The 108,675-nt window shown below is 43.7% G+C and overlaps 9 protein-coding genes and 1 non-coding gene across 19 annotated transcripts; 4 read left to right on the forward strand and 6 right to left on the reverse strand.

Annotated features, from left to right (window-relative positions):
• The first annotated feature begins 630 nt into the window (after nt 1–630).
• Nucleotides 631–18,627, forward strand: EIF2AK1 (eukaryotic translation initiation factor 2 alpha kinase 1). Its single transcript, XM_039360355.1, has 15 exons — nt 631–894; nt 4,494–4,652; nt 5,566–5,702; nt 6,710–6,741; nt 7,239–7,338; nt 7,776–7,856; nt 9,119–9,218; nt 9,622–9,679; nt 9,830–10,103; nt 10,534–10,642; nt 11,380–11,486; nt 16,421–16,541; nt 16,633–16,712; nt 17,632–17,865; nt 18,421–18,627. Exons 1-15 carry the CDS (start codon nt 777–779, stop codon nt 18,550–18,552), a joined length of 1,842 nt encoding a protein of 613 aa, XP_039216289.1. The 5' UTR covers nt 631–776; the 3' UTR covers nt 18,553–18,627.
• ANKRD61 (ankyrin repeat domain 61) lies at nt 11,498–16,407 on the reverse strand. Its single transcript, XM_039360356.1, has 3 exons — nt 15,397–16,407; nt 14,214–14,266; nt 11,498–13,352 (listed from the first exon to the last, which is right to left on the reverse strand). The coding sequence occupies exons 1-3, from the start codon at nt 15,583–15,585 to the stop codon at nt 12,332–12,334; spliced, it is 1,263 nt and encodes a 420-aa protein (XP_039216290.1). The 5' UTR covers nt 15,586–16,407; the 3' UTR covers nt 11,498–12,331.
• Nucleotides 18,628–18,922: 295 nt separating the features above from the next.
• Nucleotides 18,923–23,504, reverse strand: AIMP2 (aminoacyl tRNA synthetase complex interacting multifunctional protein 2). 4 transcript variants are annotated; one of them, XM_039360360.1, is made up of 4 exons: nt 23,422–23,504; nt 21,203–21,409; nt 20,512–20,743; nt 18,923–19,441 (listed from the first exon to the last, which is right to left on the reverse strand). In XM_039360360.1, the coding sequence occupies exons 1-4, from the start codon at nt 23,434–23,436 to the stop codon at nt 19,056–19,058; spliced, it is 840 nt and encodes a 279-aa protein (XP_039216294.1). In that variant the 5' UTR covers nt 23,437–23,504; the 3' UTR covers nt 18,923–19,055. The 4 variants fall into 4 exon arrangements, with proteins under 4 accessions (XP_039216294.1, XP_039216293.1, XP_039216291.1 ...); XM_039360359.1 differs by having other exon boundaries at nt 20,512–20,746; XM_039360357.1 differs by having other exon boundaries at nt 20,512–20,746; nt 23,278–23,494.
• Nucleotides 23,505–24,203: 699 nt separating this feature from the next.
• Nucleotides 24,204–34,828, forward strand: PMS2 (PMS1 homolog 2, mismatch repair system component). Of its 2 annotated transcripts, XM_039360475.1 has the most exons (15): nt 24,205–24,497; nt 25,482–25,615; nt 25,739–25,825; nt 26,480–26,582; nt 27,556–27,739; nt 28,073–28,240; nt 28,575–28,672; nt 29,361–29,460; nt 29,732–29,816; nt 29,999–30,151; nt 30,930–31,779; nt 32,413–32,580; nt 32,919–33,019; nt 33,393–33,562; nt 34,286–34,828. In XM_039360475.1, the coding sequence occupies exons 1-15, from the start codon at nt 24,463–24,465 to the stop codon at nt 34,427–34,429; spliced, it is 2,580 nt and encodes an 859-aa protein (XP_039216409.1). In that variant the 5' UTR covers nt 24,205–24,462; the 3' UTR covers nt 34,430–34,828. The 2 variants fall into 2 exon arrangements, with proteins under 2 accessions (XP_039216410.1, XP_039216409.1); XM_039360476.1 differs by lacking the exon at nt 33,393–33,562 and having other exon boundaries at nt 24,204–24,497.
• Nucleotides 34,829–36,347: 1,519 nt separating this feature from the next.
• LOC120315696 (radial spoke head 10 homolog B2-like) lies at nt 36,348–59,993 on the forward strand. 6 transcript variants are annotated; one of them, XM_039360471.1, is made up of 21 exons: nt 36,348–36,405; nt 37,704–38,003; nt 38,621–38,696; nt 38,967–39,035; nt 40,069–40,242; nt 40,933–41,018; nt 41,423–41,543; nt 42,272–42,448; nt 42,550–42,691; nt 43,136–43,257; nt 44,212–44,401; nt 47,098–47,206; nt 47,329–47,408; nt 48,334–48,482; nt 49,230–49,337; nt 49,895–50,077; nt 52,626–52,710; nt 53,595–53,705; nt 55,375–55,573; nt 56,195–56,401; nt 59,354–59,993. In XM_039360471.1, the coding sequence occupies exons 2-21, from the start codon at nt 37,762–37,764 to the stop codon at nt 59,571–59,573; spliced, it is 2,850 nt and encodes a 949-aa protein (XP_039216405.1). In that variant the 5' UTR covers nt 36,348–36,405; nt 37,704–37,761; the 3' UTR covers nt 59,574–59,993. The 6 variants fall into 6 exon arrangements, with proteins under 6 accessions (XP_039216405.1, XP_039216404.1, XP_039216403.1 ...); XM_039360470.1 differs by having other exon boundaries at nt 36,400–36,529; XM_039360469.1 differs by lacking the exon at nt 36,348–36,405 and adding an exon at nt 36,566–36,610.
• On the forward strand, nt 46,180–46,370 carry LOC120315875. Its single transcript, XR_005558806.1, has one exon. It is a non-coding gene; the product is annotated as a U2 spliceosomal RNA (small nuclear RNA).
• On the reverse strand, nt 57,296–72,069 carry CCZ1 (CCZ1 homolog, vacuolar protein trafficking and biogenesis associated). Its single transcript, XM_039360478.1, has 15 exons — nt 71,721–72,069; nt 70,273–70,370; nt 69,341–69,434; nt 68,772–68,846; nt 68,252–68,299; nt 67,478–67,561; nt 66,362–66,537; nt 64,440–64,521; nt 64,234–64,295; nt 63,034–63,145; nt 62,317–62,350; nt 60,829–60,946; nt 60,012–60,167; nt 58,923–59,050; nt 57,296–57,586 (listed from the first exon to the last, which is right to left on the reverse strand). Exons 1-15 carry the CDS (start codon nt 71,820–71,822, stop codon nt 57,531–57,533), a joined length of 1,425 nt encoding a protein of 474 aa, XP_039216412.1. The 5' UTR covers nt 71,823–72,069; the 3' UTR covers nt 57,296–57,530.
• A 1,035-nt stretch (nt 72,070–73,104) lies between these two features.
• Nucleotides 73,105–76,623, reverse strand: LOC120315765 (parvalbumin, thymic CPV3-like). The gene is made up of 4 exons (XM_039360640.1): nt 76,183–76,623; nt 74,917–75,049; nt 74,199–74,308; nt 73,105–73,594 (listed from the first exon to the last, which is right to left on the reverse strand). Exons 1-4 carry the CDS (start codon nt 76,241–76,243, stop codon nt 73,569–73,571), a joined length of 330 nt encoding a protein of 109 aa, XP_039216574.1. The 5' UTR covers nt 76,244–76,623; the 3' UTR covers nt 73,105–73,568.
• Nucleotides 76,624–78,710: 2,087 nt separating this feature from the next.
• LOC120315753 (parvalbumin, thymic CPV3-like) lies at nt 78,711–83,702 on the reverse strand. Its single transcript, XM_039360610.1, has 5 exons — nt 83,241–83,702; nt 81,424–81,484; nt 80,158–80,290; nt 79,440–79,549; nt 78,711–78,835 (listed from the first exon to the last, which is right to left on the reverse strand). The coding sequence occupies exons 1-5, from the start codon at nt 83,316–83,318 to the stop codon at nt 78,810–78,812; spliced, it is 408 nt and encodes a 135-aa protein (XP_039216544.1). The 5' UTR covers nt 83,319–83,702; the 3' UTR covers nt 78,711–78,809.
• A 3,734-nt stretch (nt 83,703–87,436) lies between these two features.
• Nucleotides 87,437–95,144, reverse strand: LOC120315820 (parvalbumin beta). Its single transcript, XM_039360785.1, has 5 exons — nt 95,051–95,144; nt 94,136–94,203; nt 90,592–90,724; nt 88,769–88,878; nt 87,437–87,974 (listed from the first exon to the last, which is right to left on the reverse strand). Exons 2-5 carry the CDS (start codon nt 94,194–94,196, stop codon nt 87,946–87,948), a joined length of 333 nt encoding a protein of 110 aa, XP_039216719.1. The 5' UTR covers nt 94,197–94,203; nt 95,051–95,144; the 3' UTR covers nt 87,437–87,945.
• Between the last annotated feature and the right edge of the window lie 13,531 nt (nt 95,145–108,675).

A 108,675-nucleotide genomic window follows, 5' to 3' on the forward strand; every position in this document is an offset into this window, starting at 1 on the left:
ATCTGGATGACAGTGCAATGTATTATCATCATAATAATAGGCCCGTTGGGTGCAATTGCAAAACATCTGGAGTACCACTTGAACACTATGGCATTGACAAAATTACAGTAGTCAACCGCAAAAGACAGCTTGATTAGGAATAGTTTCTCTTCTGCACCAGACCTTTAGCACCATCAAACATCCACATCTGCCTATCCCAGATCCTTGGGAAGGCCTTGATAGAAGGGCACAACTGCCAAATCCAGTCTCAACATCTGGCTGATTGGGCCACCAGCCATTATAATAATATCGAACACCATCAGCATGGACAAAAATCACCATTAGTCAATTGCAAAAGCCAGCTGTATTAGGAATAGCTTCCCTTCTGCAGGAGACCTTTAAGCACCATCAAACGACCACATCTGCCTCTCCCAGATCCATGGGGAGGCCTGGATAGGTGGGCAAAAATGCCCAGTCCAGCCTGAACATCTGGCTGACCAGCCACAATCATCACACATTTGATAGCAATCCTAATTATTTCATAAATAAAATCCGTTTTTAAAAAATAAAATGAACAATAACCCCTTCAATTTGGCGGCCTCCTTCCCGCCCCCGCACCCTCTCAGGATTCGCCCTCCCAGCCCGGCCGGGGACTATGGGGAGTGTAGTAGCGGCCTGGCACACGGGCCAGGCAGGGGGCGTCGCCTTGCCAGTAAGCCGGGCGGGCGGGCTTAGCGCGGGAGGAAGGCAGGCAGGCAGGCAGGCAGACCGGGCCGTTGGCGTTGCGGAGCGCGGCCATGTGGCGGAGGCAGGCCAACTTCAGCATCGGCGGGGCTGGGAGGCCGCGGGCTGCCGCCGCCGCCGCCGCCATCGGCTTCCCCGAGGCGGAGCCCGGAGCCGAGCCGCCCTTCGACGGTGCGCGGGACGGGAGGGCGGCTGGAACGAAACAAGGGTGTTGGGGGGAGTAGTATGTGGGGATGTGTGTACACGTGTATCAGTGCATACACGTGTATCAGTGCATCGGTGGTAAGGGAGTGGGCAGGAAAAGAAAGTTGGGAGGGAGAGGGATGGGGTGTATCTGGGTTGGTGTGCGCAGTTTTTGTTTGTGCGTGTGTGTGGTGTGTGTATACAGAATAGGTTGTCTTATTTATACACGCAGAGATACATAGTATCTGCATCTTTTTATCCATCCTCTGCTTATATCTATCTGTATTTCTGTCATCTATTTCCTATTTCTTCTGTCTGTCTGCCTATCTGTCTGCCTACCTACCTACCTATTTATCTATCTATCATCCATCATCATCATTATTAATCTTCTGTCTCTATCTATCCATCTATCTATCTCTCCTTCCCTAGATTATTTTATATGCAACTGAGAACCATTGAGGAAGTGTGTATAAAAAGATGATTATTTTAGAGGGGGGGTACATGTATATATATGTACGGTGTAGTATACGTGTGAAAGAGACAGAGAATGTGTATGTTGGTGTTTATATTTACACACACACATAGAAAGGGAGAGAGAATATAATCTAGGGTCTGTTTTTGTGTGTATATATTAATGCATCCCTGGATTATTATGTATGCAACTGGGGATTGTAAATAGGGTGTGTATAAGATGATTATTTTAGAGAGAAAGGTATGTGTACATGTGCAGTAGATCATTTAATATACAACTGGGGATTGTAATGGGGGCTTGTATAAAAAGTTGGCTTTTTAATGACATATGTATACAGTGTCACCTTCCTCTCCTGTGTTTTGTTTAATGAATTGCAGAAGACAAAAGGTCCCTACAGGGCAGCCTTTTATAATTTGATATTTAACAAGAGGAGGTTACAAAGTTGATGGAGAGGAAGATGAAGGCAAATGATGCATAATGAAGGGTAAATTACTACTTCCAGCCGCTAATAAGAAAGCTGGTTAATTCCAGGATTGGAATCTGTTTCCCCCACCCAACTCCACATTTGCAAAACAGGCTTAGCAGCATCCCCCTGAGCAGGGAATAAATAGGTTTACAGTAGAGTTCACCTCAGCGGCCCAATCCACTCAAGACACAAAGTAATTCTCTCTCTCTCTCTCTCTCTCTCTCTCTCTCTCTCTCTCTCTCTCTCTCTCTCTTGTTCAATTTCTGTTTGAATGCTTTTTCACTGGAAAGTACCTGCCGGGCTTGTTCAGGCAGTTTTTGCAAATCGGACATGACTGAACAGAAGAAAAAAAACCAAACCTAAATCTAGAAAAATTAGAAAAACTAACATGCTGGTTTTCTACATGTTCAGGTATTTCCCATAATTCAGGGAGAAAAACAATCAAAGATAACTTAATTGTTTATTACATCTACAGATAGTCCCCAGATAGTCTCTTAGCGACTATTCAACATTATGATGGACACCCCCAAAAATACTTATGACCCAATTTCAAAGTTTTGATGGCTGCAACCCCCCCCCCCATGGACATATGATAACATTTTGGGTGCATGGCAATCAACTCACTTTTACAGCCACTTGCAGCGTCCACAGGATTGCGATTTTAAAATATTTTTGCTGGTTCCTGGCAACTTCTTCCAGTTGCAAAAAAGAACACCCACTGGGTAAAACTGATTTGCTTAATGACTGCCGTTCATTTAATGACTGTTGTAAAAAAGGTTGTAAAATCAGGTCCAGTCACATGGTGACCCACTTATGGGCTGCAGTAACTTACGACCGTAATTCCAAGCTCAATTTTGACCACTAAGTCGAGGACTACCTGTATTTATTTCCTCCATAAAATGAACTTAAGAGTTCATTTTTGGACTGTGCAAGTTGACAACCCTGCTTTGGAAATGTGATGGTTTTTTAAGATCTATTTAAAACACAAACACACACACACACACACACACACACACACACACACACACACACACACACACTAAACCTCCCATAAGGAAAATAAGAAATCTTGCATTTTTTTCTGGGTTTCTGGGCAGAGATTTAAAATTTAGGGTAAAATGTAACCTGGTGTTCCTTTGGTTCTGCCTGGTATTTGTGTGTGGGGGAATCTTCCTTGCAAAAGAAGAAAGAGGCATTTTAGAGTTGTGTATTTTCAGTTAAATAGCTACTTTCCGTGTAATTCTGTTGCCACTTTTTATTTTGCCTTCCTTGCCTGTATTTGAAAAACATGGTCTTTGTGCAACAGTGTTTGAAATATCACAGTCTGAATGTTGAAAGGTATCGGATGGCTGAACTTTCACATTATTGATCTTTATCTTGAGGCAGATAAGGGAAGGAGCTGTTTCATCATTTCTCTGACTCGGTCTTGTGACTCTGTTTGCAATATCGTTGCATCAGCGTCCTTCTTTTAGCCTCAGATGCAAAACCAGGATCTTGGCAATTTTGAATTAGGTTCATTTAAAAACAGGTCTGCTGCACACGTACAGTGTTAGTGGCCTCCAAAATAAATTCTATTAGTCAGGTATAAATCAGACAAACATTTTAGCACATCGATGGACGCGAAAGGGATGAAGAAGATCAGCATTAATCTTATTTCCCATTTAGAATTGATTTATCCTATGATAAGCATAAGGCTAAGCTGGATGTGAGTTAATAGGAATTGGAATTCCAGAGCTGGAGGAGAAATCTCTGATGCCCAAACGCTTCAGCGTAGGTGTGTCTGTATTTTTTCACAACACTACAGCACATATCGGTACATCTGGTGAATCTTCACAAATGCTTTTCCTGCTATGAGTGTTTCTCTCTGAGACGAGAATCAGTTTAGCTGCTTGCCCAGAGATAGGCAAAAATTACCATATGCGATAATTTATATTTTTATTTTGCATTTTTGTTCTTAAAAACCTTAATAACTACTGTAGCTTGCACCATAAATATACAGCAAATAGGCGGAAAAAGCCATAAAGCTTTTTATAAATGAATAACAGCACTTTTTCCATATAGCAGCATATGTATGACTAATAAATAGATGGTATAATAATTCTGGAGATGATTACTTCTTATATATGGACCTTCATAAAGCAACTCAGGCTGAGAGGTGGATGGCATCTTTATTGCATCCCATTTGTCATGAAAAGCAAGCATTTCTCTTACGAGCATGGATTTTGCAGCTTCACAGGACTATAAAACAGCTTTGCACCATTGATATTCTATGGCATAAACAGGAGGCTGAAATTAATAATGGATGATTGCTTTATTCTGCACCATTTCCATCTGTTTCAGGAAATGTATAGGAAAAAAAGGGGAAGAAAATCAAATTGACCTTGAATTTGGATTCTTTACACAAATTAAACTTGGGGTGTTCAACCTTGGTGACTTTTAACAGCTGTGGACTTTAACTTCCACAATAACCCATGCTGGCTGGGGAATTCTGGCAGCTGAAATCCACAAATCTTAAGATCACCAAAAGTGGACACCTTGATTTACACTTTACACTTACAAATACACCCATGTCTTTGAAAGTCCTTTAAATCTTATTTTCAGGGCACTGAAGATGTAAACCAGCTTTCCTTTTTGTTCTTTTTTTTTCAGATTCTGACTGGCCCGCTGAATTTCGGGGTACAAATGGCTCCCAGAAATTAATGAACATCAAGTCCTCGTTTGCCAACCAGCTCCTGCTGGTTTCTCTGCTGGAGCATCTTTGCCATGTCTACACTCAAGATCCGATGCGTTCGAGACGTTTGTTTCAATGTTAGTGAAGGGTTTGAGTTGACCTTATGGAGTAGTTTGAGACTGATAACTTCCCAGCGAATAACCCCACAGAACAGCATTTGATCTCAATTTTGTTAAGTTCAGTCAACGTGGAGGAAGGAGAAGGGGACAGGGAGGAAGGAGAAGGATTGTGGGGTCCTTGGTGCTGTCTGAGCTTGGTTCTTTTCTTGCAGACATTTCATGACCGAGCTAGGTAACATCATCAGTGCTAGAAGGAAGTGGGATTGGAGGAGGAGGAGGAGGAGGAGGAGGAGGAAAAGGACTATGGGGTCCTTGGTGCTCTCTGAGCTTGGTTCTTTTCTTGTAGACATTTCATGACCCAACTAGGTAACATCATCAGTGTTAGGAGGGAATTGGGTTTGCAGAGTGGAGAAAGGAGAAGGAGACAAGAAGGAGGTGGAGGAGAAGGACTGTGGGGTCCTTGGTGCTCTTTAGGCTTGGTTCCTTTCTTGCAGACATTTCACGACCCAACTAGCTAACGCCAGTGCTAGAAGTAGGGTTTGCCCTCTGTTTATATACAAGTTGCCTCACCATTATAAGCCTGATTATAAGCCTCACCAGTATTTATAGGAAGCCTTAGCACGCCTGTTTTTCTTCTTTTCCTCTTAAAGTTGCTTTTTTATTTCTCTCCCGATGGTTTGCAGCTGCTATACTTTACTGGATTTTACATCTCAAGGGCTGGACGAGGCTACTTGTATTATAACTGTTAGCTGTATTAATATCTTAACTTTTCATTATTCTGAAATCCACCCTTGGGGACTCATGTTTTAAATGAAAGAAAAGCATTTGGAAGCAGAGGGAGGTCATAAAAACGTAACGAAGGCAAGCGTTGGAAGAGTTTTCGGTTTATTTTCAAAGGGTCTTTTCTTTCCCCACCTCCCTCCCCATACAGTACTCTGTAAAACATTTACTCAGATGGGCTTGCTTTCCGATTTCGCCGTTTGTGAAGAATTCAGCAGTTTGCGACTGCAGCATAATCGAGCCATTACTGAACTAATGAAAGCAGCCAACAAGCAAATAGACAATGAGGTAATTCTCTTTCTCTCTCTCCCTCTTTCTCTCTCTCTCTCTCTCTCTTCCTCCCTCCCTCTCTCCGCTTCCTGACAGGCCCATTTACAAGCATGCTAGAACAATATTTGGGATTTCAAATCATCTCTTTTAATCGTGCAAAATGAGGACACTTGGCAGTTCATTACTACGGCTGTGATGAGGTTGTGTTTTTTTCCCCCACCGCATCTTATTTTACTGAAGGAGAGCAGAGGGGTTAAAAACCACTGTTACAGCTAGTTCCCGACTTATCACGGTTCATTTAGTGACCAACTGCAGTTACAACGACATTGAAAAAAAAGTGGCCCAAAGTTAGCCAACTGATTTTTATGCCTAAGGTGGGACTAGAACTCACCGTCTCCTGGCGATTGGCCCAAAGTCATCTAGCCTTGGCTAAGATGGGACTAGAACTCACAGGAAGAGTTTCTAGGCTGGTGCCTTAAGCACTAGACCAGACATGTCAAACTCGCGATGTCACATGATGTCATGCAACGTATCGGAGCTTTTTCCCGTTGCCGGCAATGGGGTGGGCGCAGTTTCCTCGTGACACGTCCGGCCCACGGGCCGGCAGTTTGACACCTCTGCACTAGACCAAATTAGGCTCTTTCCTTATGATCTTTTCAGCGTCCTAAAATTCGTTCCCTTCTCAGGAAATGCCCCAACTGCCTCTGCTTGCTTTGCAAACAGACCTTTAAATCATGGGTCTGATCTCTTATGTGTCCGGAAAAAGTGTTTTTTGGTTGTTGTTTTTTTAATTCATTGTTCAGTTTTCTTAGGTGGGGCTTTGTAAAATATCCTGGAGAATAGGAGTAAGACTACATTGGAAAAGAAGTTCAAAACTGCTTCTCTGTTGGATTGACATTTGTGCTGAAAGATTGTTGGTTTTTGTTCTCTAGGCTTTTCATTTTGTTTTCACAAAAATCCAATTTTTGTTTCTTGATTGTGTATTTGTTACTAATCGTCTCTTTCTTCCTTTCTTTGTCACGTAGGAAGTTGGTCCTGGTAATTCCTACACAAACAGGTACGTGTTCAAAGCTCCCGGAATAATGTCTCGACCAGCTACCTATTTAACATGTCAACTTTAACATTGCTTGGTAGAGCTTTATTCCCTGAAAAGCAGTTAACACCAGCTTCTGGAGTCCCTGCATTGTGGAAATAAAATTCCGATTACGTTGGAACCGTAAATCCTGTAATGTAAAATCCTGTAATGTAAAAGTCCTTGGGCATCACAAGAAGAGACTTTTGCTTTCTGTTCTGTTCTGTTTTTCTATGTCTGAATTGGAAAAACTGAGATGTGTCTAAGGCAGGATAAAAATCAGCAGCTTGATCCTTAGTAGGCTGTCACCAATCTGGATATTTTTGTACATGGGTGTCTCCTTTCTATTTCCATATGTTGCTCGTCTATCCACGAAAGAAAGTTTTACAGTGGAATATTTCCCCCTTTTTTAATTTATTGTTGGTGGTATTTGATTTTTTTTTTATAACAACTCCGTATTAATAGGCTCTTTTAAAAACTAGGGAGAACGAAATCCTCTTCGAAGCGCAGACATCCCGTTATGTTAACGAATTTGATGAGATTTCACGGCTTGGGAAAGGAGGGTATGGAACAGTATATAAGGTATTTATAACAGACTATATCAACACTAGCATTGGTTATAGTCAAATGGAGAATAAGGCCCATTGGTGGTGGGTAGAAATTGTGGCAGGCCTTCTTTCAGTATATCTTAAGATTTTATTCTAAGCAGATTTATAAAACACGATGCAAGAATGCACTCCTAAAACAATGAATTGTTGGATTTGCTGAATTACATAACTTGTAGCGTTTGTGCAGGGATGTCATGATACACCATGTGGCCTTTCTCCCTATTTGCCACCCAAGGCCCATATTCTGTATCTGGCAGGTGATAGTTATTTATTCCATTTATATCCCACCCTTACTGCATATTTGAGAAAATCCCAGTGTCTGGATGAAACTTCTTTACAAAAAGTGACGTCCGTATCATCCTTTGTTCTAAATTTGTCTTACACCCTTCTGCCTTATTGGTCTCCTTTCAGGTCAGAAATAAACTCGACAGTCAATTCTACGCGATTAAAAAAATCCTGATTAAGAAAGCCACCAAACGGGACTGCATGAAGGTAACGGCCTTGTTTTGTGTTGGCTGGAGGGTGTTTTGCAAAGACAGGAGCCACGGTTCTCAGATCGGGGTTAGTCGATGTTTAATATTAAAAGAAATCTGTCAATTGCAGGCAGAAACTTTGCTATTTTATTGCCTTGCTTCCAAAAATCTGCTAGCCGCAAAATTACTGTATCTCTGGGAAGAAGAATGGAGAGAGAGAGAACGAACACCCAGGAAGTCTGGAGTTGAATAGTAGTAACCCCACCCACTTTTGACTGACACTTCCTGCCGATTAACCCCGCCTACTATTTCTTGCTTGTACCCCCAGTACAATGTCGATGGGGGCTTAGAAAGAGAAGTTGCCCAGCTCTTCAAGAGTCTTTGCTATCATCCAACTCAAAACCATTTGCTTGGGGGATGCAGAGTTTTTCAAGGGGCGCCGTTGAGCTTGCAGTGCCCTTATGGTGGACGTTACATTTTTGGGGACGCAGGAGATGACCAGGCAGAGCCCGAGGGGAGGGTCTAGCACATCATCGGTTTTTTTAATCCCTTCGCACCCACAGGAGATCTAAATCCAGCCCATCTTGAATTCCACTGACTCTTCTCTACCGCCAGTTCACTTTGATTGTTAGCAGCTCAGATTCTTGTAGAGAACGATAGCGTGCAATAAAACCTGCCTTCACGTGAACAGCCTTGGTTCCTTGGTTTCTTGCGCCTGACAGGTGGTGGGTAAGGGCAAAAGTGCAAGGCACTCTTAGTTCCATTTCCGGAAGGTCGATGGGCATCTTGGGAAAGAGTGGCTTACCTGGTCATACCTATTGTGATAAGTGTCAACGTTGCTAACATCAGATGTTTTTGCATTGACAACAGATGGAAATGTAGCCATCTTTTACCTTTTGCTTTTAGAGTTAGATGACGCTGGGAGGAGGGTGTGTGTGAACGAGAGTCCAGCTAGACATAACAACACTAGACCTAGCGTGAGAAACAAAGTTATTGTAACCAGAGCCGATAAGGAATTGGCAGGCTGGAGAACTGGAGAGAAAGCCCACGCTTCAAGCTAATTGGGGAATGTGCTTTATGACTGTTAATTGGAGGAGGGAATTGTGCTTGGATACTATGTGCCCCGGGGAGGGGAATTCAGTTTTTGGCTTCAATTATGCAGTGCCGATGTTATGCTACTCAAAATAAAGATTCTTTAAGGTAAACAATGCCTCAAAGTTCTTTTTAAGAGTTTCATCTGTCGGAACCATGACAATAAGTTCATCTCTGATCTTTCTGTAGGTCCTACGGGAAGTGAAAGTCTTGGCTCAGCTGCAGCATCCTCACATTGTAGGTTACCACACGGCTTGGATGGAACACGTTCAGCCAGCCGGTCCAAAAGGGGAGCATATTTGTTTGTTTGTTTATTCCATATCTATACTTCTTGTCTCACCTATCTGACTTCGGGCAGTGCGCAGCGTTTTATAATTTGTGGGCTTCATCTCACCCTCTCCATTTTATTGATTGATTGAATTTATAAGCCACCTCTCTTCTGCTGTCTCAAAGAGGTGCCTTACAATGGCATAAAAGCAGAGATATAAAACTATTTGAATTAAAATTCACAGAAATTAGAGGATTAAAACCAAGAGCATGGAAGGTACAGGGTCGGTAGGGTTCACATGCCCCGTGATGACCAATAAATTGCGTTCTGCCCATGACAATAGTTTGATTTTCACGCTGTGCACCTCGTATGAACCCAGCGGTATAAAATTGTCTTTATAAAATATCCTTTGTCTCCATTATAGGTGGCTTAGGCTTGGATCTTCCGTCTCTCAAAATGTCTTCGGAGCCAGGAAATTCCGAGTAACGTATTCTAGGATTCCACAAGAACTGCCTCATTTTTTTAAATAAATAAAATTATTCGGTGGGAGGGGCAGTGTTGGATCATGAAGGGCTGTACAGTTCCTTTCCTTGATTTTGAGGGGTTTTTTTTCCTTTTTTTTTTTTTTGTAGGGACCAGAGTTGCATTCAAGAAATGGAAGACAGCTCCATTATCTTCACCAGTCGGAGCCCGGAGGATTCTCTGGGCAGAAATTCTAAAGGAAGCGAAGGGACTGCTTGCACACTTCCCCCTGGGACATATGGCAGCAATGGGGGAAATGACACGAGCCACAAATTCAGGGACAACGGAAATCAGTCCTCGGTCCTACGTTGCTGCACTGAAAATGGGGATTCTTGCACCGATGAAGGTGCCCAAAACGAGAGACCTTCTCACCAGCCTTGTGTGGTTAGTAGAAATTCATCTCGAATAGGCTTTCATTCTGCTCTGACATTTTTGCAGGACAGTTTTTAAGCACCTTTGTAGACGCAAAATCTGCTCCTTGCTTCTGAAATTGATCCCTTTGTGGGACTGCATCTGAATAGGAGTGAAGGGGAAGAGGGGGATTGTGTTCACTGTGTGAAAAAACGTGCTTCAGATTGGTTCGTGTTTCAGAATAAGCCCAGCCCTGGGAAGTCACACAACTTGGGTGAAGTGGGGACCATTCAAAGTTAACAAGAGCTCTGAAAAAGAGGACTCAGCAACAATTCTTGCAGATAGGGTCACTGCTGCCTAAGTCGCGGTTGTAATCGCTCGGCCTTTCGTAGGTTTGTGTAGTATTATATCTCTTTCTCATGGTGCATTGAAAAAAAAAAGCGCCTCCCTCTTTCCTTCTTAGGTTGAGTATCACCTGATGCTCCATATCCAAATGCAACTGTGCGAAGCCTCTTTGTGTGACTGGATTGCTAGCAGAAATGATTTGTGTCTAAAAGCAACAGATGCCTCTAGTAAGTCTTAAAAGTCTAAGCCCCAACCTTTTGGGCATCAGGGACCAGTTACGTGGAGGGAGGTGTTTCCGCGGACCAGAGGGGGTGTGGTTTTGTGTGCTGCCTGCATCCTGTGGATGGGGCTTTCCTTGTTTGTGCAGACCGGTTGCTGGCACGATCCACGGACTGCGGGTTGGGGACCGCTGGTCTAAGCAACTGCTCTGGAAAAGATACTTGCCTGGTTCTTGTTGTTGTTTTTTTTAATCAACGGGGGTGTGGTTTTGTGTGCTGCCTGCATCCTGTGGATGGGGCTTTCCTTGTTTGTGCAGACCGGTTGCTGGCACGGTCCACGGACTGCGGGTTGGGGACCGCTGGTCTAAGCAACTGCCCTGGAAAAGATACTTGCCTGGTTCTTGTTTTTTTTTTTTTAATCAACATATTTCAAAGAGAGTCATTAACAAGCTGTTATAAAGACATTTCCAGTACTGGATCCAAGCTGGGTCGGTCACCAGAACCAAGGGTTTTGTACTCTTGAGTTTTTCGGACTCTGTGCTGTTGCCCAGCTAGCAGAGAGAAATTCCCCAAAGATGGGCTTCAGCACGAGTCCGAAAGTTCGGAAGACAAAAAGTCCGGTCCCTGTAACCGACCCAGGTTGGATCCTGCCACATTATCCCAGGACATGTCAATTTGCCTTCATTTGTGATATTCCAGTATTGCACGTACAAAAACTGTGGTTTTTTTTTTAAATGTTTTTAAAGATCCTTATTATTATATTGAGAAACACTGGACCTTGAAGATTTTCCAGGAGCTGCTAGAAGGCGTGTACTATATCCACAGTAATGGGATTATGCACCGGGACATTAAAGTAAGTAAAATACTCTTTCAGAGCCAGACTGGGTATTTAGAAATTCTGCACTCAAAGAATGCATTAAGAACTTGGATGGGTGGTTAAATATTCAGAATCAAGAAACCATTATATGTTGGCATTAGATGTGGCAAACAACAGAAATTCCTACTTAAGCCCAAATTTCTGTTGTTTCAAACCGACGAACGCCTTTCTAATACACAATTACAGGTAGTCCTCGGCTTAAAACAGTTCATTTAGGGACCGTTCAAACAACGGCACTGGAAAAAGTGAGTTACGGTCATATTTCACACTTAACGACCGTTACAGCATTCCCAGAGTCAGTGATCAGAATTCAGACCCTCAGCAACTGACTCGTGGTTATGACGGACGCAGCGTCCCGGGGTCACGTGATCCCTTTTGTGACTCTGATAAGCAAAGTCAGCTATGTTACTAACTGCAGTGATTCACTTAAAAACCATGGCAGAAAGGGTTGTAAAGTGGGGCAAAATCCACTTCACAAATGTCTCGCATAGCAAGAGAAATTTTGAGCCCAATTGTGGTCGTTAAGTCGAGGACTACCTGTATTTGCTGTGCATGCCCGTTGCTCCTTTCCCCGTTTTCTCCAATTTCGGTCTCCTTCAGCTGGGAATCGCGTTGCTTCCAGCAGGGTTTTTAAAAAGGCCGGGCTGGATGCCTGTTGCACATCTCCAAATTGCAGGAACCCCTCTCCGTTTTCCTTCTTAAATATTTCAAACGGAGGGAGTGTGTGCTCCATGCTCAAAATCCGTGCTTGGGAGGACTGACTCAGAGCAACAAAGCCGACGCTTCCGATTTTATTTTATTTTGACACGTCAGAACAAAAACTAGCGTCCCAGGAAAAGTGGACCCTGCCATAGCGCAGGAATCACGCTAAGGAGGAAAAGGAGGAGGAGGTTAGCGTCCCAGGGCCTCTCCCCTACTTCAGACTGGCGGCACCCGCTGTCAAAAATCCTTTCGACGATTTTCGAAGCGTACGAAAACTGTTGGCTCATGTAGATAGAGTCCCACAGCTCGATGGGCATCAGCTCTTTGAGCCAGTATCTTGAGTTCCCGCCGTAGACCTTCCGGATGTTGAATTTGCAAATGTCCTGCAAGGACCAGACTTGACAGGACACTTGTAGGAGTATGTCCTTCAGTGGCTCCCAGTAGGGGTCATCTAGGAGTTGGGGTAGGCGACCGTCGGAGTTGGTGAGCTTCAGAGGGTAAGAGAGGCTTAGCAGCTTCCAGAGGAGGTTGGCCTTCTTTAGATTGGCGGCTTTTTCGAGGAACAGGAAAAGGCACGACTCGGCTCTCAGTGTTAAGGCGTTCACGTCTGCCCCGTAATTGAGGAGGAGGTTAATAATGTCTTCATGGCCGTTTCGGCAAGCGTGGTGAAGGGCTTCCTGGCCTCTCCAGTCCTTCCTGCACACGTCGGCCCCATTCATCAGCAGAAGCGCCACACACTTCCCATCGGCCCCGAGGACGAGGCCGGCCTTGCAGGACGAGGCGTGGACGGCCAAGTGGAGCGGGGTCTCTCGGGTCATCGGAGTGGCACAGTTCACCTCGGCCCCACAGTGGATTAACGTTTGAATGGCTTCGTGGTTGAGGGTTTGGGAAGCAAGGTGAAGGGCGGTCTGTCCAGCTTTCGACCTGTCGTCTATTCTTGCCCCCCGCTTCAGCAGGTCGGGGATTAGGTGATGACACCCCATGGTTACAGCCAGATGGAGAGGATGGTGATCACGGGGGCCAGCCGTGTCACTGTTTGTGGTCTTGAAGCTCTTCTTCAATTTGACAGAGAGATGTTTGCTAACATTCCTGTCTTCTGCTCTGCGGGGGTTCTCCGTGGAGCATTCTGCTCTTTGGTGGCTAAATGGGCAGGGATAAAATACATATTGGCAAGTTTTTTTTCTCTGTCGTGGAATATCTAATACAGTGGGAGTAGACTACAGGGTGCTTTCTAGATATCTGTGATGATACCAACTCCAGCCAACCAACCAAAGGTTTGGTCCTTCACTACTAAGCAGCTTGACTCAACAAGTGTTAATGGATTCTTGTAGGAAAAGGACAGGTAGAGCCCAGGTGGAGGAGTTAAGAGAGGAATCAGCCTAGAGTCATTACATTCCCACAAACGACCTAAGGCCAATCCCTCTTGAATTCCGTTGACTTTTTCTAGTGCCAGCGTAGCACTGACTTTTAATTGAGTAGATTCTTGTATACAGGTACTCCTCAACTTACAACAGTCCATTTAGTGACCATTCAAAGTTACAAGGGCACTGAAAAAAGTGACTTACGACTGTTTTTCACACTTGCGACCGTTGCAGCCTCCCCAGGTCTTGTGACCAAAATTCGGATATGTGATTGCTTCATCTTTATGACAGTTGCAGTGTCCTGGGGTCATCTGACCCCCTTTTGTGACCTGACAAGCAAAGTCCATGGGGAAGCCAGATCCACTTAACAGCCATGTTGCTAATTTAATAACTGCAATGATTCACTTAACAACTGTTGCATGAATGGTCATAAAATGGGGCAAAATTCACTTAACAAATGTTTCACTTATTTTGAGCTTAGTTGTGGCTGTAAGTGGAGTATTACCTCTATAGGCATAAGCAATAAATCAGATTGGCTGGAATTTAACATGTGGTCCTGATTCTTTGTGTCTGACAGTCCTTGCTGTTAAACATTTCCCAAATCCCGTATTATAACCGCTGACATTTAGTAAAATGTTACCTCATTTCAGGATCTTCATTTCGTGTATTATCTTGCACAAATCTCCCTTTTTTCTTTGACAAGGGAGAAAAAGATATAAAAGTCGTAACTGGCAACATGTAAGCTAGTCGAGCAAGCTATCACATTTGATGTGGTTTATTGAAATCAAGACCATCCGAAGGCTTTTTATAATTTACAATACATTTTGTTCTACTGTCTTAAGAAGTAGCTTATTCTTTGAATCTGATCTGAGCTTCAGCTAACTATTTAGGTGCCTAGAAAGTGATTGCAGAAAGTTTAGTTGTAACACATTTTGCGGGTTGTTTTGAAAGTATAGGACTTCGTAGGAAGCCGGCTAAAATATTCTGCACTCTACATTATAATAACTATCAGAAGGATTGACTAAAGAACGCTTCACTTTTTCAGGGAGGGCTTAATCCAATAGACTTGTAAGATTTTATTTATCCCAACAGTCAAATTTAGATAGACGCCTGTCTCACTGAAAGTGACCCTGGGCAGCGTACAAGATGACAGCCCCATCACATAAACTTGTGCTTGCTAAGTCAGACTTAAGTCCCATTTAACTTTAAATTCTAAGAGTGGGTTAACGGAACGTACTTTTAATTAGATACGTCTAAGATTGTACAGTCATTCTGCTGCTTGTCAAAATGTTCAGATCAAAATCCCATTTAAAGACCCTTTGGTATGACACTTGTCATTCTGAATTAAACATCTTTTCAGAAGTTCCAGCTTTGGACCCTCTACATAAAATTCTATCTACACATAGTCCTCGACTTACGACAGACAGTTCCCGTAGGGCTCGTCCAAAGTTACAATGGCATTGAAAAAGAGTGACTTACAACCGCTTTTCTGACGACCCATCATGGCAGCGTCTCCATGATTATGTGATCAAAACTCGGGACACTTGGCCACTGACTCATTTTACGATGGTCGCAGTGCCCCGAGGGATACGTGATCCCCCTTTTGTCGCCTTCTAACAAGCAAAGTCAAATGGGGAAGCCAGATCCTGCTCCTAACTTAACAACTGCGGCAAGGAAGATAAAAAAAATGGGAGAAAACTCATTTAACAAATCTTTTGCTTAGTGACAGAAACTGGGGGCCCAGTTGTAGTCATAAATCGAGGACTACCTGTATCCTGTTTTAAATTCCATTTTAGTCTTTTAGATTTAGCAGATAAAGCTACCTGGAAGAGAATCGTTTGGTAAACTGAGTGGGATGGCAGTAAATCTTGAAGCATCGAAGTATTGTTGGTCATGATTGCCTCAATTAGTTTTTCGTCCGTCAATTCGCTGTCCCATTTGCAGGGACGTCTTATGAAATTGCCCATGTCGGGAAAGAAAAATGGGCAGAGCTGAGTATGGAAAACATGCATGTGGGAACCTTACATTTGAGCCATTGTTCTTTTCTGATGATGGCGCTTGGTTCTGGAACCAGTTAGATGATGATCTCATCAGTCTAAAAGGTTGCAGGCCAAACAGAGAGAGATTTACGGCCTCTAAAAAATGTCCTATTCAGCTCAGGCTTACATCTCTGCTTTTTGAAGAGCAGGAGTCAAGTGAGGAAGTAGCCTGGACTCTCTATGTAAACACAAAAGAGCTAGGTCTGACCTTCCCTGAATAGCTTAAAGCAGGAGAGTCAAAGTGCCATCCCACAGTCCGGATGTGTCACGCGGAAGCCGTATCCATCCCAGCTCTGGCAAGGGGGAAAAAAGTCGTGATACGTCGCGACACGTCACGTGACACGAGTTTGACACCCCTGCCTTAAAGCCTGGTCTAGTAGTTATCATGTGAACTGAGGAGATTCCTGCGTAATAGGCAGAGAAAAATAAAGTAGCCAACTTAAACTTTACATGTACAGGTCTCTGGTTATTTGCGCCTGTCGTCGCCACTGGAGAAGACACGTAGAATAGAAAGGGGCCTTTGAGGGCTCTCAAGGCCGGTCTCCTACTTGGTGCTCACAACGGAATCTCGTCAGCTCTATTTTGACACTTTCGGTTAATCAAAATCTTTTGCACCAAATGTAATTGATATGCGATTTGAAATTTTTGAAGTACATTCAGAACTGTTTGTTTTGTACCAATAAAGAATATTTGTGGCTCAGGGTTGAATTGATGAGTCCTTGATGCTCTCTGAGCTTGCTTGTTTTCTTGCAGACGTTTCATTACCCAACTAGGTAACATCATCAGTGCGTTTGTTTTGTTTTCACAGCCCCGGAATATCTTTCTCCAAGGACCTAACCACCATGTGAAAATAGGGGACTTTGGGTTAGCCTGTAGAGATATTATAGAGGAAGATACCACCCACCTGCTAAGCGCAGAAAATAATTATGGTAATTATTCCACTTGGTGCTTTGGTTATTGATTTGCAACGCTTGGTTTTTTTTTTTTTAAGGCTAACATTCTCCCTTTATTTTGGTATAGCATTCATCCATACGTCTGGAGTAGGCACTTGCTTGTATGCTTCTCCTGAACAACTCCAAGGCTCTCATTATGATTTCAAGGTACAGCTATCCCAATCTCCAGTCTAACTGTTGCTCTTTAAAAACAGGACCTCAGTTGTGCAATTCCATCTTTCAGAAGTCAATGGACATATATAAGCATAGCAATAGCACTTAGTCTTATATACTGTTCCATACCGTTGAGCGATTTACAAGGTCACGATGTTGCCCCCAATAATCTGGGTCCTCATTTTATTGACCTTGAAAGGAGGAAAGGCTGAGTCAACCATGAGCCGGTCAGGACTGAACTCTCGACAGTGGGCAGAGTTAGCCTGCAATAACTGCATTCTAACCGCTGATTAACAGGGCCTAAAACCCTCAACATGGAAAGTTATTGAAATACAAATTGCTCCCACCAACCAGCCGTGGGAAACAATAGAATAATTACAAGCAGCAGTCTTTAATCCTTCCCAAACCATTTAGCTGTAAGCTTTATAATGAGATCAGAGGTCATTTCTCTTTTAAAAAAACAAAAAACCAAAGTGCTCTCTGCAGCGCCTTACAAAATTACAGCGATTATATGGTGCCTTAGAATTCTGGTTGGCTATCAAGAAAAAAAGAAATACGTGAAAGCCAGCTTAGAGGGAGATAGAGAGCCCCCTGGCAACGAGGGTTATAGCCCAATTATTTGGGCTTTTCGGGGTGTTTTTAGAACGATCGCCTAAAACGCAGCAACGGCACAGCTTTGAAATTGCCAGGCTGGCGCAAAGCGGGAACAATCAGTCCTGGAAAATGCTCTGGCCCACTTTTCTGCTTTTGCCAAAATTTTCCTCCCTGGTGTTTGAGTCAAGCAAAAGTTGCCCCATAGCTGTTGCTATACAGTGCATATCCCCACATGGATTCCAAAGGGTTGTGTGTTAAAAGTTGCATTTAAATTATGGGGGGGGAGAGTTCTAACCCCGAACATTTCTTATCTCCCTAGTCGGATATGTACAGTTTGGGCGTCATCCTGTTTGAACTCTTCCAGCCGTTTGGAACGGAAATGGAGAGAACAGAAGTTCTGATGGGCTTAAGACGGGGCAGCCTCCCACTCTCTTTTTGTGGGAAGTGGCCTATACAGGCCAAATACGTGAAATTACTGACCAGCGACACATCCTCACGTAGACCCACAGCCCTTCAGCTGCTGGACAGCGAACTCTTCCATAATTCGGCAAATGTAAGCTTTGGCAACATGATTATCCTGATTATCCAAATTATTATACATTTATCATAGAGTATCATAAACATTTCAGGTTCTTAAAAAGAGACTGGACAACCATTTGTCTGAAATGGTATAGGGTTTTCTGCTTGAGCAGGGGGTTGGACTAGAAGATCTCCAAGGTCCCTTCCAGCTCTGTTATTCTGTTAAAGCCTGAGTATCATCATTTGATTGTAAGACAAATTAGCCCCTAATTATTGTGAGCCTGGATGATTATAATTTATGATAATGAGCCCAAATTATTACAGTTAGCCCATAATTGTCATACTGTATAATAAGCCAGTTAAATAAGCCCTAATTTTGAATATCAATTCTCCTGTGCTGGTTAACAACCATAATAAACTAAAGAAAAGAAAGGAATATAATTTAAATGAAATTAAGATAGCTATTGTTTTTAAAAAAGGAAGTGAGCAGCCACGTAGAAAAACGATCCCCTCCGATCCCCTCCTATCTCTGCCGGCACTACTCTGTATACAGGAAGGCAGCAATAATTGTCTGCTTTGTTTTGTTTAGGTGATTTGTGCTCTTCAGCAGAAAGTGATGAAGCAAGAAGAAGAAATCAAACTGCTTAAAGAAAAAATTAAGCTGCTGTTAGAAGAGAGGGACGAAAGAGACAGAATCAAGCCCCTCGGATCTCCTGTTTAAGTGAACCAAAAGTATTTGTCGTATTAACTTTTAAATTGTCTTATTTTTTTAACATAAAATATTCCATGTCTATAAGGGTGTCTCTCTCATTTGAACTGAAGAGAAATTGCAAGAAGCATTCCTGAAATTCTTTATAGTTTCTGACATTGAACAGTAATGCTGTAGTTACAGCAGGTAGCAAGGCCAGACAATCTTGGTTAATCCCAAAGAAGTTAAGCAGGATTGGGGCCTGTTAAACTCTTGGATGGGAGCAGTTAGGAAAGTCAGGAGAAAAAACATCTCAGAAGGAAAACCCAGCCCATGTTGTTTCCAAGATCAGGTGCCCAGCGGGCCAGTTTTCTCGCTGAAGAAGTACCACTTTACAAAGGACAACTCTGATGAAATTTTATTGGCATTACAGCTTTGGTTATTTCTCAGATCTGATTTATCCAACCATCCTCTCAGATTCATCGCCAGAGATGTCGAAAGAGCTGAATGTGCTTGCCTGCCCGCAGGAGAGAAAGTCACTTCAGTAGCTTGAGAGCAGCGTTAAACGGTGCCAGATTCTCACAAGACCGCAGCCATTTCTGCACATGGGCCGGGACGGCCTCGGTGCCCCCCGTCTGCTGAAGGGCACACCAGGCCACCACATCTGCGACCGTCAACTCGTTGCCCACCAGCCAGGAGGTCTTGCCCAGGGTTGCGTCCATGCCCCGCAGAACGGCTGCTTTTTCCTTATTGCTCCCCCCTTGGAGTTGGAAGAGGGCGGTGTCGACCCAGCTGTCTATCAGAGTCGCTGTGACGGCGTTATGCTTTGCGCCGAGCAAGGAGAACAAGAATCTAGCAATGTTCCCTTCGCCTTCAATGGGGCACATGGTTTGGACGCTGAACTTCATCTGGGGTTTTGGCACTGGAAGGATAATCCCAAGGGAGCATTAGACACAGATGATGCTCAGAGAGCTGGCGTATACAGGTAGTCCTCGGCTTACGACCACCATCGAGCCCCAAATTTATGTTGCTGAGCAGGATTGGTGAAATGAATTTTGCCCCATTTTACCACCTTTCTTGCCACAGTTGTTAAGTGAGTCACTGCAGTTCTTAACACAGTTAAGTGAATCTGATGTGGAACAGCTTACCCCCAGAAATTGTGGGAGCTCCATCACTGGAGATTTTTAAGAGGAGGAGACTAGACATTCCACCTGTCTGAGACGATATAGGTTCTCCTGCTTGAGCAGGGGGCTGGACTAGAAGACCTCCAAGGTCCCTTCCAGCTCTATTCTATTGTATTCTATTCTGTATTTCTATTCTATAATTCTATTCTATTCTGTATTTCTATTCTATTCTGTATTTCTACTCTATTCTATATTTCTATTCTGTATTTCTATTCTATTCTGTATTTCTATTCTATTCTATATTTCTATTCTATTCTGTATTTCTATTCTACTCTGTATTTCTATTCTATTCATATATTTCTATTCTATTCTGTATTTCTATTCTACTCTGTATTTCTATATTTCTATTCTATTCTGTATTTCTATTCTATTCCTATTCTATATTTCTATTCCATTCCATTCCACTGTCACAAAAGGGGATCATATGACTCCAGGACACTGTAACAATCGTCATAAATATGAACCGGTTGCCAAGCATCTGAACTTAAATCACGTGACCACGGAGAGGCTGCAATGGTTGTAAGTGTGGAAAATGGTCATAAGTCGAGAACTACTGTATTCACCATTCTTTTTCCAACATGTTTATGCTGTCTCATGGTTGCCAAGCTGATTTCTCACGTAACATACTGCCTGGCAGATAACAAATACCCCAAAATGAACAGCAAACAAACCCATCTTACATCAGACTTATTTAAGCTTCAAAGAACCTACATCCAATGAAGACCCATTCTCTTATTATTAATTTAATAAATAAAAGCGGTGTGGGCTAACTCTGCCAGCCGCCATTAATAAGCCCATGTAGACTTACCATTTTTCCAAATTAAAGTAACACCCAGCTGGTATTCGTGGCGCAATTGTTTCTTCATCTGCTCACCAAAGCATTTGAGGAGCTTTTCTGGCACGTTTTTCACGGATGAGTGTGTGTGAACCGTTGAAAGGATCTTGTACTTCTCACACAGAAAACTGTGGAGAATTAACAACGACAGTGGAGGGGAAGAGGGGCTTGCATTGATGACAATATCCTTCAGGCCACCGTAATCCTGCTTTAAAACAAACTTGACTTCAGTCAACTGCTCAGGAGATTTCCACTTGTCTAAAGCTTTCCCACCTATCATAGTTCATATGCTGAAGGTTTTTTTTAGCACTGTATCCTTCCATAGATTAACAGCACTGCAGTTCTACGCTGCCTATTCGTCTTCCATGCTGCTTAAACTAGCTGTGGAGAAGAAATGGGATGACAGAAATGGCTCTCATAGGTGACAAAAGGTGAAACAGACCATACATAAGTCAGTTGAGAGCTTAAAAACACTAGACCTCTAAGCATGTTACAAGAATAGAGTCCATGCCTAGAAAAAACATGGATCTCCATCCTAAACAGATGGTGAACTGGATATGGATTTAGTCATACTTGGAAATTAATTGCACATTATGCGCCACTACATTTGAACACCTATAAAAGCATAACAACAGTTAGAATATGAAATATGAATCCAACTTGCCTTCCCAAGCAGACTATCAAGTTCTGCAGAGCTGACAGTTAGAGAAACATGGTCATCTGTTTGAATTATGTTAGTGGCATCGAAGTCTGCGTCTGGTGTCTGGATCATTTTTGAGAGGCCATCCACAGCAGCTTTCAATTCATACAAGCGTTTCAAGATCTCTTCCTGGCGGAATTCAAGAGCCTGGAGTGTTGGATCAACTTCATCCTGAATGAAAATTAAGTTAGCCTTTACTTCGTTGTTTTGTATTGTGTCAGAACAAAACCAGGTATTCCAGATGTCCCTTTTTATGTGCAATTTATTTATCTTTATCTCTGTATCTCTATATCTATCTAGTCCAGTGTTGGCAAACCTTTTAGAGACCGAGTGCCCAAACTGCAACCCAAAACCCACTTATGTATCACCGGGTGCCAGGTGGGTGTGGCTCACTCAGCAGGTACAGCTACAGTACTCATGGCAGACTGGGTGGGCGTGGCCGGGGTGGGCGTGGCCACCTCGTTGCTTATGGGGAGGGACACCTGTGGGAGCCAGGCAGGGCAGAGTTGGGGGAGATCCAGGGGGTCTCTGGTGGGTGGGATGGTGGGTTCCCCAATGGCGGCTTCAGGCTGGCTGGCCTTAGGCCAGTGATGGTGAACTTTTAGAGACCACATGTGCTGGGGTGATGGCGCGTGCCAACAGAGAGGGCTCCGCGTGCCACCTCTGGCACGCGTGCCATAGATTTGCCACCACCGATCTTGTCTATCTATCTATCTATCTATCTATCTATCTATCTATCTATCTATCTATCTATCTAAATGTTTCTAGACTGCCCATCTCCCTCAAGGAGGAGCTGCACTGATATTCAATGGGTTTCAATAATGTTCAGTACCAATAAAAGAGAATATTTATAGCTCAGGGTTGAAATAAGGGGTCCTTGGTGCTCTGTGAGCTTACTTGTTTTCTTGTAGACGTTTCATGAGCCTAACTAGGTAACAGCATCAGTGCTAGTAACCTCACTAGCAGGTAACATCACCAGCACTGTTGATCTTACCTAGTTTGAGTAATGAAATGTCTACAAGGAAACAACCAAGCTCAGAGAGCACCAAGGACCCCCTCAAAGGGTTTATTTAAAGCTTATCCAAAATTCTAAGGCTCTCCCTAGCGTTTGATTTTTACTGTAAGCTACATAGCCACTTTGCATTAATACTGTAAATAATTTTAATACACATTTGATAGGATCACGAATACACACAGGCAATCAATCATTGAAAATGTGTTCCTGAAAGAAAGTGGAAGTGAAAGGAAGGCAGCCAGGCGCTGGGGGGGGGGAGGGAGTCCCTTCTCTTACCCCAGCCTGTGTGGGGCCCCAATGGGTCTCTGAGGAAGGCTGCCCTTCCACCAGCCTGGGCTGGGGCTGATGGGACTTGGAGCCGGGCAACCTTCAGGAGTACCAGAACAATTGAAAGCAGACTCAAAAGAAGTGGCGGGGGTGGGTGGGAGGTAACAGGGATTGTAGTCCGAAAGAGGAGTGACTTCAGGCAGGGAGAAAAGCAGAGGTGGGAAGAATGGGGATTGTAGTCCGAATAGGATTGAGTCGGGACGGAAAATGGGGGCTGGGGAAGGGGGAGCGGTTTGGGGAGGAAAACGGGGGCTGGGGAAGATGGGCACTGCAATCTAAGGGGGAGTGGCTTGGGATAGAGCAAAAAACTGGGGTTCGGGACGATGGGAATTGTAGTCCGAAGGGGGAGTGGCTTGGGGCGGAACAAGGGGGCTGGGGTGGATGGGGATTGTAACCAAGGGGGGGCGGCTTGAGGCGGAAAGCGGGGGCTGGGGAGGATGGGCATTGCAATCTAAGGGAGAGTGGCTTGGGGCTGGGGAGGATGGGCACTGCAATCCAAGGGGGAGTGGCTTGGGGCAGAGGAAAAAACGGGGGCTGGGGAGGACGGGGATTGTAGTCCGAAGGGGGAGTGGCCTGGGGCGGAAAACGGGGGCTGGGGAGGATGGGAGCGCTAGTCCAAAGGTGAAAGCCTTCCCGGGCGGTCTCGGGGCCAGGGAGCGCGGCCAAGTGAGGCGCCGCAGGGCCGAGCGGCTCCTACCTGCCGAGGCGACGACGGCGGCGGCGAGGAGGCAAGGCCAGGGGGCCCGTCGGCCTCGCGGTGGGCGCAGCGCATGCGGTACATGCAGGTGGGGAGGTGCTGGGCCAGGACCGCCGGGCCGGCGCCGTCCCGAAAGGGCCTCACCTTGTACATCGGCATCGCGGCCGACCCGCCGCTTCTCCTCACGCCACGGCCAACTGACGCGCCGGCGCCGCCCCCGCCTCCCATTGGAGGAGCCCCGCCTGCCGCCCCGCCCGTCGCGCCTCCCATTGGCCGCCTGGCCACGGCCGCGGAGGCGATTGGCGGCTCCCGTCGGCCGAAAGAGGCGGGGCTTCCGAGTCGGCCCGCGTGCAAGCTTCGCCGCGATCTGATGTAAGCTCCGAAGGGAGGGGTGTAGAAGGCGAGCGAAGCGGCCCTGACCTTAGACTTCGGGTTAAAAAGCGAAGCCCTCTCCTCCTGCGGGGAAAAGGGTCTTCTACGTTTCTTTGGATCCCGCGAAGCGGTCGCCTCTACGCCCCCTGCTAGGCTTAACTTTGCTTCCTCTCCAAGCAGGTAGAGGGCTCTGAGCTACTGGGGAAGCTGATGTTCAGCGTGTTCTAGCGCATCTCATGAAACGGGTGAATTCAGCAAACCGGGTCAGCGTTTCGTGTGAACACAGCTCCGGAGGACAAACAAAGAAGGAAGGAAAATTTGCTTGAGAAACGCCGCTTTGTATATTTCAGGATCTGGAAGCTTGGATTCCACGGCGTACCCGACGTAGTGGTTGACCACACCGATTCTCCTCCCCTATAATAAGCTTTGCTAAGATTTGGCTCCACTTTCTTTCTTTTTTTTTTTTTTTTTGACTCCCTTCCCCTCCCCGATTGGTGCGTGGATGGACCAATCCGAAAGCTCCGCCGGGGTGATTGGAGGAAAAGAATTCTACCCAGAAGACATCGCGAGCCTAGGGAAGTGGAGGGATGCGATGAAGGAAGTGAGTTTTCTTCGCCCGGGAAGAAGCGGAGAGCCTCGGCTGCGGGCTCGAAGGGAGGCGAGGCCTCGCCTGGAGCCCGGCCCGGTCCGCGATTCCCTTCCTTTTGATCGACGGACGGAAAATGGGCGGGAAGGAGCCGGACCGCCCCTTTAGGCTGATTTGCATACTATTTGCATACTTCATTTGAAAAGTGAGCGGGCAGCAAAGGGTTAATGGCATCACCGAAGAGAATGGAATTTACTCCAGGGTAAGTAAGTGTATTTATTCCGTTGCATTGCTTCATTTTATTATTTAATTTTATGGTCATTTTAACTGGAACGGAGTTTCAGTGTGTGTATTTATTGCATCGCATTGCTTTATTTTATTATATCTTTTATTTTATTTTAATTGGAATGGAATTTCAGTGTATGTATTTATTGCATCACATTGCTTTATTTTATTCTATCATTTTAATTGGAATGGAATTTCAGTGTAAGTATTTATTGCATTGCATTATTTTATTTTATCTTTTATTTTATTTTAATTGGAAAGGAATTTCAGCATAAGTGTATTTATTGCATTGCATCACTTCTGTGTTTTATTATTTTAATTGGAAAAGAATTTCAGAGTATGTATTACATTGCATCGTTTTATTTTATTTTATTGTTGTATTTTATTTTATTTGGAATGGAATTTCAGTGTGTGTATTTATTGCATTGCATTGCTTTATTTTAATATTCCTGGCTGAGGAATTCTGGGAGTTGAAGTCCACAAGTCATAAAAGGGCCAAGTTTGAAGACCCCTGTGCTAGACAAAACTGATTAAAACTATAAAGCCTGACTTCCAGTTCTTATAAATAGTACTCACTCTTCTAAATTTAATTTTATTATTAAATTTATATGCTGTCCGACTCCTGGTATCTTGGGTGGTTTACATGTGGTTAAAAAAAACCCCAAGAATAATATACAAAGAAGAAGCATTTTAGACCAATGGCTGCCAGCTTTTTTCTGCAGTATTGCTCAGAGTGGAAAGTGAATTTCTTGATTTGATTTTAAGAGAGGATATTTTGCCCACCCACCAAAGCATGTTTTGCTAGGCTGCCTTTTATAGCAGTTTAAAAACCTGATTCAGAATGAAGGTAACCTTACAATCTTGAAAGCAGAAGTGAAACGAAACCACAGAGGAGAGTCCTGTGAACCATAATATTTTCTGAGTGTAATAAAAAAAAAGCTTTTGTTTTTCCTTTTTAAAGAGTGGAAAAAAACATCAAGCCAATTGATCGCAGATCAGTTCATCAGATCTGTTCAGGCCAAGTGGTGCTGAATCTATGTACCGCTGTAAAAGAGCTGGTGGAAAACAGCCTAGATGCTGGCGCTAATAACGTTGGTAAGTTAACTTGTTGTTTTAAAGTTGCTAGATCTCAGCGGTTACTACTTGTTGATATTTGGAGGGAAGGAGGCGGGAAATGAAAGAGATTTAATCTTCCTTATTCCTTTGTATCATTTGTAGAAGTGAAGCTTAAAGATTATGGAGCGGATCTTATTGAAGTATCTGATAATGGTTGTGGTGTAGAAGACGAAAACTTTGCAGGCTTGAGTATGCTGTATTTCTATGTTGATGTTTAGTATTTATTTACCACTTTATATTACCGCTTATAGCCTAGTGAGACCACAGCTAGTAATACTGTAGCCATTTTTGGTCACCATATCACAAAAAAAATGTTGAGAGTTTGGAAAAAAATTCAGAGAAGAGCAACTAAGATGATCAAAGGCCTGGAGACTAAAACATACAAAGAATGGCTGCGGGAGTTGGGTTTGGATAGTTTAAAGAAAAGAAGAAATAAGGGAGACATGATAGCAGTGTTCCAGTATCTGAGGGGCTGCCACAAGGCAGAGGGGGTCAGGTTGTTCACCAAAGCACCAGATGGAAACTGATCAAAGAGAGAAGCAATCTAGAATTGAGGAGAAACTTCCTGACAGTGAGGACAATTAACCAGTGGAACTCCTTGCCTCCAGAAATTGTGGGTGCTCCATCATTGGAGATTTTTAAGAAGAGACTAGAGTAGACATTCACCTGTCTGAGATGGTATAGAGTCTCCTGCTTCAGCAGGGGGCTTTCTGCATTGCCAGAAAAACAAGCGGAAGGCAGTGAGCCCTTGGCATCAACCTAACCCATACTGTGGGGGCTAGCCTAGAGAAACCCTGTCTCCTGGCCCATCCTCTTCTTACCTCTGTTAAATATCTCTTCCAGCACTGAAGCATTATACTTCCAAGATCCAAGAATTCTCTGATCTCATCAACGTGGAAACGTTCGGCTTCCGAGGTGAAGCTCTGAGCTCTTTGTGTGCGTTAAGGTAAGAAGCTTCTCCATGTGGGAAGCGTGCTAGCTAAAACAGTTGGCGAGTCTTATGCTGGCTTCAGTCAGGAAAGAGGACCAAGAGGAAAAACCATTGTACAGATTCCAGCTTCCATCTCAGCTTCTATGGAGCGATGTGTACAATTCGGAGGTTAAAATCCTCAGTGTGACCCAGACCAAGATAAGTGTGTGCAAATTTAGGCTGCTTCATTCTCAGCATGCACTTCGGTGGCAAGAGAAGGCTTTGGGTGTGGGTATAGAAAAGGGAATTTATGAATTTTTACAAACATGGGGGGGGACTTTCTCTCAGTGTGAATTCTTTGTAGTCACTAGATCTTCCTTCATATTTAAATAATTTAATGTTTGAGTTGGCCTGGCCCTTTTTGAGAGTGGTAGCCTCCAGTTAAGTCGTGTTTATGCCTACACGAAAAGATACTTGATGGCTGTTGCCAGGAGGGTAGAAAGTTATTGCTTTTTATTGTTTTTATATTGAGGGTTTTTTTTTTAAGTTTTGTAATCCTTGTAAGCCACCCAGACGCACTGAGAGTGAACTGGGCAGCCATATACATTTTCTTAAATAAATTATGTATCCGTTACAATCTAATGTAATACCTTCACTTTGTTCTTTGACTAGCAAAAACGTATACACACAGCACTAGGCGGGTGATGTCCCAAAGGTGCTTTTTCAAGGCTTTCTTCAAGAAAGTCCAGTTGCCTTTTGAAAATGCATCTTTGGGACAACCCTAACCTGAGAATCTCCATAGACATTTATGCAAGTAATGATTATACAGATCGTTCTCTACTTATAACCATTCAGCAACCGTCTGGAGTTGTGACGGTGCTGAACCAAGGGTGGTTACGACCAGATCCTCAGCGTTCTAGCTGTCCCAGCACCGCTGGGGTGATGTAAGTCCTTCCTTGCCTCTGAGTTTCCTTATTAACCATGAAAGCGATTGCAATCTTTTGCTCAGCAAGGTTTCCATTGTCACTTGTCACAAGTCGGCCAGTATTGGGACACGGCTGGCGTTTGATCACAGCGGGAAGATCACCCAGAGAGTCCCTGTCTCTCGGCCACAGGGGACTACTGTCAGCGTCCAGCAGCTGTTTTGTACTTTGCCGGTCCGACACAAAGAATTTCAGCGTAACATAAAGAAGGTAGGAACCAGCTGCCTTGTTTTTAACACTGGCAGGAAGTAACTGGGGAATCGAAACCAAGGACAAGCCCCACAGGCTGAAAATAAAGCATTCCCAGCCCTTTCTGAGATGTAAATTAATTAAATAGAAATTTCTAAATTTCTAAATCGGGACTTTCAGCCTACATGCATAATGTAGACTTCTTCTCGTCACCCTAAATTCTTTGTAATAATGGTTTCACTATCAAATATGTGTTGCCCTTTGATCGTAATAAAGATCTGATTGAATAACTTTTTTTTCCTCTTACACAGGCCCAAAGGAGTGTAACTTTTTTTTTCTTTTACACACCCCAAGGAGTTTGCCAAAATGGTTCAGATACTGCAAGCATACTGCATCATTTGCACTGGGGTTCGAATTAATTGCACCAATCAAGTTGGTCAAGGGAAGAAGCAGGCTGTGGTGAGCACCAGTGGAAGTTCTACTTTAAAAGAAAACATTGGTGCCATATTTGGACACAAGCAGGTAAGAAAAGACTAGTGACCTCCTCCTCCTCCTCTTTCTCCTTCTTGCATTGATGACGTTACCTAGTTCGGTAATGAAACATCTGCAATACCACCAAGCTCAGAGAGCACCAAGGACCCCACAATTCTCTTCCTCCTCCTCTTCCTTCTCCTTCTCGCATTGATGATGTTACCTAGTATGGGTGATGAAATGTCTGCAAGAAAGCCACCAAGCTCAGAGAGCACCAAGGACCTCTCATAATGTGGTTGGTGTGACTCTGGCGTGGGGCATGATGGTTTGCAAATTTGAGCAGCTGGGAATTCTATTTCACTATAGGTTGTTATTTTGTCCCTAGGTACAAACCCTGATTCCCTTTGTACAGCTGCCTCCGAGCAGAGAAACCTGCGAAGAATACGGCTTGAACGTTTCTGCTCTGCCCACCAAGCTTTATACGTAAGTTAAAAATTGGAAAGATTTTTTTTCCCCTGGAACTTTTTTCTGTTTGTTTGGTTTTTGGGGGGAGGGGGGCTTAAAAACCAGAGACCCAGTGCTGCCAAGCACAACATATATGCAGCATATAAAACCCCCAAAAGAACAATACAGGTAATCTTCATTTTACAACCATTTGCTTAGCAACCATTTTGAAATTACAAAGACCCCCCCCTCCCCAAAGGTACTTATGTCCTGGTTCTGATGGCCTGGCCCCCACCCCCATGTCATGGATCATACTTCAGCAACTGGCCGGCATTTACGGCTATTTCCGGTGTCCTGTAGTCACATAATCACAATTTACGGCGTTTGTGTCGAAAACTGCCGTTTACGTCTGGTTTCCAGCAAAAACGCTCCATAGCGAACAACGAGTTGGCTTAGTGACCCCTGATTCGCTTAACGAGCAGGGTGATTTGCTTAACACCCACTGCAAAAAAGTGGTTATCAAATCAGGTCAGTCCTGACACACACACACACCCCTTTATGACTGACATAACTTGCAACCATATCGAGAAGGCTCCATTATGGTCATAAGCTGAAGGGGAGATTTTCCGGAGGTTCGTTTAGATCCCTTTCAAAATACGTCAAGTGACTTTTTTGGTCTGCTTTGTTTTTATGGGATTCTCTTCTCGACAACGTTCCTTTTAAACAGCATCTCAGGATTCGTTTCGCAGTCCAATCACGGCGATGGAAGGAGCACAACGGATAGGCAGTTCTTTTTCATTAACCAGCGGCCGTGTGACCCAGGAAAGGTATGTGGTTTTTTTTCCCCTTGCAAAGGTAAATTCTCAATTTTAAATTGAAATTTAAAAAAATTTCTCTGGCTTTCAGACTTCCTTTTGATTCTGCTCTTGTGGCTGTACACATAATCCTCAATTTTCGAATCCCAAGTGTGAAAAATAATTATAAGTCTTTTTTTCAGTGCTGTTGTAACTTCAAATGGTCACTAAATCACACTGCTTTAGATCTTTTAAAATCCCAACCAAATTCAACTGACATTCTTATTTTTCCTGTTCTGAACAGGTTTCCAGACTTGTGAATGAAGTCTATCATATGTATAATAGGCACCAATATCCATTTATTCTTCTTAACGTCTGTGCAGAATCTGGTGAGTTTTATCAATTATCATCCTTAGCCCCTCTTTTTGTAAATGATGATAATGGGCCCACTTGTTATCGTACTTTCTGATAAGCACTACAAAATTATCATAATGAGCCTCAGGGGTGGAGCCCATTTGTTAGCTGTGAAGCAAGAGAAAAATATCTAAAGAATGAAATTTTTTGATTTCAGGATGCGTGGACATCAACGTAACTCCAGATAAAAGGCAGATCTTGCTCCAAGAAGAGAAGCTTTTATTAGCAATCCTAAAAACATCATTGATGGGGATGTTTGGCACTGACGTTAATAAACTGGTCCTCAATCAAAAGCTGATCGATCTTGAAGGTAAGAGATCAAGTTGCTATTTAACCAAAACCTGTTTGCATTTTTACCTACGTCTTTTCAGACAGTCAGATAATAATAGCTCAGATTTTCCCCTAGCTCAGGGGATCTTCAAACTTGGCCCTTTTCTGACTTGTGGACTTCAACTCCCAGAATTCCTCAACCAGCATTGCAACTGGTTCATAGTTATGACGGTCACAGTGTCCCGGGGGTCACGTGATCCCCCTTTTGTTTTTTTTCTGACCGGTAATGTCAATGGGGAGGGGAGTTCAAATTCACTTAACAAGCGTGGTACTAAATAAACAAGTGCAGTTATTCACTTAACAACAGTGGGGAAAAGGTCGTAACATAGGGAAAAATTCACGTGACGAGGGGCTCACTTAGCAACAGATGTACTAAGACAGTGGTTCTCAACCTTTTTAATGCCGCGACCCCCAACCGGTCGTAAGTCGAGGACTACTCAACTGGTGCAGCACCGTTTGCAGAATGGGACTTTTGGCGGGCTCAGCAGGGCAGAGACAGCCTGGACAATTCCTATTGGCTTTTGAAAGCCAATAGAATTAGACTCTATTCAAGAGAGTCTATTCTATTGGCTTTCAAAAGCCAATAGAATAAAAGGGAGTAGCACAGCTAAGGAAAAGGGGGAAAAAATGGCGGACTGCGTTGTTTGGCGACCCCCGTGAAATGGTCGTTCGACCCCAAATGGGGTCCCGACCCACAGGTGGAGAACCACTGTACTAAGAAGATCGCAACGGTTCTCTCTTCATACTTTTTTCTGCAGGGAACCTGAAAAGCGTCCCCCAAAACGAGAGGGAAGCGTCTCCCTTGGAAACACCCACCAGCCCTTCGCCTCCAGATCGGAACGAGACATCCAAAATACACCTAGCCGTTGCTCGTCTGAAGGAGTCCTTTTCTCGAGGGCAAACATCTGCTTTTCAAGACAGCGAGAAAGCCCAACCAAAAGAGAGGACCCCCAATCTGGGGCTACGCCAGATGTTTGCTGGTTTTTCAGCCTCTCCCCGAAAGAAAACGATGCCTGGCAAGGCATCCGAAGACGGGAATGAGGTTATTTCCAGGAAATCCTCGCTCGCAGGCAGGAAGTTGGAGAACTCAACCGAAGATACGGATTCTGGTTTGGGGAGCGTCTCTGCCGAGTCAGATGGCGGTTTCGGCCCCCCAGAAATGGGGGTCCGTTTTAGAGCTGAAAGCATGGCGGGTTCTCCCAAAGGAGAACCCCCTGTTTTTAGCGGAGAAATTCAGAGCAGCGACGGTGGATCTAGTGGGGTTTTCTGTCCCTCCGAACCAAACCAGGGCAAAGAAGATAATAGCTTCTCTCAGCCAGCCACTTTCTCCCCCAAGGCAAAACGTTTTAAGATCCATCAAGCTATTTCCCCTAGCTTCTCGGAGAGAACAGCCGAGCAGGACTCGCAACCCTTGTACGACATCCCGGTAAAATTGGAAAAGAGGACGGTGCCTTTAGCCCTCACTTGGAGCACCTTGGCGGACCGAATCCGGAGGCAAATAAAGCGCCAGGAGACGGAAGGAGAAATGCTGAAATGCAGAAAGTTTAGGGCAAAGATTAGCCCAGAAGAAAACAAAATGGCGGAGGACGAGTTAAGAAAGGAAATCAGGTATTGCAGCTCGTCTGTCTTTGCCAGAGAAGAGAGGCGCTCTCAGAAATGAGTGTTATTAACCGATGCTAAGTTTGTATGTTTCAATCAGAATAGAGCTGGAAGGGACCCTGGAGGTCCTCTAGTCCAACCCCCTGCTCAAGCAGGAGACCCTATACCATTTCAGACAGAAGATGGCTGTCCAGTCCCAAATGGTTGTCTAGTCTTTTCTTGAAAACCTCCAATGCTCCTTCATGAAGCACCCACAACTTCTGGTGGCAGGCTGTTCCACTGGTTAATTGTTCTCACTATTAGGACATTTCTCCTTAGTTCTAGGTTGCTTTTCTCCTCAATTACTTTTTGTGCCATTGTTGTTAAGCGAATCACTTCGGTCCTTAAGCAGATCCAGCTTCCCCCATTGAAGTAGCTTCTTCTTGCTGTTGTGTGTGTGTGTGTGTGTAAATGCAAGAAAGCACAATCTGGCCTTCGATTTGAGGGCTAAATTAGCCATAATTGTGTAGCAAAGTATTGATGACGGGTTACTTCCATGAGGATATTAAGAGTTCTGGATTCGAGAATTGAAAAACCAAGCTGTAAAGAGCAGGCAGGTCTGACAGTTCTACGTATCTCTTGTGATTCTCCCTATGCATACAGCAAAGAGATGTTTGCTAAAATGGATATAGTTGGCCAGTTTAATCTGGGATTTATCATCGCCAAGCTGAAATCAGACCTCTTTATCATTGATCAGCACGCTACCGATGAAAAATACAACTTTGAGATGTTGCAAGAGGACACCGTCCTGCAGGGGCAGAAGCTGATCAAGTAAGTTTCTTCTCAACACTTTTTCTGTGGGTTTCCTGAAAAGCAAACACACAGAACATACACACACAAACACAGAAAATCTATCTACATCCATCCATCCATCCACACACACACTGCCTATCTATCTACACATACACATACACTACCTACCTACTCTCTGTCAGTCTGTCTGTCCATCCATCCATATATCTATCGACACATTCTGCCTATACACACACTATCTGTCTTATACATATATATATACACAACACACACAATAAATACACACAATTTCACAAGGGCTGCTTTCAGATTTAATGCTGTTTAATGTTTTCTTTTTCGGTGCCCCGCTTTTTCAGGCCTCAAAATCTTAATTTAACGGCTGTGAGTGAAAGTATCTTGATGGATAATCTGGAGATTTTCCAAAAAAATGGATTTGATTTTGTGGTGGATGAAAATGGTGAGTTCTACCCTACCTACCATCTCTCCTAGCTTTTGTAAAAGGAAGTGGGGAGAAAGTGATCGTCTCCGCTTTGGAAATCCGAAACGTCTTTCCAATAATTAAAATGGGAAAAACTAGCACGCCAAATAATTCCGTTTTAAATCCGTCTGAATGACTGATCTTTTAACCGCTTTGAAATTGCGGTCCAACTGGATATTCTTTTCCTGCGGGAAAAAAAAATGCACTCAATTTAAAACTTAACCTTCAAGATTTAGCTCCCAAGTGACAATTATTACATGAGCAGTTGGGCTGGGTTGGGTGGATAATACGTTGAAGTATTATCTCAGTGTAAAGAGACTGTGACAGTGATGGTATTTTGAAAACCTTTCAGCTCCTGTAACTCAGAGAGCAAAGCTCATATCTTTACCAACCAGCAAAAACTGGACTTTCGGTCCTCAAGACATAGAAGAATTAATCTTTATGTTAAGCGATTCTCCGGGAATCATGTGTAGGCCATCCAGAGTGAGGCAAATGTTTGCTTCTAGAGCCTGTCGAAAATCTGTAAGTATAGCAATTACTGCAGACTTGAGCTTGGATGCAGGGAGGGAGGGAGGGATAGGAATCTGCCTTTGCTTGCCAAAAGGTCGCAAAAGGGATCACATGATCCCAGAACACTGCAACTGTCATAAATATGAATCAGTTGTCAAGTGCCTGAATTTTGATCACGCGACCTTGGGGATGCTGCAAGGACTGTAAGTGTGAAAAACGGTCCTATGTCATTTTTTTTTCAATGCCGTTGTAACTCTGAACGGTCATTTTTTCCGTGCTGAATGTCACTAAACGAACTCGACTATCTATATCCCTCTTCATTGTGCACGTCCTCTAGATCAGAGTTCCCCAACCTTTCCAGCTTTCAAGACCGGTGTGAGGGGGATGGGGAGGGATGGTTCCACGCAAGCGGCTGGCAAGCACTCACATGCGCACGCAGCTCCATTTACACAAGTGGCATGCAGGTGGGCCCACCGCTCACGCAAATGGAGCAGGCGTGCACGCACTCGCCCGTTCCTCCTGCAGGTGGGGATGTATGAGTGCTCGCTCGCCCATTTCCACGGCCTGGTGGCAAACACTTCACAGCCCACTAGTGGGCCCTGGCCCAGAGGTTGGGGAGCCCTGCTCTAGAAGTCCTCTGTGAAAAGGATCCTGAGTGGGGTTACTTCAAGGAACAAGGGAGCAGCTAAGCTAAAAGGAATGAATGTTGAACTTTCGACTTTGCTCCTGTTACAGGTGATGATTGGCACCGCCCTCACGGCCAGTGAAATGAAGAAACTAATTACTCACATGGGTGAAATTGAGCATCCTTGGAACTGTCCGCACGGCAGGCCCACCATACGACATTTAGCCAACCTGGACCTCATCACACAAGACTGACAGGCTACTAGCACTTATTTTATTGTGGAATGCAAACCATGATCTAGTTTGCATCGGAGCTCTCGATTGTGCTGGACCAGAAGCTGAAATCATGGTTTTGTGTTGCAAAAGAAGAATGTGGTTTTTTTTTTTTCTCTCTCCCTCTTTCACTCTCAAACAGGTTTGGTTCATATAGACACAATAACTTTCCATCCTCTGCCCTCTGAAAGAAGACTTTTTCACATTTTTGTTGAAAGAGCAGCCAGAAAACAGGGCTGGTTTTATTGCTACCTTTGTATAAATATTGGCTTTCTGTCCCTTTTATTGACAGTAAGAATTAAATGTACATAATAGGCTCTTTGGATGATGTCCTGTTTTAGACCAGATCCGTTTTGTAAATAAAGATTTTTATACATGATATTTCTTTGTGGTTTAACAGTGGTTCACATCTATAGTATAAAATGGGATGGCCAGTTCCTGTGGTATAATAAGAGATGGTTAATGCCAGTGGTGAGTTTTACAGTATCACAGCATTTTAGTAACTAGAAAATGAAAGGCTTAAGCAATTCTCTACTGGTGCAATAGTATCTGATTTGTCTAATTGTGAATGAATGATAAATTTTAAATCAATCGGTTACTTTATTACAGTCCCAGTCCCATCATACAAGCCAGTCAGATCAACTGTAATAAACTGAGATAGAGAAAAGAAGGGGAAAAATACAATAAAATGATACACTCTCATATTTTCAGGACTACTGTATACAGTACAGCCAACAATTGATTTACCAAAATCAAAGCACACGTTCTGCAGGCTGTTAACGTAATCTTTGCAACAATTTGTAGATTTATTTTACCAGATCACACTAGATGTAGAATTCATTTGGATGTCTTAAGAATGGCCTTGTTATAGGTGTTAAAAGCTCCATGTGTCCCTCTATAGAAGTTACAATGAAAGCAGTATTTTTCAACTTCAGTCGCTTTAAGAGATTTGGAATTCTGGGAATTGAAATCCGTGTATTTTAAAATTGTCAAGCTTGAAAAACAAATAGAATAATCTGTGGGCCTGTGGTTTGATGTTCCCAGATTGTTTCTACAAAACAGCTTTTCTGAAATCCGCCCTCCATTTAATAGTGACGGCAGCCTAATTCATGTTCCAATTGGCATTTTTAATCTTCATTGCTTTGAGCATAACATTTGCCTTTAAATTCCTTTCTAATCTACTGAACCTAACTTGACTCTCTTGTTCCTGGGTATCAGAAAAGCAATAATTTCCCTTCTAAAATGGCATCTGTTTAGCTTTAATAACTAAGAGAAGAGTTGGGCCATTTCTAAAGTCGGAGCCCGGCTGATTTGGAATATACCTGACACCTTTGTATCAACTTCTTTATAACATTAACTAGAATCTAATATTAAAAAAAAACTTTATGCCTCTTAACATCTTTTTAAATAATAACTTTAAAAGCATCCAATTAATCTCAACCAAGAGTGGGCAGACCTGAACGGTCTCAGATGACCTGTAAAGAATAAAAAGTTAATATTCTAATTAAATAATGAAGTTGTGATCGTAGTTGATATTTCTAAATACCTGCAATTTGTATAGCCATGAAGAAGAAATTGGACAACCATTTATCTGGAAGACCTGCTCAAGCAGAGAGTTGGACCCTTCCCACCCTGTCCTTTTATGTTCTGTGTTCCCAATGTGATGCATACACAAACATAAATTTCTAAAAGGTGGGGCGTTGTGTACTATTCTGCAGTTGTGCAATTGGGCCAGGCAGAAAAGTAAACGCGGAAGAGATGGCTAAAGCCCCGCCCACTTCTCTCTGAACAACCAGTAAGCTTCTCTCTCTCTCTCTCCCCGCCCCGAGGTTGCTATGGCCACCGCCCAGCCTACTCACGGTTGCTACGGCAACAGCTCAAGCCTCTTAGCAACTGGCATCGCAGAGACACTTCAGGCAGCTTTTGCGAAGGGTTGCAAAATAGGGATTTCCAAAGAGGTGGATTTTAATTTTTTTTCCCCCTTGGTTTTTCTTCATAGCTTTCAAGTTTGCATTTGCTGCCCAGCACCTCAAGGACTACAATTCCCCAAATCCCCATCCTATTCCTGTGATTGCTAGCAAGGTCCGAGCCTGTTGTCAGTTGCAATGATTTGGGGCTAATTGTTATTATTTTAATTACTGAGTCCGATCTGCACAAATCTGGGTCAGTTCTGGCTCTCTCTGTTTTGTTCTTTAAAGGCCTTAAAAGTTGCTTAAAGGGTTACAGTTTTGAGTGGTCTTTTTGTGCTTACATTTGGGATTTTCAAATGTTGCTTTCCAGAATAGAAACATTTTTTCCAAAGGCCTTAAAATCCAAAGGCTATTAAAAACAATAACAATGAGATAAACTCCCAGTTTTTACAAAGAGGTCCATTTTTAAAAAAAACAAAAACAAAACGTCTGCTGTGACCATATTTTCTTGGGGGTGGGGGGAATGATAAAGGATCCACTTGAAAAAGGGGCAAATCTGAAAGAGGTCCATCAGGGTGAAGAATGTTAATTGTTTATGTACATAACTTGGCTTTACAAAGGAAAATTCAAGAGCTAAGAAAACTAAGAAAAATATCACAAAAATGCACAGTTTAACATTAATATCTAAAAGTACGGTGGAAAGCTTTTTTTATGTAAAGTTGTAAACTTTAAACTGAAGTTTGAAGAACAAGTATTGAAAAGGATTTCTGCAGCAAGGCTGTGCATTCAGCCAGCCTATTTGTAAAAGTAAAAGGGAAGTGGCCGAAATAAAAGCAAATTTCTGAAAAAAATAAATAAATCTATAGGACAGTTTTCTGAAATAGACTGCTCTTTGTAACAAAGCAACATAAAATACATTTAATATCTCCTATTAGGCCTTTTTACTGTACGTTTAGCTATGTTACAAAGCAGTAAATTCTTCGAACGCCTATAAAAATTACAATTTTTTTTATTATGGATCAGCTTTTATTTATTCCACTAGATTTATGGTCAAAATACGTTTTTATTACGTTCAGGATCATCCGAATTGCTCAATGAAGAAAATAGGTAATACACTTGCTAAGTTTAAATGTTATTGACCCTGTGAGTCATTTAACTACTGTAGTGATTTACTTAAGAACCATGGCAAAAAGGTCATAAAATTGGGCATGACCCACTTAATAACCGCCTTGCTTAGCGACTGAAATCCTGGTCTCATTGTGGTTATATGTCAAGGACCACTTATATATACCTCATTCAATCATTTCTCTCTCTCCTAACAAAATATTTCTTTTCCCACCTTGAAGTTCAAAATAGGAGCTCCATTCTTTGCAAGGACGCCTCCTTCTGCCCTACCACGGAGCGATGGGTAAAGATAAGAAGAAAGACAGCAAAAAGGGAGAGAAGGCTGCACCTGCTCCAGCTCACGACACCTCCATCAAGTTAGCAATCTCCAACCAGAATGTCCCACCTCTGGCAGACCAAGGGGACGAGCACTCGGCTACTCGGATAGCCTCCAAAGAAGAAAACAAAGACGCAGAGTTTCCTCTTCTCTCTGAACCCATTGAGTATGAAGAACCCATCCTCACACAACTGAGTGTTGAAAGGTAAAACCAGAGTCTTGCTAAAAGTAGGGTATAGTCACAGGTGATTGGCATCCAAGGAGTTTTCTGACCAATTTTGGAGCCTGGCTGAGTCCCTGCTGCTGATTTTCGATGGTTTGTGCCCTCCAGATGTGTTGGATCCTCAGTGTCCAAAAGGCCTCACCAGCTGGTTGAAATTCTGGTGTGGGGATCCTCAGATATCTGGGGAAAAGGTCAGGTGGCAGAAAGCTCTGCTTCTTCTTCCAGTTTTGGACAGAGAGGGAGATGGGCGGCATACAAATTTAGTAATTCAACCAACCGACAAACAAACAAGTCTTTTGCCAAATAACCCATCGTGGCTTGTTTAGCTCACTCTGCTACAGCATAATGCAGGGAGAACGCATCACAACGGCTGCATTCACGAAGCATAAGAGCCAGTTTGGTCTACTGTGTTTCCCCGAAAATAAGCCCTAGCCTGATTTTTGTTGGGGTGGGCCTAATATAAGCCCTACCCCAAAAATAAGTCTGAGGGGGTGGGCGTGGCCAGGACAAGTTGACTTGACCATGCCCCAAATGGCTGCATTCACAGTATGATGTATTAATCCAGGCGAGTTTTCATCTTGAATTTATGTCCTCCATAGTTACGAGGGAGAAAAGATCCGTGGATTATATGAAGGGGAAGGAACGGCCTATTTTCAAGGAGGCAACATCTACAAGGTGACAACATCTGTGTTAAATCTGAAGGATATAAAATTTCCTTTGGTGTGATAGGCCGTTTCATTATTACTATGAGGAGTAGGGTGGATTAAAAGACTAGCTTCTTTTATTTCCTGTGCGTGGGCTGAAAGGGGGGCCTGAACTAAACCCTGGTGAGAAAACCAGGGCCGACTTACTCTTTTGACAGAGATGTGGAGATCTGACTCTCCTTACTCTTCTGTGATTTGAGGAATCGTGGCACCCACTCATTGGCTTTTTGCCATTTTGTAGGGAATGTTTTCGGAAGGACTCATGCACGGGCGAGGGACTTACACATGGACCGATGGAGTGCAGTACGAGGTAAGTAGCTCCACTGTCAGCCACATTTGCAACTGCTTGCAAATCAGAACAAAGGAAAGATGGACACTTGCAAGCACGTACGCCAGATTTAGGATTGAGGTTCTCCAAAGCAGCTGAAGGCAGGACAAGAAGCAACGGATGGAAATTAATCGAGAGAAGCAGCCTAGAACTAAAGAGAACATTAGAACAATGAAGGAGAATATTTGAAGCTCAGGGTTGAAATAAGGGGTCCCTGGTGCTCTCTGAGCTTGCTTGTTTTCTTGCAGATGTTTCATTACCCTAACTAGGTAACATCCTCAGTGCTAGTAAGGACTCTTTACTAGCACTGATGTTGTTATTTAGTTAGGGTAATGAAACGTCTGGAAGAAAACAAGCTCAGAGAGCACCAAGAACCTCTCAAAGTTAGAACAATTAATCCATGGAATGACTTGCTTCCAGAAATTGTGGGTGCTCCATGACTGGAGTTTTTTTAAAGAAGAGATTGGACAACCCTTTGTATGAAATGACTGGCTGGCTGGAGAATTCTGGGAGTTGAAAAGTCTTAAAAGTTGCCACGTTTGGAGACTCCTGCTCAACATTGTCGAATTTTGCTACCTTTCCAGGGGAAAGGAAGAGAGTGAGCCTTATTTTCTTTCTCCTAGATCAGTGATGGCAAACCTTTTAGAGACCGAGTGCCCAAACTGCAACCCAAAACCCACTTATGCATCGTCGAGTGCTGGGTGGGTGTGGCCCATTGGCTGGGTGTGGCTGCAGTGGTAACGGCAGACTGGGTGGGACTAAAAAGTTCAATCAATTCCAACTTTGCAAGATCTTTTTTTTTTCCGGCGAGAAGTTGAAATTGACTGATTGAACCTTTTTTTTTTTTTTTTGCCCACGGTGGCGGAGGCCTAAAGCGAAAAGGTTTTATAAAACCCAACTGAAGACCTAGGACTGGGGCAACGGCGTGAGTGCCCACAGAGAGGGCTCTGAGTGCCACCTCTGGCACCCGTGTCATAGGTTCACCACCACTGTCCTAGATCTTCCTCTCTTGCAGGGAAACTTCGTCAAGAACGTGCAAATGGATCGTGGCACTTACAAGTGGCCGGACGGCAGCCTGTACGAAGGCGAAGTGAAGAACGGGATCAGACACGGCTTTGGCATGTACAAATGTGGCACCTATCCCGTTTCGTACATCGGCCACTGGGTGGAAGGCAAGAGACATGGAAAGGTAGTGAAAACGTAGGCACTGGAAGCACGCAGGGAGTCCTCAATTTACAATAGTTCATTTAGTGACCATTACAAAAGCGCTGAAAAAAGTGACTTATGACCGTTTTTCACCCTTATGACTGTTGCAGCCTCCCCATGGTCACGTGATCAAAACCCAAGACCCTTGGCAACTGGCTTGTATTTATGGCAGTCGCCGTGTCCTAGGAGTTATGTGATCCCCTTTTGCGACCTTCTGACAAACAAAGTCAATGAGGAAAGCCAGATTTACTTAACGACTGTGTCACTAACTTAACAACTGCAATGATTCACTTAACAACTGTGCAAGAAAGGTTGTAAAATGGGGCAACGCTCACTTTAACAAGTGTCTCGCCTAGCAACAGAAATTTTGAGCTCAGTTGTGGTTATAAGTGTGAAGTTATCTGTAGTTGCCACGACTGGATTCTGGGCAGAAAGCTCTCCTTTGTAGAAATCATGGCTGTCACATCCAGCATCAACTTAAAATCCTCTTCCTGACCTTTCCTTCGAACAGCCACAAAGAGGTAAATCTCGGAGTTGGCTTATTGGCAGACCGATGGATAATCCGAAATGTTTTTAGTAACGTAACATGTCTTCTGCTTGTGTAAAACCTGATGGAAGATGGTTAAGAGTTTTTTCTTAAACTCTTAAAAGTGTTTGTGCCGTTGATTTTCAGGGTACCATTTACTACAATGAACCAGGTTCTTCTTGGTACGAAGGAGACTTTGTGAACAATGTAAAAAGTGGATGGGGAATAAGATGGTAAGACAATAATTCCTTCTCTGTGGGGAAGTTAAAAAGTGATGGACACTTTTGGAGGGGCTACATAACAGAATAACGGAATAACAGAATAACAATACCAGAATAACAGAGCTGGAATGGACCTCGGAGATCTTCTAGTCTAGTCTTCAAGCAAGAAACTCTGTACCAGGGGTAGGCAACCTTGGCTCTTTTATGACTCGTGGACTTCAACTCCCAGAATTCCTGAGCCAGCCATGCTGGGAAGGGAAGGGATGACAAGGCTTCAAATTCAATGGTGTTCCTGAAGAAAATTGCTCCTACTGAACCACCATCTGGAAGGTTCCTGGTTGGGAAGGCCTGATCTGTCTTAAAATAATCCTCCTCTGTTTACTGGTGTTGATGTTCTTCTCTGACTCTTCAAACAGTTACAAATCTGGAAATATCTACGAAGGGCAGTGGGAGAGAGACCTGCGCCATGGAGAAGGACGAATGAGGTGGCTAACATCTAACCAGGAATACACTGGGAACTGGGTTAATGGCGTGCAGGTGAGGCCAAATAGAACAGTTCTTCTTTTCCCAATTCCTCCAACTATACAGAGTTATGGCCACGTCAGGTGGGGGAATGCACTGGAGAAAGCAATTATGTTGGGAAGAGTTAGCAGTCAAAGGAAACCAGGCCGTCAAAGAACATGGTGGCTGAAGACCATCAAACTGACACCAGCCAGAGCACAGAACAACTCAAAAAAGTAGTGCAAGATTGGAATATGTGGAGAAACTGGGCCCATAAAATCGGCAAGAGTAGGACACGACTGAATGGATAATATCATCACCATAGATGGCTTAGTCTTGTACGGACCTGAGGGTCTCTCTAGACCTTGTTTCTCAAAGTTTGGATACAGAATTCATTTGGATGTCTAAACAATGGCCTAGTTAGATGTATTAAAAGTCCATATGTCTCCCTCTGTAGAACCTACGGATAAGGAGTCTCCGACCTTGGCAACTTTACAACTTGTAGACTTCAACTCCCAGAATTCATGCTGGCTGAGGAATTCTGGGAGTCAAAGTCCAAGTGTCTTAAAGTTGCCAAAATTGGAGACCCCTGGCCCATAGGACAAGCAGTATTTCTCAACCTCAGCACCTTTAAGATGTGTGGACTTCATCTCCCAGGATTCCCCAGCCAGCATGAATTCTGGGAGTTGAAGCCCACACACCTTCAAGCCATTAAGATTGAGAAACACTGCTCTAGAGAACGTTCGGTTGGTTTATTTCCCTAGCATGGGCAGGGCACCCATACCTGGTATCTGAAGAGGATAGCTGGGTCACAGTATCCCCTGAGGAATGAGTACGTTGGAGACTTCGTCAACGGCGACCGGCACGGACACGGAAAATTCTTCTTTGCCAGTGGCGCCATGTACGATGGAGAATGGGTGCTGAACAAAAAGCATGGCAAGGTAAGCCTGGAGAGATCCTGGGAAAGAGTGAGAACGTCCAGAGCAGCTGAAAAGATCGGTTTTAAAAGCAGAACAGCTACGAGCAATTATTTTTCCCTCAGGGCAAGCTAGTTTTCAAGAACGGCAGGGTGTACGAAGGCGAATTTAACTACGATCACATAGCGGAGTGTCCGTCCTTGCAAGTTGACATGACCAATATGGAAGAGCTGAGCAACCTTCCTTTGAAGGGTTTTTCTGGCATAGGTGAGCTGCTTCGAAGAAGAGGGAAGAAAAGATTAGACTGGATGAACTTTGTCTAAGATGCTCCCTTAACCCTGAAGACCTCTGGTGGACTTCAGGGCCATAGGCCTCCCATCCCAATATTAATCAGGTCATACCCTGCTTAGTATGTCTGAGATCGACCAATTTTAATGGATGCAATATTTATCTGAGTTTTGTTTTGACAAGTTTTCCTCCACTCTCTTGAAACCCCCCCTCAGCTCATAAAATATAAAGAGTAAGTTTCAACATACTGAAGAAAAGAATGCATTTGAAAGAACACAAGTCTGATTTTTTTTTTTTAAAAAAAGAGGGATTTATTTGTGTTTGTGTGGATGCCCTGAGTTTTCACGAATAGGGTCTTACTTTTAAAGAAGTTTGCAGTAGAGACCAGATGCCTTTGACATTTTCTCTTTTTTTACTGCCTAGATAGTGTCAAAGTTGTTGATCATTCAAGGAGTTCCTGTTCGTCAGGACCAAACATTGAAATAGATCTATCAACCTTGTTGGCTATATTTCCGGAAAAAGACAGGGAGGATGAAATGAAACAGGTATGGGAAGCTGGTCTACACAACTCTGTGGCCTAGAAGAGATAAATAAAGCAGACACTAAGAGAAGAGAAAAAGGCTAAGAGGGATGGTGATCTTCAGCCACGAGGGAAAATGCCGTTGCCATGAACAAAAGAAGAGTCAAATTCTTGGGCTGTTTGGGAGTGATGTCCACGATTTACAAAATCCAGAAGCTTCACAGAGCAACACGAGAGGCTGATGTTGTGCAGAATTGTCTTCTTTTGTGCTTGAAAGGGATACCAGCAGAAACATCAGACAACTCCAGTACCAATAAAAGAGAATATTTCTAGCTCAGGGCTGAACGGTGAGGTCCTTGGTGCTCTCTGAGCTTGGCGGTTTTCTTGCAGATGTTTCATTACTCAACTAGTTAGCTAGCACCGATAATGTTACCTAGTTTGGTAGTGAAACATCTGCAAGAAAACCACCAAGCTCAGAAAGCACCAAGGACTCCCCACATCTCCAGTACCTTACTAGCTTAAAATGTCAAGTTTCGAAGCACAGTCTTGCTGGTGTGAAAATTATTGCTTCTCAACTTGCCAATGAATCTGGGAGGAGGGGGAGGAAGAGGAAAGGGATTGGAATATGAGCTCCGAAGATCAAGAGGCCAGACCAAATTTCTACTAGCGCCTGGATAGACTTGAAGATGCTTTTCCAATATTTTCTTGCTTGATTGGGCAACGTGACCTGACCCAGAAGGAGGAGGAAGAGTTCTATGCTTTTACTATAGGGGTTTGGGTGGGGTCTGGCCTGAGCTGATTTTGCTTTCACAACGTGCCAGCTTGGTGTACTCAATAAAGTTTTACATTAAGAGATTGGAATGTCTTGAAGGTGCTTGCTCAGTTGGGTTTGTCAAGTCAGAACCATGACATAAACATCAGTAGTGGCCATCTCAATCCTCCTCTCTTATTCTTGAAACTCATGCTTTGCTTCTCCTAGACCGAATACGCTGTGCTGAGATATATCTCTGAGCTGAGGAGAATCTACACCTTTTACAGCAGCCTGGGCTATGACCACTCCCTAGACAACACCTTCCTGATGACCAAGCTTCAGTTCTGGAGGTTCTTGAAGGACTGCAGATTTCATTATTGCAACCAGACGCTCGCCTCCATGGACCGGATTCTGAACGGTGTGTATTTATTTCTTATTTACAGGCCATTTCTTTTTTTTTTTACTTTGAGATGGCTCTCTCTACCACAGCCCCTGGTTGATCCCAAACTCTAGTTAGTTGGTAAGCCATTTGTGGTTTTTGAGCTGGAGCCATTGCAAGGGAACGTTCCATTATTTTAGAAGGGTGTTAACATTCCCCAAATTTAAGCATCTTTACAGGTAGTCCTGAACTTAGGCACAGTTCATTTGGTGACTGTTTGCATTTACAATGGCGCTGACAAAAAGTGAGCGATGGCCGTTTTTCACACGGTCACGTGATCAAAATTCAGACGCTTGGCAACAAATTGATGACCGTTGCCATCTCCAGAGGTCACGTGATCCCCTTTTGCGAATTCCGATAAGCAAAGTCAGGTTCACTTAACAATCATGTTACTAACTTAACAACTCCAGTGATTCCCTGGAGGTGGAGGATCAATGGAAAGTGTATTTGTGTGTCTGTGTCTGTGTCTGTGTGTATGATTTAAGGTCATTGTTGATTCCTGGTGACTGCCTGGATAAATCCCCACAGTTTTCTTTGCAAGATTTTAGAAATGATTTGCCGTTGTCTGATTCTTCTCAAACCTGAGCATGTGACTGGCCTAACTTAGATCACCTAGTCGGCTTTGTGCCTAAGACAGGACTAGAATTCACCGCCGCCTGGTTGCTAGCCTGGCGCCTTAACCTCTGCAACAAACTGATCCCAGTAACAGATCCCTGCAGTTTTTTGGGCAAGATTTCAGAAGTGGTTTGCCCTTGTCTTCTTCCTGGGGCTGAGAAAGAAAGATAGATACACCTGGTTTTCCTACCTAAGGCAGGACTGGAACTCACCGTCTCCCAGTGTTTAGCCTGCTTCTCAACCACTACAGCAAACTAGTTCTCTCAATGGAAGGTTTATTTTGCTTCCTTTGATAGATTGCGGCAACTCCTTCCTCTATTCTTTCTTATTGTCTTCCACCACCCCCCCCCACCACTATTTTTAACACGCCCAGCAGCTGGGTAAGTTACTCGCACTTTTTGCATTTTACTAGATAATTCAATCAGTCCTTTCAAGCATTCAAATGGAAATTTTCACGCTGTTCTTTTTCAATTGATGGGATTTTCCCCCCCCCCCGCTTTACATGCTTCTTCCTTTTGGAAATTTTTTCAAATATTTTAAATGGCTTTTTTTTTTTTTGCAAGAAGGAATGAAAGAAAAAAAAGGGTTCAAATGACAAAAGGTTTAGAGAACTAGAAACAGGAAGCAATGAACTGGAATCGGGGGGGGGGGAGAGATGAATATACACTGATTTCCCCCCCTCCTCCTTTTAAAAAAAAATTCACATCCAAATCTCTGCAAGAGGGACCATGATTTGCAAAAAGTGTTGCTGTTGTTGTTTTGAAGTAGAAGATAATATAATACATAATCTAAGCTAAAGAGTTTCCGAAAACTTTAAAAAGCAGCAACGCCTCGAAAGCAAACTTAACCAATCATGAGGATGTCGGGGGTGGAGTAATGCAAATCTAAAACCAATGGGGAAAGCAGAAAGTCCCAAATTTGACATAATCAAGGAAAGTCTTATAAATTCTGCAGATTGTCATAACTGGACGGAGTTCATTTTGGTGGGACCTGGAAACGATGCGTTTTCAGAGGTTACTCCTGAGAGCAGGAACCAGCCTGACCTGACTTTTGCACTTAGCCCGTACACAACTCAGATGCTGTCTCACAAACCCGGAATTTCCAAAGAAGGGAAGCCTTTGGCCTCCCTCCCATCACTGGGTATCGCTTCTCGGCCTTTTGGCTAAGATCAAGTGTAGTATCTGTTCTTATCAGTTTAATATCTGATATGTTCTCTATCTGAGGACTATGTATTAAATGGATTTTTGGAATCAGGAGATGGACCAGGAGCTTGCTCCATCCACTCCATGCATTGACCTGGTATTGCAGTGCCTCCAGGAACAGTGCCCCCCCCTAATTTGGTTCAAAATTAGATTTGAATTTTACTCTACTTTCATTTTGCTTATTTTTTATTTCTGCTCTTCTTGTTATCCGTTTCTTCTATTTTTTTCCTTTTCTAATTTTCTTTCTCTTTCCTCTATATTTTTCTTCTACCTCTTTTCCATGTTTTTTCATCTCCTTCTGTTCCTCCTTTTCTTATTCCCTTTTCCTGTGTTCCTCTTCTCTCCTTTTTTTCCTTTTGTTTTCTTTCTACCCCTTCTCCATTCACTTCTACTTCTCCCCCTCCCCCATAATGGATGGGTGGATAGATGGATGGATAGATAAACAGATGATAGAGAGAGAGAAGTTGGATAGATGACAGATAATAGAGAGGACGGATAGATACATGATAGATGAAAGATAGATAGACAGACAGACAGACAGAGAGGATGGATAAATAGATGATAGATGACAAATGATAGATAGATAGATAGATAGATAGATAGATAGATAGATAAACAGAGAGCGAGAGAGGGTGGATAAATAGATGATAGTTGACAAATGATAGAGAGAGGGTGGATAAATAGATGATAGTTGACGATAGATAGATAGATAGATAGATAGATAGATAGATAGATAGATAGATAGATAGTAGATGGAGATGGGGTAGAAAGATAATATGCATAGATAGATGATGGATAGAAAAAGACAGACAGATACCTTCCTCTGTGTCTATGCATGACGGTATTTGTGTTTTTCAGATAAAACATTACTGGAAGAGATTCATTCTCCATATGAGACTTTGCTCCTTAGGATGTTTTTGACCTACCTCATTTACTTGTCCTTCCACATTTACCACAAGGATTTTGAGTAAGTAGATACCATCTCAGATGTAGAACCAACTGGATTTTTTTTTCCCCTTGAATTTTTGAAACTGTTTTTGCCGACTTTCCCAATAGCAAATGTATAATGGTGGTTTCCTCCAACCGTAGTGACACAACTCCTCGCCTGTTCAAGTGCTTCTCCAAGCTGATGGTCAAGAATATTTGTCCCAACGCCTGCTGTATCAAAGGTAGGGTCACGTTTTGCATAGCTGGTTGGTTGTCTCACCTCCTCCAGTTTCCTCTCTTACATTATCCAACTTGCTAGGCTGCATTAACAGAGGGATAGAATCAAGATCATGGGAAGTGTTAATACCACTTTAGAATGCCTTGGTAGGGCCACACTTGGAATATGGCATCCAGTTTTGGTCACCACGATGTAAAAAAGACGTTGAGACTCTAGAAAGAGTGCAGAGAAGAGCAACAAAGATGATCGGGACTGGAGGCTAAAACATATAAGGAACGGCTGCTGGAATTGGGTATGTCTAGTTTAACGAAGAGAAGGACGAGGGGGGACATGATAGCAGTCTTCCAATATCTCAGGGGCTGCCATAAAGAAGAGGGAATCAAGCTATTCTCCAAAGTGCCTGAAGGCAGAACAAGAAGCAACGGGTGGAAACTAACCAAAGAGAGAAGCAACCTAGAACTAAGAAGAAATTTCCCGACAGTGAGAACAATTAACCAGTGGAACAACCTGCCTCTAGAAGCGGTGAATGCTCCAACACTGGAAGTATTTAAGAAGAGACTGGGCAGCCATTTATCTGAAATGATATAGGCTGTAAGATTTCCTGCCTGAGCAGGGGGTTGGACTAGATGACCCCCAAGGTCCCTTCCAATTATTTATTATTATCTTTTATTCATTAGACATGAACCTCAGTCAACTGAACATTCAAATTGGCTGGTGCGGATGGTTGACAAGGGTTGCTACCAGCATCCTAGGTGTCAACCAGGTACCTCCTTAAAATGTAAGATGTTTTGAGTAGCGTAGTTTTTTGTAACATTGCTGGAGTTATTGCAGGAAGTTACAGTTTATTATTATTGTTATTGTTGTTGTTTTGTTGTTATATTATTATATATCCCTGCACTAATCAGCTCACCTTCTTCTCACCTGTATAGGTATATTGTTCAGTGACCGACAGCAAGCCGTCTACGCGCTCAGTTACATCGACAAGTGCTGGGAGATTTTCCAGGCGTTCTGTAGACCAAGCACTCTGCCTCCTTACGAACCTACAATGACGATGAGGCACTTCCTGTGGATGTTGAAAGTAATCTTAACTCTCAGAAGCCGCAGCAGCAGATAGATCTTTAACTAACTGCCTGATCTGGTGGGAAACCATTACGGAATATCAAAGCCACAGGATCTAATCTGGGTCGGTCACCGGGATCCAGTGACTGACCCAGATTGGATCCTGCAACATTATCCCGGGACATGTATATTTGCCTTCCTTTGTAATATCACGGCTGTTAACAATTAATCAGTGGGATGACTTACCTCCAGAAGTTGTGAATGCTCCAACACTGAAGGTTTTAAAGAAGAGATTGGACAAGCATTTGTCTGAAATGGTATATAGGGTTTCCTGCTTGAGCAAGGGGTTGGACTAGAAGACCTCCAGAGTCCCTTCCAACTCTGTCATTCTGTTAGTTAGAATCGCATTTTGAGAATTGATTTAGGTGCCACAAGTTGGCGTCAGCTTTTAGCCATGACTTAGATTTTAGTGTTAGTTAGATGGGCAAAGAATTACAGTCCTTATGTCTGCGTAATCACGGGCAGCTTCACACTGTATTAAAACCCAAATCCCATGAAGAAAAAGAAATAATATCTTAAATAAATTAGCTTAAAGGTCATATGCTAGTGCAACAGAAGGGCTCGGAGATAGATTGTCTCAGAAATCTTTGTTGTTGGTTAAGAGGTGACACCAAGTTGGTGGCACATACATCAATCATCAAAATGGGATTCTTAACACAAGCAGGGTTATAACTAACCACCATTTTTGTGTGGTTTCTATCTTCAGGATTTAAGACTGATAACCAAACAACTGACAGCTACCAAGGTTGTGGACATTCTGGCTAAAGACAATCCTTCGGTCTCCGATGCAGAAACTGTCAATCTGGAACACGAGGTATGAACTTAAGAAAGATTTTGGGATTGACAATTTCAAGAGAAAGGTTTAGAATAGAATAGAGCTGGACAGGACCTCAGCGGTCTTCTAGTCCAACTGAAGTCTAAATATATTATGTCCGCAGCATTTCACTGGTCTACTAATTTAGTCACTTTGTAAAGAACGGGGTAAGGTTGGTTTGGCATGATCTGTTTTTCACAAACCCGTGCTGGCTTCTAGTTATAGCTTTGTTTCTAGAATCGATGTTCGCAGATCTGGTTTTTTGGCTTATCTTTTCCAGTATCTTCCTAGGTCTTGATGTTAGGCTGATTGTTCTGTAGTCTCCAGGGTCTGTTTTATTTTTTCTACCAGAGTCACTTGGTAGAGAAAGTTATCGAGGTTTGGGTAACTCAGGTGGACTTTTTGCACTTTGGATTTTAAGAAGACCCTCAATCGTCTTAAGTCCATTTGTGTTCTGGTCCTCAGATTTGATTCCCTGCCAATATCCCTGAGTCCTTCTCCAGCAGGACTTCTCCGACTGCTTTGCTTGGCCTTCTCTTCTTTGGTTTCTCTTTCAGCTTGTCTTCCTTGAGTTCTTTGAAGCTCTGGTAGACTGTGCCCTTCTTTATGTCACGGATGAGATGTTGAAGCAGCAAGCGGAAGAGGTTGCCCAAGAAGTGACAGCTTCTTACAGACCAGATGCGCTGCCAGAACGGAGTGAAACTGCCTCTTTGCCTCCGGAATTGTCTTCTCCTCTTCAGGTTAGTCCAGTTCAGGTCTCTAGGATGTCCTCACAGAACTAAGTCAGGAAGAGACAAAATAGCCGCAGGCTAAGTTGAGGTAGTGGTGACCTTGGACAAGGTTTTTCATGGCTGAGTGTGTCAAGCAGATCCTGTCTGTTGGGTTTAGTGCAGGGGTCTTCAAACTTGGCCCTTTGATGACTTGTGGACTTCAACTCCCAGAATTCCTCAGCCAGGCACGCTGACTGAGGAATTCTGGGAGTTGAAGCCCACAAGTCATCAAAGGGCCAAGTTTGAAGACCCCTGGTTTAGTGCATGAATGTCCAACCTTGGCAACTTTAAGGCTTGTGGACTTCAACTCCCAGAATTCCATGCTGGTGGGGAAATCTCGGAGTGGAAGTCCATAAGTCTTAAGATTGTCAAGGTTGGACACTCCAGCTTTAGTGTGTTGTGGAAAACCAGTTGCCAACTGCCTTGTGGGAATGCAACCTTTGACAATATGCCAAACTGTATCGGTGGTTAATGAAATGTGTGTGTTTCTCCAAGATGATTGCTGAGAGGTGCTGTTTGGCCTGGCCCTGGCCAGATTTTGGGGACAGGAGAGGAAAACATAGGTGCCTTTGCTTCCTTCTTCTAGTCACCCTGTGTTCTGTTTTCGACCTCTAGTCCGTTCATACTAGAAGCACCAGCAGTGACGAAGCCAGCACTGAAGGCACAGATGTCACCACCACCCAAGTTGGCCCCAAATATTCCTCAAGCAAGATTGTGCATTTCGTGGAAGTAGGCAAGACCAAGAAATCTGAAGGCCATAAAAAGGGAAGTCATAGTGGTAGCATCCCATTTCCTTGGCAAGGTGCAGGATGGGTGGCATAGTCAAACGAAGAGAAGTGAACAACCCTCCAAGATGAGAATAACAGAATAACAGAGTTGGAAGGGACCTTGGAGGTCTTCTAGTCCAACCCCCTGCTCAAACAGGAGATCCTATACTAGGGGTAGGCAACCTTGGCTCTTTTATGACTCGTGGACTTCAACTCCCAGAATTCCTGAGCCAGCATGGCTCAGCTTGGAAACCTTTCCCTTTCCCCTCAGCATGGCTGGCGCAGGAATTCTGGGAGTTGAAGTTCACGAGTCATAAAAGAGCCAAGGTTGCTTACCCCTGCCCTATACCACTCCACACAAATGGCTGTCCAGTCTCTTCTTAAAAGCCTCCAGTGATGGAGCACTCAAAACTTCTGAAGGCAACCTGTTCTACTGATTGATTGTTCTAACTGTGAGGAAACGTCTCCTTAGTTCTAGTTGGGTCTCTCTTTGTAATCTTCCATTCATTCCTTCTTGTTCTGCCTTCAGGTGCTTTAGAGAATAGGTGAACCCCCTCTTCTTTATGGCAGCTCCTCAAATATTGGAACGCTGCTGTCATGTCAGTTGATAGTGGGTTCTCCCCATGGGCCTTCTTAGTTGGTTTCCAATGCTTGGTGTTTCCTTTCCCAGAAGCTCTCTCTATCTTCTCCTTTTCTGTCCTTCTAAGAGGCAACAAGGACCTTCTCTAGGAGGTCAGCTTGCTTCTGATACCTACTTTCAGATGTATTTAGAACATATAATAATCATAGGATTGGAAGGGAGGTCTTCTAGCCCAACCCAATTTATTCATTTTGGTGTTCTGATATCATAATCACATTCTGGACTCCCAGCAGAATCCAAGGAGAGAAATATATTTACCAAAAGAGAATGTTTGTAAAGGTTGAACTGTGGTGTCCTTGATCTCTGAGCTTGGTTATTTTCTTAGACACATTTCATTACTCAAATAAGCAATATCATTAGTGCTAGAAGGGAGTGGGGTTTGCAGAGGGGGGGGAGGAGGAGGAGGAAGTGGAGGAGGAGGGGGGGGAGGAGGAGGAGGAGGAGGATTGTGATGGTCTCTGACAGTTCCCATCCCAACATCATTCTGAGGGAAACTGTCAGCTTTCCTTCTCTATCATTTCTTCTTTCTCTGAGATGCATCTTCATTTCTGCCTTGCCAAATTTTGCTAACTCTTCCTTCTTTCCTTCCTTCCTTTCCTCCTCTCCCCTTCCCTTCTTCCCCTATCTCTTTACTTTCTTCCTTTTTCACCCTTCCTTCTTTGTTTTAACTTCTTTCCTCTCTCCCTCCACTAATTTTCCTTCCTTCCTTCCTTCCTTCCTTCCTTCCTTCCTTCCTTCCTTCCTTCCTTCCTTCCTTCCTTTCCCCCTCTCCCCTTCCCTTCTTCCCCATCTCTTTTCTTTCTTCCTTTTTCACCCTTCCTTCTGTTCTAACTTCTTTCCTTTCTCCCTCCACTAAATTTCCTTCCTTCCTTTCCTTCCTTCCCTCCCTCTCCCCTGCCCTTCTTCCCCTATCTCTTTACTTTCTTCCTTTTTCACCTTTCCTTCTTTGTTCTAACTTCTTTCCTCTCTCCCTCCACTAATTTTCCTTCCTTCCTTCCTTCCTTCCTTCCTTCCTTCCTTCCTTCCTTCCTTCCTTCCTTCCTTCCTTCCTTCCTTCCTTCCATCCTTCCCCGATTTATCCCATTTTTTTTTTACCTTTTCTTTTTTTCAGAAAGGCAAAAGCAAAGAAGGGAAGAAAGAGGAAAAACCCCACAAAGGAAAGTCCCACGGCAAAGAAAAAACTGCCTCTCCTCAAAGTGAGTGCAAAACCTCCAGGCTGTAATAATCTACGAACTTTGGCCGGCTCTCCGGAGAAATATAAATGAGGACAGAAGTAGACTTTGCTCTTTCCAGGGGCAACGTTCCAGATAGAGCAATGGCACCAGGGAAGTCGTCCTGGTGAATGTCAGGCTCAAAGAGCCAAGAACAACCCAAGGAGTTACTTCAGAGTAGTTTCTTGGCTGCTGTTTACCGACAGACAGAATCTGGTCAGACTAAAGCAACTAGTATAGATATACTCTGTGATTTGGTAGGGATGGTCTGTTCTTGCCCTTTTCCTCCCTACTACACATTCCAAGCTCCACTGCCTCTTTGCTCTCTGGCAAGGAATCCCTCCAATTTACAAACAGTCCTTGACTTAAACCCATTCAAACAGCACAGACTTACAAGGGGTCTTTGCCCTTAGAACCACTGCAGTATTCTTACTGTCGCTCAATCAGAATTTGGGTGTTTGGCAACTGGCATATATTTATGATGATTGCAGCATCCCGGGATCGTGGCGTTACCCTTTGCGACCTTCCCAGCTGACTATGATGGGTTAGTACCCTGGTTTGCCTTGTGCTGTGCCAGCTGAGTGTCCGTCACACACACACACCCCCCAGCCTTACAAAACAGGAAACTCGGATTTATTCACCACCTAAGATGGAATCAAAATATATCCTGGTTTAATGTGTAATCCTATAGCTGGCCACTGGAGGACGTCTGAATTGCTAGATCGTCATCGGCTTCTCTTTAGTGGGGAAAGGAATCATAACTCTGCATTTTCTCAACATAACTGGAGGCTTTCCCCATCTCCCCCCCCCAAAAAAACCAAAGCACTGTTTGATTATTCATTACTTCTGTTTCTTGTTTTCTTTTCCAGGCATAACTGTGAATGTCGTGTTTTCTCCCATCCTGGAAGAGAAAGAGGCAACCATTGAACCTCTTCCGGTTTTAGGGGACCTGGATAAAATTCCCTTGAAGGAATTAGCAGGTGTGAGATTTACAAGGTGTTTTTGGAAATTTACAAGGTGTTTTTGGAAACAAAGGCAATAGCAGAATTCTGGCTGCCATCCTTCCTGCAGACCAGGTTTCCTCTAACTTGGATAGCGTTGGGTTGCCAAAGGCTGGGGTGAAGATTCTGCTTTTAAGAACTTAACAAAACTGAGTAACCAAACACACAGAGTAAGAGAGTTGGAAGGGACCTTGGAGGTTGTCTAGACCAGCCCCCTACTTAAGTAGGAGACCCTGTGCCATTTCAGACAAATGGTTGTCCATCCTCTTCTTTAAAAACCTCCAGTGATGAAAGACCCACTACTTTGGAAGGCAATCCGTTCCACTGGTTAATTGTTCTCGTTGTCAGGAAAATTCTCCTTAGTTCTAGCTTGGTTCTCTGCTTGATTAGTTTCCGTCCGTTGCTTCTTGTTCTGCCTTCCTACGTTCCTTCCTACAGTCTAAGCACATTCCTTACTTAGATTCTGTTCCCAAAGGAACAAAACTCATGCAAGGTTTAACCAGCTGGCTTTTTAAGGGGTGAGCTATCAAGGAAGTAAATATCTGTTCACATTAGCTTATGAAACTGATTTATAGTCTATTCTGGAGAAACATATATATAAAATTTCTGGATTTCGGTGAATTTTGTCCTCTGCTATAGTTCCCAAATTCCCCCGTTTCAAATGGACATTCCAGGTTTGTGCGATTTAGACAGTTGGGAATATGCACTGGATAAGTGGGTATTTCTGCAAGCACCAATGTTCTCACAGGAGGGCAGTAAAAGAGTATCAGAGGACATTATGAGCTGCTCTTCCAGAGCTCTGCGGGGGACATCACTAAAAGGCAGTGTAGATCAGAGCATCCATTCATTTCGGTGTTTGAGACTTATTCATTTCAATTCAATTTTTCCTGGTCATTTTTTTGCGGGGGGGGGGTGTGAGTGAATTCTTTTCAAAATCATTTGATCGATCCGGAGGCATTTAAATTGGTACTGCAATTTGTATTGTTAAACTTTGCTGTGTGCATGTGTGTGTTTATGGGAAGGGGGGGTAGGATTGTGTAGTGCCAGTGCTTTGGTGAAAATAGCCTCCAAACGGACTCCAAATTGACATTTAGTACCCATAAATGATTACCAAATTAGTACCCAGGCAAGGCAGAGGGAGGCCTTATCGGAAAAATATAGAGCAAGAATCGGGAAAGTCACGTAGTCCAGCTTTCCCTAGGTGTCAGCAGCCTGCTAGATTAGCTCTAGAGAGGCAGTTTGGTGTAGTGGTGAAGGCATCAGGGTAGAAACTGGGTGGCCCTGAGTTCTAATCCCACCTTAGGCATGAAAACAAGCTGCGTGACTTGGAGTCTGTAAGTTCTAGTCCCACAGCCATGAAATCTAACTGGGTGACCAAGAATCTGTGAGTTCTAGTCCTGCCTTAGCCACAAAGTTAGCCGGGTGACTTTGGGCCAGCCCATTTCTCTCAGCCCTAGGAAGGAGGCAATGACAAACCCTTTCCGAAAAACCTTGCCAAGAAAACCGCAGGGTTGAAAAGAAAGAAAGAAAAAATTTCTAGGCTAGTTGGATCTCTTTTCTGGAGAGTTTTTGGCAAAATCTTGACTTCTACATGTTTTGCCATGTGGTTTTATATAGACTCATGTGTTTGTTTTTTTTTCTTTTCCAGAAAAGCTCGAAAAAGAGAAAAATGAGGAAAAAGATAAGCTCAACCTCTGGATGAGTCAGATGTACATTTTTTTTGTCAAAAAGTTTTTTGCCAACTACAAGAATTTGCAGTTGGTGAACGAAACCATCGAAGACAACAGAGCCCGAGAAGCCGAACTCTCAATCTTGCGGAAGAAACAAGAGGAGGAAGAAGAGGCCAAGTAAGCCATGGTAGTTTGTTTACACCGAATATGGTGCGTTGGGCTCTGAAAGTAGCCACGATGGTGACTGCAAACTGAAGGTTTCTCCATACGGTCAACCGTCCATGCTCCAAGATGGGTTGATTTGGATCAAAGCTGTAGCACAAGGATGCATTCCTTTCGCACCAGCTAGTTTGGAGCCGTGATCTAAACCATGATGTGGTTGTTTGGCCTCAGTTCAGCTAACTGAAAGTAACTCTGATTTTTGGCTGCTCACTGAATGCAATGCTGGTTGAACAAATCCTAGTATTTCCTACAGCTTCCCAGAATTCCCCAGCCAGCCATGAATTGGCTGTCCAGAACCTTCAAAGTTGCCAAGGTGGAGAAGCATTGCTGTAGATCAGTGTTTCCCAACCTCAGGCAACTTTAAGGGATGTGGACTTCAACTCCCAGAATTCCCCAGCCTGGGAATTCTGGGAGTTGAAGTCCACCCATCTTAAGATGGCTGAAGTTGGGAAACACTGCTGTAGATCCTCCAATTTGGAAAACAGTGATTTTGGGTCAGAACTGGGCAGTAAGTTCAAGATCAAAGTTAATCCTCCTTGCAGTTTAGGGTTTGAAGACTCCTGTTTTTGTTGACAGGCTCCAGGCTATGAAGGAGGCTGAGGAGGCCCGAAAATTAGAAGAAGCGGCAGCGGAAAAAGCAGCCTTAGAACTAGAGGAGAGTTTGAATCGAGAAATGGAGGAAAGTCTGAGCCAGCTCCAATCTCCTCCGAAGGAAGAATCTCCTACTTCGCTTCAGAGTGTGCCCGGTACCAAGGCAGCCGTAGCAGGGAAAAAGAAGAAAAAGTGAGAAGAGCTGCACAGCCACCAGGTAGTCCTCCACTTACGACCACAACTGAGCCCAAAATTTCTCTTGCCGAGCTGGACAGGTGTTAAAAGTGAATTTTGCTCCGTTTTACCTTTCTTGCTACAATTGTTACGTGAATCCCTGCAGCTGTGAAGTTAGTAACGCGGTTGTTAAAGTGAATCTGTCTTCCCCGTTAATTTTGCTGGTCAGAAGATCACAAAATGGGATCACGTGACCCCGGGACGTGAAACCATCGTAAGTGCATGCCAATTTCCAAGCCTCTGAATTCTGATCACAGGACCATGGGGATGCTGCCATGCGGTCGTTAAGGGTGAAAAAGGTATAAGGTCACTTTGTCGTAAGTTCACTTAGTGATCAGAGTTACAACGGCACTAAAAAAAATGACTTATGGTCATTTCTCTCACTAACAACCACTGCAGCAACCCCATGGTCACATGATCAAAATTTGGACACACTTGTCAACTGGCTCATATTTATGATGGTGTCCAAAAGGGTCCTTTTTGTGACCTTCTGACAAACCAAGTCAATGGGGGAAGCCAGATTCTCTTAGTAATTGTGTTACTAACTTAACAACTGTAGTGATTCACTTTAACAACGGTGGCAATAAAAGTCGTAACATGGGACAAAACTCCCTTAACAAATGTTTTACTTAGCAGCAGAAATGGGCTCAATTGTGGTCATTAAGTTGAGGACTGCCTATATTACCAGGCCATCAAAACATCACACGGCAGACAGCAGCCTTATAGAACATGCTTATTTTGTGACAGAGAAGCGAAAGAGGAAGAAAGTTTATTAAAAGTGGCAATATTTTTATTATTCCAGTAAAATAAGTTACACAATGACAGACAGAGACAAGGAAGGAAGGACACAGGTTTCATTCTGAGCAATTTTAATCCATCTGAACATAAATATTTTAAAATCTAAAAAGAGGGTACGGCCGACGAGGACATGATTTTTGTAGAAAGTGGATTCTTACAAAGCAAGTATTTGCTTTACTATTGTCGTTAGGCCAGTCAGTAATGTGACTCAATGAACTGGTCCCAGTAAACAAGTTATGCCTTTTAGGGGTCTTGATGCTCTCTTCAAAGAGATGAGAGCCGTGGCGGATCAATCCAAGAAGAAAATATTGTTGAACTGGGTTGCACAAAGTTTCTTTACTTCTTCTGCAAGGGAGAAAGAATTGAGTTTTACAGCTTAAAAGAAAGAAGCACACTGTGTTGAAAAGTTACCATCAGTAAGACATAAACGTTATCTTTAGTAGATTTCCTGAAGGCTGCCTATTTCTGCATTATTTCTACGGTTCCGAGCCATTTTTTAAAATTTTATTTATTCATTTATTTTTGAGGGACAGCCTACAAAAAGCCTCAGAACTGTCTGTCTATAGAGATTCTCAGTCATCCAGGTCATAGTTGTCCGAAACATGCTTTTTTCACGAGGCAACTGGACGTTCTTGTTTTTCTTTGAAGACGTTTCGCTTCTCATCCAAGAAGCTCCTTCAGCTCTGATTGGATGGTGGGGGAATGGAAGGTTTTATACTCCTTGCAGACAGCTGGTCATTTGCCTTTTTCTAGAGAGCCGTTGAGGCCACTTGGAGGTTTATCTGTGTTCTCAAGGTCACCTGAATAGTGCAAATGGGTGTGAAGCCTTCTTGGAACTGTTGAAAGGACTGAAAATGTGGGCTTCAGCTCCCAGAATTCAGCCCATGTGGCTGAGGAATTCTGGGAATTGAAGTCCACGCATTTTCAGGTCACCAAGGTTGAGAAACACTGGTCTAGGCAACTACAGAACTTTGCGCCTGCTCAGAAAAGTTCAGCTTCACATACAAAAGATGATCCATGAATATCAGTCATCAAGTCTACTAAACGTCTTTGGCACAGCCTCTCTGGAATTCACCTCCTTGATTGAGACGTACTACAGTTCCCACAATTCCAAGCTAGGAGGGATATCATTGCCTCCACACATCTGGTGGAAGTAATGCCTTAGGGATCTCAGGTCTTAAGAGCACGGAAGAAGAGAGGTCAACCTATTTTCCAAAACACCTGAGAGCAGGACAAGAAGCAATGGATGGAAACTGATCAAGGAGAGAAGCAACCTGGAACTAAGGAGAAACTTCCTGACAGTTAGAATAATTAATCAGTAGAATTTCTTGCTTCCAGAAGTTGTGGGTGCTCCATCATTGGAGGTTTTCATGAAGAGATTGATCAACCATTCGTCTGCAATGGTATAGGGTTTCCTGTTTGAGTAGGGGGTTGGACTAGAAGACCTCCATGGTCCCTTCCAACTTTGTTATTCTGTTATACTACACATAACTGAATCAAAAGCAAATTCTAGGTCTGCCTCACTCATATCTGCATTTCCTTCTGTTTCTTCTGCCTCAGATTTTACACCAACCTCTTCACTGCTCTTCTCTCGTGCTTGACAACGGTGGTTCTAGACTGAAAATGATGCTGAACGGACAGATGATTGATATATTTTTTAAGAGTTTTAAGAGTTCCTTACCGTTCACTTCAATTAGGTTGGCGTTCTTCTGACTCAAAATAACGTACAGTTCCCGCTGATCAGACTTCTTGCCGACAATCCAGTAGTCGCTCATAGCCTTCACAATGATTTCTTCATCATCGTCCACCCTTTAAACAAAGAGGAGATCAGATTCCCAAAAAAAGAAAAAAAGAAAAGAAAATATTGGTAGCTCAGGGTTGGCACGAGGGAACAAAGTTTGGAGATCAGATTTTCAGAAATATAAAAAACCCAGAAATAAATTTGGAGGTGAGGGGTGGGAGACACTGAAAAAAAAAATCAGCAAATCGATTGAGGATTAAACAAAAATATCCACAGCAATTTCTTAGCAACTAAGTGGTTTACTCTTCCCTTCCCCCCCCCCTCTCTCTCTCTCTCTTTCTGTGTGTGTGTGTGTTAACTTCCCAATCTAGTTTATATCTCAGACTTCTTTGTGGTCTTCAACCAAATACTACACTCAGCTCGTTCAAGATAGATCGTCAGACAGTCATAAACACATCAAACCTTAAATATCTCGGAAGAAGCAAGCTTTCATTTTTGCTTTGTCCCAGAATTGGGGATGAAAACTGCAGTTTTCAACATTTCGGGCACACAAAAAATAATTGCCATGATCCGTGTGGCACAGCAGCCTAACCAACTGACAGACTCCGATTTTATTTTCTGGAAAAGTCTCTGATGCCCACCGACACTGTTGGAAATGCCAACTGCATTTAACAGAGGTGTCTATGGAGATTCTCAGCCATCCAGGGTTGTGGATTGTCCCAAAGATACTTTTTCAAAAAAGTACCTTGAAGACACTTGGCTTCTCATTCAAGAAACTTTTTAAGTTCTGAACTGAAGAAGCTTCTTGGACGAGAAAATGTCTTCAAGGAAAAAGAAAGAAAGAAAGGCCAATTGCCTTTTGAAAAAGCATCTTTGGCATTGTAAAAAAAAAAAGGTCTTAAGATAAATCATGTTCAAATGGGTATTTTTAACAGGTCAAAAAAAAAAGGAAGTAGTATTATTCATCCTGCCTCTGAAATGATAAGGCGAGGGACAAATAGTCAACGGAGATGGGAGAGGGTAGATCACCTCGTAAAATCGTTGTTGATATCACCAAGGATCTTCATCAAGTCAGGATGGACGGAAGGGAATGAGATATTTGACGTTCTCATATGGATGGTACTTTTCTCAGCCAGATTCATGTGATTGAAGTAGATGAATTTAAACTGAGGGTCCTTCTCGGACCTAAGAAAGAGATGAACGGAGAGATCAAAGGAGGCATCGCCACTCTTTCCGCAAACAGGATGAAGATATATTTCAGAGCGGGTTCTCCTAGCACAGGGGTCCTGGCTGGGGAATTCTGGGAGTTGAAGTCCAGAAGTCTTAAAGTGGCCCTGTTTGAGGACCCCTGTCCTAGTATTTTGTTTATCTATCAACCTGAGATGGGAAGAGTGCTGAACCTCGGTTTGCTTAACTGTAGTTTGGTGAATAAGCTACAAGCAGATGAGTCAGCCAAGATGGTATCTCCATTTTCTGGCTTTGCACGATGCATCACCTGTGCTGGCCTCTGCTCCCTCGGGCAACAAGGTTGTTGGTCAGGGTCAACTTCAACCCAAACCTGCAAACCATCCCCACTGGGGGAATCCGTGGCTTATCTGTCCTCCACTGGGGTGGGGATCAGAGAGGGATTGCTACCCGTTACTCCGGAGAATGGGGAGGACTGAAAAGTGGGAAAGACCCCTTGAACGTAGATCCTGCTCCTCTTTAACCATCACCTGCTTGGCCAACTGAAACGGACCCCGCTGTTAAGGACATTTCTGCAGCTCTTAAATACCTGTCCCTTATTAAGAAGGTGCCGTTCCCTATCCCCGCCCCCCCAATTTGTTTTTTTGAAAAAGGAACTGACCCCGACGTCCTTTTCTTGAGGTTGTATTGTTCACAGATATCCGAAGCTAATACGGTAAGCTGAGGCCCCACGAGGCTATCCAGTCGGCGGCAGAAATCCAGCGTAGGTTGCACAGAGGCTGGGAAAGTGTTGGGGGATGGGGGGGGGAGGAAAAAAAGAGGAGAATTGTTCCATCTCAATCGACGTGGCTCAGAGGGAAGGTCAAGGCCTTATGGTGACATCTGCAAGGCCCAGACACACAAGGGACCGGTTTGCATAAATGCCAAGGAGCCGAGACGTGGGCATCCCAAATTATCTGCCAAAGGTAAGGAATCTGAAGGGCACTAGTCAGATTCTCAGTATTTCCAGAAAAGGCAGAGCATTTCTTAAAAAATAAATAAATCAATCAATAACCCTGCTCCCAAATTAGTGAGCAAATACACCTGCTTGAAGGTAATTGGAGGATGAACAATTGTAATATGGCAGTCAATTGTTCGGGGAGAGGGTAATAGAGTCTCAAAGCCACAATGTGGGAAGAGATGAGATTTATTTATGGGTTAGATTTTTATCTCGCCTTTGTTATTTTTATCAGTAACCCAAGGCAATGAAGATACTTGACTGTCCTTCCTTCTCTTAATTTCCCCATAACAACAGCCCTGTGAGGTCAGTTGGGTTGAGAGAGGGAGGGATTGCCCTGAAGTTACCCAGCTGGATGTCATGGTTATGGTGAAACTAGAACTCTCCATTTCCTGGTGACTAGCCCAAAGTCACTCAGTTGGCTTTCATACCTATGGCGGTGCTAGAACTCACCGTCTCCTGGTGATTGGCCCAAAATCACCCAGTTGGCTTTCATACCTATGGTGGTGCTAGAACTCACCGTCTCCTGGTGATTGACCCAAAATCACCCAGTTGGCTTTCATACCTAAGGCGGTGCTAGAACTCACCGTCTCCTGGTGATTGGCCGAAAATCACCCAGCTGGCTTGCATGCTTAAGGTGGAACTAGAACTCACAGACATCTGCTTTCTAGGCCAGCACCTTAACCACCATGCCAAACTGGCCTATATAGTAGAGGGCGGGCCAGGCCCTGCTACGGGTTGAATTGATTTATTCTGGGGTGGAATTTTTCCCTCAACATTTTTTGGTATTGCTGTTTTAAGATTTATGCTACAGAATCTACATTGCTGAGTTCAAAGAAATAGGAAAACAGCTCCAGAACCCACAGCCTGCCCCAATTTAGACAAATCTTTACTTCATTGCTGAGGTTTTATTTTTTTTGATGACTCGCTGGCCAATTGTGGCTCTTGGGCAAGACAAAAAAAATGGTATTTTCGCTTTTGTATGTAACAGGAAATAGTTCAAACAATTCTATCATGACCAAATTCTGGAAATCTTACAGAGGGCGGACTATCGTAGCTCATATCCAAACGCCCGCGGAGAATGTTCAAAGGATGGGATTTGGGGAACCGAGAGAGGAACAGTGATTTCAACAATTATTATTTGATACTCACCATCAATCATAAAGCAGACAGCTGCGCTCATTGCCTGGAAGGGACAAAAGATTTTATCATACCAGCCGTTTTTCAGCTATCTCATTTCTACAGTCTGGCTCTACGGCTAAGTGAAGAATGTTGGCCCAAGCGAGCATTAACAAAGGCTTCTGCTTTGAGGTTTGTTCTCTTGAGATGAAAGGATAACTTAGATTGTGGAAAGGGAAGGCCTGGTACCCCCCCTCCCCCCAAAAATTGGGCTCCAGCTACCATCAAACCCAGCTAGCATGGCCAAGGGATGGAAATTATGGGAGTTGTAACCCAAGAAGGGTAGGATCCTAATCTCAGGAGAATTCATCTAAAAGGCAAAGGTATCCAACCTTGACAACTTTAAGACCTGTGGACTTCAACTCCCAGAATTCCCCAGCCATTCAATTCTGGAAGTTGAAGTCCGTGTATCTTGTGAGTTGTAAAGCTGAGAAACAGAGGTTTAGGGCAGAGATCCCCAACCTTTTGGGCACCAGGGACCGGTTACATGGAGAGAGGTTTTTCCGCAGACCGGAGGGTGCGTGGTTTTGTGTGTTGCCTGCATCCCGAAGATGAGGCTCTGCTTGTTTGTGCAGACCAGTTGCTGGCATACCATGGCCCAGTACTGGTCAACGGACTGGGGGTTGGGGACTCAGCCCCTTTCCATCCAAATTAGAGGGTCACTACATCTGACACAATTAAGGCGGTTACCTTATACACAATTAAATGAAGCTCTTCGTAAGCATCGTCTGTATTCACGAATATTTTGGGGAATCTGCATTTTGCTTCTGGGTCATTCAGATTCAGAGGCCCAGTAAGGAACCTAAAAAGCAAAGATAGAATCTTTCCACATGCAACTGCTAGATCTTGGCCCGAATCTGAAAAGACCAAATTTGTAGCTTTCTAACCCAAGACATCTAGCCTGGTTTAATAGAGCTGATAAACAAACGAATCACTTCTCCATTTCTTTGCTTTTAACACACAGGAGTCTTGAATAAATATTAGCAGTTCAAGCAAACCAGATCCTGAAGAGAATCAAAATGATCCACTGCTAGCAGTGTTCAGCAGCTGTGGGTGTCACTTGGCACGGGGGTGAATAAAGATAACAGCAGGCCAAGTTGGAGATGTCATTTCTATGGGGAGAGGCCAGGATTCTCAATTTTCTCCTGTTTGGGAAGGACCTTGTTATTGTCCATGTAACCGTGTTCAACTTTTCAGGCCTTCTATTAGTTTTTGTGCTATTTCAAAACGGCAGCAACCAACGTTGCTGTTCTGTCCCAGCCCACCTGAGTCCTTGTTGAGCTCACAAGAAGAAACCCCTCTTCCAACAAGCAAGCTGGAACCGCAGGAATAAACCAACCCCCTTTTATTATTCACAGACCTGCGTCAGTGTCCAAGGCAAACAAACACAGTCCACAGAAACTCCATCCTCAACACGAACCGGCCACCAGCACCTCCCACACCTTCCCTTTTATTATGCAGCCAAGACGTGGCTTCCTAATGCCTTCTCCTTCGCCTTTGGAGCCGCCCCATTGCCTTCCTCTGTCTTACTCGCTTCTGTTGCCAGCGTTTTCGTGCATCCTGGATATCTCCTAGCTGTGATTCATCACTGTCCAACTCAGGCTCCCAGCACAGCTGTGTCTCAGCCTAAGCGCGAGTAGAGGGGCCAGGCTCCTCGTCCGACTGTAAGTCTTGGAGCTCCTCAGAGTCTTCCTCTGATGTCACTCCAGGCCCCTCCTCTGATTCCTCAGACTCAGCTGCCGGGTCCACTGGCTGGTGAGGAATCACAACACTTGCCCATTCTCAACCATTGGTGCTGGTGGGTGGGAAGGGGTACAAACAAGACCTGGGGACCCTCGGACTGAATACTCCCTCAGGCATGAAAAGACACAAGAGATAAGGAATGCCTACCTCCCATAATGCTGCAGATTTCCAGATATTTCTCTATGCATGGGGGAATCTCTTCCTGCTAACTGAAACAGAAGCGACAGTCAAGGAAAGTTTTAGAGGGTTTTTTGGGTTTTTTTTTTAAGCAAATGAGATTTGTGCCTGACATTATTTCTCATTAAACCGGGGTTACCACATGTTCCAGGGGGGAGACAGGGCACCCAACTCACCTCAGGTTCCATGTGTCTTGGAAAGAGCGAGGTAGTGAGGTACTTGTACAAAATCCTCATGTCCTCTTGTTCCAATCCACTCCTGTGAAGTTAAGAAAATAAAGGTAAAAAGTCACCCCTGTCCAGTCGTGTCCGACTCTAGGGCCTGGTGCTAATCTCGGTTTCTTGGCTGAGGGAGCCAGCGTTGTCCGAAGACATTTCTGTGGTCATGTGGTTATAGGCCAAAGATTCATGGAACGCTGTTGCCTTCCTACCCAAGTGGTACCTATTTATCTACTCGCATTTGCATGCTTTCGAACTGCTAGGAAGGTGGTCAAAAAGGTTACTTAAACATGTTAATGTTTCAGTGTGCCCACTCTTTCGAGAGCTTCAATGCTTTCCAATGAACTTGTCTGGGCTGTTTGGGACAGACAGTTGGCTTTGGAGTTCTTTGATTGACAGCAGCTGCTCCAGATCTCAGAAACGGAAGACGTTTTCACATGGGCAACTTTAAGACTTGTGGGACTTCAACTCCCAGGATTCTTCAGTCAGCTCTTGTACTTTAGGCGAGGGGTGTGCATCCTAGACAACTTTAAGACTTGTGGACTTCAACTCCCAGGATTCCCCAGTCAGCATGGAATTTTGGGAGTTGAAGTCCATAGGTCTTAAAGGTGCCAAGGCTGGACACCCCTGATCTACAGGCAGGCCAACCAATTACCAATTTCCCAAGGAAGTGGCTGGGAAGGGATCCCTATCAGGAGTGATCCCAAAATTATAAACCACTTGCTACGTTTAACAACTGGTCAGTGTGCAGAACTAAAGTCAGACAAATGCCTCCAACCTGAAGTCAACGTTTTATATGAAAACCTGGAGGAGCCATTTTGAATCCCATTCCAGTCGGTAATTATTTTATGCAGAGCTCTATCGATCACTTTTTTTTTTAATCTAAGCATCTTCTCCCAGCCCCTTAATCACTTCTGAATAGAAAAAAACCCTTTGGAGCTCTTGCTCCAAAAATGAAACTGGAGGCGCCCGGCAGCTGTGCCATGTCATTAAACACCCTAAAAGCAAACCGCAGCTGAAGAGAAGTCCTTTGGTTTCTGTTACATCCGTGTCACAAGCTGCAGAAAGCCCTCCTTTGTGTTTAAAATCCATCATTTTTTCTGTGTGAGGTCAAAAGAGAGGGGGGGGGGTGGAATCAGCTACTGTTAAACGTTGGGCACAGGTTTTCTTTCTTTCTTTCAAAATTGAAGCTGTTCTTCCAAATTTGGGGAGGGGGGGAAACTAAGATTCTGGGAGGGTGAGTATTGGATTTAAAAAATATTATTTCATCCTTTTTTTTCCCCCTTGGCATGCAGTTGGCATAATGAGGTCCTTAGGTCCGAAACAATGGCTGCTATTGAGCTAGTCCTGTGCTCAAAAAACTGCTCGCTTTCCTTTCTTACTGACCTTGTTAGTATATTTGAGGAAAAATGAATAGCAGAATAACAAAGTTGAAAAGGACCTCAGAGGTCTTCTAGTCCAACCCTCTGCTCCAGCAGAAGACCCGACAGTATTTCGGACATCTGGCTGTCCAGTCTACTCTTAAAAGCCTCTGCTCTGACTGCCAAAGTAGATTAGGAGACAGCTGGATTAAGAATGTTAGAATTAGCGCAAAGCATATTTGGATAACCAGGTGGCCTGACAAGGAAATAATATATCCTGTGGCCTGGGAAATACAGGGGCATTTTTCTCCTTCTTATGCTAGTAGGTCCCATCCTTGTCACATTCCTACTCTTATGGCGAGACCTACGTATGCAGGGAAGAATGCTAAGCGTGCCCAGAGAGATCCTACTCAATGGTTGTGCACATAAGCACCCTACTTCATCCTGTATCGTATCTGTTTCACATTCCACCCCAAGAGCCACCTGCTGAAGCTCCCCAAAGGCATTCTAGGTCCTCACCAGATCAGCTGATCGTTGTACAGAAAGGCCGTGTACTTGACGAGGCTTAAGCTTTCTTCCATCTTGTTGATGAAGGACTGGATTTTCAAGTAGGTCATCTTGTCTAGCGGAAAGAAGCTGATGCCGCAGAAGACATCCAGCAGGTCACAGGACTGCAGGTAAAGCGTTTGCAAGTACTGGAACACAAAGGGAAGAGGACGATCAGCCGCAAAGTGGAAGGACTCAGTTACGGCGGTAATGGGAGCAGCCTCGGAAGAGCTTAGGGACCGACCGTCAGGGGGAAATTTTAATGATGTGGCCGCTAAACGTCGACACTCACTTGATGACACATAATCAGTTGATCAACGTTCTCCAGATAAATAGTTACAGGAGAAAGTAAGCGCCGAGACCAATTAAAAAAAAAAAAAGTCTAGTGGATATTTCGACTTGAATTTTGCCAGGATTCTAAGTAACCCCATCCTTCCATCTGTCCATCAATTCTAACTCATTGTGTGCTGCTCTCTGAGCTTGGTTATTTTCTTGCAGATGTTTCGTTACCCAACTAGGAAACCTCATCAGGGACAGAAGGGAGTGGGGTTTGTGGAGAGGAGGAGGAGGAGGAGGCAAAGTAGAAAAAGAAGAAAGAGAAGAAATAGGAAAGAGGACGGAAGAAGAGAGAAGAGGGAGAAGGTGGAGGAGGAGGAATATAGGCCCTTGATGATCTCTGAGCTTGGTTCTTTTCTTGCAGACATTTCATTACCAAACTAGGTAACATCCTCAGTGGTAGAAGGGAGTAGGGTTTGTGGCGAGGAAGAGGAGGGAAGGGGAGGAGAGGAAAAAGTGGAGAAAGAGAATGACTATGGGTCCTTGGTGGTCTCTGAGCTTGGTTGTTTTCTTGCAGACGTTTCATTATCCAACTAGGTAACTTTATCAGCGTTAGGTGTTAGATGTTAAAGTAGCACTAGTGGTGATACATAGTTGGGTAATGAAATGTCTGCAAGAAAACAACCAAGCTCAGAGAGTATCAAGTAACCACATTTCAAATCTGAGCTACATATATTCACTTCTGTCAGTAGTGTATAATATTTTTCTTCTTAAACATCCACGTTGTTCAGATAATGAGGGGAAAAGTCTTACCCGATGGAAGAATTTCTCCAGTCTTTCTTTCAGAACCCTTATGCCTCCATCTTCCATGGCTTTCCGGAACGTGCCATTAAAAAGCTAATTGTTATTTTCAAGGGGGGAAAAATATAACGGGGCAATTAAATCATGATTTAATCCACAGTTTGTTTTTCAAGATATAAACCCTGAACCAAGTTTGGGCCCTGGGATTCCAACTTCCTGGATTCAAAGGAAAAATGACACTCCATTGTTTTAGGAATAATGCTTGCACAGCAGTTAGGAGTCTATTTACAGAAGACTTCTAATAGATGACAAGCACTGTATATTTTTGATCACTAATGGGTGACATCTTTCCTGCTCAACCAATGTATTGCAAAAATAGTACACATCGCATCAATGATACACGTATGACAGTCCACAGCACATGTCATTTTATTCACTAATTCATTCCCTTTGCATCCTATTGCAATCCAAAGTGATTATCACTTGGAATTGCTGATGGGCCCTTTCTTCCTTTTTCTTTCTATAACCTCCTAGATTATAATCCATTTTTTAAAAATCTGCGTGCTGTCAGAAGGGACAGATACAAAAATGGAATCGTTCGTGACCAGAAATAATATGAAAGAAATGTGACGCGGCGTAAGTATCAATAAATATTCAGAACTGGGGATATATTTCTGCTGCCCAGACTTTGGAAAAATTGGAGCAATGTATTCCATTTTACATTAGGAAAGTAAAGATTGTTTTACCCACTCCAGCTTAATTAACAAATATTACAGCAAAACTGACCTTATACATGTTGTAACATTGCTGTAACACCGAGGTATAGACTTTGTCCTGTAAGAGATTCAGAATCAGAAAGACACAAAGGCTGATATTTTCACTAAGGATGCATTCAGTTACAGAGGCTTATTTTCCAAAAATAAAATAAAATAAACTTGGTAATCATTACTTTTCCAGCATATTCCCAGAGGAATGCTGTGAGAAAAAAAAAATCACTCCAAGGAATTGCTGGGAACCAGGAAAAATGCAGTAAGCTGATATGATAATAAAAAAGATAATGAATCATTGTCAGGACAACACAGCGCCTCTACGGGCTGGAGAACTGACCGCCCGCTGTGCTGTCACCTTACTTTAAAAGTGAAATTAGGGGATGGCGGTGCACTTCACAGGACAGAATTTCAGAAAGTTATTTGCAGATGTTGGGAGACAGGCAGAAAAGACATGTCTTGAAGGGTTCAAGTCATCCAAGAGAAGGAAAACGACACCTGCATTTGCTAACATTTCCAACGTGACAGTTAATTCTTACCAGTAACTCTTCTTCTTGATATTCAACATTTTTTTTGCCATCTTGGTGTTTTTCTATTACCGGATTCTGTACGACCTTGAAAAAGGAACAAAACAGTTCATTTAAGCAATTTTGTCTTGCAGGTTTTAGCTTCTGTAGAGGACAACTAGAAAACAGCAGGCAAATGATGATGAGCCGAGGGTTATTTTGATTCTGGATAAGGGTCAATGGAGTTCATTTGTGGCTGTGTAGGGATTCTAGGCTGATTCCTCTTTTGACTCTGTTCCCAGGTTTGCCACTCCTTCTCCTACAACTTCTGATCGAACTGCCACCTAGCAAGAGTTATTCCATCAGGCTTGTGAACTGTTTCATTGCACCCACCAATTCTAATAATTATAGCTTAGAAATGGGGCCCGTGTTTGATTTCTTTGCCTCTCCTATCCATCCCTTCCCCCCCCCCCCTTGGATTCTGACAGCACGGACTGTTCAATTATTCACCTCTAAACCATTCCAGAGACATTTTCAACATAAAGGGTGTAAAAAAACCCTGATGTACATTCAAGGAATTACAGTATCGTGTATTTATATACCATAACCATCCAGAAATTTTCTTCCGGTTCATTGAAGAACTGTCTGTTTTTCTGGGTATGTAGCGATTTTGCAGGCTTTGTAGGACTGAAGGTCCTAAGAAGAAGAAAAAATATTATATGAATTAACACAGTTTAAATGTTCATTTGGACCAGGGGTAACATAAAATAACCCATTATTGTTTTGATTTCCAACTGTCAACAAATAGAATAAAACTCTAAAGGAGGAAACTGTCAATCCCATTATGTTCTCAGACCTCCTTGCTTAAGTAATATATATAAACCAATAGACATGGACTTGGGAAATTTAGTTGAAACCCTAATTATCCAAGAAACTCACAGGACAATTTTAGTTCTACAATTCTTCCAGCCTCGGTTTTTCATAAGTATTTTTTTGGAAAACAAATCAGGAAAAAAGGTAGGTACATTGTCTTGGATGAAATGTGGGATCAGAAGCATCAGTAACAAGCCTCAAGAACATCAAGATGGCATGTGTTGTGTTATCATTACAGAAATGAGACAATTTAATATTTTTGGCCAAGGTTCACGCCACTGTTCCTGCCCACAACTTTCCACAAACACCAATTATGGGGGATGTTAATGTGTGAAAAAAACATTGTTAAGAATGAACAATTTCATGATCAAGTCGTGGAAGGTATAACTGAGAAAATTACAAGGTTGGATGTTCTAGTTGAGTGTTTCTCAACCTTAGTTACTTTAAAATAGATGGATTTCAACTCCCAGAATTCCTTACCTAGCTACTCTCCCCAGTGCTGACTGAGGAATTCTGGGAGTTGAAGTCCACACATCTTAAAGGTCTAATTTGATCATCCGCTGGACAGTCTTTTAAAAAAAAAATCTGGACAGAGCCAAATAAGTTTCATTTTTTACAAATATCTGAAATACTAGACATGCAGACCTAGGGATTGTGGTACCTTGTAAACTGAACAATGGCTTCACATAATCCAACATTTCTGATTTTTTCATTTTTCTCGGCTTCGTTTGGGTAATAGAAGAGGATCTTCTTTTCTTCCTGAAGTTAGAAACGAAACACCTAATTCATTATTTTAAATAGATTTCTGCAATACCTTTATAGACCTTCACAACTTACTGCATTTTACATTCACAAGTCTGTGAATAGGGCCCTTAAATGATACATTGTGCTAAAATGGTAGCGGTCTGAAATATATATATATATATTTGTGAAAAAGAAGGAATTTGCATGTACACAAAGTATACGTGTGTATGTTGTGCATGTATGCAAAATGTACATGCATGCAGCTTAATATGAATGCAAAAAGGGAAAAGGCACAGAAGTGTGGATAAAAGTGTTAAGGCATCTGGAAGGTCTTCTTTTCCAACCGCATGCTTAAGCAGGAGACCCTACACAGGTAGTCCTCGACTTACGATCACAACTGACCCCAAACTTTCTATTACTGAGACTGTTGATAAGTGAGTTTTGCCCCATTTTATGACTTTTCTTGCCATAGTTGTGAAATGAATCACTGCAGTTGTTCAGTTATTAACATGGTTGTTAAGTGACTCCGGCTTTCCCATTGGCTCTGCAAAGGGGATCACATGTCCCTGAGACACTGAAACTGTCACAAATATGAGTCAGTTGCTAAGAATCTGAATTTTGATCCCGTGACCCTGGGGATGTTGCAACAGTCATAAGCTTGAAAAACAGTCATAGGTGACTTTTTTTTAGTGCTGTTGTAACTTCGAACGGTCACTAAGTGAATTGTTGTAAGTCGAAGACTATCTGCATCAGGAGTTTGGATATATACACAACATATTAATATATTAACATGTATGCATGCATACATACATACATATATATTATGGAGCAGCCATAACTTCCTTTACCAATTATAATTATAGAAACACTCCCACAAACCAGGCCCATCTCTCCAGTTATTACACACACACACACTCCAAGCCCCCCAGTTGTGACATTCCCACACAACCAGCTCCCCCATGTCTCTCCAGTTTCTTATTAGACACACACACACACACTCAAAGCCCCCCCCAGTTGTGACACTCCCATAATCAGCCCCCCATGTGTCTCTCCAGTTATTACACACACAGAGACACACACACTCCAAGCCCCCCCCCCCAGTTGTGACACTCCCACACAACCAGCTCCATCTATCTCTCTCCAGTTTGTTATTACAGACACACACACAAACACACACTCCAAGCCCCCCAATTGTGCATCCCCCCCACCGGGCTCCCTCCCTTCCTCCTCCCGGCTGGGCCTCGATCTGTCCGGAGAGAAGGGCCGCCGCTCCCCCTCCGCCAGAGCCGCCTCCGAGGCAGGCCCGGCCGGCCCTCCGCCTCCCCGCCCCGGTCGGAGGGTCCCGCTCTCTCTTCGCCCGCCCACCTCGCCCTCTCGCGGGCCCAGCCGCGGGTTGTACACGAAGAAGCCGACCAGGGCCGGCGCCAGCAGCTTCTCCGGCCCGGCCCCCGACTCCGCTGCCGCCATCCTGCCGGGGGGCGGAGCGGAGCAGCCTCGGGAACGGCAGGGGGCAGCCGCCGAGTGGCCGCCGCCTCCTCCTCCTCCTCCTCCTCCTGGTCCGCCTCCGGCCGCGGCCTGTACGCCGCCCCGAGCCCCGGCCTCGCCTGGCCCGCTTTGCCGCTCTGCGCGCGCGCCCAGCTGGCTGGCTGGCTGGCGGGCTGAGAGGGTAGCGGCCGCAGCAGGCAGGCCGAACCCGGACCGAGCGAGCGAGCGAGCGAGGGGAACCGGCAGGATGCAGTTGCCGCGGGACTGCTCTGGCCGGGGAAGGGAAGGGAAGGGCATGGAAGGCCCGCGCCGCCCAGTCCTGGCCTGTCTTTGCAATCACGGGTTGTTGTGGGTTGTTTTTTTTTAAATAAAGTTTATTAAAAGTTTTAAAGCGGAGATAAAAACTAAGGGGAAGGAAGGAAGGAAAAAAGGAAAAATTCTGAGTGAATGGGAAGGAAGGAAGGAAGGAAGTATTGTGAGAAAGAAGTTCCAATTTCTTCTGCAGCGAATACGATTGCAGAATTTATGGAATTATTTTAAAAGCTCAGTTTTTATCTTTACTATTTTTATCTTTATTCAGAAAGTCACAACTCATAACTGCACTTTTTTTCCCCATTTCATGCAGAAAGTTTGTAAGGGGTTCCGGCCATCCATGCATCCATCAATCAATTCTTTTGTATAATCAAGGAAGTTAATTTAATCGTCTTTGCAATAATAGGGGATAACGATGTGCTATGAACTATGGCTTCTGCCTCTTAGGTTCAACCACCAACTAGCAGAGATCCAGCTGTCAAAAGCATTGTTCCATTTGTTTACTATCTTTATTTTCACTTTCATTTTGTGTTGTGACGGACTTCAATAAAGTTTCAATAAAAAGCAGATTTTTTTAAAAAAAAAACGGAGTCGAGGAAAGTGGAATTCAAACCCTTTTATTTCTGCGCAGAAGCAAATTGGTGTCAAATTCAGCGAAAGGCAGCTTTATATCATTATACTGTTTGCATAAGAAGACAAAAGTTAACAGTTCCATTCATTGGTTATTTACCACTTCCAGGTTTTGCTTACTGTGTGCAATGCACTCACATGGACAATAATCCTCAACGACCATAACTGAGCCCAAAATTTCCGTTGCTAAGCAAGGCAGTTGTTAAGGGAGTTTGGCCCCATTTTGCGATCTTTCTTCCCACAGTTGTTAAATGAATCACAGCAGTTGTGAAGTTTGTAACAGCTGTTAAGTAAATCTGGCTTCCCCATTGACTTTGCTCGTCAGACAGTCGCAAAAGGGGATTACATGATCCTGGGACACAGCAACGGTCGTAACTATGAAGCGGTTGCCTAGCATCTGAATTTTGATTACATGACCATGGGGATGCTGCAGTGGTCATAAGTGGGAAGGGGAGCATGGTGGGTGGGGGAGGCCTTGGGAAGACCAGGGCCTATGCTTGGCCCCCAAGAGCCTCCCCAATCCTGAAGCATCCCATGCTCCGCTTAATGACCCTTGTGTTTGTTTAATGATTCATTGGGGAGAGCAGGGATATGGGGTCAGCTTCATCTACTGACTGTCACAATCGTAATGGGAAGGCTCCATTATGGCCGTATCTCTAGGACTACCTGTAGTAGCATACCACTGAATAGGAGGCAAATTATAAGAAAGGATCCTTGGGTTTGAAAGTTTCAAGAGAACTCTTTCTGGACAGAAGTTCTTCCATCACGCAAGCCGCTTCTGGTCCTTTAGGATTGTACCATCTCCTGGAATTCTGCAATAAAAGGAGAAGCAGTTGGAAGATTTTGAGTGGACTTCTCTACATTTCTTAAGCTAGAAGAGTTATCCTACCAAAACTGAACTTTCATATCCAGAAGGGGTTCTAAACTCCTGATGGAGACTATTGTTTGTATTTTAATATTTGGAATAAAATAAAAAAACAGACTATTTTTTTAAAAAAGTAAAAATGAGACTATTGTTGACTTTGTTAGACTTTTTCATTGACTGTTGATGAAAATGGATTACTGAGGAATCTTCTTCACCAAGGGCAGAATTTTAATTTGAATTCTCTCTCCCTTTTTCTTCTCTCTGCCTCCTACATAAGCCTTCTCCGGTGAAGCTCATGGACAAAACTAAGACATGCCCAGGGACGCTCTGGAAGAACTCTTTCCACACCTTAGTTTATAATCAGGAATGGGCCATCTTAAACCATTTACTCAGTTCACATTCTGAAACCAGAGTTTGGCTAGCAGCTCCTCCACAGATAGTGCCTGGAGCAATAACCCCATTCCTCCCTCAAAAAGACCCATCTGTTAATTGCATTGCTATCTTCAAGAGGGATTGCAGGACCAAACAAATCCGAGTTAACCAACTCATACCTTCAGCCCCAACTTTTCCATCTCCATCGTGGTCTCCCGTCGCCAGAAATTTTTCGATTTCTGTTGGTGTTAACAAGCGAGCCCCGGGCTCAAACCTCTGGAGGAAGTAACTAGAGAGAGGAGAATAAAAGCAATTTTGTGTGGTGATATTTTTTTGAGCTGAGTTGATAAGTTAGGGATGCCACACAAAACCCTAGGTAAGTGTTTCTCACTCTTGTCAACTTTAAGCTATGTGGACTTCAAATCCCAGAATTCCAGGCTGGCTGGGGAATTCTGGGAGTTGAAGTCCACACAGCTTAACGTGGCTGAGGTTGAGAAACATTGCCCTAGGACTAGGTCATTTGGCATTTTGTCTTTTTACTTTGGTTTCCACTAACTCTTTTAACAATTTCATATTTTGAAATCTCTTGCTATATGATCAGAGACGTTAGCATATCCTGTGAGTGGAACCAGCAGTTCAAAGAAATATTCTTACAAGCATAAAAAGGATTTGAATTCAAAGACGTTTGCCTTTACACTGAAAGTTTTCTCATTGTGTAGGTGTAATTTTAAATGAGAAAGCAGAGACCTGCAGTACCATTTTAGACAAGCCTGTCGGGAAGGAAAGTCCACAGACTTTACTTGGGCTCCCCATGTAAATGCAACCAGGATTGTACCTACAGTACTCAGAATATATTTTAAAAAAGAGAGAGAGAACAAAATTGTGGAGCATTCTTACGGGAGCTCTTCTTCTTCAATAAATCCACTTTTATCACGATCTAGAATTTGAAATATACCCTTGATTTGGTTGCTGCTCTTTTTGGACATACCAGAAAGCTGGAAGAATTTTCTGCAGTTGAAACTACCTGGAGCTAGGAAGAAAAAAACAAAAAGGACTATTGTAAGCTAGAACGTTGGAGAAAAGATGGTTAACTTATCCTCTTCCTCCTCCTTTCCGCCATCCTGGTTTTATACCTAGAAAGACAGAATAACAGAGTTGGAAGGGACCTTAGAGGTCATCTAGTTCAACCCCCTGTTCAAGCAAGAGATCCTACACCATTTCAGACAGGTGGCTGTCCAGTCTCTTCTTTAAAAACTTCCCGTGTTGGAGCACCCACAACTTGCAAAGAGAAGCTGTTCCACTGATTAATTGTCCTCACTGTCAGGAATTTATCCTGAGTTCTAAGTTGCTTCTGTCCTTGATTTATTTCCATCCGTTGGGTCTTCTTCTGCCTTCAGGTGCTTTGGAAAACCCTCTTCTTTGTGGCAGCCCCCCAAATATTGGAACATTGCTATTATGTCATCCCTTCTTTTCATTAAACAATTCCTGCAACTGTTCTTCATATGTTTTCACCTCCAGTTCCCTAATCATCTTTGTAGCTGTTGCTTGGTTGTATACATCCTACTACTAAAGATGCTCAATTTATAAAACCTCTGTGTGCAAGACTAGTAGACTTTGTTTGCACAGACACACTTCTGCCAACATGCTAAACCCAATTCCCTCAACAACAGCCACAAAAAATCCAAAACACAGAATGACAATTTTAAAAGGAAAGTCCAGTCTAGGGGGAAAAACCCATATTTGGACGTCAACAGGTCAGTAGAAGCCTACAGTCTTCAACTCATATTAAGAATCAAAATGATTAGTTAACACATCCGGTTTGTTTGCCAGATAACCATCCTAGATTAATGTTTGTCCAAAAATATCTCTTGAATTGAGATGTTTCTAGTACATCTCAATCCAAGAGATATTTTTGGACAAACATTAATAAGAGGACACCCTCATCCACATTTAAGACACATTTAAAGTGCCAAACACTTTCTAAATTGCTAGCCTAATAAATGCTTCGTTGTCACACCCGTCCCGTTTTGGGGAACTAGTTTCAACTAAATTCAGTTGTTTGTAAATTTCTCCATCAAAGACTCACAAAAATGGGTTGCATCTGAGCTTTTGGTCTGATCTAGTAAAGCCACACTTAATTTATTTACCCCAATATCATCTTACCTTGACAATCCTGGACTGCGGCAGCAATATCCGAAGGATTAAGGAAATCACTCATGCTCATCTTGGATTTTGCCAAAGGAAGATATAGCAAAGAAGTATTAAAAGGAAACAAAATACAGTATTTTCACTCAAGCGGTACGAGAGAAATAAGAAGAATAATCAGAAGAAATAGCCTCTTACAAATTGCTTTACAAATGTCTACATAACCAGTATAATCATTCATCAATCACTCTTGTTTTTAATCCATCATATTGAAAGTCCTTCCTTCCTTCCTTCCTTCCTTCCTTCCTTCCTTCCTTCCTTCCTTCCTTCCTTCCTTCCTAGTATCAGATTAAGAACCAGAATTTTTCAGTTTTGTCGTTTATCCAAGTTGTTAAGTCCCCAGCGAAATGGCAAATAACGCAAGAAGCAGTCGCAGTTCTCAGGAGCCTCTTTATTAGTGTACATCATACTGGTTACAAGACGCCGACAACGCCCAAATCCCTCTGCTCCTTTTTAAAGGCAATCCCCGGGGCAAACGGCAACATTTGGCATGCTTGCACTTCGCGCATGCACGCGAGTGCTGGCGACAGCCAGTCTGGTTCCGGGCAGCTTGCACCTGCCCGGGACTGTTGCAACATCCCGAGCTTGCCTTCACAGGCTCAGGATATAACACCCCTTCCCCCCCCGGCTAAGACCATAACCACATAAATAATAATGTGCTACCTCAACACGAGTGTGAGACCTAAACTGTCTTCTCTCACTTGATTGACCTTAAGATAGTTTTCTACTCTGGCCACGTAAGACTCCCATCTTTCCGGATGTGTGACATCGGGTTGTACACGAAGAAGCCGACCAGGGCCGGCGCCAGCAGCTTCTCCGGCCCGGCCCCCGACTCCGCTGCCGCCATCCTGCCGGGGGGGTGGAGCGGAGCAGCCTCAGGAACGGCAGGGGGCAGCCGCCGAGTGGCCGCCGCCGCGGCCTCCTCCTCCTGGTCCGCCTCCGGCCGCGGCCTATACGCCGCCCCGAGCCCCGGCCTCGCCTGGCCCGCTTTGCCGCTCTGCGCGCGCGCCCAGCTGGCTGGCTGGCGGGCGGGCTGAGAGGGTAGCGGCCGCAGCAGGCAGGCCGAACCCGGACCGAGCGAGCGAGGGGAACCGGGAGGATGCAGTTGCCGCGGGACTGCTCTGGCTGGGGAAGGGAAGGGCAGGGAAGGCCCGCGCCGCCCAGTCCTGGCCTGTCTTTGCAATCACGGGTTGTTGTGGGTTGTTTTTTTTTTAAAATAAAGTTTATTAAAAGTTTTAAAGCGGAGATAAAAACTAAGGGGAAGGAAGGAAGGAAAAAAGGAAAAATTCTGAGTGAATGGGAAGGAAGGAAGGAAGGAAGGAAGTATTGTGAGAAAGAAGAGAAGTTCCCATTTCTTCTGCAGCGAATACGATTGCAGAATTTATGGAATTATTTTAAAAGCTCAGTTTTTATCTTTACTATTTTTATCTTTATTCAGAAAGTCACAACTCATAACTGCACTTTTTTTCCCCATTTCATGCAGAAAGTTTGTAAGGGGTTCCGGCCATCCATGCATCCATCAATCAATTCTTTTGTATAATCAAGGAAGTTAATTTAATCGTCTTTGCAATAATAGGGGATAACGATGTGCTATGAACTATGGCTTCTGCCTCTTAGGTTCAACCACCAACTAGCAGAGATCCAGCTGTCAAAAGCATTGTTCCATTTGTTTACTATCTTTATTTTCACTTTCATTTTGTGTTGTGACGGACTTCAATAAAGTTTCAATAAAAAGCAGATTTTTTAAAAAAAAAACGGAGTCGAGGAAAGTGGAATTCAAACCCTTTTATTTCTGCGCAGAAGCAAATTGGTGTCAAATTCAGCGAAAGGCAGCTTTATATCATTATACTGTTTGCATAAGAAGACAAAAGTTAACAGTTCCATTCATTGGTTATTTACCACTTCCAGGTTTTGCTTACTGTGTGCAATGCACTCACATGGACAATAATCCTCAACGACCATAACTGAGCCCAAAATTTCCGTTGCTAAGCAAGGCAGTTGTTAAGGGAGTTTGGCCCCATTTTGCGATCTTTCTTCCCACAGTTGTTAAATGAATCACAGCAGTTGTGAAGTTTGTAACAGCTGTTAAGTGAATCTGGCTTCCCCATTGACTTTGCTCGTCAGACAGTCGCAAAAGGGGATTACATGATCCTGGGACACAGCAACGGTCGTAACTATGAAGCGGTTGCCTAGCATCTGAATTTTGATTACATGACCATGGGGATGCTGCAGTGGTCATAAGTGGGAAGGGGAGCATGGTGGGTGGGGGAGGCCTTGGGAAGACCAGGGCCTATGCTTGGCCCCCAAGAGCCTCCCCAATCCTGAAGCATCCCATGCTCCGCTTAATGACCCTTGTGTTTGTTTAATGATTCATTGGGGAGAGCAGGGATATGGGGTCAGCTTCATCTACTGACTGTCACAATCGTAATGGGAAGGCTCCATTATGGCCGTATCTCTAGGACTACCTGTAGTAGCATACCACTGACTAGGAGGCAAATTATAAGAAAGGATCCTTGGGTTTGAAAGTTTCAAGAGAACTCTTTCTGGACAGAAGTTCTTCCATCACGCAAGCCGCTTCTGGTCCTTTAGGATTGTACCATCTCCTGGAATTCTGCAATAAAAGGAGAAGCAGTTGGAAGATTTTGAGTGGACTTCTCTACATTTCTTAAGCTAGAAGAGTTATCCTACCAAAACTGAACTTTCATATCCAGAAGGGGTTCTAAACTCCTGATGGAGACTATTGTTTGTATTTTAATATTTGGAATAAAATAAAAAAACAGACTATTTTTTTAAAAAAGTAAAAATGAGACTATTGTTGACTTTGTTAGACTTTTTCATTGACTGTTGATGAAAATGGATTACTGAGGAATCTTCTTCACCAAGGGCAGAATTTTAATTTGAATTCTCTCTCCCTTTTTCTTCTCTCTGCCTCCTACATAAGCCTTCTCCGGTGAAGCTCATGGACAAAACTAAGACATGCCCAGGGACGCTCTGGAAGAACTCTTTCCACACCTTAGTTTATAATCAGGAATGGGCCATCTTAAACCATTTACTCAGTTCACATTCTGAAACCAGAGTTTGGCTAGCAGCTCCTCCACAGATAGTGCCTGGAGCAATGACCCCATTCCTCCCTCAAAAAGACCCATCTGTTAATTGCATTGCTATCTTCAAGAGGGATTGCAGGACCAAACAAATCCGAGTTAACCAACTCATACCTTCAGCCCCAACTTTTCCATCTCCATCGTGGTCTCCCGTCGCCAGAAATTTTTCGATTTCTGTTGGTGTTAACAAGCGAGCCCCGGGCTCAAACCTCTGGAGGAAGTAACTAGAGAGAGGAGAATAAAAGCAATTTTGTGTGGTGATATTTTTTTGAGCTGAGTTGATAAGTTAGGGATGCCACACAAAACCCTAGGTAAGTGTTTCTCACTCTTGTCAACTTTAAGCTATGTGGACTTCAAATCCCAGAATTCCAGGCTGGCTGGGGAATTCTGGGAGTTGAAGTCCACACAGCTTAACGTGGCTGAGGTTGAGAAACATTGCCCTAGGACTAGGTCATTTGGCATTTTGTCTTTTTACTTTGGTTTCCACTAACTCTTTTAACAATTTCATATTTTGAAATCTCTTGCTATATGATCAGAGACGTTAGCATATCCTGTGGGTGGAACCAGCAGTTCAAAGAAATATTCTTACAAGCATAAAAAGGATTTGAATTCAAAGACGTTTGCCTTTACACTGAAAGTTTTCTCATTGTGTAGGTGCAATTTTAAATGAGAAAGCAGAGACCTGCAGTACCATTTTAGACAAGCCTGTCGGGAAGGAAAGTCCACAGACTTTACTTGGGCTCCCCATGTAAATGCAACCAGGATTGTACCTACAGTACTCAGAATATATTTTAAAAAAGAGAGAGAGAACAAAATTGTGGAGCATTCTTACGGGAGCTCTTCTTCTTCAATAAATCCACTTTTATCACGATCTAGAATTTGAAATATACCCTTGATTTGGTTGCTGCTCTTTTTGGACATACCAGAAAGCTGGAAGAATTTTCTGCAGTTGAAACTACCTGGAGCTAGGAAGAAAAGAACAAAAAGGACTATTGTAAGCTAGAACGTTGGAGAAAAGATGGTTAACTTATCCTCTTCCTCCTCCTTTCCGCCATCCTGGTTTTATACCTAGAAAGACAGAATAACAGAGTTGGAAGGGACCTTAGAGGTCATCTAGTTCAACCCCCTGTTCAAGCAAGAGATCCTACACCATTTCAGACAGGTGGCTGTCCAGTCTCTTCTTTAAAAACTTCCCGTGTTGGAGCACCCACAACTTGCAAAGAGAAGCTGTTCCACTGATTAATTGTCCTCACTGTCAGGAATTTATCCTGAGTTCTAAGTTGCTTCTGTCCTTGATTTATTTCCATCCGTTGGGTCTTCTTCTGCCTTCAGGTGCTTTGGAAAACCCTCTTCTTTGTGGCAGCCCCCCAAATATTGGAACATTGCTATTATGTCATCCCTTCTTTTCATTAAACAATTCCTGCAACTGTTCTTCATATGTTTTCACCTCCAGTTCCCTAATCATCTTTGTAGCTGTTGCTTGGTTGTATACATCCTACTACTAAAGATGCTCAGTTTATAAAACCTCTGTGTGCAAGACTAGTAGACTTTGTTTGCACAGACACACTTCTGCCAACATGCTAAACCCAATTCCCTCAACAACAGCCACAAAAAATCCAAAACACAGAATGACAATTTTAAAAGGAAAGTCCAGTCTAGGGGGAAAAACCCATATTTGGACGTCAACAGGTCAGTAGAAGCCTACAGTCTTCAACTCATATTAAGAATCAAAATGATTAGTTAACACATCCGGTTTGTTTGCCAGATAACCATCCTAGATTAATGTTTGTCCAAAAATATCTCTTGAATTGAGATGTTTCTAGTACATCTCAATCCAAGAGATATTTTTGGACAAACATTAATAAGAGGACACCCTCATCCACATTTAAGACACATTTAAGGTGCCAAACACTTTCTAAATTGCTAGCCTAATAAATGCTTCGTTGTCACACCCGTCCCGTTTTGGGGAACTAGTTTCAACTAAATTCAGTTGTTTGTAAATTTCTCCATCAAAGACTCACAAAAATGGGTTGCATCTGAGCTTTTGGTCTGATCTAGTAAAGCCACACTTAATTTATTTACCCCAATATCATCTTACCTTGACAATCCTGGACTGCGGCAGCAATATCCGAAGGATTAAGGAAATCACTCATGCTCATCTTGGATTTTGCCAAAGGAAGATATAGCAAAGAAGTATTAAAAGGAAACAAAATACAGTATTTTCACTTAAGCGGTACGAGAGAAATAAGAAGAATAATCAGAAGAAATAGCCTCTTACAAATTGCTTTACAAATGTCTACATAACCAGTATAATCATTCATCAATCACTCTTGTTTTTAATCCATCATATTGAAATAGTCCTTCCTTCCTTCCTTCCTTCCTTCCTTCCTTCCTTCCTTCCTTCCTAGTATCAGATTAAGAACCAGAATTTTTCAGCTTTGTCGTTTATCCAAGTCACAACCATTTTATCACAATTTAAAGTGGAGATGCTTCTGCCCTTTGGTTTTTTGTTTTTTTTTGTAGGTGTCACCTTTTTACACAGTTCCTCAAAGGCAAATTACAAAGTCCATTTCACAGGGGCAGGTCTCTACTTTCTACTTACTTTCCCCTGTACGGATTCACAGAGCAGGGATGACGGACCCCCGAAGCGCAAATAATTTCTAGCAAGGCAGCACCTTTGGCAAACGACTCCCTATCTAATTTATATAAGACTCCCTATCTAATTTATATAAGGTACTTGAATTACCTTTTCGAGGATTAGGTGCTCCATTTGAGACTGTGCTCAGGTGTCACGTTTAACTAATGAACTGGGTTTTGTCTTCCCTCATCTATTTATACTCAAGGAGAATAGGATGGGGAAAACGGTAGAGACTCCACATATAATAACACAGAAAGAGAATGAGAATTTTCTTTCTGTGTTGTTAGATGTTGGTGGTTATGCTAAGCATCGAGGCCCACTAAAACTAGATGGGTCTGGAAAAGAGAGATTAGTGCCCAACACTTTGAACATGGAAGGATCAGTGTGGACATCTCCAAAGAGGTTTGGAAATAGCGGAATCAGAAATTCTGCGTAGCTCTTGTCAAGCTGGCATCATCTGGGGAATGAAGTCCTCAACTGAAGGAAGGAAGGAAGGAAGGAAAGAAGGAAGGAAGGAAGGAAAGAAGGAAGGAAGGAAGGAAGGAAGGAAGGAAGGAAGGAAGGAAGGAAGGAAGGAAGGAAGGAAGGAATCTAGTTATATTTATTGAAGGACATAGGAAGGGAAGGACGAAGGGAGGACAGAAGGTTGACATCCAGCTATATGTATTCCAAGAACCAAGGAAATAAGGGAGGAAGGAAGGAAGGAAGGAAGGAAGGAAGGAAGGAAGGAAGGAAGGAAGGAAGGGAGGGAGGGAGGGAGGAAGAGAGGGGGGCAGATTATGGGGAGGTCACGCTGGAGTTATTACTGCCAGATTTCAAGGATTGATGCTACACCCACAAAGGGCCCACTCTGTAGGGCTCCCTCCAGCACTGACATTCTGTAGATTATCCTCAAAGCAAGACAAATTCATATGAGCAGCTTTTTTGAGGAGGGGACCTTAATGATCGAGGCTGCTCTTGGTTTCAGGATGGGACTCGTTCACCATCTTATGGAACGGTCTGCAGTAGACTTTTGAAAGTAAGTTTTCTTACTTTCTTCAGAAAGTTTTCAACAGAAAGGATGACAAATGCTCTCCTTCCCTCTCTCCCCCCAATAAACAAATAACATTTTGAGAGAATGCAAAGAATGGCTGTAAAAATGAGTTCGATAACCCCCCCCAATATATCCGTCTTAAGCCTTTCCATTTTTGGTCAGATTCTACATTGATAACACTAGAGATCTTACCCCGATTAGCTTGGATTCTGGCCGTGAAGGGAGAAGCTGCAATGTTACCTACCATGTGGGCGTCTTTTAGAACGTGCATGCATATAGTGCAGGAGGTCCTTTTGTCTTGTTGTAGGTTTGACTGACACATGTCCTTCACAAAGTCCGTGCAGAGATAACGAGGAAGGACACACCATCACGATAGCTGTAGAAGTGTGATTCTCTCCTGGAGGTCCTTATCTTATCTTCAGAAGCACATGAGACCTCTAAACCTAGACAATTGTTTCTTCAAAGCAATGTTGGTGTCTCGGCCCTGCCTGGTGCTACCAGGAGGGCTTATGAGTTGCCTCCTTGCAATGCATGTTGCTTGGTTCAAGGAAGCTGAGGGCTCCTTCTGAGCTTGGTTGTTTTCTTGCAGATGTTTCATTACCAAGCTAGGGAACACCCTCACAAGCACTGATAATATTCGTTTGGGTAATGAAATGTCTGCAAAAAAACAACCCAGCTCAGAGAGCATCAAGGACCAGACAATGCTCCTCCTTGTCCTCCTCCACCTCCTCCTCATCCTCTTCTTCTCCACAAACCCCTCTCCCTTCTAGCACTGATGATGTTAGCTAGATGGGTAATGAAATGTCTGCAAGAAAACAACCCAGCACAGAGAGCATCAAGGACCATACAGTCCTTCTCCTCTTCCTCTTCCTTCCCCTTCCCCTTCCCCTTCCCCTTCCCCTCCCCCTCCTCCCCTTCTTCTCCACTCCACAAAACCCACTCCATTCTAGCACTGATTATATTACCTAGTTGGGTAATGAAACATGTACAAGAAAACAACCAAGCTCAGAGCTACTGTATATAAACAGGAACAAGTCACACTCACTAGCACTGATTGTATTACCTAACTGGGTAATGAAACGTCTGCAAGAAAACCACCAAGCTCAGAGAGCACCAAGGACCTCTCATTTCAACCATGAGCTACAAATTGTAGTTGAATTGTCTTTTTCCGATTTATCTCTTGACATCTGGAAAGAAAAATGGTGTCAATCAATGGGTGTGACACTAGTTGGGCTCCTCCTCTGACTGGGGTGTGTATTTTTCCCTCTGGAGGAATGCTTCTCTTATCAATGTTCAGATAGATTTTTACTTATGATGGGCCAGAAAAGCCTCAAAGCAGAGATACAGAAATCAGGGACTTCCAACTATGAAATAACCTTTTGCCCAATCTTGTCCTTTAGCAATGACTTGAAAAGAATGAAAGGGTTCAAGAGAACTGACGTAGTAAGGGGCCAAGAAAATCAAGAAAGTAAGTGAAACGAGTCTGTCTAAATCTCCTGGTTAAGGCGCCAGGCTAGAAAGCAGGAGACGGTGAGTTCTAATCCCGCCTTAGACATGTAAGCTGGCTAAATGACTTTGGACCAATCACTAGGAGACGGTGAGTTCTAGTCCTTCCTTAATCATGAAAGCTGACTGGGTAACTTTGGACCAATCACTAGGGGATGATGAGTTCTAGTTCCGCCTTAGACATGAAAGCCCAGTGGGTGTCTTTGGGCCAATCATTTTCTCTTAGCCCAACCCACTTCACAGAGTTGTTGTTGTGGGCAAAATAGGAGGAGGAAAGTGTGTGTTGGATTGGTTTGCTACCTTGAGTTATTTGCAAAAACACTCATGGCAGGATATAAACAAACCAACGCAGAGAAGATTGGATGAAACCTCATCCCAGAGTTTCGCATGATGCTAATCTATCCAAAAGGTTGATCTCCCGAGTGAAACCGAATTGCATTTCAGAACGAAGGAGATCCCTGTGTGCAGGTGACAATCTTTAGTTACCGGTGCTTCTTTATTCATTGATGGTGACTTTCATCTCAAGCACTGCTTTCTGTCGGCCTTAATTAGAATAATGACATCATTGGGGTCAACTGCATTAATAAGAGGGCAGTTTAATTACCTCTCTCCACAAATGGACCCTGGAATAACAGAATAACCGAAGAGTTGGAAGGGATCTTGGAGGTCTTCTAGTCCAACCCCCTGCTCATGGCAGGAGATCCTATATCATTCCGGACAAATGATTGTCCAGTCTCTTCTTAAAAATCTCCAATGATGAAGCACCCACAACCTCTGGAGACTCACTCTGGGTGTCCTTCTTTGGCAGTTTGAAACCAATCGTAGATCAGCTTTTCTGCTCTAGCTGTCCGCTTGACATTCCCCACCTAGATGACTGTTAAAACAGATCATCTAGAGTCACCACGGTGACTCCGTAACCTTATCTCACGGCTGAGTTGTCGGTGATATTGTCAGGAGAGCCATCCTTAAATTGTTCAATTATTTAGGTTTTCTTCCGTTCCCTCCACAGTAGGATGCTCCTAGTGATTAACTGTCTAGAAAACGACTCTTAAGAATGGGTGAGTGTTCAGTATTCAGCGGTGTACAATTGACACATCTAACACGCTGTTTGGCCACGGGCTTACAATAATCGTCACCGCACAGATTAGGAAGAATCGAGTTGGTGGCAGTGTTGAAAGGAAGAGTTGCCTAGAGCAGCCGGAGAGGCAGAAATAGTCCTTGGTTATGGGATAAGCCTTTGACTCTTGGCCAAATTAGAGGCATGGATGAGATGACGTTTTTGGAAAAAAGAGGAGACACCTTCTTGAAGAACAGAGTCAACCAATGGGCCCCAGCCTTGACGATTGAAAGAACCTATTTGCAAAATACGAAGAGGGAGCCCTCAAAGGGGTGTCTAGGATCGACCTGTTTTTATCGTTGGAAAAATCTAGATACCCAGTATTGGAAGTAAATGAACAGTGTGTGTTTTCCATCTGACAGATCGTGCAGGCGTCTCCTGTAATGGTCATCATCTCCCTGTCCCATCTGTCTTAGGGGTGGTTTTTTTTTTTAAGCTTTTAATAAAGCAATGTGCAATGGGAAATAGGTGAATTGCAAAGTGAACCTCACTTTCCAGCATTCCCCACTGTTTCCAAGAATGCTTCGTGAAGACCACTTAAGCATTTTTAGCAATTGAAGCTGCTGGATAGCTACAGGCCAATAGCCATAGCAAGAGCACTTAGACTTGTATACCGCTTCACAGTGCTTTACATCCCCCTCTAAGCAGTTTACAGAGTCAGCCTATGGCTCCCAGCAATCTGGGTCCTCATTTGACCAAACTCAGAAGGATGGAAGGCTGAGTCAACTTTGAGCTGGTCAGGATCGAACTCCTGGCAGTGGGCAGAGTCAGCTTGCAATATTGCATTCAAACCATGGAGCCACCAGGGTCCTTCAATGAGTTTCTTTTGGAGATGATCCACTCAGGATGGACTTCCTTCTGGGTCTGAGAACTAGCAGTTGGGACGAAAGTGATTACCCAACATTGCTAGCTTATACGGGCAACTCAGCTGGTATTTGAACTCAGCCATCAAATCTGATGCTTAAGGATCAGAGGCCAAAAGCTATGTAAGCCATCAATATCTACTCTCATTTTTTCTCCCTTTTTCCTTGTTTATTTTATTGTTCCATCACTTGACTCCTGTTATGTTTACACTTCTTTTTTCATTTTTCCGTTTTTATTTGCCTAGAATAGCCGGCAAAGAACTTTAACAAAATGACAAATAATCATTTTGCTACAAGGAGGGGTGCCTAGGTTGTGTGGTTTTCCAATTTTTTTTTCTAAAAGGAGAAGAGAACATTTATTTTGCTTTTTTTTTTTAAAAAAAAAAATAACGTTATGTCATTTCTATGCCTAAGACTTGGACAATGCGTATTGTCCAAGTCTTGATTTTTTGGCGTATCTGGGCTTTGTGCTGTCATTGGCGCAACCTCTGAATTGCAGCACTTAAAGCGAGACTTTGAATCATGTACACTTTCCTGCAATGAATCAATCAGTCCCTGCCCAATGCATGTTGATGTGACCCCTAACTTAGGCCAGGCTTTAGCTACAGATGTTCTCAGCTTCCGTTTCCTTCCTGATTTATGATCTGGCACAGTCCTCAAACCCAACCCAGCAATGATATGTTTAAAACTCTGAATGAATTTGAAGCCAGCCTCTCTCTCTAGATTATGGCATGCTCACTCCTCATTTCAACCAGCCTTTTTCAACCTTGGCAACGATGGGTGGACTTCAATTCCCACCGTTCCCAAGCCGGCATGCTGGCCTGGGGAATTCTGGGACTTGAAGTCCCCACATCTTCCACATTGCCAAGGTTGAGAATGACGGATTTCAACCAAGCAAGGACAGGAACGTCACCGTGGCAATTGCATCGGGCAAAGAAACAGGCTCAAAAAATCTGTGAATGATGAAGACGCTTTATATGGATGAATGGACAATTCCACGGGTATGGCTAGTAAGAGGGTTCGTGAACCTGATTAGGTAAGACAAAGACCAGTTTAAACCTTCTTATTGAACTGTTTTTTCCCAATATCATGTCATATACTCGGGAAGGAAGGCGGACGCTCGTGTAACTCTTGGTGCAATCTTTTAAAAAGCCCGCCTCACCGAGTCATCTTAACAGACTGTGCGGACAAAAAGAAATATCCAATGTTTTTTTCTCCCTTGGGCTCCGATTTTGTCCTTCTTTTGATGTAGAGAGCCCTTTTAATTATGAATTTTACAACAATAGACAATAATAAAGGTCAAACAGTGCATTGGGAGTTAACACAGTTCCCGAATAATAAGAAACAAGATGCTGGCCATTGTCACTGCCGTTTCGCTGTATAAAATGTATAAATAAATAGTTGACTTGCAATAAGAAAGGATGTTGTACAATACAATTGGCTTGGTCTTCCCTTGAATCACTTTAACCCTTTGTAACCAGGACTACAAACTCTGGAAAAGAAAAGAAAAAGGGAAAAAATGAGGAAGGGGAGGAAAGGAAAGGGAAGAGAAGGGAAGGGAAGGGAAGGGAAGAAAGGAAAAGAAAGGAAAAGAAGGGAAGCGAAGGGAAAGAAAAGGAAGGGAAGGGAAGGAAAGGTTATATTATTTTGAATCTTGTCTCCTCAAATCCATAGATAATGGGTTCCTAGATTATCTTGGATAGCAGATGCTAAAGACAACAGAGTTTCCATCCATTTCAAGTTACTGACTTGTTTTATTTATTAATGTATATCAATTTATTATATAGCCTTAGGAATTCATTTCTTGGATTGTCTCGGTATCAAGATGGCAGATGTAATGCTTATCTCACTACATCCTCACGGCAACAACCCTTATCCCTGCTCCATCGGTCCTTTAGTCCCATCGTTTTAAAATTTTAAATAGCCTAATTTTAATATTTTAATTATTGATCTCTCGGTCTTTTTTATAATCTGTAAGCCACCCAGACAGCCGCCTCACCAGGGAGATGGGTGGCATGAAACTTTAAATAAATAAATAAAATAAAAATATCCAGCTGGGACTTTGCCCTCCCTCTGGATGATTGACTGACGGATGGATGAATTGGTTTCATATGCCAGTGTAATTACTTAGACTCTTAGCATTTAGGCACGGAATTAAGTCAACTCTGCTAAATAATTCTCTAAGCCTATGGATATTTCCTCTCTAGTGTCTGGGGGAATGATATTTGAGTAACATGGCCCATCATGCTGGACATTGGAGAAGGGGATCTATGAAGGCTTTCTTACCATCCACACCAATTTTGCCATCTCCATCGGTGTCACCTGCTTTCAGAAACTCTGAAGTCTCCTTATCAGTCAAGACTCTGGCTTTGCCATCAAAATTCTGCATGAACTTCCTAATGGTCACATAATAGCATTAGAACTTATATGCCGCTTCACAGTGCTTTACAACCCTCTCTAAGCGATTTACAGAGTCAGCCTATGGCCCCCAACAACCTGGGTCCCCATTTTACCCACCTTGGAAAGATGGAAGTCTGAGTCAGTGGCAATAGCAATAGCACTTAGACTTATATGCCGCTTCACAGTGCTTTACAGCCCTCTCTGAGCAGTTTACAGAGTCAGCCTCTTGCCCCCAACAATCTGGGTCTTCATTATACTGACCTCAGAAGGATGGAAGGCTGAGTCAATGGCAATAGCAATCGCACTTAGACTTATATGCCGCTTCACAGTGTTTTAAAGCCTTCTCTAAGTGGTTTACAGAGTCACCATATTGTCCCCCAACAATCTGGGTCCTCATTTTATCGACCTCGGAAGGACGGAAGGCTGAGTCAATGGCAATAACAATAGCACTTAGACTTATATACCGCTTCACAGTGCTTTACAGCCCTCTCTAAGTGATTTACAGAGTCAGCCTCTTGCCCCCCAACAATCTGGGTCCCCCTTTTCCCAACCTCAAAAGGATGGAAGGCTGAGTCGGTCAAGATTGAACTGCTGACAGTCGGCAGAATTAGCCTGCAACACTGTGTTTTAACTATTGTGCCTCCATGCAATTAGATTAGGGCCAGGTTGATGAGTTCAAGAGAAATGTTGGATTATTCCCACTTGAGCGAGGAGGCAGTGAATGTTATGGGTCCCCTCTAATTAAATGGGCGGGGAGTCATCTAACTCCCAGCATCTCTGCTAACGCTCACGGACGGAAGTGCCGATTTTTGGATATTATACAGGTCATCCTTGACTTAGGATCGCAACTGCGCCCAACATTTCTGTTGTTAAGCGTGGGAGTTATTAAGGGAGTTTTGTCCCATTTTACAACCTTTCTTGACACAGTTGTTAAGTGGATCACTGCTGTTAAATATGTAACATGGTTTGTTCAGTCAACCGGGCTTCCCCACTGATTGGTCAGGTTGCAAAAGGGGATCACATGTCTGCAGGACACTGCAACTGTCATAAGTACATGCCAGTGGCCAAGCTCGAATTTTGATCAGGTGACCCCGGGGATGACGTAACGGCTGTCAGTGTGACAAACAGTCATAACTTGGAACGGTCAAGTCAAGGACGACCTCTATTGCCAAAGCAGAGACTTACACATAACTTCCCACTAATTGGAGCTAGAGAGCAATTTTTCCACTCATGGAGAGCAGAATACAGATAAACCTCGATTTACAATGAGGATTTAACACGGAATTATGGCCGTAAATTGGCTCATCACAAGACAGGCCCAATTTTACATTTCTTTCTGGTGGTCATTAAGCAAACGCCGCTAAGTGAACCCATTATTTGCCCTGGGCATTTGGGGGAGGGGGGCAGAAAAGAGATGTACAAGCTAACACCTAGTAAATAATAGTATAACTGCAGGATGCTGCGAACAGCTATAAAAGTGGGGCCCAAAATGTGGCCATCTGACTATGGGAGGAACATCACACATTCGAATCTGGATTTTTAGTCTCTTTTGGGGGGGGGGGAGGTCCATCATAATGTCCATCGCTAAGCGGCCATCTGCTCAGCGAGGATGGGCTGTGCCAAGGATTGATCATTACGCTTTTGTATTGGGAAATGTTCCCTCAGGACCCTCATCTGGGATCGAGGGATATTTCTTAACTTTGACTCACTTCAGTTCATCTTCCTCAATGTAACCACTCTTGTCCTGATCAATAACTCCAAATACTTTTGCTAGCTGATCCTTCGATTTGGAGTGCAAACCGGATTTGGCAAAGAATGTCTTGCAGCTGAAGGAATCGACAGCTGTAGAAACACGGAAACAGAAAGAGGAGGAGGAGGAGGAAAAGAAGACAAAATGTCACAAGGTAAAGAGAGAGAACATTGAACAGAAAAGAATGACAGGGTGGGAAGGGACACCAGAGACCCTATGCCATTTTAGACAAGTCTTTTTGAAAGCCCCCAGTGATGGAGCACCCACAACTTCTGGAGGGAAGCGGTTCCACTGATTAATTGTTCTCACTGTCAGGATGTTTCTCCTTAATTCTAGGTTGCTTCTCTCCTTGATTAGTTTCCATCCATTGTTTCTTGTCCTCCCCTTTCAGGTGCTTTGGAGAATAGCTTGACTCCCTCTTCTTTGTGGAAGCCCCTCAGATATTGGAACACTGCTATCGTGTGTCCCCCCCCCCCCCGTCCTTCTCTTCGTTAAACTAGACAGACCCAATTCCAGCAGCCGTTCCTTGTATGTTTTAGCCTCCAGTCCCCTAATCATCCTTGTTGCTCTTCTCTACACTCTTTCCAGAGTCTCAACATCTTTTTTACATCGTGGTGACCAAAACTGGATGCCGTATTCCAGGTGTGGCCGTATGAAGGCTTTGCAAAGTTTTAGCATCCCTTGCCTCCTAGAGGTAAACTGAGGAGAAACTTCCTGACAGTTAGAACAATTAACCAGTGGAACAACCTGCCTCCAGAAGCTGTGAATGCTCCAACACTGGAAGTTTTTAAGAAGAGACTGGACAGCCATTTGTCTCAAATGGTATAGGGTTTCCTGCCTGAGCAGGGGGTTGGACTAGATGACTTACAAGGTCCCTTCCAACTTTATAATGATGATGATGATGGTGATGATAATGATGACCAGAATTTCCATTGCTAAGCAAGGAAGTTGTTATATGAGTCATGTCCAATTTTACCACCATTTTTGCTATAGTTGTTAAGTGAATCCAGCGGTTCCTATTGACTTAGTTCGTCGGAAGCCAGCTGGGAAGATCAGAAATGGTGATCAGGTGATCCTGGGATGCTGCAACTGTCCTATATACAAGCTGGTTGCCAAGCGCCTGAATTTTGATATGACTTTTCTGTGCTGGTTGTGTAAGTGCAAAGACTGGTCCTAAATCACGTTTTTGATTGCCGTTGTAACTCCAAATGGTCGCTAAACAAGTGACTGTAAGTTGAGGACCTCCTGTCAATCCAGCATCACTTTTTGCTGTCCCAATCGTGTCCGTTGGGGTGAAGGAGCCATTTGAGGCACTGACCTTGATTGACTTTATTCTTGGACACTAAAAAAGGTTTAGGGGCAGATTAAATATCAGCCACCCAAAAAAAGCAGAGCAAATAGGAGCCGACTTTAAATCTAGATGGGCACTGAACCGCTTGGACCTTGGTGGTGGGAACAGTTCTGACTCAAATTCTCTCCAGCTATGTTCTGGCATCAATCCCGCTGATGCTGGTGGGTTTCAAGCAGCCAGGAATGTCCTGTTTCAGATTCAAAATTCCTCGTTTTTCAAAACTCAGATGGACAAGTTTAATGAATCACGTCATGCAGCCAATATTTCCTGCACAAATTTTGTAGGGATTTAGAATTTCCTTGTGTTTGCTCTATCTTTTTCTAACGGAAATTGGGACATTAGCGTCTTCCATGGTATTCCCAAACAAGGATGGCATTGTATTTCGTTTCCTCCCTCCCTCTTTCCCCTTCCTTCCTTCCTTCCTCCCTCTCTTCCTCTCTCCCTCCCTTCCTTCTTTCCTTCCTTCTTTCCTTCCTTCCCTCTCTCCCTCCCTCCCTCCCTCCTTTCCTGTTTCTCCTTCCTTCTTTCCTTCTTTCCTTCCTTCCTTCCTTTAGCTCTCCCTTCCTCTCTCCTTCCTTCCTTCCTTCCTTCCTTCCTTCCTTCCTTCCTTCCTTCCTTCCTTCCTTCCTTCCTTCCTTCCTTCCTTCCTTCCTTCCTTCCTTCCTTCCTTCTATCCCCCCAGCACTGGGAAGTATGGAAGTTAACATCCAATATATCGGAAAGGCATTAGCTTAGGCGATGCTCAGACAGAGAGGACCTGGGAATCTTCAGAAACCCATCTCTGCTCCAGGATACCCATCCCTCATCCCTGGAGGGTTTCCTTCAGATGTTTCGGTCTCCTGAAGCTACTCCTGGAAGTATAAAGCCTAGAGCAGCACCCTCTCCAGAAGTGAAAGACGGACAATCCTGCCATCCCCAGACAGCATCTTTGTGACATCGCTCACTTGGGAGAAGAATGTGTCAAACACTAGAGCCTTCCAGCCTCTGAGCTCTGCAGCTTTAGGTGGCATGTAAAGAACACGGTTCCTTAAGAAGCTGCTGAGTTAAAAGCTTCAGTCAAACCGCTTAGCTTTGCCGTCAACGTGCCGTTCTTACAACAACTACTAACTTCATTGCTGCAGCCCGTTCTAACTGACCCTCCAGAGCTAGTTCGGTTCCATTTTCCGTACAGGAAAACATAATCTCTCTCTTGTCCGAATTATACAAGGGCTTTGCACGTCCGTATTTAGAGGCAGGAAGGAATGTCTGGGGTCACATTTCAATATTAGGCAGAGTTCATAAGTGGGCGGGTGGGTGTCTAAACCCCTCGAAAAGTCTTTCACCCGCTGTGCCAAATCAGACCATCATTTGATTCTGGGATCTTAAAGGAACTTTGTGAAGCTTCTAATCTAGGCTGATCCCTATTTTTAAAAGAACTTTGTGCTATATCTGCTTCTCAGATAGTTGAACCCCACTATTTTTTGGGTGCTAATTTGTAATTTTGACAGCATAAAAAAGTCAGAAGGGTTTTTTTTTTCCCAGCTTCATTACAGGGGGGAGGGTTTCTGTTGTTTTCACCCAGGGCGCTGATGCAACAGTATTCCTCTGAACAGCCCAGCTGCAGCTGCATGCAATGCTCCAGATGTTTTGACTGGCAATTCTCCCTGCCCCATCAGCCCTGCTGGCTGGGGACAATGGCAACTGTAGTCCAGCATAGAACAGTTGATGGGGAATTGCTGAAATTGAACTGTCCTAAACATCACGATCAAGAGATCAAGGGCAGAAAAATCTAGGATTCTCTGTCCAAGGTCAGAAAATAACTTTGAAAAGATTTTTGAACAGGTTTTTAGTGGCGTAAATCTGCACTTCCTTTTTGCAATTTGAATGAAGACTCGTGTTAACACTAAAAAGAGGTGCGCCTGGTGGAATACGTCAAATTTAAGAACCGCCATTTTCTCCATAAAACATTCAGAACCTTCAGCAAAAATACCCGATGGTTGTTTTTTTTTCTAAAACCATCACAAGACATTTGAGGATTTTTTGGGAGGGGTGAGGTCAGGATGAAAGCTGGGAATTTTTTGATCTCTCCTGTTGAGTATTTAAATCAGTCACATTTTTCAATTCACAAGCTTATTGAAGAAGACTAGATTATATAAGCGTGTATAGAAATTACCTTGGCAGCTTTGTAAACCAGCTGCAATTTCGGCATCACTCAGTATCCCGGCAAATGCCATTTCAGAGCTGGAAGGAGGTAAAAGGAGCAGATATTAAATTGTGCTTTTTAACATTTTCACATGAGATCTGCAAGAGTTGGGAATCTTCACAAGGAAGACACTTGCAGGATCAAGAAAGAGAATTTGCAGCATCTCAATGCATATCTATAAGCAGAGTGCAGATTAGGAAGAAGGTAGATTAGGACCCAAAGCACCCAAAACTAGCAAATAGATCATTTTTCATGAAATCCTCCTGTTTCTCTCTCTCTTTCTGTCTATCCTTCATCACTATTCCTCTCTCTCTCCTCTCCCTCCCTTTCTTTCTCTCTCTCTCAATTTAATTCTATTTCTCTATCTCTATTTTGCTTTAGTTCTGTCGCTTTCTTTCTTTTTCTTTCTTTCTTTCTCAATCTCTTTATTGCTTGCTTGCTTTGCTTTCTTTCTCTTTCTCTTTCTCTCTTCATTTCTCTTTCTCTTTATGTTTTATTTCTTTCTTTCTCTTTCTCTCTTTCTCTCTTTATTTTTCTTTACTCTCTGTCTATTTCTCTTTATTTCTCTCTATCTCTTTATTTCTCTCCTTATTTCTCTCTCTCTCTCTCTCTCTCTCTCTCTCTCTCCCACTGAGATAATCAAAGGAAGTTTCCACGTCAAATTCCCAGTTTGTGCAATCTCAGGATCTTTGGCCTGGCCAAAAACAAAACCCAAAAAAAACCAAAAAAAAAAAAAAAAAAAAAACCAAGATAAAGCACAACTGTTGGCTTGCTGGCATTGAGACGCCAAATTCCTCCCAGGCGTGCTTCTTGAGATCCTAAGGCTTGCTGTAGAGTGGAAGAAGAACACCAAGAAGCAATAATATTTGGCTAGGCTCAACTCACCTTGTGGCTGTTTTTCAAAGCAGGGAGAAGAGGCAAGACAATGATCTAAGAAGATCCCTTCTCTTACAGCCTTTGCTGGAACGCAGCCCCCGTCTTATATAGGCTTGAGTTAAGACCCTTCGGCCTTTTACAGAAGCCTCAGGCTACGTCATTGCTCAAATGACCGAGGAGTTGAGACACTGTATCTGACAAGACCTGCTAGCTAATCAAATTGATATTTATATCTCACAGGAATGTACATTTGGCCTTAGACAATCTAAGAAGTTTTCAAGTTACAACATTTCCCTCCTATTTGCAGATTCTTAGTGAACACTGGAGTAAAAATAGAGGTTTTTCAAAGCTGTGGTATGCTTCTATATAGAAGCCCAGAAAAACAACCCATACATATTTTGGGGGACAATTTTTCCCCCCTTGTGTTGGGACACAGTTCAATACTGGTTTGTCCAGGTGTCCTTGACTTACAACAGTTCATTGTTCAAAGTTGCAACGGCACTAAAAAAAAAAAAAAAAAAGTGACACACAAATGCCCCCAAGTTGCAGACTTAATCTGTCTGCTTCGTAAACAACAATCAGTCTGTCATTCTCCAATTACGAATGAGGTCGCTCTTGATGGTGAAGAATGAGGATGATTGTAGAAACAGAGGCACAGAATCAAAATCACGTGAAGTATTAGTAGCTCTTTATAAAGCCTTCGTAAGGCTACACCTGGAATACTGCAACCAGTTTTGGTCACCACATGACAAAATAAATAAATAAATGTTGAGACCTTGGAAAAAGTGCACACAAAAGAGCAACTAAGACGATTAAAGCCCTGGAGACTAAAAGATACGAAGAATGGTGGGCACTATTGAACTTTGAAGTTATATTTGCACAAGCTGCAAAACTGGATCAGGTATAAAGTTATTTAGGTGTGAAAAACGTTGCCTGGTTTTTGAACCAGCGTCCTTGATTAATGGGTGAGTTATTTTGTCTGGACAAACTTCAAACATGGATTAATTAAGAAACCTGTTTATGCGGGTTGGCAGAAGAGAGTCAACCAATAAGTGCCATAAACCCCCCGCCCCCCCAAAAACAGGAATATCCATCCCCTTGTTCCACGTTGCAGCTCTCCAAAGCTCCACCAGAGGGCAGTACATCTGCTGAAGGATTCCATCCCAGCTCACCTGAGATCAAGAATACCCCCCCCCCCCATCTCCACGCTCCAAAAAATTTGGTTTTGAACTAAACCATCCTGCAAACAAACAGACAGACAGAGCCCCTTGAACGAATTTATTTCCAACTTTCAGTTGAGTCGGAAAGAAGGCAAGGACTGGCATCCAAGTTGGATGGTGCTCATTTGAAGGGGGGGAGTGAGGGGGGGGAAAGAATGCAAATCAAAATATAATAAATCTCAGCGATCCATTTAGAGGTGAGTCAAGATCTGAGATCCTTAAATTAGTTGGATCTTGGGGGAAAGTTGAAGAGAAGGGCAACTAAGATGATTAAAGGCCTGGAGACTAAAACGTATGAAGAACCATTGCAGGAACTGGGTATGGCCAGTCTAAAGAAAAGAAGGATTAAGGGAGACATGTTAGCAGTATTCTAGTATTTGAAGGCTTGCCACAACGAAGAGGGGGTCAACTTATTTTCCAAAGCACCAGAAGGCAGGACAAGAAGCAACGGATGGAAACTAATCAAGGAGAGAAGCAAGCTAGAACTAAGGAGAAATTTCCTAACACTGAGAACAATTAATCAGTGGAACGACTTGCCTCCAGAAGTTGTGAATGATCCAACACTGGAGGTTTTTAAGAAGAGACTGGACAACCATTTGTCTGAAATGGTATCGGGTCTCCTGCTTGAGCAGGGGGCTGGACTAGAAGACCTCCAAGGTCCCTTCCAGCTCTATTGTGATTCTGGAAAAGACTACCATGACTAGGGTGATGGCATTATCTGATTTGCTTCATGGAAGCCATTTGGGTTAGAATGAACCTGTGTCCAAATCTCTTATACACTCTCTAATCCTAAAAAGCTGTCTATTGCTGATCTTCCTCTGGATTTCACCAAGGCTTCTCCTCTTTGGAGATGCTAGGAGTGAAATTTCAGATGCTCCACCACTCTTCCACGGCTCTCTGCTCCTTCCAAAGATGGTGGCCATCAGGCAAACCTGGAACTCTGCAACGGCTCCCTCTGCCCCTGGCTGTTGTCAACCAGGTTTCCGTGGGCAGCCTAGATCCATAAGTTAAGAAGAATGCTTGGCACTTGGACAATTTAGACCCCATGAATGTGATGAATTCGAGTCTGAATACTTTGTCTCTGCTGTCTCGTGGCTGCGTCTCCATTTGCAGCTTCTCCTGGCAAGGAGGAGAAGGGGGCACACGTTGGAGAGCTGGAGACGCATCAGAAATATGTCACTCGGAGAAGGAACTCCCTGTACGAGATCTCACTGGCCTGGAGATCAGCCCATGACTGAACTACAAACTCCTTTACACCCAGCAGCTGAATCTGCTTGTCACTTCCAGACAGAAGGAACTGGCAATGGGAGAAGCAGAAGGACCTCTGCTAAGCCAAGAAGCCAAGGGAGAGGCAGAAGAACCAGGGTCTTCCATGTTCATGAGCTAGGAACAAAACCAAGACTGTGACAGATCTATGGAGATCTATGAATGTCTAAGTCAGGGGTCTTCAAACTTGGCCCTATAATGACTTGTGGACTTCAACTCCCAGAATTCCTCAGCCAGCATGCGCTGGCTGAGGAATTCTGGGAGTTGAAGTCCACAAGTCATAAAAGGGCCAGGTTTGAAGGCCCTGGTCTGTGGCGATTCTCCATCATCCAGGTCCTGGTTGTCTCCCAGGTGCTCTATCCAAAACGCAACCATCATAAATACACGTCAGTTGCCAAGTGTCCCAATTCTGATCACGTGACCATGGGGATGCTTCCACGGTCACGTGAAAAACAGTCGTAAGTCACAGTTTTCAAGACTGCTGTGGCTTTGAGCGGTCACTAAACGGAAGGCTGTAAACAGAGGGCTACCTGTATATTGGAGCTGTTGGATAATTTGCATGGGAGGACCAAGCACGAATTCAAATATATCTCTGGCAGGGGATGCCCCAGAAATTCTCAAATGACACAGCTGGGCAAGCATTGTGGAAGCAGCATATCTGCCAAATTATAAAAAGGCCGTGGAGAATTCGCCGGGAGCAATTAGGGCAGTGGATCTAATCAAAACCTTCTAAAACGACATGGGGGAAGTGGATGCTGCCTTTATTCCTTGATCCAACACATAGTGGTACACAGCGTTGCTCATGGGGGTTAATTTAACAAAATAATAGAATTGGAAGGGACCTTAGAGGTCTTCTAGTCCAACCCCCACTCCTCAGATAGCAAAACCTATGCAAATGGCTGCCCAGTCTCCTCTTAAAACCTCCAGTGATGAAGCACCCACAACTTCTGGAGGCAAATTGTTCCACTGGTTAATTGTTCTCACTGTTAGGAAACCTTAGTTCTAGGTTGCTTCTCTCCTTGATTAGTTTTCATGCGTTGTTTCTTGTCCTGCCTTCAGGAGCTTTGGCGAAGAGGCTGACCCCCTCCTCTTCTTTGTGGCAACCCCTCAAATATTGGAAGACGGCTATTATGTCACCCGTGGTCCTTCTTTTCCTTAAATTTCATTCAGTCCTGCTGAAGCCCACAGCCTGCTTTCTCTTCGGCTGGACCTCACCCCCTTTTAGGGCTGACAGAGTCCTGCAGGAATCCCAAAGTTTATTTATCATAGCTGCAAGGAGCAGTCCTCCTGATAAAATTAACCCAAAGTGCACACCTACATCTGTAAATAAAGCATAGCCATTGGGATTTGCATCCTAGATAAGATTTGGGACTTTTTTTGGGGGGGGCAAGGAAAGTAAATGACTGCATCGTTGCAGAGGGACAGGTAGCACCCATAATTTTAACACGGGGGGGGGGGAACCAAGGCGAGACTGAAAGCTTGGTGGTGGCAATAATTCGGCAACAAGCCTGTTTGCCAAGGCATTCGGGGAGAAAGCTCCAGAGAGCTACTTCTCTTGAGTTCATAGCCTTACATCTGACATGGGGCTTAGCTTCAGTTTTGGCTGTAATCGAGCTGCCCTCCGCATTACGTGATCGGCTTGAGATTCAGTGCTCTGCTCGCAAGGAAAGTTATATCAATGTCCCAAGATACTTTGATGGGGCAGTTCTTTTCGAAAAAAAGAGAAAGAAAGAAAGAAAGAAAGAAAGAAGGAAGGAAAGGAAGGAAGGAAGGAAGGAAGGAAGGAAGGAAGGAAGGAAGGAAGGAAAAGGAAGATAAAAGGAGGTGGAAGAAAGGAAGTAAGTAAGGAAGGAAGGAAGGAGAGAACAAAGGAAAGAAGATAAAAAGGAGAGAGGAAGGTGAGGGAAGGAACGAAGGAAGGAAGGGAGGGAGGAAGAAGAGAAAGAGAAGGAAGATAAAAAGGAGGGTGGAAAGAAGAGGAAGAAGTAAGGATGTAAGTAATTAAGGAAGGAAGGAAGAAAAGAAGGAAAGAGAATGAAAGGATAAAAAGAGGGAGGATGGAAGGAAGGAGGAGGAAGGAAGGAAGGAAGGAAGGAAGGGAGGGAGGGAGGGAGGGAGAGAGGGGCAATCAGACCAAATATAACCTCTACACACCTGTCTCTCCTGTTGCCACATTCACAGAGCTTGTAAAGATGACTGCAGATGCACACCTGCCACCAAATCCTGGCAAACAGGGATCTGGTCCCCATGATGTTTCTCCCGCAGTTGGAAAGTTGGCCCGGCTTCTTTCCCGTGAGCTCTTCTTGATAACCATGGCAAGTGAGCCCATCCAATGGGCAGAACCAGTTACCTATCAACCAGGAAAGCTGCAGCTGATCAGTTTTGCAAGGCGAAATTGGGGAGGATCCCTCTTAAATCAACATTTAGGCACACAGCCAGTTCTCTTTCAAAGTCAACTTGTATGATTAAGGTCCTGGTTTAGGAAAGATGTTATTTTTGGGTACAAATGAAGAAGTTAGTCATTGTATGATGTTCAGGGTAGCAAGACGGTTCTCATACTTGATTTATGCCTAGAAACCGTGAGAAAGAACTTTTTCTGACTGTACCAATCAGAGCAGGAAGCTTAACAGACCAAAGCAATGTTACCGTACATTGATTTATAATAGCCCCGGCTTTGGCTAAGGCCTTTCTAACTTCCTAGTAACCCTCTGGCATTTTGAAATGCAGGGCAATTCCTCATGGCTTCCTAGCAATACGTCCTGAAGCGCCTCTACCACTGGATCTAAAATTTAGAAAGCAACTTAGGATTTATTCCCCATCTTCAACTAGGCCAGGATTGAGCTTCTGGCATTTTTAGAACTCTGGTTTCCCAACTTCAGGATGACAAAAGTCCAGGCCAACAGCATGAAACTAGGAAGCATTAGAAAGATGTGATGTTCTCCCCTTCTAAGAAATGGTGGGCCAGGTGGAATCGGTTTAATTCGGGGCAAAAATTGGGATTGGCTGGGGCTAAACCTTCACATGCAAACCGGATGACAATCTTTCTAGGGTAGCCGTGATTCTCTAGCACCTTCTGCATTCAGTTACACAACTATCTCATGGACAAAAGGTCAACGAAGCCCGTTCCCTGGGTGTCCCAAAGGCGCTTTTTTTCCCCAAGAGGCAACGGGACTTTCTTGCTTTCCTTGAAGATGTTTCCTTCTCATCCCAGAAGCTCTTCTCAGAAATGAAGAAGCTTCTTGGATGAGAAACGAAACATCTTCAAGGAAAAACAGAGAAAGCCCTGTTGCCTCTTGAAAAAAAAAATAAATAAAGAGCACCTTTGGGACCACCACGGCTTGGATGACCGAGTGTCCCCGTAGACATTCCCTGGGTGGATGGTGTGTCCCCCATGGGAGGCCCACAGACAGAAGGTGGAGACCCTACCTCTGGATTTCAGGCCTCAACTAGAGGGCCGAGAGGGCAGAGTCTACCTTACGGAGCTGAGCTCGTGCCCACCTCACCCTGCCCAGCAGGGCATCCCCTTTTGGCTGCAGGAGGCAAATATAAAATAAAAAGAAAAACAGAGGCTAACCCTTCTGAAGCATTTCCAAAAGAATGCTATGGCCCGAATAATTGGCAAGATGGAGCCGTTGCAGCTCCTGCTATGTTTAACCTGTGGTAGTGGAATTTGTGTGTAATTTTGAGAGTCTCTTTCTCTCCCTCTCCCTCCCTCCCTCTCTTTCTCTCCCTCTCCCACTCCTTCTTTCTCTCTCCCTCTCTCCTTCTCTTTCTCTCCCTCTCCCACTCCTCTCTCTCCCTCCCTCTCCCTCCCTTTCTCTCCCTCTCCCACTCCTTCTCTCTCTCTCTCCCTCCCTCTCCCTCTCCCTCCCTCCTTCTTTCTCTCCCTCTCCCACTCCTTCTCTCTCTCTCCCTCCCTCCCTTTCTCTCCCTCTCCCACTCCTTCTCTCTCCCTCCCTCTCTCTCCCTTCAGATTGCTTTCGGTTTTATGCCAGGCTGAACATTCTGGGGCCTCCTGGCTCTGCTCAGCAACAGAAAACTCCTGGGTGGTGAGCAGGAGATGTTCAACCAAACACCGGGATTGTTTGTTTTTGTTTTTTGCAGCACCGGCTTTTGTTTTGGGCCCGTTTGGCATGTCCTGATTTTCTCCTCTTCCCCCCCCCCTCAGAGAGGTGCAGCAAATGCAAGGGTTGAGGTTGTTGCGGGGGAGGAAACCGGCCGGGAAAAGCACCAGACAAACAGAAAGAGGCTGGAGGAGATGCCCAATTAGGGCCTTTGCAGGAGAAGACACAGGAGCTGCTGTGGAAGCACATTCCAGCCGGGTGTCTCCCTCCTCACTCCAGCTCCGGCTAAGATTAGCCTATGCGCCAACGAGAGATGCCACCTGTTCGAATTGGGCTGAGACAGCCCAGCGTTTCACAACAGCCTCCCCTCCTCTGGCCTGGTCGAGCAGAGAGATGCCCTTGTGGGAAGAATCCAGAGAAAGAAATATTTGGGGAAATATCCAAAAGGCAGCATGTATTTCTCCAAAGGAATAATGGAGAAGATCTTAAGGGCAGAAAAGTAAGCCCAGTTTTCTTAATAGCCCCAAGCAGAAACTAGGCGGAGGCCAGCTTTTAGAAATGCAGATTCGATAATCTTGTCAGAAAGATTGGAGCCAGGAAATTTGGATTAGAAAGCCAATCCCTCACACCCAAAAAATCCAACAGACATCAGCCCCAGCCCCAGGGAAGCAAGATATGACCTTTGGGACATAATAGGATTAACCCAGAGGTCCCCAACTTTTTGGGCACCAGGGACCCGTTCCATGGAGAGAGGTTTTTCCGTGGACCGGAGGGTGTGTGGTTTTGTGTGCTGCCTGCATCCTGCGGATGGGGCTTTGCTTGTTTGTGCGGACTGGTTGCTGGCATGCCGTGGCCTGGTACCGGTCCACAGACCGGGAGTTGGGGAACCCTGGATTAACCCACCACCATCAGAATACCTGAAAGGCACACTCAGACTCAGGTCAAAGCTCATGCCACAGAAACAACTCCAAACAAAAGCTCAAGAAGGTATAAAAACCCACCACACCCTACTACATGGTTTCCCAGAGCCATCTTTCTGTCTGCCTCTCCTCTTCAATAAACTATAATCTTCTTTCTAAAGCAGTCTCCATTTTTTTTATTCCCAGTTTGGACTGGACCCTGATGAAGATTTTTCTTTCTACGCCGTTTCTTTTTCTTCTCCTTCTTTCTCCTCCTCTTCTTCCTGCTCCTCCTTCTTCCTTCTCCTTCTTTCTCCTCCTCCTCCAGATTCATGTAATCTGCTGCAAATTTTGGTTCTTTGAGTTCAGTGTTATTATTGTTGTGGTTACAATCCTATATTTCCCCCAGAGATCAAGGCATTATTCTTAGCACCCCTCTGACTGGTTCAAATACATCCAAGAACTTCTCTGCTTCAGGATGGACTAAAACCTGAGTTTTCCTAATTCTAGTCCGGCATCTACATAGAACCACAGGGTAGAAGAACATCTTCCAATCCAATCCCTGCCTGAGGCAGGAGTCCTTATACTATCCCAGACAAATGATTGTCCAATCTTTTCTTGAAAACCTCCAGCAATGGAGCATCCACAACTCCATTGTTATACCATCCTGGCTGTTGGATCAAAAAGGGCAACTCATCCCAAACGTCCTTGAGAACTTCTTCAATGGAAGATGGCACTGAATCTAGGTTTAAAAAAATTTGTAATCTACTATAAGAACCTCTAAAGCACGTCCCCCTCCCTCAAGGACAAAGATGTCCCAGTTCTGTATCACCTTAAAGCAAAGTCTGGACAGTTGAAAAATACTCCAGCATCTTAAACCAAGGTGAATTTCCATTCGAAAATAAGCGACAAATTCCTTCATCGGGCAATTCTTTCTGGAGAATCAGCCACAAGGTCAGGAAAGAGAATGCATGATGTCATTTCTCCTTTGTAGAAGTAATGTGTTTGCTTTGCTTATCCAAATATTATTTGTGTGATGGCTCATTGTTGACTTGACCGTGCCTGGCATGAGTGTTCAAAAATTTGGGGCAAATTGTCTTTTTTCACATGATTGTGGTGACGAATCAACCTTGTGATTAAGCCCCATACCCTAACATTTTGTAAACAATCCTTCGTGGTGCTAATGATAGTCCACCCTTCAAAGATATCTCATTCTTTCAAATTATCTACGGACAACTATAATCTTAAGACAAGGTTTGTAATCACCGTGTCTTCTAATTGCCATTCTGCAACTCACAGCTGAGGTTCCCCTCAGATCATCTCATAAAATTCAGAGTCAAAGCGAAATTAGAAAAACAAGAAGCACGCAGATTTCTTTAAAAGAGCTGGACCCGGAACAAATTAATTCCATTGACATTGACATCTAATTAAAAGCGAGGATAATTTACCGTAACAAACTTATAGTACACTCTGAACAGATTGAAGTAAATAGTGTTGTTGGTTTTTTTTTTTTTTTTTTTTAAAAATGCTTAAGATTGATCTCTCATCTGCTCCCTTGAGGGTTTGAAATATTCTTTGCTCCTTCTTTAAGAAAAAAAATATATTTAGCTTGTTGGAGGGAGTCTATGGGCCCTTTTCAAGGATTTTCCCATGGCATTCAGCTCTTAATTCTAAAGTGAAGTTCTCTGAGCTAGGAAGCCATATCAGATATTACATTCCAAGGTCAGGTAATATCCCTTTTGATACAAAAGGGAGATTAATTAATTCAGGAAGTAACTCAGCATTTGGCCTAAACGTCCCTTTTCTTGCAAGAAACCAGGTAGACACATACAAGGCAGCAAAAATATGACTTTATTTATTTATGGGCGAAATGTCTAAAGTCGCCTGGCACCATAATGATTCGATAGATAGATAGATAGATAGATAGATAGATAGATAGATAGATTGATAGAGATATAGATAGATAGATATTCAAAAGATAAAAAAGAGCACCAGGAGGTAAAACAATTAAATGTTTAATAAATAGATAACCTAGCTTTCGATGGCTGTATTGCTGCCATCATTGTCAGGGTGTTAAAAGCCAGAGGGTGGGGGAGCTCGTTTATAAGCACAAACGCGCCTGCACACGGCTCATAGACCTCGTTATGGGGCCCGGTCGATTGATCCTCCCATCACTCATGTCAGAAGTATTTCTGAGTTCTAAGTTCTTGCAGCTGATTACTTCTCTGTTGCGTGCGGTTCCTAGGTTATCTATTTATTAAACATTTAATTGTTTTACCTCCTGGTGCTCGTTTTTATCTTTTGAATATGTATGCATCCAGGAGACTACGTTCCTCAATTTTTAGGTTAATTTTTAATATATAGATATACATATTTTTTTTTAAAAGCAATTGCAATGATTACTTTTTAGGGGTGACCACCAGATGGCACTTTCTAGGTCTTTTGGCTGCCATCTAGTGGAGGTCCTTAGTATTGCACCCAGGTGGGGTTAGCTTCCCCCTCAAAAAATGCAGAAAAAATGGGGGGGGGAACCCAACATTCTCCTCCTTACATTGCGGAGAGTTCTGTCTGAGAAGCCAAGCCCGTATAATATCCTTCCCTTTATCTAGAGGAGCACTTCCGAATTGTGATCGAAAGGAATGCGGCTGAGTGCATCCCTCCGCCAAATAAAAAGCCGATTGGCATTGTAGTATCACCCCTTCGCTCTGGCAGCTGGAGAGGGAGAGAGAGAGAGAGAGAAAGAGAGAGAAGCTCAAAAAACATTTGCAAGAATCGCATTCATGGCATTGAGTATGCATTAGTGGGACAAGCAATTTAGTCATTAAAATAACTCCTGCTTTGCATCCTCCACCCTGGGGGGGGGGTAAGGCTGGCTTGGAGTCTGGGACCCTCCCTGAGATAGAATAGAAAAGAGCTGAAAGGGACCTTGGAGGTCTTCTAGTCCAGCTCAAGCAGGAAACCTTATATCGTTTCACACAAACGGTTGTCCTGTCTCTTATCAAAAGCCTCCACTGTTAGAACAGTATTGTGTTGTTATTGTTACGAATATGTCTTTTCTTTGCAGCCTTCTCCTTTCTGCTGGCCAGTATTAATGCCCCTCTCCCCCCCAAAAAAATATAGATTTTTAAACCTGCAACCATTCTCTCTTGCCCTTCCACCTTCCTCTAATGTCTTTCAATGACAATTTTTAAACTGCCCAGTGGTGGCTGTACTGTGTTCACACAGCCTGCTAATTCTCTGTGTTTTTCACAGGGCTGACCGAACTGACCGGGAATTTTCAAAATGCCACAGATAAACAAACCCATTGCAATTTAAGACAGATGCTAAACTAAGATACCGTGACTGTCCCGCCACTTGAAATCGTTTGGTGCTAAAGCAATTAGTTGGTCCTAAGCCTGCTTCTTTCTGTCCCTCTTTAAAAAGAAACAAGCTAAATATATATTTTCTTAAAGAAGGAGCGAAGAATATTTCAAATCCTCAAGGGAGCAGGTGAGAGATCAGTCTTAAGCATTTTTTTTAAAACAACAACACTATTTACTTCATATGTTTGCTGCCTTCTCATGGCAATATTCCTGCTTCAAAGCAAAAACACCAGCAGGCTGTGATCCAACATCCCGCTGGGTCGGAAAGGCTTCCCAAAATTGGTTGTTTTGCTCTTTCCATCTAATAAAGGTGATCTCAGGTGAGCTGGCATGGAATTCTTCAGCAGCCGTACTGCCCTCTGGTGGAGCTTTGGAGAGCTGCAACGTGGAACAAGGGGGTCTTCTTTTGGGGGGGAAGCCCCCCCTACGGCACTTATTACTTGGCTGTCTTCTTCGAACCCGCTTAAGCAGGTTTCTCAATTAATCCGTATTTGAAGTTTGTCCAGACAAAATGACTCACCCATTTAATCAAGGACGCTGGTTCCAAAACCAGCGTAACATTAAATCTGATCCAGTTTTGCAGGTTGTGCAAATATAAGGTGGGAAGAATGCTGACCAATTGATTGGATGAGTACAAGGATTTTTATACAGGTTTTTTTCGTAATTTGGAGGCTTGCTTTCCGTGCTTTTGTTAATTAGGTTAGCTTAGCTTGTTTGCAAAAGCGAGCAATGGATCTAAAATACTGACTTCCTTGGTCCTGATCCTGTCAAACGGATGTAATTAGTTTTATCCCTTTATCTTTAGTCTGTCTGTGATCTCCATTGAGCTCTCTTTGGGAATCAACAGGCCTGATTCAATGTTTCTGCTTTTTGCAATAGCCAGGGGTTTCGTGAGTGAAACATTGCTTCTGTATTTCATTTCCTGAGCTTTATTCTTGTAATTTGGGGGGGGGGGCTAGTAAAAAGGATTGGGGTGTGTGTGCGTTCTTATCACAATAATTTCGAGGTTCATAAATGCTCATGTTGTGTGGCTATATCAAGGTTAGCAAGATACCTTGAACTGCAAATGAGCACTCTTATTTTTGCTACATGTTATCCAAGCCCAAGATTATGCCCTTGCTGTATCTTAAGCTAAATTGAATAACATGGCGAATGCACGCTGCATTGATCATGTTACCTAGTTGGGTAATGAAATGTCTGCAAGAAAACAAGCAAGCTCAGAGAGCACCAAGGACCCCCCAGTCTTCCTTTACCTCCTCCTTCTCCTTCCCCTCCTCCTCCTCCTCCTCCTCCTCCTCTTCTTCCACTCCACAAACCCCACTCCCTTCTAACACTGATAATGTTACCTAGTTGGGTAATGAAACATCTGCAAGAAAACAACGAAGCTCAGAGAGCAACAAGGATCCTGCCCATTGCATCACACACGATGACATCATAGCGCAATGTGAAGTCATCGTGCTGTCCTTCAATGGTCAACCGATGATGTTCGTCCTGGAGTGATCTCACAGAATCTAAGATGGCTCCATGACTTAAGTGCCCATGATGCCCTTAGTTGACTCAACTATGGTTTACTCAGGGAATCGCCTTCTCAAGTTTAGCATGGCATCCTGCACCGTCAACTAACCATATGTGCTGGATTGGCACACACAAGGCTGAAAAGAGGTTTACTTCTTGATGGAAGCTCTGGACTAAGTGGGTTCTAGGTCAGGGGTCCCCCATCCCCGGTCCATAGACCGGTACTGGGCCGTGGCATGCCAGCAACCGGTCCGCACAAGCAAGCAAAGCCCCATCCATGGGATGCAGGCAGCAAATGAAACCACGCACTCTCCGGTCCACGGAAAAACCTCTCTCCACGGAACCAGTCCCTGGTGCCCAAAAAGTTGGGGATTGCTGTTCTAGATTGTCCAGGTTCTAAGCTGAGTCCTCCATCCCTCTAAACCCTGGACTTGAAGGCTGAAAGTAGTTTCTGTTCCTGAAAAAAGCCAAATAATCTTAAAGGTTTGTCCTTAAGCCACCAGGGGGATTTGCTGAGCGCTCCTGAGCCTTCCTGAGGAGCTATTTTGGGGGGATTCTGTTTACGTAAGGACTGCTGACATGGCCGAAGAGAGAGGCTTTCCCCAAATGATCTCTTCGAACATCCCCTCTCCCGGCCACAATTTTACCGAGTTTCACGCCACCGCTTAATTTAAGCTCCGTTTGCGGGGACATTTTAGCCCGAGTTCTACTGTTTCAGCCAGTAAGGAAATTCCATCTTGGTTCGGACAGATCAGGTATCTCTGCTTGACCCAAATCTCCCCACGGGGCCTGCTTTCGCACCATTCTTAAGGAATATCGCAGGCTTGCCTGGAAGGAGATGCTTTGCAGCTTGGTGATGGCCAAGTTAAAACCGTTGCACGTTATTTTCTCCCGATTTGGGAATAGACGGACACACAGAAACGGGCCTTCCTAGCCGTTCACCTTGGTGCATATGTTGTGTGTCTTGCAGTTCCTACACAACCATTCTGGCAGGCTGCCTGAATCAGTGCAGCCAAGGTGCTTGTACTGCGTAGACTACTAACTAAGCCGTTTTACTCGCTGTGGGTTGAATCAACGATCGTGGGCTACGGTTTTGTGCCATCCACAATGCTAAACCGTAAATTTATACATTATAAATGCATAAATGATAACACCTTGCAAATTCTATTTATAAATTATGAAGCCTTAGTAAGGCCACCCCTGGAATACTGCATCCAGTTTGGGTCACCACCTTACAAAAAAGTTGTTGAGACTTTGGGGGGGGGGGGAAGTGCAGAGAAGAGCAACTCAGATGATCAAAGGCCTGGA

This window comes from Crotalus tigris, unplaced genomic scaffold (assembly GCF_016545835.1).
Source record: "Crotalus tigris isolate CLP2741 ecotype Arizona unplaced genomic scaffold, ASM1654583v1 scf7180000019173.45859301935:6455823, whole genome shotgun sequence".
In the NCBI taxonomy this organism is placed as follows: domain Eukaryota; kingdom Metazoa; phylum Chordata; class Lepidosauria; order Squamata; family Viperidae; genus Crotalus; species Crotalus tigris.

What these genes read in the sequence shown, in the direction of transcription:
- LOC120315696 (XM_039360471.1), top strand. Translation starts at nt 37,762, where the DNA reads ATGGGTAAAGATAAGAAGAAAGACAGCAAAAAGGGAGAGAAGGCTGCA. An exon ending in TCCCTTGAAGGAATTAGCAG is followed by an intron (nt 53,706 to 55,374) that starts GTGTGAGATTTA and finishes TTTCTTTTCCAG; the next exon opens with AAAAGCTCGAAAAAGAGAAA. An exon ending in GAGGAGGAAGAAGAGGCCAA is followed by an intron (nt 55,574 to 56,194) that starts GTAAGCCATGGT and finishes TTTTGTTGACAG; the next exon opens with GCTCCAGGCTATGAAGGAGG.
- AIMP2 (XM_039360357.1), bottom strand. Translation starts at nt 23,436, where the DNA reads ATGCCGATGTACAAGGTGAGGCCCTTTCGGGACGGCGCCGGCCCGGCG. An exon ending in CGCCGTCGTCGCCTCGGCAG is followed by an intron (nt 21,410 to 23,277) that starts GTAGGAGCCGCT and finishes ATTTTCATTCAG; the next exon opens with GATGAAGTTGATCCAACACT. An exon ending in TACTTTAATTTGGAAAAATG is followed by an intron (nt 19,442 to 20,511) that starts GTAAGTCTACAT and finishes TTATCCTTCCAG; the next exon opens with TGCCAAAACCCCAGATGAAG.
- LOC120315765 (XM_039360640.1), bottom strand. Translation starts at nt 76,243, where the DNA reads ATGAGCATGAGTGATTTCCTTAATCCTTCGGATATTGCTGCCGCAGTC. An exon ending in CGCAGTCCAGGATTGTCAAG is followed by an intron (nt 75,050 to 76,182) that starts GTAAGATGATAT and finishes TTTTCTTCCTAG; the next exon opens with CTCCAGGTAGTTTCAACTGC. An exon ending in ATTGAAGAAGAAGAGCTCCC is followed by an intron (nt 74,309 to 74,916) that starts GTAAGAATGCTC and finishes TCCTCTCTCTAG; the next exon opens with TTACTTCCTCCAGAGGTTTG.
- EIF2AK1 (XM_039360355.1), top strand. Translation starts at nt 777, where the DNA reads ATGTGGCGGAGGCAGGCCAACTTCAGCATCGGCGGGGCTGGGAGGCCG. An exon ending in GGTAATTCCTACACAAACAG is followed by an intron (nt 6,742 to 7,238) that starts GTACGTGTTCAA and finishes TTTAAAAACTAG; the next exon opens with GGAGAACGAAATCCTCTTCG. An exon ending in AAAAGCAACAGATGCCTCTA is followed by an intron (nt 10,643 to 11,379) that starts GTAAGTCTTAAA and finishes ATGTTTTTAAAG; the next exon opens with ATCCTTATTATTATATTGAG.
- CCZ1 (XM_039360478.1), bottom strand. Translation starts at nt 71,822, where the DNA reads ATGGCGGCAGCGGAGTCGGGGGCCGGGCCGGAGAAGCTGCTGGCGCCG. An exon ending in ATCAAGAAGAAGAGTTACTG is followed by an intron (nt 68,300 to 68,771) that starts GTAAGAATTAAC and finishes AATCTCTTACAG; the next exon opens with GACAAAGTCTATACCTCGGT. An exon ending in AATCTGCAGCATTATGGGAG is followed by an intron (nt 63,146 to 64,233) that starts GTAGGCATTCCT and finishes TTTGCTTTTTAG; the next exon opens with GTTCCTTACTGGGCCTCTGA.
- PMS2 (XM_039360475.1), top strand. Translation starts at nt 24,463, where the DNA reads ATGGCATCACCGAAGAGAATGGAATTTACTCCAGG. An exon ending in AAAGCTGATCGATCTTGAAG is followed by an intron (nt 30,152 to 30,929) that starts GTAAGAGATCAA and finishes TTTTTTCTGCAG; the next exon opens with GGAACCTGAAAAGCGTCCCC. An exon ending in GAGTTAAGAAAGGAAATCAG is followed by an intron (nt 31,780 to 32,412) that starts GTATTGCAGCTC and finishes CTATGCATACAG; the next exon opens with CAAAGAGATGTTTGCTAAAA.
- ANKRD61 (XM_039360356.1), bottom strand. Translation starts at nt 15,585, where the DNA reads ATGCATGTTTTCCATACTCAGCTCTGCCCATTTTTCTTTCCCGACATG. An exon ending in ACCAAACGATTCTCTTCCAG is followed by an intron (nt 14,267 to 15,396) that starts GTAGCTTTATCT and finishes CCCTTGTCAAAG; the next exon opens with AAAAAAGGGAGATTTGTGCA. An exon ending in AATGAAGATCCTGAAATGAG is followed by an intron (nt 13,353 to 14,213) that starts GTAACATTTTAC and finishes CTGCCCATTTAG; the next exon opens with CCACCAAAGAGCAGAATGCT.
- LOC120315820 (XM_039360785.1), bottom strand. Translation starts at nt 94,196, where the DNA reads ATGGCATTTGCCGGGATACTGAGTGATGCCGAAATTGCAGCTGGTTTA. An exon ending in TGGTTTACAAAGCTGCCAAG is followed by an intron (nt 90,725 to 94,135) that starts GTAATTTCTATA and finishes GTGTTTCTACAG; the next exon opens with CTGTCGATTCCTTCAGCTGC. An exon ending in TGGCAAAATTGGTGTGGATG is followed by an intron (nt 87,975 to 88,768) that starts GTAAGAAAGCCT and finishes TTTCTTTTCCAG; the next exon opens with AGTTTGTAGTCCTGGTTACA.
- LOC120315753 (XM_039360610.1), bottom strand. Translation starts at nt 83,318, where the DNA reads ATGTGTCAGTCAAACCTACAACAAGACAAAAGGACCTCCTGCACTATA. An exon ending in CGCAGTCCAGGATTGTCAAG is followed by an intron (nt 80,291 to 81,423) that starts GTAAGATGATAT and finishes TTTTCTTCCTAG; the next exon opens with CTCCAGGTAGTTTCAACTGC. An exon ending in ATTGAAGAAGAAGAGCTCCC is followed by an intron (nt 79,550 to 80,157) that starts GTAAGAATGCTC and finishes TCCTCTCTCTAG; the next exon opens with TTACTTCCTCCAGAGGTTTG.